General features: G+C 44.3%; 2 protein-coding genes across 5 annotated transcripts; one reads left to right on the top strand and one right to left on the bottom strand.

Moving 5' to 3' along the window:
• The first annotated feature begins 6,373 nt into the window (after nucleotides 1–6,373).
• LOC119826537 (glutathione S-transferase A2) lies at nucleotides 6,374–7,059 on the top strand. The gene has a single exon (XM_038347925.2). It carries the CDS (start codon nucleotides 6,391–6,393, stop codon nucleotides 7,057–7,059), a length of 669 nt encoding a protein of 222 aa, XP_038203853.1. The 5' UTR covers nucleotides 6,374–6,390.
• A 46,341-nt stretch (nucleotides 7,060–53,400) lies between these two features.
• Melk (maternal embryonic leucine zipper kinase) lies at nucleotides 53,401–122,921 on the bottom strand. 4 transcript variants are annotated; one of them, XM_038347762.1, is made up of 18 exons: nucleotides 122,807–122,921; nucleotides 118,813–118,908; nucleotides 116,551–116,636; nucleotides 114,044–114,160; nucleotides 112,027–112,170; nucleotides 110,455–110,523; nucleotides 108,259–108,351; nucleotides 103,207–103,305; nucleotides 89,748–89,816; nucleotides 88,301–88,399; nucleotides 80,088–80,174; nucleotides 70,804–70,923; nucleotides 66,121–66,231; nucleotides 62,537–62,768; nucleotides 59,146–59,242; nucleotides 57,819–57,987; nucleotides 56,456–56,559; nucleotides 53,401–53,578 (listed from the first exon to the last, which is right to left on the bottom strand). In XM_038347762.1, the coding sequence occupies exons 2-18, from the start codon at nucleotides 118,868–118,870 to the stop codon at nucleotides 53,401–53,403; spliced, it is 1,932 nt and encodes a 643-aa protein (XP_038203690.1). In that variant the 5' UTR covers nucleotides 118,871–118,908; nucleotides 122,807–122,921. The 4 variants fall into 4 exon arrangements, with proteins under 4 accessions (XP_038203690.1, XP_038203691.1, XP_038203693.1 ...); XM_038347763.1 differs by lacking the exons at nucleotides 116,551–116,636; nucleotides 122,807–122,921 and having other exon boundaries at nucleotides 118,813–118,860; XM_038347765.1 differs by lacking the exons at nucleotides 112,027–112,170; nucleotides 116,551–116,636; nucleotides 122,807–122,921 and having other exon boundaries at nucleotides 118,813–118,860.
• Nucleotides 122,922–144,179: the final 21,258 nt, after the last annotated feature.

Raw genomic sequence — 144,179 nt, 5'->3', positions numbered from 1 at the left:
AAGATACACTTGAGAAACAAGACAGGGGAAAGCGGTAGCCTGAGAAATAGTTTTCTGTCCGTTTGTTTGTTTGTTTGTTTAAAAAAATAAGGATGGCCTGAACTAGTAGAGATCATTGACCCTGACATTCACCTAGGCAGGACTGATGACTGTGGCCAGTAAAAGGTGGAATCAGTGGGAGATGGCAGGGCCCAGGGTGAGGGAGCTCAGGACCCACATTTCCCAAGTCAGATCTCACAGAATTAGTCAACTACAAAAGCCTGCAGCCAGGAAGTTCAATTTAAAATGCATTCTGTTGTGTTTGGTTTCTGCAAGTCCTCTGAATTCTTCTCCTCTTAGTGGGCTAGGTGTTCTGTGCTTGTGTTAGCCAACTCTCTCTCTCTCTCTCTCTCTCTCTCTCTCTCTCTCTCTCTCTCTCTCTCTCTCTCCCTCCCTGTATATACATATGTGTGTGTTTATGATTTCTGTTTATCTCTTTCTTTGTGTCTGTCTGGTGTGTGTGTGTGTGTGTGTGTGTGTATGTGTGTGTTGGTGTGGTGTGTCTGCGGTTTGTGCGTGTCTAAAATCCTCTATTACCTAGTGCCAGCCACCCCATCCTGAGACTCAGGTCTTGTTTCTTAATGATGATTGATGGCTTTGAAGATGCAGCCAATCAATAGGGTCTGAATTCCTAAACTCTTGACAAGAGCTGAGGAGAACACACATCTCAATGTCGGCCCCTTGAAAGCGGATGAGCCCCTGCCCCTCACTCTCCTGCTTCCTCGCTGCTCACATTAGCCCGAGATACGGCTTGGCAAGTCACTCAAAGAGACGATTTGCCAGTTGGTGCACAGCATGGGCCATCACTCATTCAACCCACTCTCAGCCATGTTATCTGCACAGGCTTGTACCCGGTACTGTGGTGGAAGCGTGGAAGGAGAAGAAGAGGAAAGCCTGGCTCCTGTCCTGGTGAACCCAGTCTACTGATGAGACTAAGAGCACACAAAGTGACTCTATAGAGGGGACCAGAGCCTCTGCACCAGGCACCCGGTAGCTCCTCCAGTCCTTCTCTGTCCTCTGGACAGTCCTTTAAGGAACACGTCATCACTGAGGCTGGAGTCTCAGATGAGGTCACCTGGCCCAGGGTAGAACTTGGAAGCAATAGAGTCAGGATGGAGGCACATTCTTCTTCATCCAAACTTAAGGCCGTGGAGGGAGGGGAGACGCTGCCAAGGAGCCTGGGGCTTGTGAGCCAGCTTTCCGATCAGAAAGCATGGTTTAAAAAAGAAACGAAAAAAAAGAAAAAGAGCTTTGCGGGTCTCATGCCCAACACAAAGCAGATTTCACAGTCTTTTATTTCTTGTGGGGAGTAGACACTCACTTTTTTGTTTATTTCTCATGGAGAGTACACACACACACTTCTTATTTAGTTTTTAATTATTAGGAAAGAGAAAGAACATGAAGTTGCATGGAGAGAGGGATCTGAGAGAGAATGTGATCGAAAATATTATAAAACTAAAAATTAATGAGAGAGAGAGAGAGAAAGAGAGGCATCCACTCTAGACTGACCCTGCAAACAAAAGTTCAGGAAAAAAGATGGCGTTAGTTTGCTTCGAGCAGAATCCTTAAGCAGCGGCTCTCAACCTTCCTTGTCCTGTGACCCTTTAATACAGTTCCTCATGTTGTGGTGACCCCCAACCATAAAAGTATTTCGCTGCTACTCCATAATTGTAATTTTGCTAATGTTATGAATCGTAATGTACATATATCTGATATGCGACTACAAAGGGGTCTCAACCCACAGGTTGAGAACCGCTGCCTTAAAGAGCGGCATCAACACAGGATGGAGCTGGGTCAAATGAAAACAGACCACAAGGGGCATCTCATTGAGTGGGAAACAGGGAGCCATCAAGGGTGAGTTTCTGCTCAAGAGAAGGTCCTAGGACAGAATAACGTAGAGGCTGCATCCGCTGCAAGAGAATCCAACACGGGACCTTGGGGGACTTAGTCTGGGTCCCCCGTCCCAGGCAGCTGCAGGAGGATGGCCGCGTCCCGCTGAGCGCGGCGGAGGGCAGGAGGCGGCTGCGGGGCGGGCGGCCACGCGCCCCGACAGGTAAGTGATTGGATTAAGAGACCCGGCTGACAGGATGTCCGTTCAGCCGCTGAGGCTAATCAACTTCCCCATCCTGTCTGCTAATAAATCCTGCTCCGGGGACCACTCGCCTGATGATGGCTCCTTGGGGACCGCCGCCGACTTCTCCCGGAGCACTCGCTCGCAGTCTATTAAGGAGGCAGCGCGCGCCTGTCAGGTCCTCAGTCCCGCGGCGGCTCCGAGGTGCCCATCACCCAGGTGCGGCGGCCGCCAGCCATTGTTCCCGCCGCGGGAGTGACAGCCCGGCCGGGGGTCCCTCGCCTCGGGGGGTCCTGGACCCCCTCCGGGCGGCGGCCTAGCGGACCCGGCGCTCGGCCCTCGGAGCTGCCACCCGCTCGAGCCCGGGCTCCGCGCACCAATTAGCAAGTGGCAGTGGCTGGATCTATAATATCTGCAGAGAAGATGTATAAATAAATTAAAGCTTTAATTATTTTCTTGCATTCGCAGCAGCTCCAGAGAGGTAGCCAGAGCTGAGCTGTTGAAGAAGCTGCACTTGGCTTGACTCTCACCTCCCCCACTCCCCAAAAGGCGCGGGGGTGGGGGGTGGGTAGGAGGAGAAAGATTTCCTTTGTTGCTCAATATAAAAGTACAAGCCTTTTGACCTGAAGTCCCAGCTGCTTCTAAAATAATACGCTCCCACTTAAGTAACACACACACACACACACACACACACACACACACACACTTTCCTGTGGGTAGTGTCTATAAGCAGAGTTCAATCCCATATTTTCATCATGTCTGAAAGAACCTCCAAGGGCGTTATTAAATATGTGAAACACCAGAAATATCCAAGCAATCCCCATCTGGCCCTGGGAGGGAGGAGGAAAGGGCTGGGGAAGTAATAAAATGTTTTTATTTTTTAATTTTGATGACATGTTTTACATCATTAAAAAGGACAATTATTTTTTAAAATTCAGCCAGCACGCTTCAGTGATTCAAAAGGTCTGCCACCACAGAATCCATCAGATCCTCCTTAAAAGCCCAGCTTGGTCCACCCTCAAGGCCAAGCTGCATTTTTAAATATCCTAAATATGGACATGATTGCAAGTCCAAAAAGGGGAGGGAGGGAAGGAGGGAAGAAGATGAAAGAAAGAAAGGAAGAAAGAGCCCTCATCTCAAGGAACAGAAAGAGCAATGTTAGACAATCACCTGTCCTTAAAAAGGTTTTGGATCTCCAAGCCCAGGGAGTCTTAAACTCTGGCAGAAATTCGAAAACTTGGTGGAAGTGAAGCTGGTTCACAATGGCCCAGCCTTTGCCAACAGGCCAATATCTCCAAAGCAAAATACTATTGTTCCTCTATGAAATGCCTGCTTACTGTGCTCCAGAGTGGCATTATCTCCTCGCCTGTGCCACCCACTCCTAGAGAGAAAAGCAGCCAGGGTGTCACCAAGCCCAGCACCTAACAGCCAGCCCTTAGGATAGCCTTACCCTTCTCTCTGAATCGGTTTCCAGCACACATCAAAAGGCCAGTGCCCGACAGTGTGGGTCTAAAAGCAGCTGCCTCCTGCTGACACTTCCTAGTGTATTTATGGGAGAAACGTACTAATCATAAGTGAAGAGTGGTCTCAAGGACAGCCACCTAAGTGTCGCTAGTGGGAAGTTGCATATTGTTCAGCAGAACAAAACTAGGCACTGTCCAATAAGACGAGGTGGTTAAGCTACATTTCTGCACCTCTTGGACTACCAGGTGGCTGTCACAGACCTATACTTAATAGAACAGAAAGATTTTAGAATTATCATAACTTAAAATAATCCCTACAGCCTGGTTCCTTCTTTGTAAAAATGAAAAATGCACATACAGAAAGTGATAGGCTTGAAGACATTAAGAAGAGCTTTCCGTAGACGTCGGGATGGGCCACGATTTTTATAATTTCCTCCTCTACTTATCTGTGAGCCCACACTGGTCGCTTCTCTTGCTCATGACACAGAGCCACAGAAGGCAAGTTACAAAGACAAGAGCTTCGTTTTGGCTCACAGCTCTAGTCCAAAGCTGGGGGACAGAATCTGGTGATAACCATTTCGTCCTCAGAGTCCTGAGATGACCCAGACGTCATGTGACGAGAGACAGGGAGCATGAACACACATGTGTAAGTGTGTCTCTTCTCATGAAGCCACCAGTAGCCAACCTCTGGCTGGCCTGTGTATTATTTTTCATTGCTGTAACCAAACATCTGACAGAGTAGTCTGGTTGGAATGTTTATCGTTGCTCATGGATTCAGAGGGTTCTGTCCTTCAATGCAGGGAGGCATGGCAGAACAGACTCGAAGCAGAGAGCCAGGAAGGATCCAAGAATAATCTACTCCCCCCAAGCACCCCTCCACAGTGACCCACTTCTTCCAGCCAGGCCCCACATCCCAAAGTTTCCAGAACTTCCCAAATTAAGGCCACCAGCTAGGAATCAAGCATTCAAATCATGAGGGACTTTTAGATTCAAACCACAATGCCCTATCCAGGTCTAACCACACCCCAATGGCATCACGTGTAACCACAACACCCTCTCCAGGTCTAACTACACCCAGTGATATCCCTGTAACCACAACACCCTCTCCAGGTCTAACCACAATGGCATCACCTGTAACCACAATGCCCTATCCAGGTCTAACCACACCCCAGTGGCATCACCTCTAACCAATGTGGCTGGGGATTTTTCATTCCTTTCCTATCTCACAGTGAGGACTGAACTCCGCTATGAGTTTCTATTTGGGTAGATGGGGTACCGTAGTCAAACCATAGCACAGTATTCCTAACCTTAAAAAAAGATCCTAGCATCCAGGAGGCAGAAGCAGGGGTGGATATCTGTGAGTTCCAGGCCAGCGAGGATTCCACAGTGAGATCTTGTAAGGATGGATGGATAGATAGATAGATAGATAGATAGATAGATAGATAGATAGATAGATAGACGCACTACTAGTACACTAATAAACAGAAGCAGCAAAGGAATTTCTACAGATAATTAAGTGTGTGTCCAGGGTGGGCTCTGCTGCTGGCACGTGCTGGAGAATGCACACTCCCTTACCCTCCCCTGAACCATGTCTTCAGTGTGGGTGTTTATCAGTGGCATTACGGGAATACAGACAGGGTCATACCCATGATATGACCTTAGAGAAGAAGCAAAAGGACTAGGAAGCATAAGCAGGAAGATGGTGTCACCTGAAGGCAAGCTGGCATCAGGGTGTGGCTCCAGAGAAAAGCCAATGGCTAGTCAGGGTCAGCCCAGATCTGTCCTGTGCCACCCAGTCTCCCGGTCCTCTGGCTCACTGTGGTGGGCTAATGTTCAGGGATGAGGTGGTGGTCTTCCATGTTTTCCTAAAGCTTTTGCTACCTTTAAAAAGTATATTTGTTTTTTTATTATGTGTATATGTGTCTCTGTGTAGGTATGTGCACGTTGAATGCAGGTGCCTGTAGAGTCCAGAAGAAGGTGTTAGACCCCTGAAGCTGGAGTTACTGGCAGCTGTGAGCTGCCTGCTGTGGATGCTGGGGTCTGAACTCTGGTCCTCTGGAAGAGCAGCGCATGCTCTTAACCACTGAACAGACCATCTAGCCCACGGCCTTTGCTCTTGGTTCAACCAAACTATGATCTAGATAATGAGGTGATTTCAGCAGAAGCAGAACAATGAGTCAGAGAGAAAAAAATAGAGAAAGGGACAGAGGGATTGAAAGCAGTTTGTTGTTGGTTGGTGCCAATTACATGTCCACCCCAGAGGACATTTTAAAAAAAATGCTGGGCTGGAGAAGAGAATAAAGATGAAGGTTGGGTATTAGAGAGGTTCCTGAGAAGAGCCCTGAACTCTGCCCTTGCCGTGCTGAGTAGGGCTTACAGAGATAGCAGAAGCCTTCTTGAATTTGGGAGAGCTCTGAAAATGGGAGAGACCTGAGTCTTCCCCCGGGAGCCCAGGGAGACACGAGCCATGGACAAAAGGTACTGTGTGAGAGATAGGCTAGAAATGGCCATGAGGGGTAGGAAGCCTTGCGGTGCTTCAGGATAGGAGAAGAGCTGATTTTCTTGAATCCCTTAAAAGTCAGGACGGCTGAGGTTTTTCTCACTTCTACGGTGACTCCTGCCAGGAACAGGAAGCAAGGGAGCTGCAGCCTATAGGTCTGAGGTCCTGAGGATACAGGACGGGGCACAAGAGCAGCCGTGGGATGGGCATCTCCATCCATGACCACTTCCACTCAAGAAATGTGTGCAGGAGCAGGAGCTGGGGAGCTGAGCAGAGCAGAAGTCTGGACTCTCACTAGTGAAACCACAGTTGCAGCCATGGCTGGGAAGCCCGTGCTTCACTACTGGAATGCCAGGGGCAGGATGGAGTGCATCAGGTGGCTCCTGGCTGCAGCAGGAGTGGAGTTTGAAGAGAAGTTTATAGAAGCCCCAGCAGACATGGAAAAGTTAATCAAAGATGGGAGTTTGATGTTTCAGCAGGTGCCCATGGTGGAGATTGACGGGATGAAGCTGGTACAGACCAGAGCCATTCTCAACTACATTGCCACCAAATACGACCTCTATGGGAAGGACGCGAAGGAGAGAGCCCTGATTGACATGTATACAGAGGGGATTGTAGATCTGACTGAAATGATCATACAATTGGTCATGTGTCCTCCAGACCAAAGAGAAGCCAAGATCTCCTTGGTAAAAGACAAGACCAAAAACCGGTACTTGCCTGCCTTTGAAAATGTCTTGAAGAGCCACGGACAAGACTACCTTGTTGGGAACAGGCTAACCAGGGTGGACATTCACCTGCTGGAAGTTCTCCTCTATGTTGAAGAGCTTGACTCCAGCCTTCTGGACCCTTTCCCCCTGCTGAAGGCCCTGAAGAGCAGAATCAGCAGCCTGCCCAATGTGAAGAAGTTCCTGCAGCCTGGCAGCCAGAGAAAGCCTCCACCTGATGTGAAAAAAATTGAAGAGGCAAGGAAGGTTTTCAAGTTTTAATAAAGCTGCATTGCTAGAATCCACAAAAAAAAAAAAAAAAAGAAATGTGTGCAAACTCAAAAACCTTGGTATAAAAAGTAAGTATATAAATCAAGCATTTACTGACAACAAATCATAAAGAACTATATCTTAAAGCAATTCTTTGGTACATATTACTTTACCATTTGTTAAAGACAAAAGCAAATTTACATACTAATGAGATGCATATGCTTGTCTTTACAGAAAGAATTAAATCCTGCCTGAATATTTGATATTGTAGGACATAACGCATCATTAACATTTTTCAGAGTTGATTAGTATTTTGATTACATAGCTGTAAGTATTGATAATGCTGCTTTGCATAATAAATACTCAGTACAACATATAGAAATATGCTTAGGGCAATTTCAGAAGTTGTTGGAAATTCTGTCCTAACCCTAGGTCAAGGTTCACGTCATGATTTTATGAGACTCAAGCCACAAGTCAAAGAGTAACTTTTTAGAATCAAGCTTCCTAAGACACCACAATGAAAATATAAACTAATTTGATACTTAAATGCTGAGGAATGGCAGGAGGGAAATACCGAGTTTTTGTTTTCCATAGTTAAAGTGTCATACTTCTCTAAAAACATAAAACACTGCAGCTCCTAACATACGATGATCTCAGAAAGAAGCCCCAGGCAGCCATGCTGGGGAGCGTTACGCAAGATGAAATCATGTGCTTAATAACATGTACACATGTTATATGTTCAGGACCAAGGCTGCAGCCATATCCCACAGAGCAGCACAAGTAAGCACCAGAAACGCCCTGGATGCAATCACCTTTAGTTTTTGAATAAAATTTTGGTCATTGAGTACTAGGAAACTTTTTTCTGCTGACACTCCCCCCCCCCAAACACACACACATCTAGTTATGGTTTAAGAAGCTGGAATAGAGGCAACCCTAGAACACAGACAACCCAGTTCTCTAGTTGTTACACTGAGAAACCTGCCCCACTAAAATTGAGGTACAGTCCGTCAGATGAAAAGAGAGAAGAGAACCCCTCAAGCAGCTGAGATCACTTGCAGTTCCCTGAGACAACCTTCCTACTTGGTCTTCTAGCCAGACAAGTGGGACAAGAGAGAAGCTGGGGGTTGATACGGTCACACGGGACGCCACACAGAACCAGATTTTAGCCCCAGCTCTTCCTATACCCTGTCCCCTTCTCCCAACCCCAGCACTGTAAATGGCCACAAGGCCAACAGGACAGAATCAGATGGAGGGCTGGGACATCCCTGGGGCATGTAGCTGTGCAGGTAGATGACGCCCCAGCCATTGTTGGGGATCCAGGTGCTCCTGTGCCCGCTGATCCCGCTTGTCTCCAGCCATGGCAGTCTGCTAATAACTGCACGAACTGTCTGCACAGCCATCAGCACTACCTGCCCACACAACCTTCCAGCACCTGATTTATCAGAATGGAGGGCGCGCTCTTAAAGGGTCACAGCCCACCGTGGATCTCCAGCTCCTTTAGCAGTAAGTGACAGAACATATTTTCTCTGCTAACTCCACTGTATGTTCCAGGATAGATTATTTTAAGAATCAAGACTAAATTGAAACAAGGCAGGCTTGAATTCTCCTCCCAGAGACTCACAGGAGAGGGTCATCTATCAGCGTGACACAGCAGGCACTAGAGGGCTGATTCCAAAGCCTGAGCCTGTGGACTCCGCTCCAGACTTACTTGCCTGTGTGACCTTGAGTAAGTCACTCGCCCTCACGACCTCCTCACCGACTGCGTCCCATCCCAGTACGCAGGATGGTTTTTGTCAAGTCTGTCAAGGAAGCCCAAACCTTCCCATGGAGATGACAGAATTTCCCCAGGGAAGGTGCAGAGTCCCAGGGCCTGCTGACACAGGAAAATGTCTCAAATCTCTCATGAAGGTAGAGATACAGTTGAGGAGAATCAAACTCTCCAAGGGTCCAAGGTGGTCAAAGCCTGTGTTGATGAAGGTGCGGAGTTACAGGAGTTCCCTAACACTGTTGTGAGGGGCAGCCTGATGACCCCACAGAGGGTGGGTTTCTGTCAAAAATGAGCTTGCTCTTGGCCACAGCAGCACCACACCTTGGAGCTGTCTGGAGAAAATAATTGGCTGTATGAACAAAGACGTAAAAAGGTTAGAAACGGGAACCCGACTCTGCTGGCAGCAGTTTTAAAAAAGAGAAGAAAAAGTATAGGCCGTCTGGTCCGCAGGGATTGGCTAGAGTGTGGTGTGTGGCCGTCTGGTCTGCAGGGATTGGCTAGAGTGTGGTGTGTGGCCGTCTGGTCCGCAGGGATTGGCCAGAGTGTGGTGTGTGGCCGTCTGGTCCGCAGGGATTGGCTAGAGTGTGGTGTGTGGTAGAATATTGTACATCTGGTTTAACAGTCAGTTAAAAAGAACACCTAGTGATGCAGAATATTCATTATGTGGTTTCCTTAAAAAGCAGGCTATACAGCAAAACTGTGTGAAGAAAGAAATTCACTAAAGTAATGGCAATGGGCAATAAGACTGACAGATGGGCAGTTTTAGTTTTGCATATGTGTGTCATCCACATGTCCTACGGTGCTCAATGCATCCTCACTTTTAAAACAATGAAGGGTTGTTGACAGAGGTTTCTGTCCTACCCGGTCCCACAGTCGTTCAGTTCCAAAGAAACACACAGAGGTCTACGTTAATCATGAACTGGTTGGCCTGTTAGCTCAGGCTTCTTATTAACTAATTCTTACATCTTAAATTAGCCCATAAATTCTTGTCTGTGTTAGCCATGTGGCTTGGTACCTTTCTCAGTGAGGTGTTCTCATCTTGCTTCCTCTGCATCTGGGTAACGACTGCAGACTACTTCCTGCCTGGCTAGTGGCCAATCAGCGTTTTATTAAAATACAAGTAACAAATCTTTACAGGGTACCAGACCATTGTCCCACAGCACTTACCCCGCCCCCCGTTTTTCACATTAATCATAAACTGGTTGGCAGGAAGTATAGGCAGGGCGACGAGAACAGGAGAATTCTGGGGAAGAGGAAAGAGTCAGTCTGCAGCCATCACCCAGACGCAGAGGAAGCAAGATGAGAACATCTCACTGAGAAAGGTACCAAATCATGTGGCTAACACAGACAAGAATTATGGGCTAATATAAATTATAAGAGTTAATAAGAAGCCTGAGCTAATAGGCCAACCAGTTTATAATTAATGTAGACCTCTGTGAACAGCTGCAGGACTGGGTAGGACAGAAACCTCTGGCAACAAAGGGTACTTGTGGTAATAATAATTATTCTTTCTCTGTCTCCCCAGGGTGTGTATGAGGATCTGAGTGAGAAAAGTGGACCACACAAAAAACTAGAATTGCACTGTCCTCCCCAAGGGCCTACCTTATCTCTGTGTCCCCACTAACAGTTCGCGTCTCTCTCCCGTCCAAACTGCCTCTGCCTTGCCTGTGTGCTATTTATGTCTCTATCTCTCCCCATGCTCCAAGAAGTCATCACACAGGGTAGGGTGTCCCATGTCTTGTTCTCAAGATTGTATGAGAGGGATAGACAGATCAGATCTCTGCCAAGACTCGCTGTACACACACCCTTCACTGTGGGCTGAAAAAGCCCTTAAGATACCAGGCCCTCATCTCTGTAAGTCTTGCCTTTGTGGAGATGATCAGAATAAATTGAGGATTCTGAGGCAGAGACTCCTCCTTTTTCTGGAGTTGATGAGCCTGATGACAGTCACAGTGTTCTCACAAGAGAGTGAGGGATGTCCACCACACACACACGCGCACACACACACACACACACACACACACATCATAGAGATATGACCACAGGGGCAAAGGTTGGAAGGAAGGAAACACAAGCCTAGGCTGGAAATAGCAGAGAAAAACTCTCCTAAAGCCTTCCTCCATGGTGCTGCTGGGTGAATAGCCCCAGGCATACTTCTATTTCCAATCCGTAGAACCAATTCTGTGTTTCTGGCCTCTAAGACTGTGAGAGAATCCATTGCTGTCTGAAGCCACTGGGTTTCTGATGATTTGTTACAGGAACCCCGGGAATTGGGTACATGTGCCCCACTGGAGCCCATATGGAAGGCCCATAAACAAACGCTATTAGCAAAGCTTCCGGTTAAATGATGCTGAAGGTGTCTCATTCCTGGGTCATTTGACAACGCACATGAGCAGCTTCAATGCCAAAGGGGCAGCAGAGAGCTCAGCACAAGTTCAATGACCTTGGAGTAGGGCTCCACCACTCCCCAGACCCTCTGCCCGGCAGAGCTTAGCTTTAGTCCTTATATATTGGGCCCTGTGTTTAGATTGAAAAAAATAAGATTCTTTTTTTTTTTTAAAAAAAAAATGGTTTGGCACAATCCAATTTTAAGAAGTTAGCAGAGCCAGGCAGTGGTGGCGCACGCCTTTAATCCCAGCACTCGGGAGGCAGAGGCGGGCGGATCTCTGAGTTCGAGGCCAGCCTGGTCTACAAGAGCTAGTTCCAGGACAGGCTCTAGAAACTACAGGGAAACCCTGTCTCGAAAAACCAAAAAAAAAAAAAAAAAAAAAAAAAAAAGAAGTTAGCAGAGCCAGGTGGTAGTAGCACACACCTTTAATCCTAGCACTCGGGAGGCAGAGACAGGCAAATCTCTGTGAGTCTGAGGCCAGGCTAGTATACAGAGCAAGTTACAAGACAGGCTCCAAAGCTACAGAGAAACCCTGTCTTGAGAACTTCTCAATTAGTCCAACGCCTTCCTATCCAGACCAAGAAACCAATGCCCAGAGAGTTCAAGGGACTAATCCAAGGTCCTACTTGCGTTGTCAAGCCATTGGCAGCTGAGAGGAGGCAACAGCACAGGCCTTTCGGTGCCGTCCACTCAACCATACACCTGAGCTGGAAGTACGATTCCTGGCACCATCACCCTCACGGAGTCACTGCTTTATGGGTTGCTGTGGCTACTCTAACAAACTGTCACACTCTGCATGGCTCAAAGACAACAGAAACTTACTCCCCCTCCTCCATTCTGGATGTCTAAAATCAGGGTGTCTGATGACCATGTTATTTTAACTCTAGGGGAAGATTCTGCTGGCCTCCCCAGCTCCCAGTGGCTCCTGGCATTATCCGTCACTTCCCCTGTAGTCTCTGCCTGCATCTTCCCTAGCTTTTCCCTAGGCCTCGTGGGCGTCTTTCTCAGGCCATTAGTTGACCCTCTAGTATGGCATCAGCTAAACGTCTTATAACAGCCAATGCCCCATGTCAAAGTCACATATTCTAGGTGTATAATTTAGTCACGGAGAGTGACGCTATTCAACCAGGTACACAAGAATTTGGGGTCTTTTCTCCAAACCAGTGGGTCGAAAGGCCCATTAGGAGTCAAATAACTAAACACCCAGAGTTTAAACACCCAGTGTTCTCTGCACTCCATGGTTGAACAGGTGGCCTGTTCTTCTGCCCCCCTTGCAGTCTGTTGTCCTGGTCAGTTTTCTGTCAGGTGGACACAAATTAGTTATTTGAGAAGAGGAACCTCAGTTAGGAAACTGCCTCCCTCAGACTGACCCGGAGATAGGAAGTGGAGAAGGCAGTTTCTTGACTAGTTTTGAGATGGGAGCCTGGCTCACTGTGGGTGATGCCACCCATGGGCAATGCCACCCGTGGGCAGGTGGTCCTGTGTCGTGTAATACATGGGTAGCAAGCCAGTAAGCACCATTGTTCGGTGGCTTCTGCTTCAGCTCCTGCCTCCAGGTTCCTGCCTCAAGTTTCTACACCCGTTTCCCTCTGGGATGGACTGTGATCGGGCTGGGTAAGACAAACCTTCTGATTCCAAAGTTGCTTTGGGTCGTGGTGCCTTTATTGCAACTGAAAGCAAACCAAGGACACATGTACATTCCTTAGAGACAAAACGCCAGCCCCCAACAGCCAGCCGTGGCACAAGGAGGAACTTGGGAACACAGACCGAACAAATGAACTCAACGCAATGGAAATCCAGAGGATTGTCACAGCGTCCCCAGTCTTGGACGGTTCTGACATGCGGCCGCCGACCAGCAGGGGGCAGAGCGGTCTCAAGGACAGAGTGCAAAGTGAGGGAAGCTGGCTTTTCCCCTGTCTGAGAAAACCCGCTAGTCAAACTCCTATTTGTATGGATGGAGAAACTGAGGCCCAGACAGAGAAAAGAGCTTGTGCAAGCGCAGGCCTAGAGGTGGGACCCAACCCGGGCTCCGTCCCAAAGGAGCAAACAGCTTGTCTTAAGACTCCTGTTAACCAGTGTTCCCCTTCAACCAGAAAACGCCCCAGGGGTATGCGAGGATGCTCATGCTGGTGTTGTTTATAGGAAAGAATTTGAAATATGAGACTTGGAAACCCATACAGGGCTGGATTAATAAATTATTAGACACTTGTTTATGCACTATTGTACAGTTGTTAAAATTTTAGTACTTTAAACAGGGCAGTGGTGGCGCATGCCTTTAATCCCAGCCCTCGGGAGGCAGAGGCAGGCGGATCTCTGAGTTTGAGGCCAGCCTGGTCTACAAGAGCTAGTTCCAGGACAGGCTCAAAAGCTACAGAAAAACAATTTTTTATATATTTTATAAATTTTTAAAAAAATGTTCATGATAGAAATAATCAACTATATTCCCAATATTTTCAAAGTCCACATACATATTTCCTAATCCTAATTAGCATTAATTGAAAATTAGACCTTGGAACTGAGGAGATAGCTCAGTAGGTAAGAGTACTTGAATTTTGATCCCCAAAAGCCACCTAAAACCATGAAGTGGAGGTGCTAGCATAGCTGTAACCCAAGCACTTAGGGGACAGAGACAAGAGGATGGCTGGTACTAATGAATGTATATTTTAAATTATACATATGTGTATACACCATTAGACCTTAAGTCTGAGTAAGTGTGGCCCTGCCCCAGCTGAGGACGCAGCTGCCCCAGTTGAGGATGCAGCTCATAAGCGCCATTCTTCACGAGGCTGGGTCTTCTGCTCCTAGTATTAGGGTACTCATGCTGCATCATAGATTCCCCAAAGTCAACCCCAGGAAGGAGCTCCTGCCTTCTGTCTTTGAAACAAAGGGGAACCAAATCCCAATGCCACAGCCCTGTGTGGCTTTCACGACTACCGACACCAAAGGGGGCCTTATGTACACTAGAGGTTTGAGCAGTGGACAAACTAACACACACAAGAGACAAGACAGCTTATTGTCAAACAGCCCCCATCAGATGGCGTGACGAGCTTGTGTTTCTTACACCCCAAAGTTGGAGGGTCCGTTTCCTTACTTTGCTTCGGGTTATAATCCAGATGCCAAAGTGACTTGCTGATGAGCAGAACACTTGCAACAGCCTCACAGGAGGGCTAAGGGCTGTTTTGCACCAGCAAACAGCTCATGTCGCTCTTGTCTACATATAGGTCTGGACGTGCACAAGACACAACACTGAAGACTAGATGGGTCTCGGCAATCAAACAGCACAGCTTTATTGTTTTTAATATTTAATTAGATTTAATCAAATCTTTTTAAAATCTAAAATTCTAGCTTTATTGAAATAATTTAATAAAAATTTTAATATAAACTAATAACTTGAATTTTTGTCTTTTCATCTCATAGGTAAGTTTAATGTGTGTGTGGAGTGTGTGTGTGTGTGTGTGTGTGTGTGTGTGTATAGGTGATGTGCATATGTGCATCTTTGGGAGAGGTGCACTCTTCTATGCAAGTCCAAGTGCAGGTCTGAGGCTGACACTGGAATGTCCTTCCTTCCTTGAGTCTCCACCTTACTTTTGAGTTCTCTTACTGAAGCTCATTTTTTTGGCTTGATGGGCTTGCCAGCAAACACCTGGATCCGCCTCATCGCCAAAGCTGGTGCTAAAGGCATGAGCCCATGGGACTGAGTTTTGTAAAGGTTCTGAGGATCAAACTCAGTTCTCTTACTTACACAGAAAACGCTTTACCCACTAAGCCATATCCCCAGTGCTCACTCTCTCGCGCTCTCTCTCCTTCCCTTCTTTACTCCCTCTCTCCCATCCTTGGTAACAGCCTTAAGTGCACAATCTATACAGTTAATATAGGTTATAAGATATGCTGAACCAGAGAATACTGACAGTTTACTGTACAATAGCTTTACCAGTTAGTGCTGTGGACCATTTCTACCAAAAGGAAATGCAGTTGTTTTTATCCTGTTAGACTTGGTTTTGTCCTGTTAGACTTGTTTTCATCCTGTTAGACTTGTTTTCATCCTGATGTAGATCCCCCCATATGTTAATTTGAGTTGACCAATGATATTGCTGTTGCTATGGTTCCCTATTATGTAACTCTGAGACCCTATAAATGCTTGCTGGAAGAATACCAGGGGGGCTCAGTCTCACTGGAGTATTGAGTTCCCCGGTGCCGCATTTGACATTAAAGAACCTCTTGCTGTTTGCATCCGTTGTCGTGCCTTATTGAGTCTGGGGGATCCTTCCCTGAACCCTAGAAATTAGGGTCTTTCACCTGCATCTCGAAACATCAAAGAAAAAAAACTGAATACACAGGCAAGTCTCATGGTACATGGCTGTAATCCCAGTTGCTCCAAGAAGGCTAAGGCAGGAGAATTAAATGCTCAAGACCTGTCTAGGCTATAAAGCAAGACTGTGTTTCAGACTAAATAAAAGTAAAATGAAGACCATGGATATAGTTCGGTAGTGGAGGACTTGCTGTTGTGTGAACAGACTTTTCTTGTGGAGATGCAACACACGTCTACACACCCCAACCAGGGATCTCATGACAGACCAAAACATGGATACCACCAAAGTCCAACTTGGTGAACCCTGAGTTTTATTGGGGTTACTACAAGAGTAAGGTTGGTGGCTTACTTACAGAAGCAGAAATGACTCAAAGATACCTACATCACCACCACCACCCAGCCTGGGTGACAGCCTATGAAAGCTGAGTCTCTGAAGCACACTGCAAAGCCTGCAGACTGTCCTTTCCAGGTGACTCTGATCTAAACCTTTTCCAAACAACTCAGCTGCTTTCTGCTTCTCCCGGACATCTTGGGTAGTCTTGTGAGTCTTCTTTGCAGCTTGGCTCATCTGAGAGGGACTGAAATCAGCCTTATTGCTTACTCTGGGAGGGAGGGGTCTAGTGAACTTGGTCAGTTTCAGGGACTTCCTGAAGCTGTTTTGAGTTAATTACCTTCATGCTTAAGGAGCTTTCCTGGACCATGCAGTGTTTCAATCTGGGAGAAAACTGTTGCACGACCTTGCCTAGTTGGGCTGGAGAAATTTTTAGAAAAGACTCTGTACCTGGAAGTTTGTCCTAAGTGGCGAATAGAGACAAGGTAGAGACTTTGGTGCCCCAGAGGTTCCTGGCATGCACCTAGTTTGTTGATTCTGAGGTGGTGTTTTTGTTACATGCTAACATCTCTGAAACTGGTGTGTAACTGAGTGTAACTAACAACATGTTTTTCCTTAGTAAATCAATACCTGTGTAGCATACAATTCATCAATGGCATCATCCAGTCAATAAAATCAGCTGACCTGTGGTTATAGTGGCCAATCTGTATTTGTCAATGACACAGATATGTCAACACCATGTTAAGGTTCTACATGTACCATCCCATGGCCTTTCCCCAAATGCCTCGTCGGCCCCTAAAAACAAAACCAAGAGTGGTGGGGACACTTCCCAGGTCACCCAGCAGCGGTGCAGCGATAATCAGCAGCCAGCTCTGCAGATGGAGTTTCAGATGCACCACAGAGAAATCCACCTTCCCAAGAGACAAAGGACAACCTCCTTACTTGCTAAGAAGGTCAACAAGCCATCTGGTTTGTCCTGGGCTCAGTGACTTTCTGTGCTAAAACTAGGGAGGTTCCTAACAAAACAAGATGCCTGATGAAGCAGAAGTTCTCAGCTTCTCCTGACCGGTCTGCCTGTTCTTCAATCCTGGCTCAGCCTCTCCAAATGCCTACGCAACCTGGAACCCAGCTGGGATTCCCCAGGACTTGGGTCTCTTCACTCTTCAGTTCAGGGAAGCGGCCAACATTCCTTCTTCCCTGAATGCCTGGCCCTGATGCAGGCTAGATCCAGTGCCTCATCCAACCTGATGCCCTCGCTGAGCTGGTGCACCCACTGTGGGACCTGGACCACCGCCTCTGCCTTCCAGGCAGGCATGGCTGGCACAGCTACTGTATGGAGCATTGCTCTCACCCACAGGAAACATCTCGGATGTCCCTCCCCATCCTGCCAGCTTCCCGGGAGTGAGGCTCCCCATCTGCTTTGTTCTAGCCCTGCCCCCACCTCTTCCTGCCTCTCTCTCCCCACTCTTCAACCAAGAGACTCACACAGATCCAAGAGTGCAGGGCACAGCTGCCTCCCTTACAGCCCTTGTCCATTTACATACGACAAATGGACATATGTCGCCCATGGACTTTGCCCTCTGCTCAACCTCCAGCACGTGAAACAGGGTTCTGAAAACCTTGGAAACAATGGACTAAATGGACCCAGAAGTGAATCGCCACGTGATCCCATGGTGCAGAAGTTGTAAGTACCCTGTTTTCTCAGTCAAGAAACTGCGGCCCAGAGGATTAAGGAATGGGCTCCTAGACTCAGCTACTCTAACCAGTGGGACAGAACAGGAACCTGTCCACAGATGCAGCCCCTGAAAATCCCAGGGTCCCTGACACTTCCAGGAGTCCAGGATCCTGCAGTCAGGTCTATCCAGCGGCTGGCTTACACTGTGTCCTGAGACTGCACACTGTAAACTCTCTCCCTGAGTTTGCTTCCGTTTCTGCCTTGTATTTTTTTTCTACTCTCCCATCTCTGCCTTCTCATGTCTCCCCATGCTCTCCCCAGCCTGAGAATACCCAGACCTGGGAAGACTTTAATGAAGAAAGTCTTAGCATAAAGGAAGGCATGAGGGGTGGAGTGGGGGGATCCACCATCACACCCAGGGGAACTAGAAGCAAAGGAGAAATAAGCAGTGTGCTCTTCTCTTTTTATGTCTGTCTCTAAGAGAGAAGACAACAAAAACTGGGAGAAAATGAAATTAACCGTTGATGAAGAAGAAAATGAGTATCAGGAAAACTTGGGGAAATAGATATAAAAAGCATCATTTGCAAGTGGCTTCCCCTTCATAGCAAATCCCGTTGAGCAGCTCGAAGTGTAAACAGATTTGAACAATAAACTTACCGGACCATATACAATTATTTCTGGGGAGAAATGGATGAGCGCTTGGTTAGACAAATGGAAGAGGTGTGAATGAGTCTTAACACTCTGATCTAGCAAAATGGTCCTTTGAAATTAATGGAACAAAAAATTATATTGGGGAAGTGCAGCAGCCAGGGGAGCAGGCACTAAAATAGGAAGCATGAAATGAGAACGCATTCGTACGAGGGCGAGCATAATGAAATGAATCTAAGAAAAGGTCAAGTTCGGGAGATGATCAGATGGGCTGCGGCTCCACACAACTCTTGATTTGCGGTGACATTTGAAGCCCAGGACCTTGTCATATACAAAATCCGTAAGAACTCACCCATTCCATGAGCTTTTTCTATAGCTGAAGGATCTCGGGTCCAGAGAGGGTGAGCGACTCACCCAAGACCACACAGCTTAGTAGGCATCTGACTTTATACTGCATTTAAAGCTCTAGGGGATCGAAGGAAGTCATGTGCTTCCCTGGTTCTGGTCTATTTGAGTGACAGATACCATCTTCGTGGTTCAGAGGGGTAGAAAACTGGAAATTTTTTTTCATAGTGTAAAGAGAGCACACTTCTTGGAATCGGGAAGAGCCGGGTTCAAATCTAGATCCTACCAAGGACTACCCAAAACCTGCTGATCACTCCTGAATGTCTAAGCCTCCGTCTTCTCCTGAGTAAAATGCAGACAGGGTGGGATGAGATTCCCAGGAGGAGCACCCAGTGCAGAGGAAAACCTCAAAATAAGTTCCAATATTTAATCAATTCCTCAAAAGTCTAATTTTTCCTCAGAGTGAAGAAAAATAATGACAAGAGAGGAAATGAATTCTAGAGGCTGAAGGTGGTGGTTCAAGACCAAACTGAATTATGGGCAGTTTCCTGGACAGTTCTGACAGAAAGAGATCAGGAGCAAAGGATGACCTCCGAACTTGCTGTCTCCCCTCTGAGAGGTCAGGAATGAACTGAGAGAGGAAACACAGATTTAGATGGTGCCTCCAGCCTGGGATATGCTAGGAGCAGCTTCCCAGTGTGATCCCAGGCTCCTCTTGATGGTTAAGGATGGTTTTCCCCAGGTCACACCCCTCAAGGACTTCTCTTAAAACTTGGGGCGTGTAGGGGTGGGGGAATTGTCCCCGGGGTCATTTGATGCCTTGCCTGCCCTTCAGCCAAGGGGTAGAAGAGCCCTGGTAAGGTGGCTCCACTTCCCACCACAGGGGGCACCAGAGAGGCACTGAGCTCCCAGCTGTCATCTGGAGCAGGGAATTAATTTCATATTTTATGTTATTTTATTTCAGCGTGTTTGATAGTACTCACAACTGCTCAGATCTGAAAGGTCCTGAAGGGACCCCAGCTATCAGTCCCTCCCTCCCCACAAAACTTCCAGGTACAAGAAAATTAAGGACAGTGACATGGATGGCTACTTTTGCCCTGATCCCATGAGAAGTGAAAGCAAATATGGCTGGAATTGTTTTCACAAAATAAGCTGATACCATGAACAACATGCTAGGTTATGACCAGGTGAGTTATTAATGTCAGAGATCTGCACATACAGAACCTGGGAGTCCCTCTTTCAGCAGTTGTGCTGAGACCCTTTGGTGACCATTTTTCTAGAAGCCAAGCATATAAGCTGAATTAACTAGCCAGCAATAACATGCAGGCTCAGATTCTGCTGTCCTCACGATGTCTTCCAGATTGTCGCAGCAGAACCGCCTCCAACTCCCATGGCTCTGTACGGACAATTGTCTTTTTAATTTAAGGTGTGGCCACAAATCAAAGGCATTAGCTGAGAGTCAGGGCCATCATTTCTCTGTTGTCTGCCTTTAGCAGTACTTTGTTGGGGACCTGGCACATGGCCAGGGATCAAAAGCATATTTGGAATTAAATTAAAATTGTGCGAAATATAGGTTATATCAAATGGACTCAAAGACCAAATTTCCTCCTCCTTATTCTTCCTAGAGAAATCCCAGGTGGTTTATGTCAAGAGACTCTGAGAGTCCTGGCCTCTGTGTTCGGTCATGGGCTTGGTTGTGGCACAGAGCTGTCAAGGAATGAGAAGGAGGCTTTTCCTTGGCAATGGGTGGATCCAAGGCCAAACTCTACCTTACTGCTAACTCCCTTGGGCTTCAGTTAACTTATCAGTGACAAGAAACTTTCACTCCCTTTGAAGGCTATAGCTGGGATTTAATTGGACAGTACACAAAGTGCCTGCATCACAGCAGACCCTACACATGGGCCTTCCATTCTCCCTTCATATTGTAAGAAGACACAGTGGGTACTAAGGGCTAAGGCTTTCATGCCAGGCTGAGCCAGGCTGGGTTTGAAGGCTCCTGTCTTCATATACCTGAGTGTGACTTTGAGAAAAATTCCTGCTTCCCACTTTCTGCTCTGTGCTTTCTCACCTGCGGAATGGGAGCAATAGAACCAATTGTTTGAAGGCAGATTAATTGAGATTAGTCAAATTGCTGAGTTTGTTGAGTTCCGGACACATGGGCGCTGCTATGTGCTTCCTTAATCTGGGCTGACACGTCAACCAGACTCACAGTCAAGGTCTTGGCTTTGTGGTTTTGGGGTCCTGGCTCAGAGGGCCCAGACCAAATCGCAGAGAACCCATCTAAAAGATCCCACACCATCGCTTGGTCTGGTCAGCACCACGGACAGCTCAGCCGGCACTAGCACTTGGGTGTGCAGCTGGCCCTACGGCTCTGCAGGAGCACTAGGGGGCAGTCAGCACAGGTAACTTTAAAGGTATGGGCTTCATGGGTCTCGGTTTCCACAGTCTGGTCTGGAGAAGCATCAAGTCAGATTCCCATCCCACATTTCCTCATGTGACCCCCCTCCTGTGCAGCAAGACCGACGTCTTATCACTGTGTGTCACCGAGTCAGAGCCTCTAGTACCACACAAAAGGACAACCTGACAGATGGTGTTTTTCAATGTCATCTTTAGCCAAGGAGCCACAGCCATTACCCCACCCACTCACGTCAAGGCCACCACATACAGTTATGTAGCGTGTCCGCTCTAAAACTCCAGAGGTTGCCATGTACACAACAGTCTCTCCCTAGAGTTCTGTGGTCACAGCCTTCATGGCTGTGTCAGACAGCTCTGCCTCTATCCATCATGCCAGGAGGAACATTTCTGATAAGATTTAGCTGTTTAACCCAATGGTGGTGGTATACACCTGTTTACCCCAGTACGAGGAAGGGAGAGACAGGAGAATCACCACAAGTTCCAGGCCAGTCAAGGCGAGATTGTGAGTCCATGTCTCCCAGGAAAAAAAAGAGGGGCACTGGAGAGATGGTCCGGTGGGTAAGGACACTTGCTGCGTTAGCATAAGCATCCGAATTCAGATCCCTGGCACCCACATCCAAACAAAGCTAAACATGGCCACACATGTCATAACCCCAGTATTGGGAGGTGGGGTGGGAACACAAGGATTACTGGGGCTTGCTGGTTGCCAGCCTACCAAAAATGGAAAAACAAAACAAAACAAAACAAAAAACAAACCCAAGTTTTCAGATTCAGTGAGGTACCCCATCTCAAGGGAATAAGGCAGGAGCAGTAGAAGGGGGACACCCTTTTGGCATCCTCATGTGTGCCCACGTGCACACCACACACACACACACACACACACACACACACACACACAACTCAAAACAAAGCAAAACACCAAAAAGCTTTAAACTGTTTAAAAATTACCTGCGCAATTCTTCAGTACATTTATGTTACTTTAAAAATAGATTTTGTGTTATTAGTACTTAATAAGCTCATTCAGTCCAGAAGAATTTTTTTAAATGTAGAGGTTCATGGTTGGAGGGAGGTTTTTAAATCCAATTTATATACATCTCTTTGTTGTAGAGAAGTATGATGGGAAAATCAATAAAAAGATTTTCAAGCATAAAAATACATTACATTGGGATAAAAGTCTGTGGGAGAAGTGGATCGGAAATGCAATTTCCCACTGTTAAATAAAAGCTCGTTTGCATGTTTTTTAAAAGGATGGTGGCATCCAATTGCTCTGATGTGTGTATTTTATTGGCTACATTTAAAACAGTGATGTCAGAGTTTTATAAAGTCTATTTTCATAACACACTAGACATTACAGCCTTTACAATTACTTTGATTGTTACAAAACACCCTAAATACTAGTGTTAAGAGGTTCAAAAAGGGGCAAAGATATTTCGAAATTATTTTCAGCAACACTAAACAAAATGGTTGACCTCGTTGATGCAGCTCACCCCACTGGACAAACCAGCCTGCCCCAACAAGAGACGCCAGGTCTTCAGAGGAGACATCTCCCCCGCAGGGAGTGTTTGTTCTTTGCATCTCTTTGCACCAAGTTCAGGCTCGAGGGTGGGGACTTCAGTACATGGGAAGGATGGTCTTTGGATTCCCCCATCAGGTTGTCCTGGGTATCTGTTGTCCTCTTTCGCCCTGCCAAAGGATTTCTTCTGTGTGGCCCCGGGTGCATGCCAAACTCTCATCAGGCAACTGAAGGCACTTCATCAGGTTTCTCCACACCCACCCCGACGGTGTGGACCGCCCATTCTCCTCCACCCACCAACCTTCACTGTGCATAAGGTACCTGACACTCACAGGGCCACAGAGAACAGGCCTAACCATGTGACAACCCCAAGTGTAGACAGCTCTGCATTTTCCCAACAGAAAAAAAAACCTTTAAAAACTTCTGTTACAATAATTTATATAGTGTATATGATGGTGGGGAGTGCATGTGTAGAGGCTGGAAAACAAATTTCATGACTTTATTCTCTCCTCACACTGTGTAGGTCCTAGAGTTCTAATCCAGGCCGTCAGAAAGGCTGCAAGCACCTTTACCCAATGAGCCATCTTACCATTCACCCACCCCCAAAAAAATTTTTTTGTTTTTTAACTTACAGTGTGAGGTTTTCCAGATTATTGATAAAATTATAGAAGTCTACTCATAATCTTTAATTAATTTAACATTTTTTGTTTTACCCATATTTAAAGTTCTTTGTAGAAAATATATTAATATCCTGCTTGGTGGCTATCAACAAATATACTTGAGTTATAAAATCTTATTAATATTAGCAGAAAGTCTCATACAAATGACAAGCACATTTTTGAAGACTTCCTTTTTTTCCACATTTGCCGGGTTCTCCAGCAGATAGGGCTGAGGCAGAGCCCGTCCCGCTGATCTCTCCCTGGGGCTGAGCAGAATGGAGAGTGCTCAATGACCCAGACCTCCCCCTGGCCACCAGGGAGAAACCCACACTGAGAGGGTGTCTGGTTGAAGCTGGATCTCACTTTATTGCATCAGGGCAGGATCTTATATAGGACTGAGGTAGTGGGCTGGAGTCTTGGGATGGGGTGAGGTGGAGTGAGGAATATGGGTCAATAATATCTTGCCATGTCAGTGGCGGCTGAGCAGAGGCGGGTCTAGGTCAGGCTGTGCTGAGTCACTCCTCTGCAAACTCAAGTTAGGCTCAGGAAGTTACACTGGGCCTCCTGAGGCCCAACGTACATTCACACTCATTCCTGCAGCAATTGCTTCTGCTCTTCACAGACCTCTTGGCACTAGAATCTTTGTCACCAAGAAGCCACTTTGCTATCCTCTAGGACAGCTTTGCGGAGCATATCCCCTAAACCTCCATCTAAGTCATCTAAGATACAGGGATACAGGGATACAGGGATACAGGGATACTTTGTATCCACGGACGATGCTGTCCCTGCAAATTATCCTCCCAGCCCCAAGTCCCCATTCTCTATTCATGAACTCTGCAAAGCGACCACTTAGTGTGTTGTTTTTTAAGGGATCTTTAAAGGGCTTCTTTACAGCATCTGACGCTTGCAATTATAAGGAAAAATCACTGAATCTGGGCTTAGTGATTTTTCTCCTCCCCACATTTGCTCCAATGAGTGACCTTTATAAGTAGTTGAAACATAGCACCGATTGAGATTATTCTGGACTTCAGGAAAGTTCTGAAACACAAGGGCTCTAGCCAAGGCTTGAGCAGAAGAGCATGCCTCTTTTCAGAGAGATCTCAGTTGGGGCCATGGGCACCCCAGGATGGGGATGCCTTTCAGGGGCTTCTTCCCCAGTACGCTGAGCTCAACTTGCACAGAAGCCCTCCCCACCGGGACTGTAATTTACCTAGGCCCAAGCCAGAGAAAAAGCCCCATCACCAGGAGCTTCCTGGGTGTGAACACTGCAGAAGCTCCTGTGCCTGCCACCGCGCCGAGCCTCCCCTCCAGCGCCGGCATAGGGCTGCTCACCTGCATTTTGTTGGAACCCAGTAAAACTGCAGGCAGCTGAATTTCAACAAGATTCTTGAGACGCGAGGATTAGGGCCAGAGAGATGGTTCAGCAGGACAATCTCTTGACACCAAGCCTGATGATCTAGCTCAATCTGTGGGACCCAAATACACCACACACACAAATGTCAAAAGTGCTTAATTTATAAAGATGTATAAACTGGTTGATAGAGCTGGGGACACATATGGTGGGTGACTCATGCCTATCATTGCAGCACTCTAGAGGGGAGCAGAAGGATTGGGAGTTTAAGGCTAGCCTTTACTATACAACAAGTTGAGACCCTGTCAAAAAAGAAAAGAAAAGAAGAATCACCTATTGGTAACACATTTCTGTTTGGTGGCTCAGTGCTAGCTTCACTATGACAATCTATGTTTAAAGCCCCATTCTTCCACTTCAGGTGTAGTAGCCTGACGCAGGAGAACCAAAGAGTGGGGGAGTGCAGAGACTGAGAAAGGGAGAAAATAAACGGCCAGTAACAGGCAACAATGCCTGCCCATAGGGTGGTCAGGAGAGTTAACGGGAGCTGGACTGAGGATGTAGGTCAGCGGAAGGGTGAGTGCTTAGCATGCACAAGGCCCTGGACTTGATCCCTAGCGCCACACACAAAATAATTATGGAAATAACAGCCCCTAACCTAAACCTCCCATCATCAGCACTGCCTATAATCCTGGGGTGCTCAGAGGGCAGAGAACACAACACAAAAAGAGAATGCCGTGTTCCCTGGAAGGACACAGCTTTCCTGGACAGTGACTGACCAGAGTGTTTACCTCTGTGCAAGCAGAACTGCAAGAAAGGAGATGGGCTCTCTGAGCTCTCAGCGGGAAAACATCCTAAAAATCATGTCTGTAGTTTGTTTTTCTAGAAAGAAAATTACAGTCAATTCTAATTCCTGGGAACCCCTTTGGCTGTGATTCTCCGATAGGTCTCTCCACGTCTTTTGGTTGGTGTGCTGATGTTTGCTTCCTTGCTCTCCCCTTTCAACAGCAAATGAAAGGCTATCCTCTCCATCCCTCTGTGTGTGCACGTGCGCATTTGTGTGTGGGTGTACATGTGCGTGTGAAAGCCTGAGGGTATCTCGGGTATCAGTCCTCAGTAGATCCACCTCCGATGAGTTTTTTGTTATCGTTGTTGTATTTTGTCTGGAGACAGTTGCTTTTTATAGCTTTGGCTGACCTTGAACTCACAAAGATCCACCTGTCTCTGCCTCCTTGTGTCCAGGATTAAAGGCCTGCGCCACTTTGCCCAACCTTAGTTTGCTTTTGATACAAGGACTTACAGTGGCTTGGGGCTTACCAAGTGGGCTAGACTGGCGGCCAGTGCATTCCAGGGGCTCTCTCCAGCATGCACCGAACTGCAAGCCCGCTCTTCCTCTTCCCTCCTCTTCTTCCTCCTTTTTCTTTGAAGTGTGGGCATCAAATCCAAGACGTCATTTCTTTCTTTTTTCTCTTCTTTTTTATTTATTTAAATTTTTTTTTTTTTTTGGTTTTTTGAGACAGGGTTTCTCTGTGTAACCCTGGCTGTCCTGGAACTCACTCTGTAGATCAGGTTAGCCTCAAACTCAGAGATCAGCCTGCCTCTGCCTTCGAGTACTGGAATTGAAGGTGTGCGCCACCACTGCCCAGCCCAAGACCTCATCTCTAAGCAAGCGTGCTGTCAATGAGCTCCATTCCCGGCAAACCAAGGCAATCTTGCTTTGATCATTGTAATTAGTGTTAGCTATTTTCTTGCCTTTGTCATTGTTGCTTGGAGACAGCATCTTATTACACAACTCAGGCTGGCTTTGAACTCGCAGTTCCTCCTGCCATCCTACCCACCTGCAACCGCCACAACCAGCTCACTGTGAGTTCTGGGATTTCTCTCGGGTCACCAGACTTGATGAGCAGACTTGAGGAGCAGGAGTCATCTTGACAGCCTCCAAGAAGATGCTTTGACTGCCAATGATCACAACCCCACAGCATCTGAACTTTAACTGTAGGATCATCTAGGCCTAAACCCCTTGTTGTTATCTAAACACAGACTCCCACTCTGCTGGCGCATGAGCACACCAGGTGAGGTTGGGTAAATTCATAGTGACTTTTCCAGGAATGAGTTTGTTATTTTGTTTTCTTCGCATCCTGCCAGTGACATGGTCCGTGGCATCCCCGTCACGATGCCACAGTATGCTCTTGTGCTTTTTGTGGCTGTCACCCTCAAAGTGATTCTATCCACAGTGTGCTTTTCTTAAGTCCTTATTTCAACATACCAGCGATAAAGAGAAAATATCATCAACATTCACAGGGATACGACTTCCTTTTTCTTCAAGTCAAATATTCACTGTAAGGAAGGTTAAATTCCTTAATGCTTCACTGTGCTTTCTTCTGTACTGATAATGAAACATTTAAGTATTGAAGTGCATATTATTTTTATTAAAATTACTTTCTTTTTCCTTTTACATTGTATGACAGTTAAGATGCCATATTGATTTTTAAATTGTGCAAATAGAACATTATGAATTTAATTTCAAGATACTAAAGGGGAGATTCTTTTTTAAATTACTTTATCAAAGGTCTGGTTGTGTTGAGAACCACAGGCTTGGTCTCTGTTTCAGTTACATCTAAAATATCCCCCAACAAGGTGCCTGGTTTGAATGCCTTTTCCCCAGATGGCAACACTATATTGAGAGGCCTAGAGAAGATATAGCGATGTTTTGTTTAAGATTTAACAGATAAACCGGGCAGTGGTGGCGCACGCCTTTAATCCCAGCACTCGGGAGGCAGAGGCAGGCGGATCTCTGTGAGTTCGAGACCAGCCTGGCCTACAAGAGCTAGCTCCAGGACAGGCTCTAAAGCTGCAGAGAAACCCTGTCTCGAAAAACAAAAAAAAAAAAAAAGATTTATCAGATAAGTTTGCCTGAAGATCAGAGTGCAAAGTTAGCTACACTAGTCAGTCATACGGGCCAGGCAGTGCTGGCACACACCTTTAATCCCAGCAGCCACACTAGTTAGCTAGAGGGGCCTGGCAGTGGTGGTGCACGCCTTTAATAGCAGCACTAGAGAAGAATATAAGACAGGATGAGACAGGAACTCGATCTCTTTTCAATCTGAAGATTTCGAAGAGGTAAGAGCTCTCTAGCGGTTGGCTGCTTTACCCCTCTGATCTTTCAGCTTGAACCCCAATAGCTGTCTCTGGGTTTTTATTATTCATGCTGCATATGGATTTTAGATGTGATAGGATGGGAGGAGGCAGGTGTTCTGGATGTCCTGGTCCACCGCGATGTGGGCAGCTTCTGTGCCCGCTGCCACAGGGGCAGCTGCTGTGCCAAGCTGTCCCTGCCGGGATGGGCTGAGACCCTCTGAAACTGGGAGCCCAAATGGCTGGGTAACAGCTACACAAAAGAATAGTCTCCACCTCTACTGGAGGAGCAGCGCAGGAAGGCAGGTATTGGTCTTTCCGTGGCTCTGCCTCTGCTGGAGGAGCAGTGCAGGAAGGCACGTGTTGGCCCATCCGTGGGACCCTGTGTTTGGAATTCTGCGTTAAAGTGTAATTGACTAAGAATGTTGGCTCATCCCTGACTCTGTAGGGTCCAAGGTTTTATAGATGAAAAGCCATTTGCTTCTTCTTTTTTTCCAGTTTGTTTGTTTTTGAGAGAGTCTTTCTATGTAATCCTAGCTGTATTGGACATGTTATATAGACCAAGCTGACTGTGAACTCATAAGGATGGATCCTCCTGCCTCTGCCTCTTGCGTACTGAGATTAAAGGCCTGCACCACCAAGCCCAGCAATAGATGCCATAGAATTCCTTTTAAAGGACAAATCCAGATAGAACTTCCTAGGCCTGTGATTGAGAGGAGGCAAGATCTCAGATATGGAGGCCGCTGGCACAGCTCCTGGCAGAGGGCTGAGGAAATAAATGTGGGGTGTTATTGCTAACTTCCTCAAACTGGAAACCCTAAGTCTCCACCCACCATCCCTCTCTGCCCAAAATTGGAGAGCTATTGTTACTCAGACATCTTCCCAAGCCCACCGTGGCCAATTTATTTCCTCTCCCTATCTCTCCTACGTCCCCGGCCCTGGCCACCTTCAATAATCTCACTCTAATTGGAAATTGGGGATGTCAGCATGACCTTCATTTCCCATCCCTGAGTCTCACCTTGGTCCCCAGCTCTGACAGATGCCGATGCGCCCATAGCTCCAAGCAGCACTGGAGGCCGAGGAGGGGACTGTGAGGGGCAGACTCCTGCGGGTGCCGTGGGTAGGACTGTGCCCCAGACTTCAGCTGCCACGCGGGGGAGTGGACCTGGCATGGCCGCCCTGGGGGAGTTGTCTCCAGCCCTCCACAGTGGCACGGCTGCAGGTTTATCTCGCTCGCTGAGAGAAGACATAATCAATTCCCCAGCTGGCACTTTGCGCTGAATACCTACTTTTTCAGCTTGATAGCAAGACTAAATTAGTTATTTAGCAACTAGGCCCTAATTTAGAGCAAGCGATGGCCTTGACAAGAATCATTGTTCAAGGCCGTCCCCCCTTTGCCTTCAGAGAGGAGGCCCGCAAATCCCCAGAAGGTGATAAATAGACAATTAGAAAATAGATATATTTGGTTAGATCTACAAGGCTCCCCAGCGCTGTCAGGCTCACAATGAAGGGGGCCAGGGTAAATTGGTGGCCAATGAACACCAGCTGCACGGCCATCCGTCCTGCAGACACCCAGCCATATGTGGCCATTTATAGACCATCCTGAAGAATAGATCGGACCAATAAGACCAGAAGGAACTAAAAATACTTGACAAAGTTGGCTGCTCTTCATTTAACAAGAATAAAATATCTAATGGGGTGTAATGGAGGCCATCAATCACGCGCTGCCAGGCCCAAGCGCAACACCACACTTTTAACTATTAATGCAACTTTGTTTCTGTAATAAGTAGGACAGGCACACCAGCTCAGTGCACAGGGCAGGTGTCTGGGCAGGGGAGATGACTGGGGGCTCTTGGAGAGCTGTGGCCGAGGGTGGCTCCCGCTTCAAAACGGAAGGGACAGAGGGATAGAAAACCGTGAAGCCAGTGTGGGAACCAGCACGGGCGGCACTTGAAAAAGTTGCCCGTACAATTCCCAGAGGCTCCAGGTGGGCCTCTCCTAGGTATAAACTCAAAAGGCTGGAAGGCAAGGGCTCAAAGTGACGTTTGCACAGCCAGGTTCACTGCAGCAGTATTTACAAAGCGCAAGGACCCTCCAAGCACCCCTTGACACATGAAAACACACAGCACGGAGGGTGCATGTAGCACTGATTATTTTCCAGCCTTTAAAAATGAAGAAGGAAACACTGGTACATGCTACAACATGGATGAACCTGATGGGCACCATGCTAAGTGAAAGAAGCTGACTGCAAAAGCACAAACATTACCAGACAGGAGGTGGTTGTGACTGTAGAGACACAGCGGGTTTCCCACTCCTTCCGCTGCTGTGGACTCCGGGAAGCAGTCACTGAGCTCACTGAGCTCTGCTCTGTGGAGAGCAAGGTCCTGGGATGTGGGGCCATACCTGTCCTCACAGGGTGCAGCTGTCCTTCTATTGAAGGACACACACACACATAAAATAAACATCACAGCTGTGGGAGCCTGCGGAACTCACATGACTGGGAAAAGGCAAGGTAACTTCGGTGTGCCCCTCCATGAGGAAGACACGCTAGCTGGGATGTGCTGGTCATGAGCGGGGAAGATCTGGCCTGAGAGAGCAGAAAGAAGAGAGTGGACAAGCGTGGAACTTCTGGACTGCGCAGCCCACCCCCACTGGGCTGGGGAGGGACAGCACGGAACAGAGATCAGGTGATGTCCTAAACCGTCAAGGCAGCCTCCATCTTGGCTCACTCACTCTGAGAATTAACTGTGATATTAAGATTTGCAGAAGGAGGGCTGGAGAGATGGTTCCGCGGTTAAGAGCGCCTATTGCTCTTGCAGAGAACTGGGTTCAATTCCCAGCACCCACGTGGCATGGCAACTCACATCCATCTGCAACTCCTGTTCAGGGTATCTGACCTCTCCATAGGCATTAGGCACATGAGTAGTGTTCAGACAGACATGCAGCCAAAACACTCATACACATAAATGAATCTGAATTTTGAAAATAAGTTTTAAGAAGATAGAAAGATAGATGAAATATTTTTATTGCTCTCTCGTTGCACGTGTTAGTAGAAGCTTGGTTTTATTATTGCATCACATTTCTTTACTAGGAAAACATGGGTATTTTTGTTGATAATTTCCCCCTTCTTGGCTTTATATATCAGGTTTCAGATCATACCGGTTGTCAAGCTGTCTCACTCTCCTGAAAAAGGAAGTGCTAACTTCTGCTTTCGTGCAGGGTGAATGGCATCCCCTAGTCCTACAGTGTGGTCACGCATGCTAGCATGGGAGAGACAGGCCCAGGCATGGACTGGGAAGTGTGCAGTGGTAAAGAACAGGGTGCTGACTCCATCTGACCATGGCAGGGAAACACACTGGTTCACGTACAGTGAGCTGACTCCATCTGACCATGGCAGGGAAACACACTGGTTCACGTACTGTGTGCTGACTCCATCTGACCATGGCAGGGAAACACTGGTTCACATACAGTGTGCTGACTCCATCTGACCATGGCAGGGAAACACACTGGTTCATGTACAGTGAGCTGACTCCATCTGACCACAGCAGGGAAACACACTGGTTCACGTACAGTGTGCTGATTCCATCTGACCATGGCAGGGAAACACACTGGTTCACGTACAGTGTGCTGACTCCATCTGACCATGGCAGGGAAACACACTGGTTCACGTACTGTGTGCTGACTCCATCTGACCACGGCAGGGAAACACACTGGCTGGAAGCCAGCGTCAGACTGGTGGTGGATTCTGAGGATCACTTTCAACAGCGTACATTCTAGAGCCTTCTCTCTCTGATGCTGCCTAGAGAGCTACAAGCTCAATTCCTTACTCTTTTTTTCTTTTTTTGGATGGGGTTTCCTGTGTTTCAGGTTAGCATCAAATTTGCAGTGTAGTTGTCTTAGTGCTCAGTTGCTGTGCAGAGACACCATGACCATGGCAACTCTTATAAAGGAAAACATTTAAATGGGGCTTGGTTACAGTTTCCAAGGTTTAGTCCGTTGTCGTCATGGTGGGGAGCATGGAGGCACACAGGAAGACATGGTGCTGGAGAGGTAGCCGAGAGTTCTACATCCAGATCCACTTGAGCATTTGAAACCTCCAAGCCCACCCCCAGGAGACTTCCTCCAACAAGGTCACACCTCCTAATACTGCCACTCCCTGGTGACCAAGCATTCAAATCTATGAGCCTACTGGGGCCATTTTTCTATTCAAACCACCACAGTAACCAAGAATGACCTTGAATGTGTGTGTACCTGTGTAGATACATGTGCATGTGTGCACACGTGTGTAGTTAGTGTATGTGTGTACACGTGCGTAGTTACATGTGCATATGTGTACACGTGTGGGTGCATGTGCACTGTGTGTGCACACATGTGTAGGTTTGCATGTACACACATGTAGGTACGTGTGTGTTGTGCGTGCACGTGTGTAGGTACATGTGCATGTGTGTAGAAGCCAGAGGTCACTATCAGGTACCTTCCTCAATAACTTTCACTCTGTGTTTGGAACAGTGTCTTTCACTAACCCTGAAGTTCACTGATTGGCTAAGCCAGCTGTCCCCTTTTTTTTTAAACTATTCTTTATTGATTGATTGATTGATTGATTGATTGATTATCTATACAATATTCTGTCTGTGTGTATGCCTGCTGGCCAGAAGAGGGCACCAAACCCCATTACAGATGGTTGTGATCCACCATGTGGTTGCTGGGAATTGAACTCAGGACCTTTGGAAGAGCAGGCAATGCTCTTAACCTCTGAGCCATCTCTCCAGCCCCAGCTGTCCCCTTTCAATTACAGACAAATGCTGCCACACTCAGCTTTTATACGGTTCCGGGAATCTAAACTCAAGGGCTCATGCTTGCTCAGGAAACATTCTACACCTCTAGCCATCTCCCCAGCTTTAACCTTGGACTTCTGATCTTCTAGCCTCTATGCCCTAAGAGCTGGAATTACAGACATGTGCATATTGAACCTAGGACTTCACGCATGCCAGGCGAGCACTCTACTGACTGACTCAGCGACATCTCCAGCCTCTGTTCCCTCTTTTTCTAGAACAGGCAGCTAGAGCTCATGTCCCAGCCTCCCATGCATTTGAACACACACGTAACTGGAAGTGAATAGCTGGTGGCGTGAGCCACCCCAAGCCAACTACACAGAAGCTTTCCTATGCGTCCACTATGTGCCTTCGTTGTCTGCTGGCAGATCACAGGGCCCCTCCATTCACTGGCATAGCAGAAGGGCCTGGAGGAGGGGCTTGATGCCTCCTGTGTTAGTTTTTGAGGGCTACAAAACAGGACCTTGTGCTTCAGATAAGATAAATGTGTTTTCTCACGTTCTGGAGACCAAAAGTTCAAGATCAAAGGGCATTAGGGCTTAGAGGTGGCTGCCTGCCCAAGTCTCCACATGGTCTTTTGCTCTGTGCATGAGCACCCCAGGCTTATCTTCGAATGCTGCATCTTCCTCTGCTCATAAGGACACCAACCACACTGGACAGGTCCCACCCTCAGTGACTTTGAAGATCTTATCTCCCATCTTCACTTTCTGAAGTATGATTTCAACATACAAATTTGTGGAGCACTTTCGAGGCCAGCCTGGTCTACCAGAGCTAGCTCCAGGACAGGCTCTAGAAACTACAGGGAAACCCTGTCTCGAAAAACAACAACAACAAAAAAAATTTGTGGAGCACATATACAATTCAGTCCGTGACACCATGGAAGGTTTTTTCCAACAGATGTTCATATGACCAAGGAAGAAATGGCTGTTGTGTTAAAGGACTGGAATTTGAGAATTGATTAAACAATTAAAGGCAAAAACGTATTTTTCAGCTCTGTAGTCAATAGTGAGGGAGGGCAATGGTGCAAGCACAAGCAAGCACAAGCAAGCACAAGCAAGCACAAGCAAGCTCACAATGAATGAGCAGAATTGGCCAAAACAACCTGTCAGCGAGCCCAAAGCAGGGTAACTAATGATGCACACTCTCAGCCAATCACAGCACGCCAGCTGTGACCACCAGTTTCAAAAGGACCAACCAGAAACGTTCCTACAGCAGTTTAATTTCCCTAACTCCATAAAACCCACTGACTGTTTTTGCAATAAAGAGCTTCTGTATTGAAATCTCTCAGAGTCTGTACCATTGTCTCCAAGTCTTTTCACCCCCAGGCCCCAGGAAATGGGGATCACACAACGGGCAGCAGCCACAAGCCCGCAACAAGTGAGCTTTGTCCAGAAACTCCTTGGCGAGATGAGAGCTCCCTGCTTCCATCTGAGAGTAAAGAGTCATATCCACATGTGGTAGCTCATACCTGTAATCCCAGAACTCCAAGAGGCTGAGGCAGGAGGATTACTATGAGTTCTAGACCAACCTGGTCTATAGATTGAGATCTGGAAGCTTTGTACCAACATGGAACACCATCTACCCCCAGAAAACCCTAGGAAACCCTCCTGCTGCTACGTGGACCCCAAGTGGGTCTCATGTTCATGATCAAACCCATTCTGGGGAGGGGGTGCAGTCATTCTGTTTTCCTTATCTAATCAAAGCGACTCAGTGCACTCTGAGGAGGATGGCTACCTGTGTGGGAAAGGAAGGGATGGCCTAATAGAACCAGTCTGTTAGACACAGGAGAGGACAGAGAAGAGGACATGGCAAATGCTGCTCTAACAGTTTACTTACTAGAGTTCTCCTCATTCTGGAGCCCTAAGGGGCCAGAGGTTCGTTGAGCTCAGTCATTTGGCGGGGAGAAAGGTTGTTTTAAAAGACACGGAGAAAGAGGGGCCCACACTGAGTGTTGAAGTCACCTAGAATGGGGGGTCCAAAGACAGCGATCAGCGTGATGTCCTGACTGCATACAGGGCCCTGACCCACCCTCTGTCCTCCCTCACTCATTCAGTGGCCCCCATACTGCACCGCCCATGAGGAATTCCTAGAGGAAATGTCCAGCTATCCAGATGCCCCTGCCCTGGCCAGGCTAAATCGGCACCACCAGGAGTGGAGTTCAAGGTTGTCTTTGAAATGTCCCTCTAGATTATTCTGTTTGATGACAGACTTGGGAAACAGAATGCCACATGGTTTTCTAGAGAAATCATCTTTATAAACTAAGGTATCTTGAGAGAAAAACTTGTGAATTCAGTTAGCCTAGAAGTATTTAAAATGAACATCAACCCAGAAGACTGGCTACCTCTTGAGCAACATGCGCTTTCTTTTTTTTTTAAATTGATTTTATTGAACTATACATTTTTCTCTGCTCCCCTCCATGCCTTTCCCCTCTCCTTCAACCCTCTCCCAAGGTCCCCATGCTCCCAATTTACTCAGGAGATCTTGTTTTTTTCTACTTCCCATATAGATTAGCTCCATGTATGTCTCTCTTAGGGTCTTCATTGTTGTCTAGGTTCTCTGGGATTGTGAATTGTAGGCTGGTTTTCTTTGCTTTATGTTTAAAAACCATTTATGAGTGAGTACATGTGATAATTGTCTTTCTGTGTCTGGGTTACATCACTCCAGTGTTTTCAAGCTCCATCCATTTGCCTGCAAATTTCAAGATGTTTTTTTTGTGCTGTGTAATACTCCATTGTGTAAATGTACCACATTTTCCTTATCCATTCTTTAGTCGAGGGGCATTTAGGTTGTTTCCAGGTTCTGGCTATGACAAACAAAGCTGCTATGAACATAGTTGAGCACATGTCCTTGGGGCACGATTGAACACCCTTTGGATATATACCCAAAAGTGGTATTGCTGGGTCTTGAGGAAGTTGGTTTCCTAATTTTCTGAGAAATTACCATCCTGATATCCAAAGGGGCTGTACCAGCTTGCATTCCCACCAGCAATGCAGGAGTGTTCCCTTTACCCTACATCCTCTCCAGCATAAGTTGTCATCAGTGTTTTTGATCTTGGCCATTCTTACAGGTATAAGATGGAATCTCAGAGTTGTTTTGATTTGCATTTCTCTGATAACTAAGGATGTTGAGCATTTCCTTAAGTGCCTTTCAGCCATTTTAGATTCTTCTGTTGAGAGTTCTCTGTTTAGGTCTGTACTTCATTTTTTTTTATTGGATTATTTGTTCTTTTGATGACCAATTTCTTGTGTTCTTTGTATACTTTGGAGATCAGTTCTTTGTCAGATGTGGGGTTGGTGAAGATCTTTTCCCATTCTGTAGGCTGTCATTTTATCTTGTTGACCATGTCCTTTGCTTTACAGAAGGTTTTCCATTTCAGGAGGTCCCATTTATTAATTGTTTCTCTCAGGGTCTGTGCTACTGGGGTTATATTTAGGAAGTAGTCTCCTGTGCCATTGCGTTCATGTGTACTTCCCACTTTCTCTTCTATGAGGTTCAGTTTGGCTTTCTTTATGTTAAGGTCTTTGATCCATTTGGACTTGAGTTTTGTGCATGGTGATAGATAACATGCATTTTCTTTAGACCCCGGTCCTTGCTGATAGATAACAGATGACTGTCCCCTGGTCCCTCTGCCACCCTGAGGGACTCTGAAGGCCATAGGAGACTTAACAATCTCCTAAGTGACATTGTCTTATTTGCCAACCCATCCCCCCTCCAGTCAGCTAAGGACGGTTGAAGGAAACTCGAGAAATAGCCTTCATCCATATGAACTGAACCATTAGTCTGAAAGACCCACGATAGGATAGTGGGGTCCCCACAGATGGAGACGAGACCCTGTTCTCAACCCACCACCCACTCAGGGAGCCTCCCACTTTGCCACTGCTGCTTTCATGCATTATTCAGTCACAAATGTCACCCTACACCGGCCTGAGTGTGTCCTTCAGTCTGAGTTGTCTCCAAGTAGCGCAGATCGGGGACTGGGAGCCTGGTGACTTTGAACACACCTCCAGGATGCAGATGGGCCAGGTGCTTTGGCAGCATGGGATAAAGCACTTTTCTGGGGAAGGCGCAGGAGGGCTGAGTATTTGAGGGCACAATGACAGCTACAGAAAACAGGCCATCGTGATTGTGATAATGTCTGTGCTTTGGACTTTCAGTGGTTTTCCCCCACACCCCAGAATAAATATTAGGCTTGTTATAAAATTCCCTTTGGTTTCATACCTCTTGGCTCATTTGACCCTCAAAACCACCTTGGACATAAATAGAATGGATTCTTCTTTGTCTTGCATCTGGCATGCTGTGCTTGCATCCTGGTTCACTTTGTTAGATTCCAGCTCAGTTCCACTGCTCACTGTTTTTTTTTTTTTTATTATATCCATGAACCCAAATGCCTCAGACATCTACTCTTTTTCTGCTTGAATCATACTCAATAATTAACTCATTTAGTAGATTTTATTAGTTAAGACTCACAAGTGGTAGCAACCAAACTCAAATAAGCTTAATCAAAAGAGAAGAAGAAGAAGGAGAAGAAGAAGAAGAAGAAGAAGAAGAAGAAGAAGAAGAAGAAGAAGAAGAAGAAGAAGAAGAAGAAGAAGAAGGACGTTGAAGATAAAAGGATGTGCAGGCTCAAGCTTGGCCACACCCTCCTTCCTCTCTCTTCTCTGATGGGGTAGCTGGGAAACAGTCATGGCCCCCTCTCCCTGTCTCTGGTCTCTTGGACCCATCTTCTCCAGTTCTCTGACTCAAAAAGAAAGAAATATGACAGCTGAGAGTTCCTGAGCTTCACACCTCTTCATTTTCTACCCACAGGGAAGAAAGAAGTCTGGCCACCTTTCTGTACATCTTTAAGAGCCTTATGAGTGGGACTCACTGACGTAGGTACCACTCCTGGGCTAATTAGCGGCATGAGCCTCCATAAGAAAACATAGCAGACTGCAGGGCCGTCCTGAAAGATTATGTATGGAGATTTAATTCAGGGGAAATGAAACAGAATGTGTCTCTGAACACAGTACCTCTTGAGTCTACCATGTGCAAGACAGACTCATTCACAAATGTGCAATGGGCACCTACTGGGTACTAGCCACTGTCTTGGTCACTGGCGATGGCCATGCCACCACATTTGCTGTCACATGATACGTGGTCATCCCCAATTGTTTTCGCAGTTGTGGTATTATAAATGCAAACAGGTTGGACCTGAAGTGGTCACTTTTCCCGGACAGAAGCAATTGAAGGAAGAAGGTTTACTGTAGCTCAGGGTTTCCGAGGGGCCAGTCCATCGTGGGCAGGGAGGCATGGTGGGTGGTTCCTCCCTGGTGACTCAGGAAGCAGAGAACAGGACTGGACGTGGCCAGGCTAGGCTGACTCAGAGAGGTCAGCTGTCCAGCGACTCTCCTCCACCCGCCAGGCTGGGCCACCTAAAGGTTTGCAATTTCTTCGGGCAGTGTAGCCACTGAGGCCAGGTGCTCAATCAAACATAGGGGCGTGTGGGGAACAGGCATTTCACATCAAACCGCAAGAACAGGATTTACACCAATAACGTTGGGAGAGAAAGGGAGATAAAACTGACGTGGGGGGAGAGGGAGGATCAAGTGTGGATAGTAACATGTTCTTTGAAGAGAAGAGAGACCGAACAAATGGCCAGTGATACCCCTGAGCAGTGGGAAGTAACACAGAGAGAGAGTTTCCATTGTAGCCCAGTGGTGTTAGCTGAAGCATCGCACCCAACCCTCGCTCCACAACATAGTAACTGGGGGGGGGGGGGTCCTGTGGAGCTCAGGGGATGTCTTCGGGCAGTAAAGCACTTGCTTTGCAAGCAGGAAGACCTGAATTCAAAACCCAGAACCCATGCAAAAAGCAGGGAATAGTGCCCGTCTCTTATATCTCTGTGCTGGGGAGAGACGATAGGATCCCAGGGCTCACAGGCTAATTGGTGAATTCTAGGACAATAGGAGACACTGTCTCAAACTGAAGTGGACGGAATTCCAGAGGATGACACCCAAGACTGTCATACGTACACACACACACATATACACAAACACACACACACACACACAGAGGAACTTGAGGACACACAGATTCCGTAGCCAGATACATTTTGGAAGCAATAGGCTGGCTTTAAAGAAAATTTATTCTCTTTGCTGCAGAATTTACCAGACTCCAGCAGGCCATTGTGCCCTGAGAAGCCTACGTGAGTGTTTCGCCTTGACTCGCAAGCCAAAGGAGCTGTCAGACCTCCTTATGGGGGAAGGGGGGTAATTTCTCTTGGGCGTTTGTTTTGTTTTGTTTTTAGACAGTGTCTCAGCACACAGCACAAACTTCAGCCTCCTGCATGCTGGGATTGTGGACCTGTAACACCACAGCTGGCATTTATAGGTTTTGTCTTGAGCACACAGATCATGAACTCTAGACTCCAGAAGAAGCAGGGTCACCATTTCCCAAACTCCTTCACAGGTCTGAAGGGCGTGTGAGCAGTTCCACCAGGGAGATGACAGAATTCTGTCGCAGGTCTTGTGAGAACGGACTCTCCTCCTAGAGAGAGACTGGCAGGCCTTCTCTTCCTGCCCCTGACAGCAGAGGTGGTGGCTCTGAGCTGCTGCAGCCACTCTGTGAGCGTGAGAAAACACATCACCACCATCGAGAGGTACAGCAGAAAGCGGGTGAGAATGAGGAAAACCTGTGCTAGACCGGCTCTGAGCACCCTCGCTGGACTTCCGCCCACAGCCGACAAGTTCTTACCAGTTCCATTCTCACCCCACATCCCTCTTGGGCTCTTTTCTTTTTTTCTTTTTAATTGTATTTACTTAGAAGCAAGCCTTCAGAATGTCAACAAAACAACTGCAATATTTTTCTTTTGCAATTACAGAGTGGTATTCAGTTAACAGAACAATTTATCTTTGAATAAGCTGCATCAGAGACAACTGAATATAAAAAAAATCAAAATTAAGAGAAAAACTTTGGTTCCCATATGTAACTAATTTACGCTGTGCATCAACAAAAACCTGCTTTAGATTTCCATGTGGATTTACAGCCCCAGACTGGACCAGGAACAAATACAGGCTGAAAATACCACCAGGACAGACACTTTTGGCGGTGTATTGACTGTACAGAAACAACAGAAACGGCGAGAAACGGCTTCAAAACAAATCTTACACAACCCTACATTTCCATTTTTTTCTCATTAAAAGGAGTGAGTTGTGTACATGGGTATTAAATGCTTTATAGATAAGAAAAAAATCTTAACTAGAACCAACTTATTTCATCGTTGTCTTCCTGCTCATCCTCCTCATCTCCCTCTTCCTTCTTTTTCTTGCTCTTTTCAGCCTCCACCATCCTATTTTCTGTGGCGTCGGGTTTTCCTTTACCTCTGGAGGCAGCAATATCGGCTTTGTGTTTTTTCTTCAGCTCGGCAGCCTTCTTTCCTTAGGGCTGCTCGTCAGTTCCAGCAGTGCTGCTCCACATTGCTCCCAGTTTCTTCGCGAATGGGTGCTCCAGGGGCTCTCCTTTGATTTGGGGCGACTCTCAGAATGGAGCAAGGAGGCCGAAGGAGGCCTCTTGGGAACCCTGGGGTCCTTGAACTTCTTTTTGGTGTCCCGTTTGGGCGGGTGTAGGTTTTCTCTTGTGAGCCTTTCCGTGTCTTCATTGCCGCTTTTCTTCATTCTTCAGCAGACACAGTCCCTGCCTGGATCTCGGAGACTTCTTAGAGAACCCTGCGGAGTTGGCAGAAGCGTCCATCGGGGCTGCTTCTTTGCTCGCTCCGGCAAGCTTGCGCAAAGAAGGCGTGTGAGGACGTTTGCCTCTCGGCTCCCTAGGCTCTCCTTGCCCACGTTTGGTTGATTTTGCTCTGTGAGGCAGGGCTGCCCAGGGTCTGTCAACTCTCTCATTCTCCCTCTTATCTTGGACTAGTAATGCCTTCCTGTGTAACATCTTCCTGGTGGGATGCCTTAGTTTGACGACTCAGATTTCAAAGAACTTGTTTATCTTCTAATCTATCATTCCAACCAATATCATGAAGGAAACTTTGTATGTACATCAAAAATTCACTGTGACATTATGAACAAAGCAATACATGAGAAAAAGTCTCCAATAAATCCAAACTCCAATTGTTTGAATGTCTAAGTCATATGCAAATTTTGAAGAGTGTGTATGGGAACCCAGAAGTTCTGTTCAGATGGGACGAGCAGCAAAAGGATTCTTGTACTGCCCACAAGGGCTGAAGGGATGGGGTCACTTCACATCTTTTTAATTTTATTTCTGTTTTTTTTTTAAAATTTTGGATTTTTGTTGTTGTTAATTTTGTTGTTTTGTTTTGTTTTTTGTATTTTTGAGACAGGGTTTTCCAGTAGGTATGTAGCCTGTCCTGGAACTCACTCTGTAGACCAGGCTGGCTTTGAACTCATAGAGGCCCACCTGCCTCTGCCTCCAGAGTGCTGGGATTAAAGGTGTGTGCCATCACCAGCCAGCCTTTAACTTTTAACTTTTTTTAATACTTGATTTTTTTAATTATTTCTAATAGTGTGTGTGTGTGTGTGTGTGTGTGTGTGTGTGTAAAATATCACAATAGGGGGGCGCACATTCAGGAGCATGCATGTGGGTATATGCACACAGGTGCAGGTGCCATCAGAGGCCAGAGGTATTGGTCCCCTGAAAGAAGTTACAGATGGTTGTGAGCCACCCAACGTGAGTGCTAGGAGCCAAACTCAGGTCCTCTGGAAAGGCAGTTAACAGCAGAGCCATCTCTCCAGCTCATGTTTTCTACTATTTTTAAAGGATTTATGTTGTAGAATATTATTTTAAGATGTGTTACATTTGTTTATGCTGTGGGATATTTGTTTATTGATGCAAAGATGTGTTGCATTCTTTTATGTTGCATTTAACTCTGTGAAGGTGTGTTACTTTAACTGTCTAAAACACCAGATTGGTCTAATAAAGAGCTGAACGACCAATGGCAAGGCAGGAGAAAGGGTAGGCGGGGCCGGCAGGCAGAGAGGATAGGAGGAGAAATCTGGGGAGAGGGAGATGGAGGAGCAGGACAGGGAGGAGGACTCCAGGGCCAGCCACTCAGTTACACAGCAAGTCACGGAGAAAGAAGTAAAAAATACAGAAACAGAGAAAGGTAAAAGCCCAGAGGAACAAGGTAGATGGGCTAATTTAAGAAAAGCTGGCTAGAAATAAGAATAAGCCAAACTAAGGCTGTGCATTCGTAAGAAAGAATAAGATTCCATGTGATTTATTTGGGAGCTGGGTAGTGGCCCCCCAAAAGAGCAAAAGAATAAAAAAAGTTTTATTTTATTTTTAATTGTGTTTGTGTGTGTATGTACATGTTGGCACCTGCAGACCCTGAGGTCTCAGATCCCCAGAGCTGGAGTTACAGATGTTTGTGAGCCATCTGGTGTGGCGCTGGGAAGTGAACTTGGGTCCTCTGCAAGTGTAGCAAGCACTCAACCCACTAAGCCATGTCTACAGATTTGTTTTCTACTTATTTATTCATATTTTTGTCTGAGACAAGTTCTCCATATGCTACCCTTGCTGGTCTAAAACTCACTCTGTAGACCAGACTGGCCTCAAACTCATTGAGGTCAGCCTGCCTCTTCTTCCTGAGCGCTGGGATTAAAGGCACGCACCACCTTGTCTGGCCTATTTTCTATTATTTTTAAATGGAATAAAAATACAACTTATTATGTGTCAACCCAAAACCATACAACAAATTTCCCTAAAATCTTAGCTGCAGTGTAAAGGAATGCCTTTACTTACCCACGGACTAAGATAAAAAGATGGGGGTTCTATTTCCAGGACATTCACACCCTCTTCTGGCCAGCTCTGGTACTGCACACACATGGTACACAGACACACAGGCAAACACCTATGCACATACATTTAAAAAAAAATTTTTTTTTCAAGACAGGGTTTCCCTGTGTATCCCTGGCTGTCCTGGAATTTGGTCTGTAGACCAGGCTGGCCTCAAACTCAGAGAATTGCCTGCCTCTGCCACCTGAGTGCTGGAATTAAAGGTGTATACCACACTACCTGACTTTTTTTTAAGTTCAAAAGTAAACAGTCTCCCAGACAGTATTTCTGTGTGAAGTGTGTGATCTTTCAATGACGGATTACCGAAAATACAGGTGTCTGTAGTGTCCTGTGGAAGGAAACCTGAAGTCGAGCAATGTCCTCATGAAATACTTCTCAGTTCCCCTCTTGTATTAAGAATGGTTTCAGCTGGGTACTGCAGTGTGTGCCAATTAGCCCAGTACCTGTGAGACCGGGGAGGAAAGTTTCAAATTTGAGGCCAATCTGAGCTACGCACTGAACCCTGTCCCAAAAAGAAAAAGAAAATCAGTATAATAACTGGCTCTATTAAGAATTTTGTGTCTTGGGGCTGAACGTGATCTGATTAAAAGCACTGGCTGTTCCTGCAGAGGACTTGACAGATTCCCAGAACCCTCGGCCAACTACAAACACCTGTAACTGCAGCCCAGGGGATCCAGCACTTCTGGCCTCCCCAGTACCTGCATCATGTACACACACACACACACACACACACACACACACACACACACTAAAATTTAAAAACAGAATTTAAAGATTTTAAAAGGATTTCTGTCTCTTCTACAGAACAGTGAATATTAGTTTGTCTGTCGTAAGCCACTGACAGGAAGTGCGCCTGGCCCCAGGCCACCTGAGAGGTGTTTTAAGAGCACGCATGCGCGTGTCCTGCCCTCCTTGGCTGAGCCAGACAGACTGTCTAGGGTGGGGCTCACTTGTCGATATTATCCCGCACATCACTGTGCTGTGTATTCATGGTTGAGGATCATTGCTCCAGGCGCTCATAAGCATGAAAACCTCCTGAAAATCATAATTACAAAATCCCCTAATCTCCGTCTCATCTGGCGACCAGGAGGCTCAGCCAAATTTAGTTCTAGTAAATCTCTTACTCCTGGCTGTCACTTTCCCTTCTTTCCCCAAGCTTCCAAGTCCCAAATCACTTGTGTCCAGTCACTGGGCCTTCCTCCAGCCCAACCAACTACTCCAAAACACAAACACATATGCGCATGCCCGGTGCGCGCCCACGCACACGTGCGGGTACACACACAGCTACGAGGCTGCGCTTGATGCCCTCCCTCCTTTAGAAGCCGGATTGCCGTGAGCACGCTCTACGGTGGTTAAAACCTAGACTGATTCGTTGCTCTAATCTGAAATATCAAACATTGCTATCCCCTCGCTTTCTGCGGTTAAAAACATACTTTACTTTGTAACAAAATACACGGCCACACTTGAGCCTGTCTATCAAACCGTTCAAATGTTTTGTGTTCTTCCCGTCAGTTCTGACAAAGTGAGATGGAGTTGGACACCCTGTGAACTGTCTCTGTGCTCTAATGTGTGAGCTGCGCTTCACTAGAGGGGAGAAGATAATCCGCTGTCATTTCTGTTTTGATCATATTCATTTTGGGCCGAGAATTTATTCTCCCTGCACCGTATCGCTATTTATGGGCTGCAGCCTCCCGCTTCTGCATTCCCCAGAGAACGCACCATTAAAACTCTTAATGTGACACCTCATATTTTAGTAGACTAGAAAATAGTTACAATTTTAATTTAAATTGAAATGACTATGTAATGGCTGGACAAATCAGCTTGAGCTCCCCAGAGCTCTTAATTGTGATTCTCCATTGTTTTGTATGCATAAATGTCTTTTCCGAGCTCGTTCTGAAATACTCTCTCATGTTTTTCAGCTGCTCTAGCTCATTCTAAACTCACTTATTTAATAATTTTCTATGGTGAACAACTTCATGATTAAGCTTTAATGTTAAATATAAATGGTTGGAATAATACGCTTTATCAGAGAATTTAGCGGGGGCAAAGAAGATCCGACATTTAAGCGATGGTGAGCTGAAGAATCGAGTGCATGAAGAGGAGACGGCATTCAGCCGAGAACAAAGCAGATTTTGATAGCTTAAATACGTGCATATATAGGATATAAATGGCTGACACAAATGTCTAGATTTCCTCATGCAGTGGGACGTGGCACTCGGTGAGAGAGCAGCAGTGACTGTATCTGGTGTAACCTCATTTATGAATGAGGGATGCAAGGCTCAGAAAGAAGTGATTTCCCCCCCAAATCAAATGACTTATTAGCCAAGATCAGGCTCAGAGAACAATCCAGCAGCGAAGTAAAAGACAGCAGAAAGAATTCTGCAGGACCGTCACACAGGTACTTCCCACAGTCCTCTTGTTCAGGGGCCAGACTGAGCGGCAAGGTGCATGGTTGCCTCCCACGAAGCTGGGCTGTGCTGAGGCATTTCGTGCTATCTCATGCTAAGCTTCAAAACTAGGGCTGCTCTCCATAGCTCAGTGGATAGTGCTTGCCCAGCATGCACAAAACCCTGGGTTCAGCTCCCAGCACCACAGAAACTGAGTGTGGCGGGGCACATGGTTAAGCAAAGCACTCGGGTGACGGAAGAGAGGCTCAAAAGACCAAGGACATCTCAGGCTACACGGTCAGTCGAGGCTAGCCTTGGATACACAAGACCTGCGATACAAGAAACGTGATTTTTAATCTTGCCAGGCAGTGTGAAGTACATATACATATAAGTACATATAAGAGTGCTTAGTACATATGCGAAAGCTGGAGGGATACAGGCATGCTCATCCACGAAGCATTCCATGTTGAGGACCAGGAGAAAATTGGCAGAGTGCCTATCAAATATCAACTCAGCTCCCTTAAATCGTGTTGGAGGTTTGAGGTGATGGCTTATGGCTAAAGCCCTTACTGCACAGATGGAAAGACCTGATTCAGATCTCCACAGTGCACATAAAAAGTTGGGCAGGCACATATCTCAGCACTCAGAAGCCAGAGAAGGAGATCTCACAGGTAAGCTGCCTCGCTAGACTATCCGGAACTGGGACGCCGTGGCTTCAACAAGAGACCTACCTGAATAAGTAGGGTGGAAAGTGATCAAGGAGGACGTCCAATGACAATCGTGGCCATCCACACATGAATGCGCACACACACACACACACTTCTGTATACACAGACATGCACCCACACACGTATGAACACACTCATGCACACACAATTCCTATATTGTGTAAGGTATGCGTAAGACAGCATGGAAGCCCTCGGTACAGCACACTTCCGTGGGAGGCTACGAGGAACTTTGCTGCTAAATTCAAACCCAAGATAGAAAGGTGGATCAGTAGTGAAGAGCGCCGGCTGCTCTTCCAGAGGATTCAGGTGCTAGACTCCGAGCTCCCACATGGCAGCTCACAGCTGTGTGTAACTTCAGTTCTAGGGGACCTGATGCCTTCTTCCGGGCGTGTAGGGGCCAGCATGTGGTGCACAAATGCACACACAGGCAAAACACCCACATACACGAAATGATATAAAAATCTTTTAAAATTTTTTTTTTTTTTTTTTTTTTTTTTTTTTTTTTTTTTTATTAAAGAACCATACTTGCTGACTCTCGGGGTTCAGAGGAAACTTCAAGAGATTTAGTCATCCCTGGATGTTTAAGCTCCCTGTCAAGAGTCCCACGAGACCCACTGCTACCTAAGTACCCAGGACAGGGAGTTTGTCATTTTCAAGACAAGCATTTTTTTTTTCCTTCTAGAAGATAATGATAAAATCCTACTTCAGATGGAACCAAAACCGGCTCCTTACACCACGCATTTGATCCTCTTTATACCCCATGGATCCACGTGGAAACGGTCAAATCCCTCTTCTACACTTGCTCAGATTTTGCTGGGTCACCTGCATCCCGTGCACCATCCCTCATGGCACACAGATCCAAGTCTCTGGACAGCCCACCCCACCCCACGTTCCTGAGAGTTACATTGCCAAGAGCAAAGTGCGTGGTCCGTGCACAAAGGGAATTTCTTTTCGTTTTCTTTTAAGTAGTTCATTTTTGCAAACATCAGGGAACAATTTTCTGAGAGGCAGTATGACTTATGGTGACAAAGGGACAAGGTTATCCGAAGCCCAGTGCTCAGACCTCCTGGAAAACCCTTAAGTGAAGAATGCTTGTCTCCACGAAACCTTTGTCATTTAAAGGGGACAATGACTATCTGAAGCAGTCAAGGTCCCTGTTAAATCTGGCAAGGCTGGGTAACTGGAAGCAAGGGTGTCTCGTGCAAGGGGACCCTTTGGTCTTTAGCGACATCATTATCTGTGGGTTATTATCATTACCACAAATACTAATACAGTTTATTAAGCACTGGCAATGACCCAGGGCAAGTGAGTTTAAGTTCATATTAGATCCATTTTCATTATCTAAAGGAAAGAAGAGGATGAACAAAGAACTATAATGTGAAAATATAAAGCAGGAAAAATGAAAAAAAGGTTAATTAAAAAAAACAGTGTAAAGAGAAAGGCACCAACTGTTCGTCGTCAGAAGCCCTGATGGATGATGCATCTTGTCACCCTGGTCTTGTCCCCTATGATTTCTTCCCACCTCGCTCTCTCTCTTAAAAACATTCTCTCAGCTAAGGACACGGCAGGGTCAGGAGAGGGTGAGAAGGGAAATGGAGCTTCATGTCGAGGCCCTGTCCCTGAAATCCTGAGAAAGTTCCAACAACCCCACACAATACCAAATTTATCATTAAGCAGATTTAAAATGTAAGAATAAAATCAGGATATTAAACCCTGGTGGACAGCCCCTTCTCTAAATCCCTCCTCCTCCTTTTTCTATTTTTTAAACCTTAGACACAAACGTATTCAGACATGGCACGCCCATGGCCTCCTGGCAGCTCGTGCATCCCAGGACAAACCCAAGATCTCTACCATCCACAATCATACTTCTTCGAAAGGCTCCTGGGAAGTTAGCCCTTCTGTTCTGTGACTGTATCTAGTCACTCAGGTGGCTTTCTATGCCAGCTGTTTTTCTCTGTAAAGGGAATGGCTGGGGCTTCTCAGAGTGTAAAACCCAAAGCAGTAATTCAGAACAGCAAGGAAGTCAGCAGAACGGCTACTGAATGGAGGCGTAGATGCCAGGTCTGAGGATCCTTGGAAGGAGCCCTGTATTTGAGTCTGAACCATAGCACACGGTGAGGAATGTCAAGATGCCTCAGGGAAGCCGCTTGCCTAGCTTGGCTGAATCTGGTCTGCCATTCCAAATTACAGAGGCATTCTGGATCTGCAGTGTCTGCTTGGAGGGACCCGAAAATAGGGATGCCAGTGAGGCTTTATAGAAAACACACCCAGAAATAGGCAGTGGCTTATTCAGGGACACAAAGCAGAAACAGGTCTGGAGTCCCCAAATCCAGGAGTCTTTCTGTCAATGTGCACTTAAGAACAACACAGCTGGCCTTGGGAAATATCACAGCGCCTCAAAGTGGGGACCAGAGGCTCTCTCCAAGCCGTGTTTGGAGGCACAAATGTCTTTAGAACATGGGCACAGAGTGAGGACTCTGCAGAGCGGAGAGACCTACGTCCCCACGTGAGTGTGCGTGGACGTTAGTGTCTACCAGGGTCTCTGTCACCAAGGCCTTCTACAAGCATCTAAGCAGAAGAACAGTGTTTCCCACATCACACCAAATAGAGTTCAAATCCAGTAACTACTGGCTAAATACACGAAGTAGTTAATCAAGAACAATATCCAGCTAGAAGTGGTGGCTCACACCCATAATTCTGGCACTTAGGAGGCTGAGACGGGAGGACTGCCATGAGGCTGTGGCCAACCTTGGTTACATGGTAAATGCCAGGCCAGCCTGGACTACAGATTGAGAACTTGTTATGTCTACCCCACAAAGAATGAACAAATCAACAAAGGGTACTACGCGGTGAGCTGGCTGATCACCGCGGGATGCGGACGGCTGGATTTGCTGTAGAGACACTGAGAGCTGGGGTAGGAGCACACTCATGCAGTCAGAGGGCTGGGCTTTGAGCTCTCACTCTGGGCAAACCTCTGCTGTGAGCTGCACATATGTTCTCACTGTGCCTGCAGCCTGCCTTGGAGGAAGACACTGTTTTGTGGGACACCCAGCCACTCCACATCACTCTCTTAGGACATAACAACTTCTAGAGTTACCTGACACTTCGGACATCTTAAAAATTACAAAAAAAAAAAAACCCAAAAGTCACACATTGTCTTCCACTCATGGCATACACCTGGCAGTATGGGTCCCAGCATTTTTGTAGTTTTTATCCATTCCAATATTTTAGGCTTATTTTGTGAATTCTGGCCACGTATATTCACTCATTTATCCAACCAGCCCCGACCCCTTTTATCAGAGAGTTGCATTAGAAACCCAAATCTGTGTTGAGTGCGGTGACATTCACCTGCACTTCATCATTATTGTAATTGCGCTCAGGAGGTAGAAACAGAAGGATCAGGAGTTCAAGGTCAGACTCATGGGCGCCAGCCTAGGTTCTATGAAACCCTGGCTCGATAAAAAATAAATACATTGCTGGATATGGTAGAACATGTCTTAATCTAGAGTTCTGTGAGTTCAAGGCCAGCCTGGCTCTACATAGCAGGTCTCATCAGCCAGAGCTACATAGTGAAAACCTAGCCCAAATAAATGGATAGATAAATAGATAGATATATGGATGATAGAAAATAGATAGGCAGGCAGGCAGATATTCCAATATGTAGCCTGCACATGGTCCTACCACAATCCATCACCGGGTGGATCATTCTAGCTCCCTGCTCTTGCTCATCAGTAAATTTCCACTCTAGCAGCGAGACACCTGGCTTTCACCATCTGCCCTTCATTTACTTCAGTGTTCAATTCGAGCGCACACGATTCTAGTGTGCCAAAATTGTTAATTTGCGTTTCCATGGGAAATAGCCTTCTCAACCAGTGTGCAGTGTGTGGCTTCTTTTGCCTTTTGCCTCGCAGAGTCTCATTTCAAGTCACTCAGGTGGGCATTCTCTCAGCCCATTCGCGAGGTTGCTTCACAGATTTGTCAGCAGGGAAGAGTCTCTCACCCCAGTATATACTGCTCTCTGGGCTCTCTGAACCTTGTGAGTGACTTTGAAACACGAAGATACACTCTTTGTGGCACAGAGTTCTACAGGTTGTTGACAAATCCAAGCATCCACTCCATAATGATGGACAGATTCCACATAGCGGTTACCGCCTAAATGATCCTGCGCTCGGCTGTTCAAGACCATCAGCACTGGCAGCTCCTCCTCTTCTGTTAATTTGAACCATGTCTTTCCAGATTCAGAGGAAATGTGATAATGGAGTAAGCCAGCGAGATGAACAGAAATCACCTGTACAGACTTTGCACCTGAAGGGAGGGATCCACAAGTCGAGGAATGTGGAAAGCGTCTAGGCAGTTAGTGCTCAGTCTGTGGGTCTCGACCCCTTTGGGGTTGCATTATCATAACAATTGCAAAATTACAGTTCTGATGTAGCAACGAAATAATTTTATGGTTGGGGGTCACCGCAACACAGGGTTGCAGCACTAGGAAGGTTGAGAGCCATTCACTGCTCTAGGGAAAGAACAAGGAAGGGTACTGTCCCGTACCCAGAGCCCAGAGAACTGAGAGCAGCTTTGTCAGGGGCTCGCTGTGAACCTAATGAGAACTGTGGTAGACCTCTGATCTACAGAGCTGTACACTAATATTAGCGATGGATGGGAGGAGGGTTGGCCACTAAATCTGTGAGAGCAGAATTAGAAAACCAATAACATAATAAAAGTGTTCATTTTTGAACTGTGTTCTGCGACCCGCATTTATATCCTTGGGCCATCGCTGACAGCACCATCTTGGTTTCTGAGCTTTGATGCACGTTTTGAGAAAAGTGAGAATCCTCCAACTCTGCTTTCCCAGGATTGTTTTGACTCTTCTCCATCCCACACACGTTCAATGAATCTTAGAGTCTATTTGTTGGTTTCTAGAAAGAAGAACCTTGGGGTTCTAAGGATGCCCTGAGATCAGCTGGGGGTACTGGTGTCCCCAGGTCATCCTAGCTATGAACATGGGATATTACTTTACAGTTTTAAGAGCACAAATCTTACGTTGTTTTTTCTTTTTTATAAGCATTTTCTTCTATTTAAAATTGTTCATGCCAGCCTGGTCTACAAGAGCTAGTTCCAGGCCAGGCTCTAAAAAAGCTGCAGAGAAACCCTGTCTCAAAAAACCAAAAAAAGAAAAAAGAAAAAAAAATTGTTCATTATTGTAGTTGCCCCTTCACATTGATTGGCTTATGGACAGAAACATAACTAGTCTTTACATTTTAGCTTCTGTTTCCTGTGACCTCACAGTTTACTAACTCAGGTATTTTTGTGTGTAGTGTTTTCTACACAGAGGTTATGTCTTCTACAAATACAGTTCCTGCTCCTCTGTTCCCAATACTGACATCCTTTCTTTCTGTAGCCAAATCTCTCTGGCCACATCTTCTAGCACAATTTAGAAGTGACAAGAGAGAACCTGCTTGCATTATACTTGGTCTTCAGATAAAAGCATCAAGTCTTTCACCACGAAGACCCTATCTCAAAATACCACAAGAACTTTTAAAGAGGGTATGATTTAGAGGCATGTGTATTAAATTCCCAATACAAAATAAAATAATAAAAATGCTCAGGTATTTGTAAATGCTGAGGCTTTAGAAGGTTAAAAGCCAAAATAAGTAAACCAACAGTTACTTAGAAGTAGTTCCCACCACCTGATAGGGTAAGGGGAAATGTAGATTTCAGGGTCTGCTGGAATAGGATACCCACTGAAGCACACAAGAGCACTGAAAGCTATAGTCACACAAACTTGCACACAAACGTTCACACTGACACTAAGATTTAAAGGTGTAAATATCCAAATGCCTTTTATCAGCTGATAAGATGAATATGTACTATATTCAGGCCACGGAGAGTTATTTAGCTATAAATTAGAATGAAGTCCTAATACAGGAATCATGATAAATCTTGAAAACATTAGGGAAATTAGATTCCAAAGGATCTAATATATGCGATTCCACTTTGTCCTAGTTAGCTTTGTTTTTGTAAAAACAGGTTTATGTGTGTGCACGTGTATGTGTGGGGGCCTGCTGCGAGGCCACTTGGAGGTGGAGTTACAGAGGTCTGTGAGCTGGCTGATGTGGGTGCTGGGATCTGAACCCCAGTCCTGATGGAGCAAGAGCTCCTAACCACTGAGCCATCTCTCTAGTCCTATTTTGTCCTAGATAGCTTTGCCAACCTGACACAGATTAGAATCTAGTCTCGACTGAGTCTTTCCAGGAGCAGCTTGTTACGATGAAACTCTTACAAAATTAGATTGTAGTGATGGATGCATAACTACCAATGAGCTTATTTCCCCATTTTCATGTGTGCATGTGTATGTATACGTGTGTACACAGGTGTGGGTGCATTTATACACGTCCATGCAGAAGCCCAAGGTTGGCATCAGCAATCACTCTGCAACCATATTCAGTGAGCAAGGTCTCTCAACAATCGTAAAGCTGGCAGCTTGCTCTGGGGATCCCACCTCCACCTTCAGAGGCTGGAATTCCAGGCGGGCATATGCAAGGGTTTAAAATCCTACCTATGGTTCTCATACTTGGATGGCACATGCTTTTACCACAGAGTCACCCTAGCCTTATTTATTTAATAAAAAAAAATTTACACTTATTACATAGAAGAGAAGAGGGGCAAGGGGAGCATGCAACAGAAGCCAGAGGACAGTTTTCTCCACCACATGGCGGGGAGGGGAAGGAGTGGCAGCAAATACCTTTACCTGCTGAGTCATGTCACTGTCCCAAAAGGTGGAAGCTGTAAGATGTAACTTATATGTCAAGAAAGCCGTCACTAACAGTGTAAAATCCTGCCGCAGTTGGTTTTCCTTACCCAGGCCACTCTCTCCAGTGTCATACTCAAGTTCCTTCAGGCCTTCCTTACTCTTGGCTAAATCTCCAACTCATCTATTCTCTTTTAATAGTTGACGTCACTTCCTTTACCCTTTAAAATCTCTACTCAGCACCACCCGAAAATGCTTTGCTTTTGCACACATTCTGTCAAGAACACCGTACTTCCCACTCTGTCTAGTGTATCCCTGTTGGTTTGTCAAGAATAAAACGCTGTTTTTTCCAAGACATCATTTCTACCTTCAATCATGTGTCAATACTGAAAACATCTGGCCCTCACGGCAGATTCTGAACTCCCTGGTTTGCTGGGCAGCACCAGCTTCAGCTCCAGAAGCAAGGGCCTGGAAGCCTTCAGTGAATGTTTGGTGAATAAATGAATGACAAAACACTCCCTCACTACTGACCAGAAACAGTGCTATTTTCCCTCCAACTAGTTTAATTGGTAAAATCCATACAAATGTAACTTGAGTTCTGGCCTTTAGAGACCAATAAAATGAAATAAAAATACAAATTTGGGGCCAATGTTGAGTCTTAGGGAGATTACCATAAAGTAACATTTCATGGGGCCTGCAGTTTGGATACTTATCATTGTTGACTGGACATACTTACTGAAGTCAATACGCTTTTATACCACATATTAAATGTGTTGTTTAACTCTGGTAACCACAGCTGTGACTTAGTTAACGATCTCAATAAATCCTACTTAAATCAGAGACAGGAAAAAATTATGCAAATGAATTCTTATCTGTTTTTCTGCCCAAGGCATATTTGATAACAGATAAAACACACTCCAAATAGTCTCTACTTAACAGTCAGCAAGCCATTTGAGGTTTTATTCCAATCAAAATCAGATACAAAGAGAAGCCTGGTATATTCACAAAAGGTTTTAGCGCAGAAAGGAACTGTACATCAGAATGAGTCACAGGAAGAGCTGGCATCCCTATGGAAGTGAACAGAGAACAATCAAGTGACGAACACACCAAGTCGCACGATTTAGAAAGAGTAATAAAGAAGGACAGAAGGGTTGGCTGCCTCAAATTCAGTCACAAAATAACATTTTTTGTTGAAAAGGTAAAAAGGTCTTGGTCTTGAAGAAAGCTATTTAGAAACGAGCTTGCAGTTCCAACCAATCATAGGGTCTTCTTGCGCACAACATGCCGTCCACGTTCATCCAGGCAGGATGAAAAGCATCTGTTATTTACATCTTGCAGCTAGACAGGATATCTTCCACCAATCTCTTGTAAACCCAAGCATCACCCTTTAGCCGATGCCTCCTGATGCCCACCACGTCCGGCTTCTGGAGCCGGCACACTTCTAATTCAAACTGCATTGTCACTTTGCCAAAATCAGACTGCGTTTGACACTTGAGTGTGTAACTGAAAAACATGAAGACAGCAGGTAGTCAGCGAGCCGTAGTGTTCTGGATAATGCAAGGGGTTTCTAGACTTCTAAGAGCTGGGGGAAGTGAGCCATTATTTCACTCGAAGCAATAAATTCTCCATGCAGTTTCCAACTGGCCTAGCTATGCTGTAGGGTGAGGTGTGACCGTGTTTTCTCAGATGAGCATGAGCGATGATCCGAAGAGTAAGGTGTGAAAACTTGACCAGCATTCTCCCTCAACCACAGAAAAGTCCTTCTTAAATAGTTGTACAGAGCATGCATACCTGGGAAACCTGGCATTTTTTAATGTGGCCTTTTTCAACAGGAATGTGAGGTCGTTTCCACAATATTCCCAACAAAGGAAAATAAGGGAGATTTAGAACATTCTTACCTCTGAAACTTGTGACTTTTACTTAAATAAATCTGAAGCAATTAACCCTCTAGAAAGAGATCTGCCTTATCCAGGTGGTGGAGGCACACACCTTTAATTCCAGCACTCGGGAGGCAGAGGCGGATCTCTATGAGTTCAAGGCCAGCCTAGCCTACAAGAGTTAGTTCCAGGACAGGCTCCAAAGCTACAGAGAAACCGTATCTCAAAAGGGGGGGGGGGGGAATCTGCCTTGAAGATTTTTCTTATACAAGTTTAGAAACTATGACTGCTAGCTCTAACACTTTCTGGTAAAAACAGGAGCAGGAGAACAGTGCCACCATGCTGGAAGCATAGGGCATATTAGTCAAAGCTGCCAGGTTCCCTTCCCTGGCAACACAAAATAGGGCTTTGACTATGAAAGTGGCATGGACTGAATTCATATAAACATAATTACTTACTTTACATTTTAGAGTTATGTCTTACTGATCTTCAATAAATAAGAACACAAACATTCGGGTTTCTTTTAAATTCAAGTTCTCTAAATATTTAACCATTTATGTATTTATTATATTTAGGCACTGTTCCTCAGAAGTATGACAATTTGGGGGATTTTTGAGACAGGGTTTCCAGACCTTGGGAGCTACAAGAGATTCTCTCAAAAATAAACAAACAAAACAAACAACAAACAAAAAAGATAGTATCTTTCTGTATAGCCCAGAGAAGCCTGGAACTTTCTAAATCCTTTAGGCTAGCCTCAAATTCACAGTCATGCATGTACCACCAGGCAAAACTAAAAAAACTGTTTTTATTATTTATTATGAAACTTCACAAAACATCATTCTTTGTCTTAGTTACACCGAGTTTGAGAAAAGGGTAAATTATCTTAGAAATAAGCAGCCAGTATCAGAAATGTCGAAAGGAACATACTAGGTACAGGTCTACAGGAAGGGAAAGGATAGTTTAGCTTTGCAGAAGACAAATACATCCTCCTGGAAGACCAAGAACCATAACAGCACTGAGAAGCCGAACACTGTTTTTTGCTTCGTCACAGGTAAAAGCGACCAGATAGTAACAGATCAGAGCAGGTTGGACCATTCTAGTTTCTCCATATGTCAGGAGGTCAAAGCACTGGTTGGATTTCAGCTAACGGTCTGCTGCTGAACCACATGCCAAAGGAGAGATCAGCACAGGCCTGTGAGATTCAGCCAGAGCTTCTGGGACCAGAGAAACAGCACTACACATAAGCAGCACTAAGCAGGAGTTAGACAAACATGTTCTAATGAGGCTAAACGAAAAAAATTCAAGAGTTCACACAGGTGACCTACTACAGAATATATACTGTGATACATTCACAAAGGATTGTCTTTAAAATATTACTCAGGCATGGCCATGGTGGCACAAGCCTGTAATCCCAGTGTTTCGGAAGTGGAGGCAGGAAAATCAAAAGTTCAAATCCACCCTGGACTAGTCAACTGCATTCCAGATCAGCCCGAGATAACCTAGAACTTAGGGTGCAAAGTAGGAGAATTGAAAGTTGAGACCACCCTGGACTAGAGTACAAGGTCCTGTCTCAAAAAAAGTCAACAAGGAAACAAAAAAAAAAAATATCAAATTCTACATCGATTATCCTGTCTGCATGCTTTTGGTAAATTTAATAAACAGTACACACAGCTGTATAATAAAGGGATTTTAGAAGCTGGTGTGATAGCATGCTTATAATCCAGTGCTTGGGAGACTGAAGCCACCCAGATCAGAAGATCCATAGTAAGGCTATTTCAAATAAATGAACAGGGTTGAAGAGATGGCTCAGTGGTTAGGGCTGCTCTTTCAGAAGACCCCAGTCCAATTCTCAGCATCCACAGCGCAGCTTACAATCATCTGTATGACTCTAGTTCCAGGGGATCTGATGCCCTCTTCTGGCCTCTGCAGGCACCAGGCATGCATGTGATTCACATATATACATGCAGGCAAAACATCATTGCACATAAAATAAAAACTAAAATCAAAATAAATAAGTCTTTTTAAATAAAAGACATAATTAGTGAAATTCTTAGAAGCAGTAACAATTTGTATGCTCAGAAGAGACCTGGCTACTCAGACCATGAGATTACACCACGGAGCTTCTGACATCACCCAGCAGGGACATTCAGCTGAATTAATTCCTTAACCCACAGAAAACTAACTCCAAAAGATAGTTGGTCAAAGAGAAGCAATCTACGAACTCCCACTTGTCCAATGTGTCTCAATGATTAAGATTACAACTGGCAAATGCTATAACAAAGCAGAAAATTAAAGGACCTAGAGGACTGTGCTAAAATAAATGGAAGTCCAGAGTTCCCAATTCTGAGATGAAGCCTAATCTTGAAAGTGGTGACCATGAGCGCTTTCAGCTCAAAAGAAATCCACTGCGAACAGTGGCACTGGCACCGCGCGCAGCTCTGGAGAAGGACGAGGTGGGACGAGACCCGAAGGGAAGTGGACAATGGTGACAGGAGCGACTCACCCTTTCTGCACGAAGTCCACGTGCTTCTTGGGCAGCACGGCCATTATTTCATTCAGGAGCTGGTCAGGGTTCAGCAGTTTGGTTGTCGTCACATTATAGTGCAGCTGAGAGAGGAGGAAGGGATGAGGAGTGAAGCCGTGCTGACACGAAAGCCCAATGTTAACTCCTTTTCAAATGGGAACACTTCAAGAAGACGCTGGAAGAACAGACCACCGAGCCAGCTGCTTTACCACAGCAGTGGGGACTCAGGGGAAGATGTCATCATCAGAAACTATTTTATTATCCCCAGTTAAAAAAAAAATAGTGCCAGGCATGGTGATGCAAGCCTTTAATAATAGGAGGCAGAAAGAGGCAGATCTCTTTTGAGTTCAAGGCCAGCCTGATCTAAAAAGCAAGTTCCAGGACAGCCAAGACTACATAGAGATATCTATCTATCCATCTATCCATACAGGTTTTTCTTTTTTATCTTATTTTTGAAGATTTATTTATTCATTATGTATACAGTATTCTGTCTGCATGTATGCTGGCAGGCCAGAAGAGGGCACCAGATCTCATTATAGATGGTTGTGAGCCACCATGTGGTTGCTGGGTCTAGAACTCAGGACCTCAGGAAGAGCAGCCAGTGCTTTTAATCCTGAGCCATCTCTCCAGCCCCACATCTAGGTTTTTCAAGACACAGTTTCTCTGTGTAGCCCTGGCTGAGACCAGGCTGGCCTCAAACTCAGAGATCCACCTGCCTCTGCCTCCTGAGTACTGGGACTAAAGGTGTGCACCACCACTGCCCAGCAATACATTTCTTTTTCTTTTTAAAAATCAAAAGGATGAACTGGCAAGATGGCTCAGTAAGTAAAAGCTCCTGACATGCAAACCTGACATCCTGTGTTAATCCCTGGATCCCACACTGGGTGAATGAGCAGCGACACACACAAACACACAAACATACACGCGCACACACACAGAGACACACACACAGGAAGAGAGAGAAAGAATGGATCAGTGCAACCAGGTGAGGGGTGGTAGTTGCTCATGCCTGTAAGCCCAGTATTTAGGAGGCTGAGGAAAGAAGATTGCCCTGGTTTAAGACCAGCCGGGGTTAGAGACCCTGCCAGAGAGCTTGGGGTTAAAGAGACATCTAGTTAAGAGTCGGCTTCTGAACTTTTTTTTTTTTTTTTTTTTTTTGGTTTTTCGAGACAGGGTTTCTCTGCAGCTTTAGAGCCTGTCCTAGAGCTAGCTCTTGTAGACCAGGCTGGTCTTGAACTCACAGAGATCCGCCTGCCTCTGCCTCCCGAGTGCTGGGATTAAAGGCGTGCGCCACCACCGCCCGGCTGGCTTCTGAACTTTTAATAGACTCCGGACCACTTACCTTTCGCCTTCTTGGACCATCTTTGGCAGAGCCCCTCTTCTTGCTCCTAGTAAGTGCAGTAAGAACCTTATCCAGTCCTCTCTCAAGGCTTCCAAACACAGTGGCTCCTTTCCTCTTAGGGGTATCCTCCATATGTGCCTGGTTGAGATCCACGTCCATTGAGCGGCACCTTAAAAACAAACGGAGCACTAGTGCCGCGGTCCTGCTGCCCTCGCGGCCCCTGCGCCTGTCCCTCTACAAGCCCAAGGGCTGGCTGCAATAGTGTGACCAAGCCAGAGCACCTCAGTCCTCACTGGGAGGGGGAATAAAGCCATCTCCCAAACTACTTACCCTTTCATTTTTGTTTATTTATTGGGAGATAGCAGGGATTGAACCTAGGTCCTTATTTATATACTAGAAAAGCATTCTACAATAAGCTCTATCCATACCCTTCTTTTTACCTTTTATTTTGTGACAGGTTCTTCATTAAGTTACCCAGGCTGGCCTTGAACTTGCAATCCTTCTACCTCAGTCTCCCAAGTAGCTGGGATTCCAAGTCTATGCCAAGGCTCAGCTCTTTCACTTTTTTATTAAACTCAAACATAGAAACATGCGAATATCAGAACAATGAACATTCACATGTCCTCCTAGGGTCAACAACTACAAATATTTGCCAATGGCTTTCTCTGTGTATATAGACAATACACAGATTCAGTCCCTGTGCGCACCTACCCAGCCATAATATCAAATATTATGGGCATAATACTTTACTCTGAAACACTTCTGTGTACACCTCCAATGAGTGAGACTATCTTCTTACCCAACCATAATATCAAAGACATTAAAAATAAAAAGATAATAACTGCAGCATCATCTAATAGTTTATATTGTACTTCTCCAAATAAATCATGCATCTAAAAACAACTGAAATGCAATAAAGGCTCATTTATGCCTTGGGGTTTTTCACCTAAGAGAAGTGAGTTGGTTTTCTCTAAGCCGAATTAGTGTATTTACTACCCTGGGGAGTGCAACTGTTAGTGCACACCTACACTCTACCAGCCGCACAAGCAAGAGGGCTTTGGGGAGGGAAGGCACGCCATAGCAGGGAGTCTGTCTTCCAGCTTTCCATGCTTTTACTTAAGGTGCCAGTCCCACAGCTCAGTCTCATTACCCCGCCCCGAGGAGGAGCAACAGTCGCAGTAACCCAGCTCGGCCACAGCCTGTCCTCTAGCAACAGGTGCCCAGCTGCAGCAGCATCTGTCTCCACTCCCTGTCGGGATTTCCTCATGGGTGAAGAGTAGTCCCATGACCTACACTAAAAATTGGGAGTTTGAAAGGTAATACTTACCGCCTCTCAGGGCTAATGACACCCGTTGTTAATGTGTCTGTCCCTGCGGAATTCCCTGGTGTTCTGACTGGGGCTTCTCTCAGGCACTGGTTTCTAGCTATTAAAAAAATAACAAACACAAACCATGTGTAGCTGACAACACCTCAATCAATAATACATACATCACTTTCCTCATTGACTCCAAAATATTGGCACCACTTGGCAAGTAAAACTGCTGGATCTAATTATGTAAGGAAAATGCTTCCAGATGATCGATGTTAAGAACGAAATCACCTTGTGCCGTAAAACATACCTTTAATCTCAATGCTCAGGAGGTGGAGGCAGGATGCTCAACAGCTCAAGGCCAGCCTAAGATGTATAACACTCTCTCCAAACAAAACACCCTCAAAAAAATAAATTATTTTGCCTTACATGTAAAGATTTAAAACAAGACATAAACCTCACTGTGAACTGAAGCATACTGAAAAGTGTTAATTCAATTCACAATCCTATTTAATTCCTATTAGGTAAAGAAACTGATCCCCCTCTAAGTTTGAAAAAAAATTAGCATGAGTTTTGTTAATGTGACTGTATCTTTATTCCAGAATTTTGTGCTTTACCCTAAACAGGGTAAGCATAGGCAGATCTGGTTACCACTAACTGAGCAGCCTTTTGATTTTATGTCTAAAGGTTCTATCAGCTGAGGAAGGCAGCAGAGTGGGAGAGCTCTTGCCAAGCACACCCAAGGCTATGTTCAATCCCCGGAAAGTACACAGACACACAAGTTTTATCTACTTTAGTGGTATCAATGATAATAAACTTTTGGGGGGAGTTGTTTTGCTTTTAACTAATAAAGTCTATTCTCTTGAGCTTTATAAGAACAACAGTAATTTTTAAAAAGCTGTTTTTAAAAAGTCTTTGTCTTTGTATCCTAAGAGAATGTGCTACATATATAGCAGCAGACCTGTGACAACTACCACCGCCTGGACTACATAGGGGCTGCAATAGGAATTACCATTCATGTCGAAACAAAACACAAGTACGATGTGCTAGTGGAAGCTACCAATTACATCTTCACCCTTGCACTCTGTGGAGGCTCTGTTTAAAGACAAGCAGCCAATATTAAGCTTTTCACTAACATAGTCTTGCAGGGACAAGATCTGAAAACTACATTTCAAACTACTCACATTTCAAAACCTTTAGAATCACATTAAAAGCATCAACAATAAAAAATAATAAGAAAAGATTATGTTGCCAAAGGGTTTTTGTTGTTCTGTTTATTTCTTTTTAGTTTCTGTATGAGGTTGGGGAAACCCTGAGTTGGTAAAGCACTGACTACAGAAACATGGAGATTGGAGTTAAAGTCCTTAGCACCCTGGTGGGAAGAAAACCCAGTCTGGATTGGACTGGCATGAACTTCTAATCCCAGCACTGGGGAGACAGAGACAGACGGATCCCTCAAGTCTGCTGGCCAGCTCAGCCTAACTGGCAAGCCTCAGGACCCACTAAGATCCTGTCTCAGTAGTGTAGTGGCTCCTGAAGAATGACACTCACTCAAGTCTGACCCCTGCTCTACACATGCCCGCATTCTCTCGCTCTTTCTCTGTCTGTCTCCACCAAGCAAGGTGGTGCTCATCTACAATCCAACAGGATAGGAGGTGGAAGTAGGAGGACAGAGAATTCAAGGTCAGAGGGCTGGAGAGATGGCTCAGCGGTTAAAAACATGGCAGCTCACCACTCTGATACTCTCATACAGACATACATGCAGGCAAACACCAATGCAAATAAAATAAAGATAAATAAATTAAAAAAAAATCAAGGCCAGCTGGGAAGTGGTGGCGCATGTCTTTGATCCCAGGCAGAGGCAGGTGGATCTCTGTGAGTTCAAAGCCAGCCTGGTCTACAGAGCAAGTTCCAGGACTGCCAGGGCTATACAGAGAAACCCTGTCTCAGAGGAACAAAAAAAAAAAAAAAAAAAAAAAAAAAAATTCAAGGTCCTTTTCACCTACATCCTCACAATGAGTCTAAGGTTGGCCTGTGCTACATGAGACTGTCTTCAAAAAGCAAAGATAAATAAATCAAAAGACAACACAATTATAGTAAGAGGGGTAACAAAGGAGAGAAATCTTTGTTGGGGAAAGATGAAATGGCAACCACTTGAGATCTTGTAGTTTTACTGAGACAAGTGCCACACATAAACACACCTCATCATTCCAAAATGGACTCACGTTTGAAGAAGACTATGAGTTGATGAAATGAAAAACTCCATTAACATAATAATGGAACTCTAGCAAATATTTATGCAAAATCTTTCACAATGTCGTCACGTATAATGATGACCTCTTGAACCCTACTAGCAAACTAGAAGCGCGACGGGAGAAGGGGCTTAACAGAAGTTCACACGGCAACCTCGGCGCTGGGTTCATTAGGATCTCAGTGCAGCACCAGAGAAGGACATGACTGCTGCAGGGGTGAGAAATCAGCTGCTGCTGTTAAAACCAACACGGACAATAGATCCACGTCAATAAAACTGCTTCCAGCTCTAGTTTCTGTCTTTGCTCAGCTATGACCTACTACACAGCACAAAGTCTGCAGGAAACATGACAGACTCTGCTGCATACATGAACCACTTGTCTTAGGGCCTTAACACTGGCACAGCAGAATGTGTCCAGATGAGACAGCAACCAACCATGTGTCCTGAAAGGCCAGTTTAAGTAACTGGTGGAGATTCCACTGAAGAGGAAGCCAAGAGAAAGAAGTGTCATGTGAAGGCTGGGAGGGAGTTACAGACCCCTTGCCTTTTGGACTCTGGTGGTCCTACTGCAGGCAGGACAGCCAGGTTACCATGAAAGAGCCAGATGGTAAGAAGAGCCCAGCAGAAGCTCCAGCCTGAGTCCTCCTCAGTGGGAGAGAAGAGGCTAAGGCTGCACACACGACCTCAGCACACACTCCACTCCTGGAGACACGACAAGCTCTACTAAGTGGCTGTCCTGTGATGCTATGATTCAATCACAGATGGGAGAGAGGGGCTGGAGAGATGGCTGAGCAGCTCAAGGTGCTTGTTGTGCTTCCAGAGAGGACCGGAGCTCAGTTCCCAGCACCTACATCAGGTGGCTGACAAATACCTGTAACTCCAGCACCAGGAGACCCACCACCTTCTTTAAGCCTCCTTGGGTAACAATCTTCCACCCCCGGCCATACACACAAAGCTTATACACACAGACATAAATGTAAATTATTACAAGTTATACACTGTCTCCAGTTCCACCAATACCAGTACATATGATGGCAGCTGACCCGCCCTGGAAGCCAGAGTACAAGGCTGGTTACCTCCAGAAGTCCGTATGTTCATTACAACAGTAAGAATCACTTCTGAACCTTGAGATCTCTGCACAGTTCTCTTAGTAAATACCTTTTGTAGGCGTCGTGTAACGGTTTGGCGAAGTGAGCATTTCTCTCTTATACTGGTTCTTACTAACTGGAGTCCTTGGCTCAGGGCACACGAAGTGCTCTTCATCCTTCACAGCAGACCTGGGAGTGTACACATTCTCTTTGTCCTTTAATTTATTTGCCAATGCTCTGCATACTGCAGGAGCTGGTGACTGAGATGCCTTATCATTTGACTCTGCCCAATGCTTGGTAACCTGGAGGGAAAAGTACTAAATAAGCAGACGTAGGAAGAAAAGCCAATTCTTTACTTTATCCTTTAATAAGCAGCAAGTCAACTTGCACAGCTCTTATTAAAATGAAATGCCACCAAGAGGACATTGCGGGACAGTGGGACACTTGACAGTGTCTTCAGGTCGCCTGAGCACAGGCAGATCAACATTTTAAAATGGGAGTCTTAACACACTTAGGATTCTAAACAATGCTGAGAACCACACATAGCCTCCAAGTAATGGCCCACTTTGTGTTGGTTTGACTCTAATATACACCAAAATAAGTTTTCTCAGTGATTAGAACCAAAAAAAAATAATAATAATAAGAAAGGAAAAGAATGAAAGGAAGGAAGGACAACTGACTGAATTAGCAAAGTGACTGCTGTGACCAGAGAGCCTGCACTCTGACCCTGACCCCCACGGAAAAGCTGGGCGTGACAGGTGTGTCTGTGAATGCAGACACAGCAGATCCCTGAAGCACAATGGCCAGCCATTTCCAGCCAACTGGTAAGCTCAGGACTCAATGAGAGAACTGGTCTCAGAAAATAAGGTGGAGAATAACAGAGGAAGATACCAGATATAGACCTCTGTCCTACACACACCACACACACACACATACACACACACACACACATGCATGTTCATGCATACACACATGCACACACATACTTTAAAAGAAATGATATGATTACAAACATTTTTTAAAATTTAAGTTGGATGGCACACACTTTAATCCCAACACTCAAGAGGCAGAGGCAGGCAGAACTCTTGAGTTTGAGGCCAGCCTGGTCTACAGAGTTCCAGGACAGTCAAGGCTACCCAAAGAAATCCTGTCTCCAAAATTTAAAAAAAAAAAAAAAAGCACAAAGACTTAATTATTTTTCTGTTATGAGCATGGGTGTGCGTACGTCCATGCACCACATGTGTACTGTGTGCACGAGAGAAGAGAAGGTAGCACTGGCCCCCTGTAGCTGGAGTTATAGCCAGTTGTTAGCTGCCATGTGGATACTGGGATTAGAGCCTAGAGCATCCAGAAAAACAGCCACTGCTCGTAACTGCTGAGCCACCTCTCCAGCCTCTACATCAAAACTATTTTAATCCTTTGAAATTTGTAGCTGAGCTTACAAAAGAGTAAGGAAAACCAAACTGAAAACAGAAACAGGAAGCCAATGTTGAACCTTACTGCCTCTGACAACATAATCCCAGTCAAGCCTGGAAACATGGAGACCTGGGGCCTCTGCAAAGCTCTCAAAGAAAGTCAGGAGGGGCTATGGTAAAGCAAAAGAGAGTGAAACAGAAACACCCCAGAGGAGTCAGTAAGACGTGTCTGTCTTTGCCTCCGTCCTCAGAGCAAGTGGACAAAGTATCCTTTAACAACGTGTGAGAAAATGAAGTTGTCATAGTAACTCAGGGTCCAAAGTTCCACTAACTGCTTAATTACAGACTTAAACTTATGTAGTATAGAAGGCTTCAGTCTACCTTAACCAACACCTTCAGTCCTTAACCTAACACTCAAAGACTTCCAAGAGTTCAAAGAAAAGCAGGCATATATATATATATATATATATATATATATATATATATATATATATATACTTCTATATTTCCAGGCAGACATGGTGATATTGGTGGTATACCTTTATAATCACAGCTATTCAAGAGACTGAGGGAAGAGGATAACTTGAGTCTAAAGTCTGAGGCTAGTTTGGATAATATAGCAAGATCCTATCAACCAACCAGTCAAAATAAACCCAAAATATAAAAGCAACTTGAGCTGGGCGGTGGTGGCACACGCCTTTAATCTCAGCACTCAGGAGGCAGAGGCAGGCAGATTTCTGTGAGTTCAGAGGCCAGCCTGGAAGTTCCAGGACAGCCAGGACTACACAGAGAAGAAACCCTGTATCAAAACAAACAAAAGAACAAGTCTACAAAATACTCTGGTAGATTATAAAGAGTATTAGCCCCAGAAATTAAAAAAGGATAAAAATAAAAAACTTGTTATATATAAAATAGCAGACTACATAGAAATGGAATTCTCAAACGGGAAGATAAGTTTAAGGAAATAATTACCTAGAACAGAGCTTATCACAGCAAGCCTCAAATGTAAGCTAAGGCATTTCAAGCAACATTCATGGTCTCCTGTGTAGCGCCTGCTGCATTTGTGGCTCACAGTGCACATGCTGACTGCTCAGTATGGAGGCTACAGTGAAGTCACATGATATAATAAAGGCCAACACAACCAGGAACACTCTAAGCTCATGACACGCTAACGTTAAATTAATCTTAGATCTTTTTATACTCATAAACATTTTGCTATTGCCAATTTTTTCTCAACTCCAACATTCACATCAACACAACCGCATGAGGCTGGGACTCTAAAGAACTAATGTATAAGGGGCAAAACCGCAATTGACAGAGAATCAACAGCGATAAAATTATTTACAAGAGCTATCCAGAAATTCTAGAATTGAGAAGTATAGTAATTTTAATCAGTTGGGCATGGTGGTGTATCCTTTCAATTCAAACCTCAGCAGGCAGAGGAATGAGGGGACCACCGCTGTCTGGGGGCTGCACTGCAGTGATAATGAGGCCCTGTCAAGAAAGAGACAGACAGACAGACAGACAGACAGACACAGAGAAAGATGGGGGCTGAGCGGGACGAGATGGACGCAGAGAGATGACAGACTCATCAGAATAATCCAGTGCTCTCAGGAGCCATTAGAAAGGGAGGCAGCAAACTGGAAACAGGTGGATCAAATTACTCTGAAGAACAGAAAGGAAAAAGAATAGACACAATGATAATGAAGCAAAAAAAAATTTTGGAAAAAAGTGGTCCTTAAGTCCCACATTTAGTGGAAAACTTTGGACCACACGCCTAAGAAGCCCAACAAACTTAAAGGAGGACTAAAACAAAAGTCATCAGAAGAGGAGAAAAACATATCTTTTGCTGCCCTGAATTAAGAGAAAGAATTCATACAAAGGGGCGTGAGCGACTGGGAGAAAGGCAACGGAATTACTGTGTCACAATTTCTGAGGCTCTATATTGTCAAACACATAGAGCTAAACACTAAAAAGGGTGAACTTCAACTATTTAACTATATGCAAATTATACTTCATTTAAAGAGGGGAGGGACAATGAAGAGTTCCAAAATGGAATCTTGGTTTTCTTTGAAATCATTGACTTCTCTTTCATTACTATTCCAATAATCTCTCATTAATGTCTTCAGGGGCTTAGAGATTCAACAAATTTATAAGCATGGAACTTGATCTCCTGTAGACTAGATGTGTTTATAATTAAGATACACATTCTGTGTTAAGTAGTAATAAAACTACCCACCTGTGGTGTCTGGGGAACTGATAAATTATCTTCACACAGTTCAGAGTCTTTTAATCCAGCCACACAGCTATCAGCACTTGTGGTCATATCTTCCAGGCTCAGATTCTTTGACTATTCATTTAAAAGGCAAAAGAAGTTAGCAAAAACAACATCACGATCCAAATTTTACAACAGCACATACCAGGCCCAGGGAGGAACCCTGGAAGCAGGAACAAAGAGACAAGCTAGGCGTTCTCTGGAATATAATTTATGTAGCTTATCACCACTACACAGCAATAGTCAACAGCTCATTTGCAAACTTACAAATAAAGTCCCAATGAAGCAGAAGCTGGGAAGGACGTTAACTCCTGACACTGAGCTTCACTTGTAAGAACATGTCACAGGAGCCAGTGCAAGGGCTCAGCAAGTAAAAGCACGTGCCCTGCAGTCCTGGCGACCTGCGTCTGATCCCGAGAACTCACAGAAGTGGAAGAAAACCAAGTACACACAGTTGTCCCCTGACTTCCAAATTCATACCCACCTCTACATAATCATTATGTATACCCACCCCTACACAAACATTATACACATTCTCAATCAAAATTTTTTTTTATAATTTTTATTTTATGTATACGTGCATTTTGTCTGCAGGTATGTCCATTTACCACATACATGCATGGTGACTGCAGAGGCTAAGAGGGTATCAGATCCCCTGGAACTGAAGTTACAGACGGTTGTGAGGCACCATGGGGTGCTGGGAATCAAATCTGGCTCCTCTAAAAAAGCAGCTGATGCTCTTAACCAGAGTCACCTCTCCAGTTCCAGAAATAAGTAAATTTTAAAAGCACACAGCATAGCTCATCATTTCTGCCAGGAGTAAATAAGCTTTATGGAAGACTGTCCACAAACAGGACACTTGGGGCGTATGCTAACACTACCACCAGAATACCTTATTTCCCTTCATCCTTGCCCTACACAAACTAAGAGTACACTAAACACAGCCTAGAGGCTGAGGTCATGGAGCACTACTCACCATCTCGTTAACCTGAGCAGGCAAGTTTACTTGAATTTTTAGAACCTACATCCCTATACCCAGACTTAGAGCTAATGCAGTTCAAGGCCAAATCTTCTCATATCTGCATTACTCAAACAGGCAAGCCTTTTGCCTTCTCTGCCTACTGTGAGAGTTCTCCAGGGCTGCCAATTACTATCAATGAGAACTCTCTGCATAGAGTGCCAGGCTGAGAAAAATACTGATGTTAAGTTAGGCCCAGTGGGGAAGTTCAGCGTTGTATAAATGATGGCTGGGGTGGCACTGCCTACAGCAGGTAATAACTACGCACAGCATCTCTGACTGAACAAGTGTGTGTCTTTCTGTGTGAGCCCAAACATGGAGTAAGAGGACAACTTATCAGAAGCAGTTCCCTCCTGCCATGTGGGACCTGGCTCTCAAACTCAGGCGTCAAGTTTGCCAAGTCCTTGACCCACTGAGCCACCTCCAGTCGACCACTGGACACATTTTTCAAAATCGTCTTTGCCTCTCTCTTGCTCAAAAGTCAATGGTTCCCCATGACCTACTCCACAGTCAACCATTGTGACATAGCATTTCAAAGTTTAGCTCTTCCCCATCAAACAAGTCTGGCCACTGTCACCAGGATACATCATGCACAATTTGGTACCTGAGCTCTGATGATTACATTTATTTTACCCCAGTCACATCACTGTGCTCTCTCTTTTCCATTTTTCTAAACTCAAACTCAACTGCTGATCCAGTTTGGATCTCCCAATGGTGGCCATTCCTATTTTCCAAAGTCCCCACAAACACCACTTAATCTGGAACCTACTGACTGAGGTAGAGTCCCTGTGTTCCTATGCATTTGGGCTTTGCCTCAGCATGACCACTCCAGAGCAAGTACCACACTCAGAGATCTGCTCCCCAAACCCACGGTTCCTGAACCACTACTGTTGTGATCCCTGAATCACGCTGTATTTATTATCTCACCAGAAGTACCATCAATTGACTGGTAAATTCGAATTACTTATTGTCTGCACACCTTTAATCCCAGCAATGGGGAGGCAGAGGCAGGCGGGTCTCTTAAATTCAAGGCCAACCTGGTCCACAAGAGCTAGTTCCAGGACAAGCTCCAAAACTACAGAGAAACCCTGTCTCGAAAAACTAAAAGAGAGAGAGAGAGTGAGAAAAAAAGTCACACATTATCTATCTGTTATTAAAATTGCTTCACTAGTATGAATGTCCATTATTAGGAAAATAGTCACTATTTAGTAGACAGAAGATAAGAATAAATATCTTCTTAGATTTTCCCACTTTGAAACTTTATAGATCAAAGAAGCCATCCACTGAGACCACGCCAACTCAGATACAAGACAGGAGAATGTCCCAAGTATCTTAACTGAGTGAGTAAATTAAAATGTTTAGCTAAAGTAACTATTTTAACTGTAGAGGTAAATAATACCTTTCTGCAATTACCCTGATCAGAAAGCCCATATTTTAATGTCCCAAATGGCCCTGAAGGTTGAAAGGATTTGACCAAATTAACAAGAAAGAGAATGGGTTGACTTACTAAGCATACAGACAAAAGACATGGGGTATTTGCCAGCCTATCAAAACCCTCCAAACTTAGACAGAGCACCAGCCTGGGAGTGAAACTACCTCACTTCACAGATGTCACACGGTGCCCAACTGCACTGACACTCTAGTCCTGAGCTTGGTCAAGAGATAAAGAAGGGGGGAAAGATAGAAGATACATAAGGTCTAGCAATATCCTAAAATACCCTCAGACCCATAGCTCATGACTGACAGGCAATAAAAAGCAAGCTCTAAAGGAGTTAAAGGAAGCTGCAGACGGAAGATTCAACTAGATCAAGAAAGCAGTGGTTTTAACTTATTTAAAAACAGTTTTGAGATCTAAAAGAAAAAAAAATGGCCTAATTCAGGTCCATTTGAATTATGTTAAATCTAAAGAGAGTCAACTGTGGCTCTTTGAGGATAACAAAGAAACATTTTCTGATTTCTTTTTCCCCATCCTGTGATACTAGGGATCAAACCTAGGACCTCAGGCACGCATGCTAAATGAACACTAATGGAGCAACAGCTGCTGCCCTAAGGGATGTCTTTCTAATATTGGAGTATTAAACTGCAATCTGAATTAAGTTGAGGAAAGGCTATATTACAAAGTCCACACCCAGATTTAACAAAATATTCAGACAGTTGTGGTTGCTCGTTTTACAGATAGAGTCTCTTTGTAGCCACAGGCAGGCCTGAATTTATATATGTAGCCCATGCAGGCTACGAACAGCAATTCTTCTGCTTCGGTCTACCAAGAGCACAGGTAAATATTAAGCAATGGGAGGATGGGGAGCAGATGCAGAGAAACAGTTTACAGGGTAAAGGTGCTTGTCCTCAAGCCTGAACACTGGATTCAATGCCCAGAGAAAATCAATTGTCAAAAGCTATCCTCTAATCACCAGCATGCTGTCTGTCTCTCTGTCTCTGTCTATCTGTCTCTCTCTGTCTCTGTCTCTGTCTCTCTCTCTCTCTCTCACACACACACACACACACAAAGAATATAAAAAAAATTTTAACTATGGAAGATAGAATCAAATGAAAACAAATGTGAGCATCTAGGAAGAAGGAAATGTTGTTTGCGTCTCTGTAAATGTTCACAACAGAGCAAACAAAAAAGAATCACAACTTGCTTAAAGCCAGCTCTCATGGAGTGAATTTACATGGCACAAGCTATAGTAACTACAGAAACCTAGATCCCAACGGTAACATAAACATGAAAGTGTTTATATTAGAACGCATCATGTCATGCGAGACATAATGTATCACGTATTTACAGGCCTGACCCACTTTAAAGCCCTGTATTTACAAGGGCAAGCAGAGACAGGACAGACACATTAAAGATTAACTAAATCTGGAGCCCCAGAGGTGGCTCAGTGATTAACACTGGCTGCTCTTGCAGAGGACCCAGGTTCAACTCCCAATACCCACAAAGTGACTGACAACTGTCTGTAACTCCAGTTCCAGTGGATCTGATACCCTCTTCTGGCCTCCTCCAGCCCCAGGCACACACAATGGCACACACACACACACACACACACACACACAACCATTCATTCCCATAAAAAAAGTAAATCTTTGTATTTAAAGATGAACTATATCATCTATAGCTAATAGGTTTATAGTAAATCCTACATTTTCTTTTAGTTTATCTATTTCTATAATAATTAGGACGTGCTTTTGTAGAGAAAAAAGGGCAGAGGAAGAGAGGAAGTAGCTTTTTAGTTTAGTTTGTTTGTTTTTCATGACAGGATTTCTCTATTTAGCTCTGGCTGTCCTGAAACTTGCTCTGTAGACCAAGTGGGCCTCAAACTCAGAGATCCACCTGCCCTGCCTCCCAAGTGCTGGGATTAAAGGCGTGTGCCACCCACCGCCAGCCTAGAGGAACTTCAAACTTTGAGAGTTCAAGTTCAGAACTCCCATTTTTCTCTTCAAGAATGTTTACAACAACTGAAAAGAGCTCAGTGGTAGAGTGCTTGCCTCAAATGTACAAGGCCCACGGTTCAATCCCAGGGCTGCAGAAGAAACAAAAGTTTTCTTGTGTCTGGCTTGCTAATACCCGTGACGCATCGCTCTTAACAAGACTGCTGGTAAGATGAGCACAGGGTCAAAGGACTTGCCTTTGGAGTGGCGCTGGACGTCCCACAGGAGAAAGAGGGAAGCTGTAAACGAGCTGGCTTCCCTCGAGACTTCTTGGCTAAAAGCAGAAGGTAGGTGGCTGTGAGGTGATCATATTGCCACTGAAGGAAAAAGAAATCAGGCAGTTAAGATATTTGCAGTACATGAGGAAACAGTATTCTATTTTAAAATTTTTATCAATCCAATAGGCATTCAGAATTTTAAGTCAACAGCTTTGCAGAGACGTGGTATTTAACATACCTAAAACTGTCCTGCACAAAAAGAATTCTAAATACCTTAAAAGCTATTCTGTTACCAATTTCACATAAGTTAATTTCCTTAGTAGTTCTAATTGTTTTATCTTCAGGTGCTTTCCATAGAATTCTTACTATGGAAAACAGAATTCTGCTCTGTTATAACATCTTACCTACACACATCTTACTTCTCCTCTGGTAATTTTTAAACAAATCATTTCAAGTTTACATCATTACGAGTTTATAAGTAATTTTCACAACTAAATAGGGACAATGTTCTAAATACTTCATTGCTATGCTGATGCAACCATTCAAAATAGAGAGCAAGAGTTAGCCAAGACGGTACTGGGGACCCTGCCACATCACGGTTAACTGTTTAATTGTGAGATGTAGGGCTTAGAAAGTAGTTCAATCCGTCTAGCACATACGAGACCCTAGTTCAATCCCCAGCAGCACTAAATAAAAGTAGAGAAGATGTAGAGGAAGTGGTACCCAGAGTATCTGGGACAGGAACAGTGAAGCAGCCAGAACACTGGCTATTTACTAAGCATTACATACATATTTTAACATCTTAATAATAGCCATACTGACTGGTTATAAGTCCAGCAGCCAATCCAAACAGCAAAAGACAAAAAGATGCAAAAACAGAGTGTAATGGTCTGTCCTGTCCCTTTAGGAGACAAGCCCCGCCCACTCTCTCCCCTTCCACAGCTGAAGCAGGCATATCTTCCTGCTTGCCTGCAGCCCGAGCCCTGAGCCCTCTCCCTTTCTGTGTCTGTCTCTCTCTCCCTTCTCCCGACTTTTCCTCCCCCTCCACCCATTTCTCTTTCTCTTTGACTCTCTCTCTCTGTTCTTCTCCCTTACCTCATTTCCCTTCCCTTCCATAACCCACTAAATAAATATCCAACTTCACTCTGCATGGCGTGCCTATCCGTCTCAGACCCATTAGCCCTCACAGCCTGTGGGCTGCTTGGGGGCTCCCTGCTTAAGACCTGGCTGCCTTCGTGACCCACTGTGGTCTCGTGCCTGCTGCCCACTGCCGCCAGTCGGGGACTTGTGGGGGCCTGCGGCGTTTTATTTTTACCATTACACGGAAGAGTAAGAAAGATTCGACATTCTTGTTTCCTTTTTGTTGTTGTTGAACTGTGTCATTCCTAAAATTAATTTATTTAAGCTCATCACTCTTCTAATTCTCCCACAAATTCTAGTGTTCTCATCTCTCAACATTCATGGTACATCAGCTAACCTACCTTCTCCCTTCTCCAAGAGACATACCCCAATACTGGCATTCCATGTGCCACCTGCCTAGCAACTTTTTATCCTCCATTCTACAAGTACCCTTACTTCCCTAGGTCCAAGCATTCTTTATTGATTGAAACTCTCATGGTAGAAATCATCCTCCAGTAACTTCCTGAGGATTGACAGGAGGTAAGTGTTTTAAAACCTCACCTGTCTGATATATGACAGCATTCTAGCCTTATGCTTGATTCTGGTTTGATCAAGTAAAGTTACAGACAATAATAATTTTCATAGTTTAGGAGGCACTATTCCTCTTGATTGTGATGTAGCTATTATTAAAAGGTCTCCCTAACTCCCATGATTTTGACTATAGTCTCTAAAAACATTCATGGTCCTTCCCAGCTTTCTGAAATTCCACTAGAAGAGGCATTAATTGGTACATATGTTTTTATCCTGTATGCTGACTCCTGGTTAATGTGCCGTTTTCTTTAGTGGTTCTTCCCCCTTCCCTATTTAACCTTCCTCAGCCTTCTATTACTATCAATAGTAATGTATATGGTATATCTTCTATTACTATTAATAGTAATGTATATGGTATGTCTTTCTTACCTCTTCTTTTGTCTCTGGGTCCTACTTTTGAAAACATCACCTTAACTTTATTTTCAAACATTTCTACCAAGCTTTTCATTCCTAGACAGTTTAAGAGTTACAAGGGCTAGTGCTTAGAACGTCGTTTATGAGCCAGGCGGTGGTGGCACACCTTTAATCCCAGCAGGCAGATCTCTGAGTTCAAGGCCAGCCTGGTCTACAGAGTGAGCTCCAGGTCAGCCAAGGCTACAGAGAAACCTGTTTTGAAAAACAAACAAATAAACAAAAAGAAGAAAAGTTCTTTATGAATGCATCTTATTCCTGAGAGTATTATTCTTTTTACTCATCTACCCATTCCCTGCATTATCTATTTTATTATATCTTTACATTTTCTTTCTTCTTCCTTGTTAGATGTCTACAATCTTCTGCTGTGATCAGGAAACAGCTGCAGAAAGCATAAAGTAGAAAGAGTGACCTGGCGTCCTCACTGCAGATTTCCAATCAGCCTCAGATTCCAGCACTCTTGTTCCCCGTGGCTTTAGAGGTTGCTGGTACCACTGAATCCTGAGCCTTCTGGGGAACTCTAAGGTACGTATCAATTTCCTTTGTTACCACTTCCCATGACAAACACTTAACCCTCAGCTTTCTCCAAAGTTGTTTTGTCAGCTACCACATACCTATTTCATAAATTTCAAATTTTTATTGACATCTGTTTCTAGATAGATAGACAGACAGACAGACAGACAGACAGACAGACAGACAGATCGATCCTGGGGAACTTTTGACTTTTAAACTCCTTTTGTTGTTTTAATGAGATTTCAGAAAATGTTAGCTGATTCAACATAATAAAATCAGACTATGAGCCTCTGTCCCTACAAAAAGTGCTAAATCTTAATAATGACATAATATTTAATGTTCTGAAGTACTCTCAAGAAGGGCATGACACAAGGAGGGCCCCCATCAACACTGATTTTGTCAATGTTGTCTGTTAATATTTACAAAGGCTCACATGTAATTATGACTTAAATTTTCATGCCCGTCCTATCTGTTTAGAAGGGGAGCAGAACACCACATGCTGTGATAACTGCGGTGGACTTCTGCCTTTACTGCAGACACCACAGAGGAAAGGAGCACGGAAAAGACTTTAGCGAGAAGGACCTGCAGAACTGAGAGAGTGACGCACTTACAAGCATCCTTCGTCTTCCCCGGTTTATATTAAAGATCCCGCACATGCCTATTGTGTCACTTTTGAGAACATACTAAAAACCGTATAAGAAACAAGCTACACTTCAGTGGAGGAGCACATGCCTAGCACAGCTGAGGTCCTGGGTTTAATCCCAGCACCAGCAGAACAAAGGGAGCGGGATGTCACTGTCTGTAAATAGTGCTGAGTTTTAGATGTTGTATAAACAGACTTTCTATTCAGCTTTAAGAGTGTCCATGTATTCTCTTGTGAAATTACCTCACAAGCTTGTGCATCTTTTCTAAACCTGCCTATGCCTCCCCCGTTCCCTTGGCAAAAAAAAAAAAAAAAAAAAAAAAAAGACGTCATTTTTATAACTTTTGGGGCCCTAGGCACTTTCTATTTATCCTTTTGATAGGATGCCCAGGGAGGGAGAGCAGGAGAAAAGCCAATACAACTACTGCCTCCTGACCTAAGTCGCTGTCTTTTGAAAGCAAATGTCTGATACTGACAAGTCTGCCTGTTAGAGAGAAGGTTCTATCTCTAGAAAACAAAAATCACTTTTTAAGGTTTTTGGGGTTTTTTTTTTTTTTTTTTTGGTTTTTGAGACAGGGTTTCTCTGCAGCTTTAGAGCCTGTCCTGGAGCTGCCTCTGCCTCCCGAGAGCTGGGATTAAAGGCATGCGCCACTACCACCCGGCACTTTTTAAGTTTTTTAAAGTTTATTAAATTAAAGGTTTACTTGGAAGAGGGCTATACGTCTGGAGGTCAGAGAATCCACAGTATCCTTCTAATATGTAGGTCCCAGACTCAAACTCAGGTTGTTAGGCTTGCAGCAAGCGCCTTTACCCACTGAGATATCCTGACAACTACCCTCTCCCTCCTTTTTTTAGAGGGTTTCTATATAGCCATGGCTGTCCTGGAGCTTGCTATATAGACCCAGCTGGCTGTGAACTCAGAGATCTACCTGCCTCTGCCTCCTGAGAGCTAGAAACAAAGAGGCACACCACCACATGGGGGCTCTACAACCCTTTCTAAGCTCTCAGTTAAATGTTAAGACCAGCCAGGTAGTAGTGACACACACCTTTAATCCCAGTACTTGGGAGGCAGAAGCAGGTGGATATCTGTGAGTTTGAGGCCAACTTGGTCTACAAAGCAAGTTTCAGGACAGCCAGGGCTACACAGAGAAACCCTGACTCGGGAGGAAAAAAAATGTTAAGCCCACAGGCACCTGAGCTAAGAGAGATAGCACATGCAATCCTAAGTGAATTTCCCAGATGGGTGGCTGTTCCCACAGTCCAGAGCCGCTCAAGCTTGAGAACAGGGAGAAGTACAAGAATAAAAAGCTAAAAGTTTGAGCACACTATTAGGACTCTTAGGAGAGACATAACAAAATTGTTCAAATTGTAAGCCATTGGAGAACACGACTATTTCATATAAAAATTTAGTCATTAAAAAAAAAAGTTAAGAAGCTATATATGGCCGGGCGGTGGTGGCGCACGCCTTTAATCCCAGCACTCGGGAGGCAGAGGCAGGTGGATCTCTGTGAGTTCAAGGCCAGCCTGGTCTACAAGAGCTAGTTCCAGGACAGGCTCCAAAGCTACAGAGAAACCCTGTCTCGAAAAACAAAAAAAAAAAAAAAAAAAAAAAGAAGCTATATATGGTGACTCAAATGTATAAATGTATGAATCCCAGCACTTAAGAGGCTGAGGCTGGAAAACTGAAGCCAGTCTGGGCCAGGCACGAATTCTAGACTAGTCTGGATTATAGAACAAAATCTTGTCTTAAAAGAACCAAGAAAAAAGACAAAAGTACTTTAGTGTGTTTGCAGAGCTTGAGTCTGGGAGTAACAGTTTCTTCTATCTCTTCACAAAGATCATAACCACACTGGCATAAGCCACGTGAACTAATTTGTCAACACCAACATAAAGGCAGCTCCATGATGCCAGTGATGGCTAGCTTGTGTCAACCTGTCACGCTAACCTGAGTCATCTGAAAGGAGGGAGCCTCAATTGAGAAGATGCCTCCATAAGATCTAGCTGTAAGGCATTTTCTTAATTAGTGATTGATGGGGGAGAGCTCAGCCCATTGTGGGTGGTGACATCTCTGGGCTGATAGTCCTGGGCTTTATAAGAAAGCAGGCTGATCAAGCCGTGGGGAGCAATGCCTCCATGGCCTCTGCATCAGTTCCTGCCTCTAGGTTCCTATCCTGTTTGAGTTGCTGTCCTGACGTCCTTTTTTTTTTTTTTTTTTTTTTTTTTTTTTTGGTTTTTCGAGACAGGGTTTCTCTGTGGCTTTGGAGCCTGTCCTGGAACTAGCTCTTGTAGACCAGGCTGGTCTCGAACTCACAGAGATCCGCCTGCCTCTGCCTCCCGAGTGCTGGGATTAAAGGCGTGCGCCACCACCGCCCGGCCTGACGTCCTTTGATGCTGAACAATATAGAAGTATAAGCCAAATACACTTTCCTCCCCAACTTGCTTTTTGGTCATAGAAACCCTAAGACATTCAACACAATGCCCATCAAAATCCCAGCAAAATTCTTCAAAGACCTCGAAAGAACAATACTCAACTTCATTTGAAGTCAAGGCTAGCCTGATCTACAGAGTGAGTTCCAGGATAGCCAAGGCTATGCAGAGAAACTGTGTCTTGAAAAAGAAAAAAGGGGGGGGGGGTGCCTCCAGACAATGTCAAATGTCCTCTGAAGGAAATAACCATTTCTAATTAAGAGCTGACCAAGACTAATACTTGTCACGCTCAAATGTGCAATGAATTAATCACTTGGGGAATTTATTTTAGATTATGATTCAGTAGGTCTTTGGCAGACCTAAACTTCTCAGTTTCTAATAAACACCTAAGGAAGGGCGAGGCTTGACCTGGACTGTATTTTTGATTACAAGAACCTAAAACAATACTTTTCAATGCCTAGCAGTACAATGCAACCACTCGGGAAGCTTCAGAAAGGTTTTATGCTTAGGCATTACCACAGACCAAATAAATCATAATCTCTGGAGGTAGGACTTAGGCATTAGGATTACTCTGAAAGTTCATGGTTATTCCAAGACATATGTACAGCTGAAAAATTCTTCTAAAATGAGGAGACTCATTTATTCATCTCTAAGACTGAGTATACGTACAATAGACATTTGAGAATAAGAAAAGGAGGCTGGTAGGGGCTCGGTAAATAAAGGCATCTGTAGTCAATCAAGTCTGGCCTTGATTTGATCCCTGGAACCCACATGGTAGGAAGAAAAACTCAATTCCACCAAGTTGTCCACGGACCTTTACCTGTGTCCACTCGCCCCCTCCACCTCTCTGACACACATACACAATAAACAGAAAGCAGCACTAGAGAAGAAAACTATGAGGCAGGCATGTTGGCTCACACCTGCAATCCTGGGACCTGGGAGTCGGTGGCAGGAGGAGCAGGAGTTCAAGGCCATCCTAGCCTGGCCCCAAACCTCAGACCTCACAACACAAAATTACATTCCTTGGCCAAGTCCTAAGGCTGATCATGCTTATCTTTAATAATAACTGACAGAAACTTTAAAGAAATTAACAGCAGAAAATAAGTTCTAAAATGCCTTACTATCTCTATTTTCTGCATCAGAAGGAATGAAATTAGCTCAAACTTCACTTTTAAGTTTGAAAACTACAGAGAGAATTTTGAGAGGATACCATTTGAAAGACTTTTTCCGATGATGCTGAAACTGATTTAATGTTGCTTTCAAGGGGCATGTTTTAAACAACTGTCACATTCATTCAAACAACTTTTTTTCCTAGCTAAGATGACATGGTATCTAATATCATCTGAAATATCCCAGCTGGCAAAAGGAGACATGTGCTAAGATATGGTCAAAACTGGCTTTTTTCCCGCCTGTGGTACCAGATCTGAACCCAGGGCTTCACTCATGGGAGGCGAGCACTCTACATTAAGCTATATTCTGCATTAACTGCCTCTCCCATGCAACAAAAAGCTTCCCTGAAGCCAAGTGCAGCACTAATCTTAGACGGTGACCAGGAGCTGGGTTTCTATTCATTTTTTTGAGACAGGGTCTCAGAATGCAGCACAGGCTTGCCCAAGTTAGCATCAAATTCCTTGTCTCAACTCCCCCGGTACTGGAATTACAGGTGTGAGCTCCCAAGCACGGCGGGGCTGGATGGTTCGTGTGTGAGACGGCCTCACACTGCAGTGGTTCTTCCTGCCTCAGCCTTCAGAGGAACCACCAGGCCTGGCATTAAATATAATTTTTAATTAAAGGTCATCCCAAAGCAAAAGCATGTAAAATTTTAAATTTGTACTCTTAGAGACTAAGAGCTGCCCCTTCTGTAAACATACTCCAGAACCACTGCCCTGCAGCACTCACGAGAGCTCCTTTACTTCTCACCGCAAATCAGCAAGGCTCTGCTTCAAAACAAACTGTTTAAGGTTTCTCCCTACACCATGGAAAACAGAAAACAAATCCAAAGCACAGGTGACAAAGGACACAGCATTGAACCAGGAGCAAGGAGAGGTGTAGTCTTGTCATAGTCTCAAGAGGAGACTCCGAGCAGTGAACGCCTCTATCGCTAGAAAAAGACCACAGGTTTAGCCTAGATATCAAGAACCCCCCCCCCCAAAAAAAGCAAAAACCATCCAATATCAGAAATCTTGCCAATGGCTTCATAGCATCCGTCTCACGCGCTGATGACCAGCACGCTGCTGCAGGACTGCTGAAGGAGAAAACTGTGCCATGAGCTGGGCAGCAGCAGAAGCCTGCGATACCAACACTGGGAAGGCAGAAGCTGGAAGCTGAGTGAAGGCCAGCCTGAGTGACACACACAGCTCCAGACAAAGGCCAGCCTGAGGCACACAGCAAAACTGTGTGCGCATTCACTAACATGAGAGGGAGACAGACAGAAGGAAAGACAGACCGAAATACTGACAGAAAAAGACTGCGTGGGGCATATTCTTGAGGCCTGCTACCCGGACTACATCTAAGCCTTTGCTCAAAAACAGAACTTCCATTCTTGTTTTGTTCTAGTGCTAGAAATAGAACCCGGAACTTCAAACACACTTCTACCAATAGCCAGAGGCCCAGCCCTTGAAAAGAAATGTGCAAATATGGATTTTTTTCATGTTTACAGCAGAACCAGATTTCTGTTTAAGAACTTTAAAACAGTGAAAGAACTACCAATTCATCTGCTCAGATTCTCAATTATTTGCTCATTACATTTCTCTAATCAATGTCCAAAGTGCAGTGTTCACATTTAAAGAGGACATCCAGGGTTGGTGAGAGAGCTAAGTGGGTAAAGGCACTGTCATCAAGCCTGACAACCTAAATTCAATCCTTGGAACCCAATGGCAGAAAGAGAAAACCAATCTTCAAGCTGTCCTCTGAGCTCTACACACTTACTGTAGCATGTGCTCACCACGGACACACACACAGAGTAAGCAATAAATAAATGTAGAGACTGTTGTAAGAGACACAGAGGACTGAAGTGGTGTAGAATGTCCTTCTATTTATGTGTTGTTTTCATTGGTTAATGAATAAAAAAACTGCCTTGGCCTAGTTGACAGGGCAGAACTTAGGTAGGCGGAGAAACTGAATTCTGGGAGGAAGAAAGCAGAGTCAGGGAGAAGCCATGGATCCTCTGTCTGAGATGGACGCTGGTTAGAATCTCTGGTAAGCCACAGCCACATGGCGATACACAGATTGATGTAGATGGGTTAAACTAATATGTAAGAGTTAGCCAATAAGAAGTTAGAGCTAATGGCCAAGCAGTGTTTTAATTTAATACAGTTTCTGTGTGGTTATTTCGGGTGTAAGCTAGCTGGGTGGCCAGGACAAACAAGTGACCTGCTCCCTCCAACAAAGAATTACACCATACATGAATATAGTCAGTGCCTTGCTGAAGTTCATGAGCTCTCATGGGTTTTAAACTCTATCACTACCAACGTACCAACAAAATACAAGGAGGACAATAAACAAAAGCTACCACCTTAAGTTCATGCTGTACCAGAACTTACCAATAAATATTTCTTACCAATGAGATTAAATCCTCCATTGTTTGCCTGTTGTTGCGGTGATGTACAGAAAGTTCTGTTATGCAATCATCATCAAGGTGAATCAACTACAAAACACAGTTTCATAAACAGTTAAGTTTATAAATAATTTCTGTTAAACTTAAAATCAACATAATCACTTCAAAAAAAATCCAACAGCAACATGTGGAAAGAACATGAGTTTGTCAAACTTTTGGACACCCATCAACATGCATGATTTGTTTCTTTTTGCAGTGCTCGGACTGGAAGCCACGGTCTCAGTTAGGCAGGTACTCTACTGATGAGCTGCTGCCCACTAGTCCTCATCTGTCCACAAGCAGTCAGAGGCTGACAACCATCCCAAGAATTCTGCTGGCTTCCATATCCCAGCACCTGACTGACTGTTAGTGCTTCCGCGCTGCAAAGGATCACAGTCCTCCCCATGTGTACTGCAAAGGATCACAGTCCTCCCCATGTGTACTGCAAAGGATCACAGTCCTCCCCATGTGTACTGCAAAGGATCACAGTCCTCCCCATGTGTACTGCAAGCCCTGCCAGGCATTTTCTTCAGAGCAGCCATGTTTAAAACTCAGCGTGGACATAAACAGTCAACGGGTGGCTCTGACTTGTATCCTGTTGCACTCTGGGTCACGTTTAAGTCTCCACAAGCCCAGGAGGTCTTGTGATAGATGTGACAAACACAACACAACACCCATCACACTCACGTGAGCACAGCATAATGCTGAAACACACTGAAACTCTCTCGGCTTAAATCCTAATTTGCTGTAAGGACAGCAATTACAAGTCTCAGATCCCTGAAAGGTAGGACCTCACTAAAACAAAATGACAGAAATGGCCTTCTCTGAACTGGAAAATACTCAGAAGACAGAATGTGAAGAGAATCACAGGGGCAAAGTAAGACATTCTCTTTCCAACAGCTCAGGAAGTAACGCCTTACTTTCTGCTTCAAGTCTTCCCCTGCAGGGAAGCTGAAACAGCTGGGGCGCTCAGCCTCACCCTGTCACCTAAGTCTGTCCCCATGGGATCTCCAGCCACTGAGTTCGAGCAGCCTGACAGCTCACAGGCTTTGAGATTAGACACATCTTGGTTTTAACTATGACATTACTTTATAACTGTGTGACCTTAAGTATGCCACTACACCTCCCTGAGCTTGTTTTATATCTGTAAAAGAGAGATGATCCATGCCTTGCCACTTACGTAACACATGGGAATACTCAAGTATAGCATCTAAACAAACAAAGCCTCCCCAAAATGGCTATTTTTATTAATATACACAATCCTTTTTCCTCTTTGACAACCTTTTAGAAATTGAAATATTCCTGTTACAGGCCACTTTCCCCTCTAAATGAACTACCTGGACTCAGATACAGCGGTATCTCATGCAGAACACCACACAAACAGTGAGCTCAAGAGAAACGTATCCCACCATCATGGAGAAACAGAAAATACGATGACCTTTCTATGGTACAGTGATTCTGTTCCTTAAAAACTGGACGTTCAGTCCTAATGACCAACGTGATAGTGTTAGGTTTCAATTTTGGAAAGTGATTAGATATGAGTGGGATCCATCCTCCCAAACAGAAAGAATCCCCAAAGGCACCCATCCTTGACTCCTTCCACTATGGAAGGATGATACAATGTGAAGAATTACCAACTACAAACAAAAAAGCAAGTCATCACCAGACACTACATAGGCCTTGGTCTTGAACTTCCCAGCCATCCAATTTATGGTATGCTGTTCAAAGAGGTCTAACACACTGAACAGACCAAGTCAAACTTGCATTATTGGCTGGACAAGAACAAACTCAAGGGTTATATATATTTTAAAAACAAAGTACAGACCACACAGATTTATACCAGTGGCCACGGAAAGCTCCAAAGTGCTAAGACATGTATTCAATGTGTTGCTTTAATCTTTGTGACTCTCAGATTCCTCATTTAAAATGACCTTAATCTCAACCCCAAACACTTCAACACTCAGGTGGGTATCTTCTTAGGGATATACAACTCAAGTAAGAAGAGATTTACTGAGTTCTTTTCAGATCCTAGCTGTCCCCTAAACAGAAATACTTCTTGGCCAGGTATGGTGCCACCTGTAATTCTAACACACTGGAGGTTAAGACAGGAGGATCAGCAAGGTGGTGATGGCACACACCTTTAGTCCCAGCATTCAGGAGGCAGAGGCCAGAGGATCTCTACGGGTCTTGAGTTCCAGGACAGCCAGGGTTACAAAGAAAAACACTGTTGAGAAAAACAAAAAGTAAACAAAGAAAGACAAGAGATCAAGAGTTCAAGGCCAGACTGGGCTATGTAGCAAATTCAAGGCCAGCGTAGGATACATAGGAAAACCATATTTTCATTTTATATTTTAGATATTTATATACTCAACTTTATACGCATCTGTGTGCCCGAGTGTATGTATGTGTACCTGCATCCTAGAGTCCAAAGAAGTCAGATCCTTTGGAACTGGAGTTAAAGATGGTTGTAAGTCACTATACAGGTGTTGGGAACTGAACCCAGTCCTCCACAAAAGCAGTAAGTATTCTTAACTGCTGAGCCATCTGCAAGCTTTGGGAAACCCTATTTTGTTTTAAAAGAAAGGAGAGAGCGAGAGAGCGAGAGCGAAAGAGAGAGAGCGAGAGCGAGAGAGAGAGCGAGAGCGAGAGAGAGAGAGAGAGAGAGAGAGAGAGAGAGAGAGAGAGAGAGAGAGAGAGAGAGAGATGAAAAAACAAACTCAGCCAGACCTGGCATGATGGCATAGTAAGTAAAGGCCTCTGCCACCAAGCTCAATGGCCTGGGATTGATTGCAGGGCCCCACACAGAAGAAGGAAGAGCCAACTCCTCTGGCCTAGTCTCTGTCTCTTTCTGCTTCTGTCTCTGTCTCTCTCTGTCTCTGTCTCTCTCTCACACATACACACACACAAAAAAATGCCAAAAAACATGCAAAACCTTAAAAAAAAAAAAAAAAAAAGACAACCAGCCCGTCTCTCCATACCTCCCTACCCTGCGCATTCATGCACTGGGGAAGCAGGACAAGCATGAAGGAGGCACTTTGTTTTCTGCTGGCCTCCTGAACTAGAATAAGAAGGATGGGGTGAAAACAGTCTGAGAAAGACCCTCAGTTTAAACTGAGTCTTCCAAAGGGACGCAGTACTCTGATGATGCTTTGAATTCTCAGCTATGCATACTCAGGTTAAGGACAAAAAAATGCATGTCCAAAAGTAGGTAATTATTTTGGATTATCCGTGCCTGCTACATTTCCTGTTCACTAGGGCAGAAAATGGAACTGAATATAAGTTCTATTTGATACAATACTTGGGTACTAGAGCTGTGCATGAAAATGGCATGAGGAGATCATGCGTAGAATTATTACAGCATCTATGCCTTAAATATCCAAGTAAATCGGAATTATTTTTATAGTTCATTCTTGATAACACACACCACTGAAAGAAAAAAGCAAATACTTCAAAAAGCGACAATAATCCTTATACCGCTTCTATTTACAACTCACTTTACCCCGCCACAGCTCAGTAAGGAGGAAGAGCAGTGAGGAACTCTAGGTAGACAGGACACTGACTACAACACCCAGATTCGGGATGATGAAATGAAGAGTAAGAAAAGCCAGTTACCTGCCCCCAAGACCGGCACTTTTGATTCCTGGTTCAGACTTTTCTACCACACTATGCTACCTATCTTAGTTTCTGTTCCTGGCCCAAACTTTTCTAACATGCCATGATGCTTCTTATCTATGATTCTGTTCCAGCAGACACCAGACAAGGAATGTTTGCCACAAGGTTGCAGACAGGCAGGATACAGGCACCAAGCTGTAGCGCGAATAATAAAAACCCAGAGACAGATATTGAGGTTCAATTTTAAGATCAAAAAAGCAAAGCAGCCAGCTTATGTGTGATTCCCCTTTGTATGCTGTGATTATCATTGGTTAATAAAGAAACTGTCTTAGCCTGTGATAGGGCAAAAGATTAGAGCTAGGCAAGGAAAACTGAATGCTGGGAAAAAGAAGGTGGAGTCAAAAGAAGCCATGAAGCCACCACAGAAGACAGATGCAAGTCGCCAGAGGGAACCTTACCAGTAGGTTACGAGCCTCATGGTAAAATATAAAATAATAGAAATGGGTTAATTTAATATATAAGAGCTTGTTAGGAATATGCTAGAGTAATGGGCCAAGCAGTGATTTAATTAATACAGTTTCTGTGTGGCTATTTAGGGGCTGAGCAGCCAGTAACAAACAAGTGGCCTTCCTACAACAGCCAGCCACTGGCTCTTACCTAAAATAAATGAGATCCTGTCTCCATGAATTCTGACACCCCACTGACGTCTTCCTGTCTCTTCCCTTTTATAATCATCTCTCCGCCCAGCCATATCACACGTGTCTCTACCTCCCTAGTGCTGGAATTAAAGGTGTGTGCCACCACTCCCTGGCCTGTATAACTGACTAATATGTCTGCTTTGCACTCTGATCTTCAGGCAAGCTTTATTTATTAAAACACAAACAAAATGCCACTACACCAAGCCTAATCCAGTTGACTTCCAGGTCCTTTCCATGATGCAGCCCTCCTGTCTTGATTCAAATTCTGGTTTCCTACTCTATTCATACTAGTCATTCAACTACAGACAAGTTACTTCAAGATCATGTATATCCTTTGCTCAGTCTACAAAACAGGGCAATAATAGCCCCTGCTCCAGAGAGCTAGCACAAAGCCTGAACGAGTTAGCAAAACCTATAGAATAATAATACTTGGCCCTAAAGTACTATCCAAAGAGTTCGACCCATATCATTCTGTAGTAAAACATAAAGCCTGAATCTTATAATAGCATGCTAATGTAGTGCTCAACAAATACTGGAAATGTTTAAAGATTTGTTTTTATTGTTGTGTATGTATGTGACCAGGTGCCAGATGCCCTGGAGCTGTAGTTACAGGAGGCTGTGAGCCACCACGTGCTAGGCATGCTGGGATGCAAACTTGGGTCCTCTGCAATAATAGTAAATATGTGCTCTTAACCTCTGAGCCATAGTTTTGTTTGTTTTTAATAGAGTCCCACACTGCAGCTATGGCTGGCCTACAACTCATTAGATAGCCCAGACTGATCTCAAGTTCATATCAGTCTTCCTGCTTTGGTTTCCCAAGACCTAGAATTACAAGTATGTGCCACCACATCCAGATTAGCAGATAATTGTTTTCCTTTCTTTTTCCCAAGACACAGTCTCACTATGTTTCCAAGATCAGCCTCAAATTTGTCATCCTCCTGCCCAGCCTCCCAAGGAGCTTAGATTATAGGTGTGTGATACCACAGTTGACTAGCAATTATATTAAGATGTAAATAAAACTGTACACCTGGAACACTCAAAATTATGTTTACTTTATACCATGCCCCAAATTAAATAAATAAATAAGTAAATAAGTAAGTAAGTAAGTAAGCAAATAAATAAATAAATAAATAAATAAAACACAAAACCTCTGGTGTTTAACCCAGAGACTCCTCAAGCACAGTTAGGACCTTAAGCCAACCTTGTTCCAAGCCAACCTTGGCTACATAGCAAGTCTGAGGCCAGCCTGGGCTAAATGAGACTGTGTCTCAAATTCAAACAAGCGTACCTTTTCTTACATGGAATTCTATCCCATTAGAATCCTGACTGAAAAGACATGTAATGCCTTCCACACATGGAGAAATGATGACCCCCAATGGTTGAACACAGGCATTTGCACCCCCAATCTCTGCCTCACAAAGGGCACATCAGATTCCCTGTTCCTTCTGTTGAATTGCTCAGACACTCACACTCTCGGGCTCTCAGCACTGGTAAACTCTAGATTAAGCTGCATTTACTCAATAGATATCCACTACATCATGGTTGCCCAGGGAGACTATGGATAAGACGTACAGTAAGAGTTAACCATCAAAGCATAATTAGGAGGGGAATGAGTTCAGCCTGTATGGCCCAAACAGTGGGAAGAGTAGAGGCTTGAAGCCAAGTCCACTTTTCTAAGACTGGCTAGCAACTGGGAAGAGTAATTATATTCACTGATGTGATTATTCCAGAAAGCAAAGACCCCATTTGTCTACATGTGACATGTCTGAGACATATCCCCCAAGCTATTTCAATCCATATACATGCATGTCATGCACCACTGCAGAAGTGGAGAAAAGTCTCAGTTATTGGCAAAGGTTTCTCCTCCCTTTTCTAACAACATATATGATGAAGCTGTATGTGTGTATGCAAAGGGTGCATATATGGTATAAGCACATGCGTGTGTATTGTATGTACCTGTGAGAACTCAAGGGCAGGAATTTAAGATCAGTTTTCAAGTGTGACCTATAGTCTCCTGGGAACTAGAGAGCTCCTGGGCTGCACTATCTCTGTAATACTTCTATTTCTGACATTTCACAGTGCTGACATTTGAACTGATGGCACAAAACCATGACGGAAGCTGGCGTTCCTGGAGACATCAAACTATTCCAGGACAGGGTGTTTTGTCATGCACTCTCAATTCCCCAAGTAAGCCAAAGCTATTAAGTCCTTGATGAAGCAAAGAAAAGAATTCTATTACAACTCCACACTGAACATTTGTGTTTCTAGTATAAGATGGAAGTGTCAAGTACAAAACCATTGCTGTCTGGAGCAAAGCACCTATGTGAGTCGGGTAAAGCTTCAGCGAGCCATTTCAGTCACGGAATACCACTTCACTGTTATTCAGACTGGGATATTTGGGAAATACTTTGTCAAAGTCAAACAAAGTAAATTAATTGATGGCATTTGTTGGCAACAATGCAATTTTATCTTTCAAGAAAACTTGTGTCTGTCACACAAGCTTGACACTTTCCGACACTGAAAATATCTTCTCCGATGAGATTGGCAGTGCCTTTAGGGAATGCAGGTCTTTTTAATGCTGTGTTAGAAAAGGTGTCAGAATTGGAAAATCTGCACCATTCAGTGCCCAAGTATTTTCCAAATGACCAATACAAAATGGTACATGGAGAAAAGAGATCATGAAGTAGGTTTTATGGGAGAGTTCAAAGTGCTCGCTGCTGTGACTTCATATTCCACCTACTAAACTGAGGGCTAGAGAGGGATGATCCTCGGTACTCCTGCTTAGGACCAGGGTTCAGTTCCCAGCACCCAAATGGTGGCTCACAACCATCTGCAACTCCAGTTCCAGATCCCATCTTCCTTTCTGCCCTCCTCGGTCACAGGGTGCACACACATATGTAATGGTACGCAAGCACCTGTACACATAAACTAAAATAAATACTTTAAAAAAAGAACCACACTTTAAGGAATGATCAGAAACTATCTGAAAGGGCTATTAAAGTACTCCCCCTGTTCCCTCTCTGTCTAGGTGAGGCTGCATTTTCTAAATGCAGAAACAGACGACTATACAGGTGTCTGATATGCCAGACCTCACAGAAGCTTATAAAGACATTAACATGACACTCCTTTATCAAATTTACTTTTCAATGTTTTTTTCTTCACAAAAATATGTACTCATGATATGCAATGGATTTACTGACTGCTTTTTCTTTTGAGACAGTCTCAGTATATAGGCCAGGCAGTCCTCAAACTTGCAATCCTTCTGACTCAACTTCTCAAGTGCTGGGACAAGCATGCGTCAGTGCATTCAACTCTTACTGTTACTTTTGAATGAGTTAATAAATATAAAGGGTACAAAAAATTCCTCAAACCCAGATGTCTGAAAATTGATGTGATTTCATTACTACCCTGGGAATCAGGGCTGGTTGAACCTGTTTCTAGGGATGAATAAACAGGTCATCCTATTTAAGACTTAGATAACCTATTAGATAACCTATTCAAGACTCCCGGAGCACTGCTCACAATCCTGACTGCACATGGCAAACACCTGGGAGCTTTTAAAAGCACTAATTAAGTATCTTGGGATGAAAAGCAGGGCTTGCTGGTGATGTGGATACTCTCATTTCCTACCTACTGGAACTAGAGGCACGTGTCACTACTCCAGGTTCTGGGTGATTCTCATGTGTAGTGCAGGCTAAGCAAACACTCGCTGGCCCAGAGTGAGTGACAGGTAAGACAGGACTGGGCTGGAAGCCTCCCAGCAGCGAGCCAGGTAATATATTTTCTCTCATATTTAGAGGATATCACTGCAGGTCCTGAAGTTACACAAACTTCTGAAAACAAACTTCTGGGTTTCATTATACTTACAGGCGTCTTGCTTTGCCACTCGACAGGACAGTTGTAATCTTGCATGATCCAGGGATGGTTCAAGAGATTTTTCATAGAAATCCGTTTCTTTGGGTCCACCTAGTGGCCATTGAAGCACATTTCAAACAGAGACTACAACGCCTTTCCTCCTGAGAGCTCAGAATGCACCAGAACAGATGTAAACGTTATCACAAACAACGCTGTCAAAGACCTTAAAATGGCCTTGGGATGAATTCTTTAAAAAGGCAATTGAGGCAAGAAAACTATAGCAACCAACACAGGCCTACAAGATAAATGTTTAACAAACACGAACTTCATTGGTATGGACATTATTCATGAAGTTCAGTCAATCTATTGTATGATGTAATAGTCTTTTTGCTGGAAAACCTATTCATGGAAAATATTCACCAGTTTAGTATTCAAGCAAGCGTAGTGCAGGGCATTCACACTGAATATGCAATCTCTACTTCCGATTCGCTCACAATCACAGAGAACAAGCTGAAAAGCACACCTTTCGTTTCCATTTGTGAAGTTCAAATGTGAGGAGAGAAAAATTAATCAACAAGATTAAGTTTTGGGGACTAGAAGAAAGGCTGAGGCATTTTTCAATCTCACTATGGAGATTTGGTGGTCTGGTTCTACTTAATCAAGGTGGGTGAGCCTGAGGTACATTTTAAATTAAAGGTAGAGATGACTTAATCGATGAAAAACTGGAAGATGTTCAGGGAACATAATGAATAAAATAATTCACTATTTTCCAAGTATTTCCAAATCATTGTATCCAAACTACACAACAGAGCAGTGAAGTAGGCTCAGACTCAGCCCTCCGTTTTACAGACCACAGTTTAGACTCACTGACTGGCTAACAGGGTGAATACCAGACTTCAACACTCTGCCTTTCACCACCAGCCCATCAGTCATTCGCAAAGTGGCCCCAAACCATCAGCATCAGCACCATTCAGGAGCCTTTTGGAAATGGGAATGCTTAGTCCCTGCCTGAGATCTGTTATATCAGACAATGTGTTTTAACAGGCACACCTGGCAATTCAGACACACACTGAAGTTTGAAATGCACATTAGCTCACAGGGCCAACAGAGCACACATCCATCCATCCAAGCATTTGTTCAGTAGTTTCTATACGCCTAATATGCCAGAGTAGAAATAAGAAAATAGAGAGGAGAGCAAAGAGCTCGAGAAAACAGAATGAGTATTAAATAAACTAATAAAGGCTTAAGAAAGTACACCATCAAAGACAGGCACAGTCTAAAGCAACTGTGTTCACAACATAATTAGCAGAGGTCCTAAGAGAGGATATTTACAAGATACATGATGAATGGAATCCTTTTTAAGCTAATAATGATAAATGCAGCAGTCCCCCAGATATATTAAAAGTTAAATCAAACAACTACAATGGGCTTCTATTATTTAAAAATAAACAAGCTTTACCTGCAGCATCTGTTGGAGAAGCAGAATGCTACTGGGAGAGAGCCACTTAGGAACATCGTATTTCCCTCTCTACAAAAAAAGGAAACAAAACATTAAACACAACTTTGGTCCAACCTGCCTTGCTAATATTCTACGGTAGTTAGATGCTAGATTTTGCTTCTGTAACTTTCAATATTTTGCCAACTACAAGATTCAGTCAACCCTATTAATAAAAACAACTCCCGGTTCTGGCCAGAAAAAAAAATCCAGTAAATTAAATACTATCATCATCTCTAAATTATTCACATGTCAGAAAAGGACTACAGTACTGAGAATATAATTACAATTAACAGTGACACACACACACACACGCCAGGCTTAGGAATCCACACTGATTACAAGAACAGCAGAGAGATTACTACATTCATTTTATATTGCCAAAGCATACAGGAGTTGATCACGTTAGAGCAATCATCAGCTGACATAGAAGCAACAATAAAACGTACTTGATAGCAGGACATGTATGTAAAAATAGGTCACAGTGAGCCGGGTGGTGGTAATGAACACCTTTAATCCCAGCACATGGGAGGCAGAGACAGGCAGATCTCTGTGAGTTTGAGGCCTGCCCAGTCTACAGAGTGAGTTCTAGGACAGGCTCAAAAGCTACAGAGAAACTATGTTTCGAAATCTCCCCCCCCCCCAAAAAAAATTAGGTCACAGTGGATAGGGGGTGAACTCAATGGTAGAGTGTTTGCTTGCCTAGCAAGTGTAAGGCCCTGGTTTGGTACCCAGCCTGAAAACAAAACAAGTCATTAACATCCATGGCGTACAGGGCAGAACTGTCAATTTCTTGTTTAAAACATTATCATTGTGTGAATATGTGCGTGTGAATGCAGCACATGTGTGAAGATCAGAAGGTAACTGTGGAGCTGGTCCCCTTCGTCCCCCTTCGTAGTGGTTCTGGGGATTGAGCTCAAGTCTGTGTGGAAAGTGCTTTTACCCATTTCCTAGGCAAACATCTTCTGAGGAATGCAAGAGACGAAAGAGAGAAATGCTTACAACTTGGCAAACTGGGACATCATCATAGTTACAATATCATCAACCAAAGACAAAGCCAGGAGAGTATTAAACCTTAATTCAGGTCAGGATACCTTTCAATAGAACCTGCCACAAACACCCTCTTTTCCCAATTCTGGGGAAATGATACAACAATTTCTTGTAGCAGAGATCAAATTTCTTAATGGTGCTATAATAACAAGTTAATTACTTGAGAAAACCATCCACTAATACACTAGTAAGGGTATAACAGAAGTTAATCCAGCTTACAAGTCGGGGACAGGTTACAGGTCATTCAAACTCATAAACTATATGGCTCAGGCCTTTAATCCCAGCACTTGGGGAGTAGAGGCAAGCAGATCTCTGAGTTCATGGCCAGCCTGGAGTATATGAGTCCCTTGTCAATAAGGGCTGTATAGTGAGACCCTATCTCAAAAAAAGAAAAGAAAAATAAACAATCTATATGGCTGGCTGGTTTTCCATTATGTTAAAGAGGTAAGAAGAGTTCCAAAGTTTTCATTCCCTTTCTCTTCGGTCTTCAATGTGATACAGAAAGACCACTCATTTATACCTTGCTGGGGAGGGGGGGTCTTAATGCTTGCCTGAGTCAGAAACTGACTCAGTCTGTTTGTGGACTATGGTGACAAAGCCTCTAATTTATTTCTCCCTACTAACCTTTACCTATAGCCAACTGAACCCCATGTGAAGGCTCAGTGCTATCTTGTCCCAGTTTTTATCCCAAGGAAGGAGGAATTTAGATGCTGCTGCCAACTCTCCAGTAATATGGGGCTGGACCTCTCACTGGCCCCTCCCATAACTGAGTATTTCAGAACTCCTAACCAAAGGCTTCTCACAAGTCTCCCTGGGAACTGGATTTGCTCTTAGCAAACATACCATCTGCCTATCTCTCATAAGCTTCAGCTTAATCTTGTCAAGGTCCCACAGAAAGAAGAGCTTCATCTGCTTACCTGCTTATCAAATGGTCATAGCCCACCTCAGTTTCTGATCGGAACTTGCTCCCCTGCAGGTCACTCATTGGTCAGACTCTGTGGGCTAGCTCTGGGTGGCCTTTCCCCACGCTAACAGCTGCAGACTTTGCTGCTTACTCCCTCACCCCTCGCTACTGGGCTGGTGCCCACTCCAGCTGTGGAGAGTAAATCAGCTGTGCTAAGCCACCGCCCTCAAGTTCTCCTCCAGCTTCAGTTAGGGTTTCACCTCCTAGCAGCCTCCTAAGGGGAGGTCTGGTTCCAGGTTCCCTGCTTTTCTGATACTCCAAAACAGGCTCATAACTACCAAAGTAAAAGAAATGTTATGCCCTTAAACTAACATTCAAAAGCAAAAAAAAAAAAAAAAAAAAAGCAAACAACCAAAAACTTAGCTAAAAGTAGGAATACCCCAAATGACATGTACTACACAGCCAGCATGAGGAACTTTTTAGTAGATGCCCTGTGCTTTGCAGGAGCATGCAGGGTCGGGGGATACTCCTAACCTCTACTAAGTCAGGCCGTAAATGCTGCTGCACACCGCAGTACTACAGCACTCCACCACCACAGAAAAGAATGATTGCATCCCACGTATCAACAACAGAGCCAAGGCTGAAAACCAGTTACAGAGCAAAATGTTTTAACTGACTACCGAGAGGCAGGCAGTGCTTCTTCCACTGTGCTGTGCTATGGGAAGCCTACAAGTACAGAGGTGATTTGAATAGGAAAATACACACCCAAAGAGCGAAAAGAAAAGACCTCAGGGAACAACGCCGCTAAGAAGGGCACCTCACAGAAGGCCCTGTGCCAGCCAGAGCTGCACCCCTAAACCCTGCTTCTTTATTTAAGGCTGATTACCTTGCAAACGAGAACAGAGCAACAGGAGGTGAAAGCCAAGTGGGAGGAGAAAGATCTATGGGCAAAGAATAATCCTGGGGATTCTAGCAGTCTTAAAATGGTTCATTTTGCACATGGTACTAAGAAAGGCAGGCAGTCTCTCCAATACACAATGACAGCACTATAGTCAACTCTGTAAAAATTATAAAAATATAATCTCATAAAGAGACTGCTTGTTCATTTCCTTTAAAGTTGAAAGTAACAACTGATAAGCAATTTTACCTTCAGGCTATCAACTCTAACTTCTAAATTACATAGACTAATATGTGTGTACCAGAACTGAGGTATGGTCATGCTTGTCTTCAAATACAGTGATAGCAAATGAAGAAATGACTTTACTAAGATTGATACACAATCCCTAAGTAGTCATGCTGAAAATGACAGCTCAGCATTTTGGTTAACGTCATCAACAAATGCAAAAGATAAACAGAGCCCGCCTCCTAAGTAAGTTACACAGTGTGTCAAATACTGCTGGGCTTTTCAGTAAAGACCTGGGGGCTATAAGAGTCCCAAGTGAGAATTTTTAGAACATTCTAGGCAGATACATACTGTATGCAAGTGATACAACACCTTAATTAGATTCAACCAGCAGACTGTATTACACTGCGACTCGGAACAATAGTTCTGAGCCAAGATTACAATAAATTTCAAAATCTATAATGTGTGAAATTAAATTCCACAATAATGCATAAAAAATCCTAATTTGAATCAATTTTCAACTTGCAAATACATGAAAAACTAAAAAATGAAATTCAGAGTAGAAGAAAGAGAGAATGCACAATATTAGTAAATAATATTAATTAGTAAGGCCAAATTCTACCAAACAAGAATTAGATATTTTCATATCATTCATGCCGCTGCAAAGGCACTCAATTTGCCAAAAATAAAACCTTGGGTTTTACCATTAGAGCAGAACACTTTCATATTATTTTAAGGTAAGTTCCAGCCCCCAAAAGATTTATTCAAGATCTACTAGTGTACTCAAATAAATAAATATACTGATTAAACAATATTAATAATAGTGTTAATGCCACATCTGCCATGTGAATGTAAATTTGCAAAACAGAAAAGGAAAGCAAACAGCATAGTAGTCTATGCCAGAAAGGCAAAAATACAGCAAATCTCACTCAAGTCAGTAAATTAAGAACATCATGGACCTAATGTAACTTGGTTTCCACAGACTGTGAACCATCACTTATTTTTATAAAATCTTGGTAGTCTAAATAGGATTCAGCCTACAATTGAATAGGCAAACACTCAGGTGAGCCTATACAGCTCAGTGTACTTTTCCTGCTAGCTTGCTTTTGTATTAACTAGAAATAAGTGTGCACACAGCCCTTTGTCTGTTTCGCCACACAGCCTGGCACCAGGACTTGATTCTGATGGCCCACTGAACTGCTCTTCCTGCAATGGATTTGGGGTTCCTGGAGAAAACTGAGTAATCTCAACACAGTTAAGATTCTGTTCCCTCAAGCCACCGACCAGGTACATCTGGAAACCACTAGATAGCATGTGCTTTGTTTTCTCGTCTCTCCAATAACCAGCACCAAAAGCATCAAGATGCAGACCTTGGACCTGTTGCCAGGGCTGCTAGGTTTCCACCATGTGTGCTTACCTTCAGCACTGCAGTGCAAATGGTGCCAGATGGACATTTTGGTCCTTCTTTTGACAATCTTGGGCTTCACAAGAGGTCTGAGGACAGCCATGATGCAGAGGAGGATGGATGGCACCTCCAAAAAACAATGCCAAAAGAGTTCCATTTTTTTGTGGGGTGGGGAGGAACAGGGTCTCATGAAGCCCAGGATGGCTTCAAATTCACTATGTATCCAAGAATGACCTTGAATTCCTGATACTGCTGCCTCTCTATCACGCCCTGAATCACATGCATATGCCACCACTCCAAATTAATAAAATGCTAAGGACAGAACCCAGGACCTCATGAATGGTAGGCAAGCACTCTACCTAGTAAACTACATCTCCAGCCCTTTTTCGTTTTACTGGTTTTTTTTTTTTCTTTTTAAGACAGGGTCTCATGTAGTCCTGGGTGACTCAAACTCACTATGTAGCTGAGGATGGCCTTCAACTCCTGACCCACTTGAGTGACTTCCACCTCCTAAGGGCTAGAATTACATGTGCCACCACATGTCCTACCCATTCAGGTTTTTTTTTTCATTTCCCATTCAGTTTTTAAACCCTTTAGAAATATTAATGGCACAATGCCAACTGTCAGTGGCAGTTATTATTGCATGACAGAAGCAGCAGCATTCAAAACTTCAACATAACAGTAAGAAAAACATAAAACAAGAGTCAAAGAATTCAGAGCCACAGAGAGTTGGAATGGACCCAGGTAATTACTGATTACTGGAACACTGTAACAATACTGATGAACAAAATCAAAACTAGTCAGCATGCAATGCCATCCCATCAGTGAAAAAGTTGACGCATAACAACACCTAACGGGAACAAGGAAAGTGAACTTGTAACCATGGTAAACCTGATACGAAGGGATGCCTGGGCGCATTCTGGTCAATAGGTGCAAACGTAAGCTTGATGTGGAAGTCATGTCTCTTCTTGGTACCAGTGATTTTTGTAGACTAACAACTACAGAGCTGAGAAATCGTGACTCATAGTTATGAGGAAGGGCTCTGGGCTCGGGCAGCCATAAGACCCTGAGGAAGTTATTGAAGTCTCTACCTTTGCTTCCTCCACTACAGAAGGAAACATAACAGAAACTGTCTTCTTTAACAAAACCTGGCCAATCAGCACAGCTCCTAGACGCCAAGTGTTATTCTTGTGACAAAGGAGTAAGACACACACGCAGCAAGCAACCATGTGCCAGCTAAACAAGACATACAGCCTACGTGACAGCAGGCGCCAAGCCCTTGGAGGAGCAGTGACAGCAGGAAAACACAACTTCACCAAGTAACAAGTGAACCCTAAGAAAAACAACATACACCTGCAAAGGGGAAACAGACAAGATCACCGACAAAGCTGGGAACATGGTGGTTGAGGGGAGTAGAGAGGGCCGAAGGGGAAGACGAGGATAGAAGGGGAATGGGGAGAACTTAGGGAACGGGATAGTCAAGATGGGAAGGACAGAGATGAGAGCAAGGAAAGAGATATTTTGATTGAGGGAGCCATTATGGGGCTAGCAAGAAACCTGGCACTAGAGAAATTCCCAGAAATCCACAAGGATGACCCCAGCTAAGACCCTAAGCAATAGAGGAGAGGGGGCCCGAACTGCACTGTAGTCAGACTGATGAATATCTCAAGTATCACCATAGAACCTTCACCCAGCAACTGATGGAGATAGAGGCAGAGACCTGCAGCAGAACACTGGACTGAGCTCCCAAAGTCCAGTTGAAGACTGGGAGGAGTGAGAATATGAGCAAAGAGATCAAGACCAAAATGGGTGCACCCACTGAAACAGTCTACCTGAGCTAACAGGAGCTCACCAACTCCAGCTGTGGTGTGGGAGTTCCTTCTGCCTATGTGTTGCTTTCATTGGTTAATGAATAAAGAACTGCTTTGAGCATATGGCAGGGAAGAGCAAAATTAGGCAGGGAAAGCTAGGCTGTATGCTGGGAGAAAGGAGGCGGAGTCAGAGAGATGTCACGTAGCCCCACCGAAGACAGACACCAGAACTTTACCCAGTAAGCCACAGCCACGTGGTGATATAGATTAATAGAAATGTGTTGATTTAATATAAGAGTTAGCCAATAAGAAGCTAGAGCTAATGGGCCAAGCAGTAATTTAAATAATACAGTTTCTGTGTGATTATTTCAGGGCTAAGCAGCTGGGAACCAACAAGCGGCCCCTCCTCCAACACAGATGGACAGGGAAGGAACCAGCATAGGTCCAAACTAGTCCTTCTGAATGTGGATGACAGTTCTATAGCTGGGGCAGACTGCGGGGCCACTGGCAGTGGCACCAGGATTTATCTCTGCTGCTTGTACTGGCTTTTTTGGAGTCCATTCTCTTTGGATGGACACCTTATTCAGCCTAGATGTAGTAGGGAGGGCCCTGGACCTTCCCCAAAGCAATGTGCCTTACCCTCTCTGAGGAGTGGTTGGGGGAGGGGTGGGAGGCATAGCTGGAGGGAAGGGGAGGAGGGGAGGGAGTAGGAACTGGGATTGGTATGTAAAATGAAAAATGACTGCTTTATTTTTTTAGAAGATAGATAGATAGATAGATAGATAGATAGATAGATAGATAGATAGATAGATAGACGAAAGATAGATAAAATTTTTTTTAAAAAATATAAAACAAAACTTCAACAAAAAGTCTAAAGTACATGCTGTAGGCACAAAGATTTCAGCACAGTTCCAAAACAGACAGTCCTTTTTCTGTACACCTACAGAGACTCACAGCTGGCTGGTACAGTTACCTCCCACTCTCTACAATGGCTCACTAAAAATGTACCAGCCTATCCATAAAGTACCAATCCTCGCAAAACAAGTTCAACAGCACATTAAAAGGATTATATACACCAGGCCCATACAGTCTCTATTACAACGTCTGAGGACTGTTCAACAGACCAAATCAAATTAACAAACTATACAAAAGGGAGGAAAATACATTATCATCTAAATTGATACAGAAAAGCATATGGCAAAATTTAACGCCACTCCATAAAAGCACCTGACAAAAAAGGAATAGACAAGCACTACCTCAACATAATGAAAACCTAGGTTTACCATCACATGCCATTGGAAAACCCCGAAAGCAGTCCCTCTAAGACTAAGAGCCATCTCAGCACTCAGAACAGAGTGTGGCAGAAGGACTGTGTGTGTGTGTGTGTGTGTGTGTGTGTGTGTGAGAGAGAGAGAGAGAGAGAGAGAGAGAGAGAGAGAGAGAGAGAGAGAGAGAGAGAGAGAGAGAGAGAGAGAGAGAGAGAGAGAGAAGCACTAAGATTCATGGGTCCAAAGAATTAATAAGATGGCCAGAGTTACAGTCTGGCCATAAAGTATATTAGAGGCTTGGTCTGTACCTGACAGTGCTACTTGGTGAGGTTCTGAAAACATTAGCGGTTGGGACATAACTAGAGGAAGTAGATAAATGTGATGTTAGCTTCAACTGTCTACTTGGCATAACCTAGAATCACTTAGAAAGAGTCTCTCCATGAGGGACTGTCTACACTGTCTCCATGAGAGCCTGTGAACACATTTGTAGAGGATTTTAATTAAAATCAACTGATGGGGGAAAAACCCAGCCCAGTGGGCAGCAGCATTCCTTAGCCACAGAGTCTTGAACTGTGGGAAATTCAAGTTGGGCATAAGCAAGCAAGTGAGCAAATATGCATTCATTTCTCTCTGCTCTTAACAGAGATGTGATGTGACTGTCTCACACTCCTGCGATGACGTCACCATAACAACAGACTATAATCTGGAACTGTGAGGTCACCCTTTCCCCAAGCTGCTTTTGTCAAGATATTTCATCACAGCGACAGAAACAAAACTAGGAAAGTGGGGGTACCTGTCTCCTGGACCCTTCTGATCACTCCACTCTGCTTCCTATCCAAGCTGTGAACTACTAAACTATCTTCTCCTGACCATGACAGATAAAACATGAAACTGAACAAAATACATTTCTTCTATATAAATTGCTATGTCATGCATTTGGCCACCGTTTAAAAGAGTTTACAGGGACCGGAGAGATGGCTCAGATGTTAACAGCATTGACTGTCTTCCAGAGGACCCGGGCAATTCCCAGCACCCACATGACAGCTCACAACTATCTGTAACTCCATGCTAGGGGACACAAGACCCATAGCGAAACACCAATGCACATAAAATAAAGTTTGCAGAATCGGTGTAGGCAAAGCTTAAAATGTTAAAAGAGAGTGTTGTTTTGATGGGGAACCTCCTTCAGCCAATAACCTTTAAGAGGCTGGACCAGGTTAGGGCGTGACCTTTTGAGTACCCAGAGAAAAACCGTTGGCCCGCTCAGGGCTCGTCCTCTCTCTCTGGTTCCTACATTACACACCTGAGGCTGGACTTCTTGTTCCTGTTCTGTGAGTTTGCCCCTTATAATAAACAAATATAATTAAAATCTTTTGGAGTTAGCTGGGGATTCTTTGGCCCGTGTCCTCTCCCCCCTTTCCAGTAACATTGCCTTTGTTTTGCTTTGTTTTTTTGTGAGTTAATGTGTTTTATTGGAGTTACTCACAGGAATATGGACTAGAGGTATCATTCAGGAAAGGAAATGGCCCAAACACAGCTAAATTAGCAAAAGCCCAATGCAGCATGGGTGACAGCTCTTGAAACCTAAAAGCCTAGAGCACACTGCACAACTGGCAGAAGCCCACCATGTAGGACAATGTCCTTCCAGGTAGAACACTTGGCTTGAGCCACTTCTAACCAACTCAGTCTGCAAGAAGAGTTTAATGAGGGACTGCAGGAGCTCAGAAAAGAAGAATGTCAGTATTAACACAGACCAAGAAAGGCAGATTCCTGGGGCTGAAGACGGAGAGAAGAGACTCTACAAGAAGCAGTACTACTGGTCATTCATGTACAGTTCTGGCAAAGGACTTGCCTATGTTTTTTCTATATCCCTAGACTTTGATGAGACTGAATTTAAAAGGAATGCACAGTATCCAAGCTGTAGCATGGTCACTCTTGGCTGGTATTTGCCAGTTTAATAGCGAGAAACAGAAGCAAAAGCAGGGTAACGGGATTTAGAAAATGTACAGTTTAGCCAGAAATGGAGCATTTGAAGCTGTAGGCAAGAAAGGCATGAATATTAAGAGATTGGTACTATTGCCAGGAAGTGGTGACACACGCCTTTAAACCCAGCAATCAGGAAGCAGAGGCAGGTGGATCCCAAGAGCTAGTTCCAGGACAGCTAAAGCTGTTACACAGAGAAACCCTATCAAAAAACAGAGAGAGAGAGAGAGACAGAGAGAGAGAGAGACAGAGAGAGAGACAGAGAGAGACAGAGAGAGACAGAGACAGAGAGAAATATGCTCTAGACAGGTCATCCAGTACTGTTTTTATATATGCCTGGAATTGGTAGCTACAGACAGTTGTGAGCTGCCATATAGGTGCTGGGAACTGAACCTGGATTCCTCTGCAAGAGCAGCTAATGCTCTTAACTGCAAAGACATCTCTCCAGCCCCACCCAGTACTTTTTTTTTTTTTTACAATATTCTGTCTGTGTGTATGCCCGCAGGCCAGAAGAGGGCACCAGACCCCATTACAGATGGTCGTAAGCCACCATGTGGTTGCTGGGAATTGAATTCAGGACCTTTGGAAGAGCTCTTAACCACTGAGCCATCTCTCCAGCCCCCACCCAGTACTTTTTAAGAGGATAAAAGACATTTCCCCACTCTTTCTTTCTCAACACTGCCCAATCTCTTACCTGAATCTCTCCCATATCACCCACCCTGGCTCTTTCTCTGGGTGGCTAAGAGCACTTACTGCTTTTCCAAAGATCTGGTTCCCAACCCCTATGTCAAGGGGCTCACAACTGCCTGTAACTCTAGTTCTCAGGGGTCTGACACTGTCTTCTGGCCTCTATAGGCACCTACACTCACATGCATAGATATACACATATACACATAATTTAATAAAATAAATCTTTTAAAATTAAGTCATGTCCTCTGACCTCCACATGCCTACTAATGCACACCTATAGGCCCATATACAAACATCACGTAGGCATGCACACACACACACACACACACACACACACACATGCATACGTACACACAAAATCATCATCATTACAAATGTTTGTTACTGTCTTGTTTTGAGACAGGGATTCTCTGTACAGCCCTGGCTGTCCTGGAACTCGCTCTATAGACCAGGCTGGCCTCAAACCCACAGAGATCGTCTGTCTGTGCTTCCCAAGAACTGGGATTAAATGCCACCACTGTCAAGCATTACTTTTTTTTTTTAAGCTTTTGGGTTTTTTGAGGCAAGGTCTCTCTGTGTAGCTCTGGCAACACACTGGGAACTCACTGTGTAGACCAGGCTGGTCTTGAACTCAGACATTCACCTGTATCTGCCTCCCAAGTACTAGGATTAAAGGCCTGCGCCACCTCCTCAAGTCATCATTACAAACTCTAAAAAGATAAAAAGACACATTAATCTTTGAACAATTTTAAGTCTTAGACAAAACACTAGCCCAATTTAGAAATTTGTTAATACAGCTGATGTTTAGTGCACAGTATTCAATGCTTTCCATAAGCTCACTCACTAAATCCTTAGAGCCCTACGCTATAGGTATATTTCACCCATTTTACAGAAGAAACTAGTTATTTGCCAAAGCCCACAGTCAGAGTACTCTTTAATTTTAAAAATGCCACCTGGCCCAGACATTTCCTCAAGTACCCTTGGTGACTCTGGCATGCAGCCAGCATCATGACCTGCTCCTAGAAGTATATCATCTCCAAAGGCTCCTCCCACCACGAGGAGATCACACCCTGAAGCCAAGGAGTTAACAAGTATCAAAGGCAGAAGACCAGGATACTTGGCACAAGTATGACTCCTATGATTATCTACAGCCCTACACAGTCTTTCTGAAACTTTTGGGAGGCGAGAGCTGGGCTGGAAAGTGGGAAGACAAGACTCCCCTAGAATTCCGGGGGTGTAAGATTATGCACTCTACCAGTTAGCAGATTCAGTCAGTTCATCTTTGGAAAATCAGTTTGCTCCCTTGGCACCAAGTTCCTAAGCAACACTAGACAGAGTAAGGCCGCACTGTCAACCCTGCTCTGAACGCACTGCTAACACAGAAAGTGCTGCCACAGTCAGCAAGCAGGAGCCAAAGCCACAACTGATAGCCTTAGAGAAAGCTTAAGAAGGGGTAGGTGGAAATAAGACTGTGTTGGTGACACCAGCAAGCTCTAGGAGGCTGACAAGCAGTTTCATGACCATTGCTCTTCTTTCCCAAGAAGGAAAAATGCAGAAACGCTGCCAAGGCAGTAGTAATGGCTATTGTTATCTCTCCGCTGATCAGCAAGTCCACAGGATTAGAGCTGTTCAGCCTTCAAGGAGTCGAATCCCTACAACTGTATCTCTTCCAAAAATTATTCTTACTAGTGTACGCATCAATTCTAAAGAGTCTTTTACAACTTAGGAGAGAAGAAAAATTATTGATAAAAAAAAAAAAAGATTAACCTTTATGTTTGACATTCCAGTGACTCACAAGCCAAATTTCAATTCTGTTGACTTAGGGTCTCTCCTTACATAAAGGATGGATTCCATGGTCCAAACACTTCTCAACATCCCTCCCCACATTTTTCCCATCACTATGCACCTGCCATACTGGCCACTCTATCAGAAAAGCACTTTTTATAAACACCCTGTCCAATTCTTTTTTTTTTTTTTTTTTTTAGTTTTCCTTTATTTATTTATTTGTTTGTTTGTTTATTATATATACAATATTCTGTCTGTGTGTGTCTGCAGGCCAAAAGAGAGCACCAGACCCCATTACAGATGGCTGTGAGCCACCATGTGGTTGCTGGGAATTGAACTCAGGACATTTGGAAGAGCAAGCAATGCTCTTAACCTCTGAGCCATCTCTCCAGCCCCCCCTGTCCAATTCTTACTTCTAGGACTTCTACCCAATTCTTTCTCAGCTGCTGCTGCTTTTACCTACGCCCCGTTCTTCTACGGCATTCTTTGCCCTTTCCTTTATTACACAGTCTTGTGGTTGACTCCAACAAGAAAAGACCCTAGCAGAGTTACTGAGCTTCATCCTCTGTCTATATCTTGCCTCCATACACATACATGAGTACAAATACGAACACATACATGTATTCACATACACATAGACACACATAACACCAGGAAAAGAATCTTATATATTTCTTTCATTTTGCAGCAGCCTAAACATGGAACACTTTCAGCTTGTGTTTTGTTAAATGTTTTAGTTAACACGTGCAGGATAGGTATATATGTATGTATGCATGTATTAAACACGTACCTTGGTAAGTTTTCAAACACTGAATATCAAAAGAGTAATTGGCATCCAGAATAAGAAAAAGCAGCCGTTCAGGGCAATGGTGGCACACACCTTTAATCGCTCGCAGCACTCGGGAGGGGCAAAGGCAGGAGGATGAGGTCAGCCTGATCTACAGAATGAGTTCCAGAACAGTCAGGGATATCCAAAGAAAGCCTGTCTCAGAAAAATTACAAAAAAGAAAGGAAGGAAGGAGCCGGGCGGTGGTGGCGCACGCCTTTAATCCCAGCACTCGGGAGGCAGAGGCAGGCGGATCTCTGTGAGTTCGAGACCAGCCTGGTCTACAAGAGCTAGTTCCAGGACAGGCTCCAAAGCCACAGAGAAACCCTGTCTCGAAAAAACCAAAAAAAAAAAACCAAAAAAAAAAAAAAAAAAAAAAAAAAGGAAGGAAGGAAGGAAGGAAAAAAGGAAAAAGCAGCCTCCAACTCCATTCCTTTTAACCATGGCCAAATAACAACTACAGTCTTAACTTCTAACAGCCTGGACTATATCTGCCTTTTGGTACTTTTATCCATGGAAGCATACAATAAGCAGCGCAGACAGCTTTTATTCTGAAATTCTGTACCCACACTACTCACCATAATCTTCTTGTACAAAGCCATGACATTATCATCATCAAACGGTAGAAATCCGCACATAAGCACATACAAGAGGATGCCCATGCTCCAAACATCTGCCTAAGAGGGAAAAAAATAGCATTAAAATACATTTCAAAAAGAAAGAACACAAAATGAATCACAGAATCTTCACAAACCTGGAAAAGAACTAAGAACCGGCCAATCCAACTTGCTCATTCTACACAGAGTGAACACGAAGCCCAGAAAGTCCAAAGTCACTGACTCAGTGGAAGACTTCCTGGCTTTGAATTCAGTGTAGTCCTCTAGCCACCTGCTAGTACTGAATAGAAAATAACACCTGACCGAGTGGAAACCGAGCCATGATAAGGAAACGAAGCCAGGTCTCTAATCTCAAAGACAGTTTTAAGGCTACCAGGGGCTTAAGGTTACATATGAAGATTATGTAAACATGTAGAGAGATGTTAAAAACAGTCTGAAAACTTCCTGGCCATCTGCAAATGTAATTAAGCTGTGTTGTAAAATCCTTTGTACATAGAGAGATCTTAATAAAACTCAGTGGTTGACTTTTCAAACATGTAGGGTGGCATCACAGTACTACAAATCCTAAACTCCAGAAGGAAGTTCACATCGCTCTGAGACATCCTTGAGCCTCATGAGTCCTGAGCAGTAACTATGTATTCAAGCAGTACTTGGCTTTGACCAATAATAATGCCACACTATTAGTCATGGCTCTTAATCTTGGTTGTCAACTTGACTACATCTGGAATCACTAAAACCAAGGTGCAGTTGTGTGATCAGATATTGGAGGTGGGGAGACCCAGCCTAAGTCTGGAGCACATCTGCTAGTCGCAGTCTACACAGAACGCGTGGAAGAAGGAAGCTTTTGCTTTTGGCTGCTCAGCCTCACTCTCACTGACAAAGGTGTCTATCCTGTTGCTGTGACTGTTATTCTACCCGGTATCGTCAGGATTCCAACACAGCTCTTCTCAGACTCCTGCACCCGCCAGACTGAGACTGCGAAAACACCCTGCACCATGGACAGGACAGCTACTAGATTCTTGGCCTTTCTGCTGTGAGACAGCCATTATCGGATTACAAGAATTATAATCCATAACTCAATCTAGGAAGTCCATATTGTTTTTTCCATTCCGTCAGTTCTATTCCTTTAGAGAATTCTACCACTGTTCACTTGCTGGGGAAGTAGTCCAGTGATAGAGTGCCTAAATGGGAGTCATGGCTTTCACCCTCATTCGATCCTTAGAAACCTGTAAGAAATAAGGACTGTAAGTAAAACCAACCTAGGCAGCATTGTGTATCTAGGCAGTATACATGCACTAGATAACCGGTAATCTAGACCTGAATCAGAGCAGACAATACTCCATGACAATACTGATGTGAACAGTCTGCCTGACAAGTCAACTAGTGATCTGTTTTGCAAGCTGTGGAGATCAGAAGTTAGCATGTATGCCTGAGAGGTGTCAGATATTTCATTTATTAAGTTGAGGCAATACAGAAAGTGAACACAGCCTTTTCAAACACCAGGAGCGATCAAAACAGATTATGTCTGAAACTAAAAGATGGAAAAAAGTACAGGAATGTTTCCATAAAAATCTACCATAGCGTTCTGGAAAGAAACTAGACTTTCCAGTTAACTCAATCAGGCATCTCCTATTTCAAATTAGATAACAGAACACACTAATTAACTAAAATCATAAGCGAAGGCAAATGTAAATAAGCCTACCCATTGACAAGTAAAATAAAAATAACTGGGTGAAGAAAAACCTCTGAAACACTTCCCATGAGACATTTGTGAAAAGCCTTAGAAACCCTACCACGGAACATGACCTAGGCAGGACAAACATCGGAAGTACCTCAATTGTTTATTTTAAAGTGAAGCACTATGCCAGGCAGTGGTGGCGCACACCTTTAATCCCTGCACTCTGGAGGCAAAGGCAGGCGGATCTGTGAGTTCAGGACCAGCCTGGTCTACAAGAGCTAGTTCCCAGCACCACATAAACTGAATCCGGTGACACACGACAGTCATCCCAACACTTGGGAATAAAGACAAGATCAGAAGTTCAAGGTCATCCTTGGCTACATGGCAAGATCATAGCCTGAGTTATATGATACCCTGTTTCACAAACAAGCTGGGCATTGTGTTACACACCTTTAATCATAGCATTCAGGAAGCAGAAGCAGGGGATCTCTGTGAGACCAGTTTGATTGACATAGTGAGTTTCAAGCCAACTAGAACTACATTGTGATATCCTGTGTGTTATGTGGTGTGTGTGTGTGTGTGTGTGTGTTTGTGTGTGTGTGTTGTGGGGTGGGGCATAAGGAAAAGGAAGAAAGCCTAAAAGTTTTCCAGATTTCAAGAGTTCAAGGCAGCCAGCAAGATGAATCAGCAGGTAAAGAAGATGCTGTCAAGCTAACATCATAAATTCAAACCCTGGGACCCTTATAGTGGAAGGAGAAAGAGAAAACCAACTCCTATAAACTGTCCTCTGGCCTTCATCTGCATGTACAATATGTATATACATACATACACACATGTAAACAGAATAAAGCTATAAAGAGCATCACTAGGACAAGACCACACTTTACAGGGTCTGTAGCATAATGACTCACATCTGTACTTCCAGCACTGGTGAGGGAGAACACCCAAATTCAAGGCTAACCTAAGCTACATAGTGAGTTCCAGACCAGCATAGGAGACAAATGGGTTTGGCTCTATGAATAATTACCTTCCAGACAGGCATGAGGATGAGAGTTTAGATCCCCAAAGACACATAAAAGCCAGGTAGTGTAACTTCCAAGCCTAGCACCTGAAAGTCAGAGACAAGGAATTCCCTTGTCACGCTGGCTACCAAAACTAGCTGGAATTGGCCAACTACAGAGTTTAGTAAGAGACCCTGCCTCGGTAATGTAGAAGCTATCAACCTGACATCCACTTCAGATTTATGCACACAAATGCATATACAGCTATAAACACATGTGAATATATACATGCACACACCATAAAGAAAAAGTTCTCAGGAAGCTGAGGCAGGAAGACCTCAGGTTGGACAATTCAGCTTTCCAACTGAAAATACAAGACCTTGTCTCAAAATTTAAAAACAAAAAACAACAAAAACGGCCGGGTGGTGGTGGCGCACGCCTTTAATCCCAGCACTCGGGAGGCAGAGGCAGGCGGATCTCTGTGAGTTCGAGGCCAGCCTGGTCTACAAGAGCTAGTTCCAGGACAGGCTCTTAAAAAAAAGCTGCAGAGAAACCCTGTCTTGAAAAAACCAAAAAAAAAAAAAAAACACACACACACAAAAAAAAAAAACTAAAGGGGTTGGGACTTAGGCCGGTGGTAGTGTTAGCATATTCAATCTCCAGTGGCCTTCAGGAAATACACATATATAAAGCTACAGGCAGGACTCCAGTTACTGCCCAGGCTGCTGCCCTCTTGCAGCAGATTCAATAAACTATCCTCCCAAAATAAATACTTATTTTCTCTGCCGCTTCCTAAACAAATAAATGGATGAATGAGTAAGTAAATAAATAAGCATTTTTTTTTCCCTGCCACTGCCAAGTCTCCCAGAGGCAGGGACTCAAGTGCGTTCAAGATTCAGCTTCACCTTACCCCACCGCCATGGCCAAAAGGCACTGCGGCTGAAGGTGTAATGGACGCTTTACAGGAGATGTTCACGACCACACTCATCCATGAAAGCCCAGCACGTGAAATCACGGAACTGCCAAAGCCTTAGACAAGCTCTAAGCTCATCTCTCTGTGTCTGTCTCCAATTGTGATATGCCTGTGTATGCCAAGACTATGAAGGCTCTTTATGCTGAGCACCAAATCAACCTAAAGTTACTGAAAGCAAGAAACTAAACAAATGCAACCATGATACCCCATAAAGCTATATAGAGGGTAACGACTACAGCAAAGAATCTCAGGCCAAGAGGCCATGGAAGAGCACTTCAAATACAAGAAATGGACAAATTAAAAATTTGGCTCATTTAAAATAAAAGAACAAACAAAACAGGGCTGGCAAGATGACTTCACAGGTAAAGGCACTTGCTACCAAGGCTGACAAGCTGAGTTCAATGCCTGGAACCCAAATGGTGAGGACAGAACTAACTGCTGAAAGTTATCCTCCAACCTCCATATGTACACTGTGGCATTCGCTGCCCCAATATACACACAAAATAGATATAGTAAAGAATTTTTTAAAAAGAGACAATATATTAAAAATAATAAAATGTACATAGTTATAAAGGGATATGATGCTCAGTTTACATTCATATGGTTTTCAAAAAGGATCTGCATAATATGTATGTTCTAAGAAAAAAAGTAAATAGAGGAAAATGTAAATAAATACAAATTTAAATAAAAATATACCGAAGTTCTTAATTTTATTTTTGTACAATACTTTAAATTTGAGATGAAAATGAATTCACTAAAAATATACAAAATCAAGCTACAGAGAAACCCTGTCTTGAAAAACCAAAAAAAGAAAAAAGAAAAAAAAAATATACAAAATCCCATCTACCCCTGCTCCAAATTAAGCAAGCTGGTATTTCCAAAGTCCTCCCACATAGCACTTCTCCCCAGAGATGTTCCACAGGAAGGTGGATTCTGCAGGTAAAGAAAGCTGGGACCAGCTCGCACCTGTGCTGTTTCCCCTCCAAAGGTCCCCGCTATACAAGAGTGTATGCAAGAGAGGAGACGATCAGCCCAGCAACTCCTAAACTTCTGAAAAGTCATTTTTTATTTCTTTACAACACTAATGCCAGCAACACCTGAGCTCCAGAGAATAAGAGGGGCTGCATACAACTTGAAGGGTCAAGTGCAAAGGAGGTAAAGCCAGGCTTTCTGAACAAGGACACTTGAAGGACAGTTTTGTTTTTCTTCTGTGCTAATAAATGTCTTTGAAAACTGGGTGTGCCACCATAGCCTTGGGCCACACCTAGCTTACCCTGCCTCAAACTACAGCACACTTTATACAAAAAGCAACTGTAACGAGGATGACAGAAAAAATCCCCAAGCTCATCAGGAACAATTACCTCTGATCCAAGATACGATTTGCCTTGTATTAGTTCAGGTGCTGCATAAGCAAGACTCCCACAGCATGTCTGTAGATGGTAGTCCTTGTTGCCCTACCATAACACAGAAATGAAACGTGTTAGTTACGGCCCCTAAGAATATAAGTCTCAAGTTAGGCAAGATGCGTACATTTGTAAGCAGAGGACCAGGAGTTCAAGGCCAGAATCAACTATGTAGAAAGCTTGAGACCAGTCTGGGTTAGACAAGACCCTGTCTCAAAAAACAAAAATAAACATTAAAAACATTAAACTTTGACAAAATCTCCCTTTTGAATTCAAAGAAAGGCTAGATGAAGAACCATCCCATGCCAGGTGTGGTGGCACACATCTTCAATACCAGCACTTAGGAGCCAGAGGCAGGCAGATCTCTGAGTCTGAGGCCAGCCTGGGCCTGATCTACAGAATGAGTTCCAAGACAGTCAAGGTTACACAGAGAAATCTTGTCACAAAAAAAAAAAAAAAAAAAAAAAACAAAGAAATAAACAAAAAACTCTTCCAAATAATCAAGAGATTTCTGCAAATGCTCTTTGTATATATGCACACGCACATATGCCAACTGTGATTCTCTGGATTTTCAATACCACTCAACCTCCCATGAACAAGACCTTTTCCCCTGAGTTAAGTCAAATCAAGTCCTTACTTCCCCCTACATATTTATTTGCATAGTAATAAACCTCACATCCATCCAAGCACCCATGATTTCCTACCCCCAAGTATTCAAGAAATACCCACCGAATTCAAGTCCCTATCTTTAACATCTAATCTTTACAAATGCAGAACAACTTCCTTTCTGTTCACAGGAAAAAACAACTGGTAAGTAGGAGACATTGCTAATCTATCCTAATCTATCCTTCAGACTCTGTGGTAAGGCAAATCACCACCTTAACTGGTGATCTGTCAACCTCCTCTGCTCTCCAAAGAGGCAGAGACCTTATGAAAACGAAGCTGCTGCTGCACTCCTGTGCTGAGCCCTACAGGGGGCAAAGACCTAGAAACCTTAAGATTTTGTTTACAAATGAAACATACCCAGAAGTGAGAGCCCCACAGAGGCTGAAGCCATCCTTCCCACCACCCCCATTTTCTTAGATGATGTCTTTGTGAGTTGGATCTGTAGCAGTCATTTAAAAAAAAAGTTCGAGGCCAGCCTGGTCTACAAGAGCTAGTTCCAGGACAGGCTCTAAAACTACAGTGAAACCCTGTCTCGAAAAACCAAAAAAAAAAAAAAAAAAAAAAAAGCTAATGAAGTCTTCCACAAACATCGCCACCCACAGATAAGAGAATGCAACTTATCTGTCAAAGGATGATCTTTATATGCTTTATGTCTGTATAAAAAAAAAAATAGAAACTGCCTCCTGAATCATCTGCTTTCCAGACACAAGCCTCCACTGGTAATCTCAGAATAGACATCAGTGGGAGAAGAAAGAACCAGACATTCAAAACTGAGGAGGCAAAATCTGCTTGCTTCCCCTTGCTAATGCTGAGGGGCAGGAAATCATCATGGGACTACAAAGGCCTGAGAGGAGCCTGCAGTTTCAACATTCTTAATGAGTGTAGACAGCTCATTTTAGCAATGGAGTGCCATCATTAGAGAACCCAGAAGGAAGACTCCAACAAGCAGCCACACAGGAGACCTGCTACAGACAGCAGAGCGGAGAAGTTCAAAGTCACCTCAGAGAAGTTATGCTAGAGAACACCAGGGCTTACCTATGGAATGCAAATGAGGGGCATTTCAAGTGGAATAAATATAGAAGCCCATGGCCATCCATTCCCCCTCTTCTTTCACAAGAGTGTAGCCAATCCTTAGTTAAAGAACTATCGGTGATTAAAAACTAGATACACACCAAATACCCAGCTTCTGCACAAATGAACAAAGACAGCACCTAGTGGCAACATACTCAAACTGCAAACACATGACTTAGTATTCACAGTATAATGGCTTCCTGTTGCCTGGCATTACACTGTGCCCTGTGGGGACAAATCCTAGACCTACAGTGGTGGCTCACAGTCTTGACTCCATCTCAGAATGATCTAGCAAACTTATAAAACTACCAGTGCTAAGGATAAAATTTTCAATAAAGATTAAGTGAAAGTCAGTGCAATATAACACCAACAGGTACACTTATAGACAGACATGTGTATTTTTATTTTTGCACTTACCTTGGGTTTTGCACAGAGACCAAAGTCAATCAGCTTTAATTTATGATATTCATCAAACAATAAATTTTCCTGGGAAAACAAATATATTTTGATAACTGTATTCTGATTTCCTTATATCACATCCCACCTTTAACCATTTCTAAAACTGATTTAGTTGTTTTAATTTGAAGCTGAGCTCCAATATAAGTTAAATCACTGAAACCTAATGAAAAGATTAGAAAAAAATAGAGCTGAGGATAAGCACACACCTTTGACCCTAATGACACTCAGGAGGCAGAGCAAGCAGATCTGTTTGAGGCCAGCCTGGTCTAAGTAGTGAGCTCCAGGCCAGCCAGGGCTACATAGTGAGACCCTGTTTCCACCACCACCACTACCACCACAGGGGAGGAGGGGAGGGGAGGGGAGGGGAGGGGAGGGGAGGGGAGGGGAGGGGAGGGGAGGGGAGGGAAGAGGAGAGGAGAGGAGAGGAGAGGAGAGGAGAGGAGAAGAGAAGAGAAGAGAAGAGAAGAGAAGAGAAGAGAAGAGAAGAGAAGAGAAGAGAAGAGAAGAGAAGAGAAGAAGACTAGGAACTGGAGATGGTGCTCAGAGAAGGAGCACTTTCCCAGCATGCCTGAGGTCCTAGAACCACAAAAAGAATGAAAAAGAGAGAGGCCTAGGTGACGTGCTTACTCTGCAAACATGAGGAAGCTAAATTCAGACACCCAGCATCAATGTAAAAAGCCAGGCATGACAACACACACCTCTCTAATCCCAGCACTGGGGAGGTGAAGAGAGGAGTATCCTGAGGCTCACTGTTCAGACAGTCTAGCCAAAATAGCAAGCTCTGGGCTCAGTACGAGATCTTTCCAAAGAATAAGATGAAGGAGGAAAACAAATTCCTCCTTAGTACGCTGAAGCCAACTACAAGTGAAGACAATTTCTGCCAAAGGGAAGTTTAAGACTAAACAGAGCTCAGACTGAAGACTGAGGTATTAAACACATGAAAAGGTGGTAACACTGCCACAAACCTACTCTAAGTCCTGACCCTGTTTGATGAAGCTACATTTAAATATATAAATGTATGTATCTATGTATACACACACACACACACACACACACACACACACTCAGTATCACCTACATTAGAGCCTAAAGACTAGAAGACTGCTCACATTTTTCATCAGTCCTTTAAAATTAGAATCTGTCAATTCTAATGAACTGCTCCCTTCTGGAGAAAAAAGGTTTGAAATTAAAGGAATATAATCTCAGCATTTTAGGTGGCTAAAACAGGAGTATCTCAGCCTGGGCTATATAGACAGACGTTGTCTCAAACAAAAACAGAACACTGAATGGAAAATGCCCGACGGCACATCGTTCCGAGGGACAAAATCTTGATTCCAGGGCATCCCACGCCACATACAACTGACAGGTGAGAGAATGTTAAGAAAGAAAAAGCAATGTGACAGATTCTGAACAAAACAAAATGACTAAGGAGGCAAACTGGTGGGGTTTTAGCAGAACACATGGACACCTGGAAATAAGAGGCAGAGCACGCTCGACTCGCAGGTGAGCATTTGTGACAGGGCCACTTACTGGTTTGAGGTCCCTGTGGGCATAGCCCTGGCTGTGCACGTAAGCAACTGCAGACAGTATCTGACGGAAGACGACTCGGGTCTCCTCTTCCGACAGGCGATCCTGGGAGATGATGTAGTCGAACAGCTCTCCTCCCGGACAGTACTTCAACAGCAAGATCACACAGTTACAGCTGACAAATTCACTTCCCAGAATGGAAAGTAAAACCACACTGAAGTCAGTAGTAGCACAAGTTTAAGGCAAGGGAACTGAGTGAGCATATCTAAAACTACACTCTCGGGATCCAACAATTCAGTAATTATTCCAGGAAGGAGAACAATAATTCTTCCCTTGAGCAGTTTTATTAGCAATAAACAGAAGTCAAACCAACTACCATTGTGATTTTCAAAAGCTCACTCAGGGCTTTATATTTTTATAACAAAGTACTAAAACTCATTCTCAAATTAACGTACTCACATTTAGTATAGTCATCTAAAATCAAAACTGAAAAGCAGCAGTAATTATTGTTTCTTCAGTAATTATTGCTGGTCACTGTCCAAAGACGAGCAATTTTCAATCTCTCACAAAGAGCCCGTTAGGGGCCAAGAGGATGGCTCTGTGGGTAGTGCATGCTGAACAAGCATAAGGACTGAGTTCAGATCCCTAAGCACCCACTTAAAGGCCTGCAGTTGGCAACACACATCTGAAGCCCCAGCACCAAGGAGATAACGACCAGCAGGTCCTAGGGCTCCCGGTCAGCTAGCCTACCCTAAACAGTAAGCTCCAGGTTCAATGAGAGGCCCTGTCTTAACAAGTAAGGGAAAGAACAATATAAAAAGACACGCTTGAGTTTCCACATGCACATATGCAAGCACACATACAAACACATGTATCTGACACATATGCATACACACCACACCACACCACAAAACACACACACATAAATGTAGGAGACATATAACAAGTAATTAAGAGGAAGGGCTTACAAAGTCCCCTCCCCAGGATTTATACAGTTAATGATTGATAAGGGAGGAGAAATATTTTCGTCAATGATGTAGCCACTGGTAAGGCACCCACACTCTTAATGCAACCCTCAAAAAATTCACTGGGTTATCAAAAGGAAAAAAAGACGTGGAAGTAGAAGTGGAGATAGTTGAGAAGAGGAAGGGGACCAGTGATAACAGAGAGAAGGTAACAGAGAATTAATATGATCAAAAACATTATAAAGGGGGCTGGAGAGATGGCTGAGAGATTAAAAGCACTGGCTGCTCTTGCAGATGACCTAAGTTCATTTCTCAGTCCCTACATGGCAGCTCAAAGCTATCTATAATTCTAGCCCCAGGGGATCCAACAGTTTGTAGCCTCCATAGGCACCAGATACACACATGGTACACACAGACATGCAGGCAAAATATTCAAACATAAATACATTTTATATACATAAATATATATGCATGAAATGTCACAGTGAAACATGTATAGTAATATATACTAATAAGAGGAACAAAAAGAGCCAGTGAGATGGCTTTGATCCCAGGAACCTACACGAAGGTGAAAGAACCATTAAGTCCTTTAAGGATTAGTTTTATCAACTTAAGCAGCCTAGAGTCACCTGAGAGGAGTCTCAGTGAGGACGGTCTATTATACCAGGTTGGGCTGTCGGCATGGCATGTCCGTGGCAGACTATCTTTATTAAGTTCATTGATGTGGGAAGTCTACTCTGGGTGGCACTACTCCCTAGTCAGGGGTCTTGAGCTGTGTGAGACTGGGGAAATCAAGCTGAGCACAAGCAGACAAGCAAGCATTTCCTTCTTTCCCTCTGCTCTGTTAAGTCTGTGCTGCACTGACTTCCCGGGACCCTGGACTGTGGCTAACCTGTCTCCTCTGAGCTACTTCTTATGAGGACTATTTTATCACGGCAATGGAAATGAAACTAGAGCAAACATTATTCTAATTTTGCAGGTAAGAAGATGTAATTCTCTCTCAACTGCTGAAAAAGCGAGCAAACACTTTTGGCTGCCTGGGACCTACCACTAACCTCAAGAACCATGAATATTTTGTTTTTTGTCTCCAGCACATGGTAGAGCTGACATATATGCTGATGTCTCAGATTCTTCAGGGCATCAATCTCGATTTTGACTCGGGGTAAATCACTCTGTTTAACAAAACACAGTTCAAATAAGCAACAAATTTCTTGGAAATTGTCCCAACCATCAATATCAACAGTTTTAATAGGAGGAAGGAAAAGCTATCAATAGCTCTAAAACACGCTGCTCAAAATTACAGAAAAGCATTACAAAATTAGTGCTCTGAGGATTTTATGAAGACAAGCTCAATGTGAGTGACAATGTGTCAGTCTGAATGAGTGGAGATTAGCAAAGCCCACACTCAGGAGTGCCTGAGGACTCAAAGAGGACCCACACTGAGCACTGTGGCACCGCTCAATAAGCCGAGGCATGGGGGGGACAGAGGAGATGCCCATTAGCAGAGGCATGCTCTCTGTTTCCTGGCTTCCACTGAGGCACATGCTCAAACCATCATAATAGTCAACCTCACTTCCGGCCCAAAGCAGTGGATCCTGGACGCAAACCACGTGACAAAACTCAACCTTGCCCCCTTTTACATTGTTCCCCTCAAGTGACAAAACGCAAACTAACGAAGTCGTCAAGAGCACAATACCCACAATCCTGAAAGAGTCTAGACTACCGTAGAAGGTGGCCATGCCAAACAAACCAAGTACAGAAACACCCACTAGCAGGCCTGGATACAATCCTAGCAGTCGGAAGGCTTGGGAAGGACTGAAAACCTGAGGCCAACCTGGGTTACAAAGTGAGCTATAGGTCAGTCTGGATTAAAGAACAAGAAAGGAGTCTCAAGTAAAGAAAAGAAATTAAACCAGGCAGTGGTGGCACATGTCTTTTATCCCAGCACCTGGGAGGCTGAGACAGGTGGAGGCAAGTTCCAGGACAGCCAGGACTGTTACACAGAGAAACCATCTCAGAAAACAAAACAAACAAACAAAAAGAATTATAAAAGTACTTTTCATATGGCCTTGATAGCTTTGAACTTGCTATGTGGACCAAACTGATCTTACACGTGGAACTCCTGCTTCTGACTCATGAGTCCTGGGATTATAAGTGTGTGACACCATGTCTGGATCCAGATTACTTTAAATACACAGGTCTTTACTTTATAAATGTGGTGTAGAGGTGTGTGCACATGTGTGCAGATGCATATAGAGACCAGAGGTCAACATTAGATGTCTTCCTTAATCACTACCCACCTATTTTTTTGTGACAGGGTCTTTCTTTGAACCAGGTGCCCCCAATCAGTCTAGATGGTACACACCTTACCAGCACTGGGATTATAGATGTGTAAAGCAACCATGCTCCTGCTCAGCTTTTTATGCAGGTGCTTGGGATCCAAATTCATGTTCTCATTTTTTTTTTTTTTTTGGTGGTGGGAGGGGTGGTCAAAACAGGGTTTCTCTGTGTAGCCCTGGCTGTCCTGGAACTTGCTCTGTAGACCAGGCTGGCCTCAAACTCAGAGACTCACCTGCCTCTGCCTCCCAAGTGCTGGGATTATAGGTGTGCGCCACCACCACCAGGCAATGTTCTCATTCTTACATAGCAAATACTTTTCCAACAGAACCATCTCTTGCTTTTTAAAAGAATTTTATTATTATTTTTAATTATGTGTAAATCTGTGTGTGCATGTGGATATGTGCACATAATTACAGGTGTCCCCGGAAGTCAAAGGAGTGGGATCCCCTAAAACTGGAGCTACACATGGTTGTGAATTCTGGACATGGGTGATGGGAATTGAGTTTGCGTCCTCTCAAGGTGCAGCAAGTGCTCTTAACTGCTGAGCCATCTCTTGAGCCAGATCTTTACATCTTGTTAAGCAAGCAAGAGGGCTAGAATTTGGTTCCCCAGAAATCACAAATGTCAGCTAGGTATGGCAGCTCGGCTCACTTAGAATTTCAGCTTCAGACAGAGATGGGATCCCCACAGGAGGTTGTCTAGCAGGACTAGGCATATCAGCAAGCTCTGGGTTTGACTGAGAGACCTTGCCTCAAAAAGAATAAAGTGGAAAGCAATCAAGGAAGATTTCCAGTATCACCCTCAGGCCTCTGTACACGCATGGGCATATACATGTACACATACCTACACATGTACCCACACATATGCCATACATATATACATATGAAAAGATATATACAGCATACCTACACATGTGCCCACACACATGCATGCATATATACATATGAAAAGATATATACATTTCTTGGCAGGGTGTGATGACACACACTGGCAATCCTAACACTTAGGAGACTGAGGCAGAAAGAGCACAAGCTGAAGGCCAATCTTGACAAAAAAGTAAGTTCAAGACCAGGGCTATATATAGTGAAACCTCGACTCAAAGTAACTGTTTTAATGTTATGAAGGATAAATGAACAATAGACTATAACTCCAATATATAAAAGTATCACAGTGGAGCCCATCATTTTGTATAATTAAGGAAAAGAAATAATTTCATACTTACCCCTAGTGCATTTTTATCCATGATTTTTATAGCTACCATTTCTCCAGTGAGGATATGACAGGCAAGTTTGACCTTTGCAAAGCCACCTAAGTATAAAAAAAAATGAATAAGCACAGATTTCTTAAAAGGCCCTTTCAAGTCATTTTCCTAGAAGTTTGTCTTTCTTCTGTCATTTCCAACAGGTTAGCTACGACTCCAAATTCTTTTCAGTCAATGTTTTTAGATCAACAGTTCTCAACCTGTGGGTCACAACCCCTTCGTGGGTCAAAAGACCCTTTCACAGGGGTTGCCTAAGATAACCAGAAAACACAGATGTTGATATTATAATTCATAAAACTACCAAAATTACAGTTATGAAATAGCAATGAAATTTTATGATTGGGGGTCACCACAACATGAGGAACTGTAGTAAAGGGTCACAGCATCAGGAGGGTTGAGAACTACTGCTCTATATGGAGGTTTTTCCTACCATGAACAGTAAATAAAGAATAAATGATAAAAACGTAGGGAAAAAACTCACTCTTTAGAAATATGCTCTATGGGGGTTAAAGAGATAGCTAGCAGGTTAAAGTGTGCTTGCCACTCTTACAGATGACTAGAGTTTAACTACCAGCTCAAAACTGCCTGTTACTCCAGCTCCAGAGGATCCAACACAGCCACACACACACACACACACACACACACGTTACTCACACACAGCTCTCTCTCTCTCTCTCTCTCTCTCTCTCTCTCTCTCTCTCTCTCTCTCTCTCTCTCTCACACACACACACACACACACACACAAATATAGCAAATCTTTTCTAAAAAGAAATAGACTATAGTTAACACTGCAATTAAACTTTATTAACACGCTAGAATACAATATAAAGTTACTGAGACTGAAGACAAATTATATAAAACTTCACTGAGCTTAAAAACTATGAAGGTAAGCCGGGCGGCGGTGGCGCACGCCTTTAATCCCAGCACTCGGGAGGCAGAGGCAGGTGGATCTCTGAGTTCGAGGCCAGCCTGGTCTACAAGAGCTAGTTCCAGGACAGGCTCCAAAGCCACAGAGAAACCCTGTCTCGAAAAACCAAAAAAAAAAAAAAAAAAAAAAAAACTATGAAGGTAGCCAGGCAGTGGCGGCACACATCTTTAATCCCAGCACTTGGAAAGGCAGAGGCAGGTGGATCTCTATGAGTTCAAGGCCAGCGTGGTCTACAGAGCAAGTGCCAGGACAGGCTCCAAAGTTACAAAGAAACTCTGTCTCAAAAAACATTTATAAAAAAAAAAACTATGAAGGCAAGCAATTATGTTTTAAAACTGGGCCAGTGCTAATTAAACAGCTCTAGTTATCTGAAAGATGTTAATACATTCAAAAAGAAGTTTCTGATAGTCTCTTCCAGTCTTCCCCACCGCCTTCCCTGGTGGAACTTCGTTTCTCTAGCACTCCACGTACAACTCATCAGCAAATCCTACCTGCTTACCTTGGGGGAGCATACCAACGACTTCCCTGGGGGAAAGAAACAGTACTGATTGGAAATTACCGTGTCTTCTCTGAGCAGGTAATGCACGACTGTGTGTGTCTTCATGTTCTCATGAACATCTGTGCACTTTGCATGTTTTATCATATGCTGTATGTTGTAAGCGCCTCACTAGCTTCACCCCGCCATTCTAACCACGCTGCCATCATCTCCAGGGTCACTTTCCTCACAGCAATTGCTTCCCAACAGCTGTTCACCTCTGTCCTTGCCCTCTCCCACCCAATGCCTTCACCCTCAAGCAGCCAAGACGAGGAGGTCAGACCACGCCTTAGCTCAAGCACTACCCCTCCACTCCTGTGGCTTTTGTTTACACTAGAAGTCAAACGCTGCTTCGCAGTGACCTATGAGGCTTTCTCTAATAGTGCACCCTTGTTCTGTTCTGCTAATTAAAGTAGGTAGAGGATCAGGCGAAAAGGCTCATCAGGTAAAGGCACTTGACACACAGGCCTGGCAACCTCAGTTCCAGCTCCAGAATCTATATAAAGGTAGAAGAAGAGAAGCTACTCCACAAAGGTGCCCTCTTACCTCTACATGCAGGCTGATATGCGTGCCCCACACACATCATACACACAGACTCACACACAACAATAAAAATAAAATAAATTTAAATTTTTTAAATTCTAGGTAGAAAAAATTTAAGCTACATCAATTATACTAAAAAGCTCATAACAACCCAAACAGACCATACATCCAATTATTTTGTCTATACTCTGCCGCCAAGAAAAAAATTAACAATTACCTGTCCCAATAGTTTCATATAATTCATAGTATTTGAGAAGTTCATCATAATCTTTCATAGTCCACCTAAAAGTTTCTTCAAAATGACAAAAAGAATCTGTAAAACATGCAAAAATTTTACATCAACAATGAACAAAATAAAAGAAATATCACCAGATCATCTCCTCCCACACACACGTGTTTTGAAACAGTCTTCTCTGTGTAGCCTTGATGTCCTGGAACTCACTCAGACATCAGGCTGGCCTTGAATCAGAGCTCTGCCTGCCCCTGCCTCCTGAGCACTGGGATTAAAACTGTGCTCCACCTCCACCAGGCTCCACCTCCCATATTTGCAATTAGAGATAAAAATAAATCTTAGGCATATAAATGACAGTGAAGGACTAATTAGTCATATTAAGAACAAACGGGGCTGGAGAGGTGGCTCAGAGGTTAAGAACATTGCCTGCTCTTCCAAAGATCCTGAGCTCAATTCCCAGCAACCACATGGTGGCTCACAACCATCTGTAATGGGGTCTGGTGCCCTCTTCTGGCCTGCAGGCATACACACAGAAAGAATATTGTATACATAATAAATAAATAAATATTTTAAAAAACAAACAAACAAAAGCCCCTGAATTCCTGCCTCACACCAACCACACAAATCAAATCCAGATAAAGACTTGAAGATACCTGGGAGGTGGTAGTCCCTACAATCCCAGGACTTGAAAGATGGGGGCAGGAGCTCAAGGTCATCCTAGACCACAGAGCCAGTTCACTACCTGGGCTACAGGAGACTACCTCAAATAACAAATCCACTAACATCAAAGACAAATTAGCTCAGTGGGTTAAGTTGCTTGCCACCAAGCCCAACCCCTGGGCCCTCCGTGACAGAAGAGAGGCCAACTCCCACTGTTGTCTTCTATAACACACATCCAAGCATACACCAAGGAAGTAAATAAACAACGCTTTAAAAAAAAACTACCTTTCCTCAAAAAACAAAACAAAACTGAGTTCAGGGGCACACACCTGTAATCCCAGCACTTGGGAGACAGACAGGAGGATTACTCCGAGTCTGAGGCCAGCCTGGTTGGTGTACACAGTTTCAGGTCAACTGGGAAAAAAAACTAAAGTGTGTGTGTGTGTGTGTGTGTGTGTGTGTGTGTGTGTTTTCAGAATTCCTATACCATCAAAGACACCACCAAAAAAGAAAGCAGAACCATGTATGCTGATACCTGCCTACTATCCCAGGACTGGGGACACCAGAGAGGAGGATCTGAAGTTCCAGACTAGCGTGGGTTACACATAAGACACTATATTACAATGGAGGAAGCAGGAAGGACTGAAGAGGCCCTTGGCAGCTAAGAGTGCTTACTGCTCTCCCAAGTTCCTAGCCCCCATGTTAGACTGCTTAGAACCACCTGTAACTCCATGTTCAGATCCAACACCCTCTTCTGGCCTCTGCAGGCACCAGCATGCTACACACTCATGCAGACACATACATACATGTTTTTAACTTTCAAATTTATACTTACTGTATCTAATAAATGTGTACATGGCTGTGCACATGCCATAGCACGCACGTGGAGGTGAGAGGACAGAGCAGCTTGTTCTCTGTTGCCCACAACCACATCTCACCCGGCCAGACTTTTAGGGAATATGCTTAATTGCCTCATTAACTCAGAAATCTCTTAATGGCCATTTGCCAATAGAACAAATTCAGGAATAAAGTAAAACAACATCCTCCAAAGAAATGGAAACCCAGAATTAAGGAATTCCAAGACAAGAAATCCTAGCAGTTTAGCGGTCAAGACATGGCTCAGTAACTCCTGGGACCCAATAACTCCTGGGATCCTGTTCAAAGAGGAGGGGGGAAAGCAAGAGAAAGGAAATGGGGGAATTGGGAGATATAAATCTGACTGGAGAGCTGTCTGCTACAAAGTAGGGTAGCAAACCCTGCATGGAGACTTGGGTCTGCAATCCCAACAGTCTTATATTTTCTCCATAGCCCAGGCAGCTTTGACCTTCCACACTTCCTGCCTGATCCCACCACACACACACAGGATTATACAACGTACCACCAGGCTTGGCTCGTAATTAACTTCTTCACAGATTTCTCCCAAAGGCGTTTTAAACTTCTAGCTCCTAGGAAGAGATTGCCTTGCACAAATAATAAAATCTTTTTTTCTGCCTACTTTCATCCCTCAAATCACTATGTCTTGAAGTAACACCACTGTGGGGCTGGATTATATCTATTAAATCCAGGGAACGACATTTTTGCTACTATTAAGAAAACTAGTGAAGCTGGGTAGTGCTGACCTTTAGTCCCAGCACTCAGGAGGCAGAGGCAGGAGGAGCTCTGTGAGTTTTAGGTTAGCCTGATCTGCAAAGGTAGTTCCAGGACAGCCAGAGCTATTTGAGAAACCCTGTCTCAAAAGGGGGGGAGGGGAGAAAAGAAAGAAAGAAAGAATGAAGGAAGGAAGGAAGGGAGGGAGGGAGGGAGGGAGGGAGGGAGGGAGGGAGGAAGGAAGGGAGGAAGGAAAGAAGGAAGAAAGGAAGAAAGAAAACTAGTGATTATATCTACTACTATATTTTACCTCTACATGTTGTAGGTATAAAGCTGATCTATATCTTCTAGAAACTGGAATATAAAAAAGAAATCCTTGTGATTGGAGATGCCCCTCCGAATGTGGTAAAATAGAAGAAATGGAGTATATATAATAAACTTCTGAGGAAACAAGGCACCCGCTAGATCATGAGATTGTGATGAAACTATAAAACGCCGTGGACATGTCTTTGTGCCAGCACTCGGGAGGCAGAGGCAGAGGCATCTCTGTGAGTTCCAGACCAGCATGGACTACACACACTGAGGGTGTTTTGCTACTAATACTGTGTAACTTGGGCCATGCTGTCACTTACTACACAATACATGACCTTGCCTCATGTGAGACACTGATCTGGTCATTTCAAGTGGGGGTGCAGAAGGGCTTATAGTTTGACCTTAGAATACAGCTGAGTAGCCTCCTTCCTTCTCCTTTGCAGAGGCTTCTGGGAGAACAGCCAGAGAGGCATTCACTCCGAAAAGCATTTAGGGACTAATCCATCCATTTTGTTGGTTCATGACAGATTGGCAGGAAAGACCCACTGTTTCCATGAAGGTGCAATCAAGAGCTGTTTTGATTTCTCTCACACCAATCATGAACAAAAACAGGGACTCTTAAGTCTCTAAACATTACAGGCCGCTCGGAAGCCCCGCCCTTCCTCCTAATTAGAGTTCCACTGACTACAGAAATCTACCGAAGGTGAGACTAGAACACCTCACCCTAGTGTGAGTCTGCTGCCCTGGGACGCCTTCTCTGAGAAGGTTCCCTGTTTCTCTCCAGAGTCTCGTTGACAGGAGCCACCTTGCTGCTCCAGCTACTGCTACAGTCTCGGAGCACCCTTACAATACGTGCGTCTCCGGCCTCTTGCTTTGATTGAGGAGGTGCAAGGTGAGGAAGGAGTTGGACTCTGAAAACGGGGATCACACGCTTCCCTTTTAACTGGAGCACCCCAGGAAATATAGTTGAACGACGGTAAAGTATCCCAAAGCCCGTCTCTGAACCGCTTTTGCGGAAAGTCAGGAGCAGTGAAACAAATGTAACTGCCATCCATCCATGGCAGCCTCCTGGGTGTCAAACGCTCTGCCAACTTCATCAAAAACTCCGGAAGCCGGGAATGGTGGTGGGGAGCTCCTACCTATTTTCCCCAGCTCTCGGGAAGCTGAGGCGGCAGGATCCAGAATTCAGGGACCACTTTGGCTACAGTGAGATCGAGACGAGCCTGGACTGCACAAGACTACGTCTCAGAACGACAGAAAGAAAAAAAGAAGAAGCAACCACCACCACCTGTGAAAGAAAACCCTGGGTCGAAAAGTCTAGAAGTTCTCAGACCAGCAGTGGTGGGCGGAACCCCGGGAAAGCTCCGTCTCCCGGCTGCGCCCCACAGCTCAGAGCCCGGTTCGCGGCGGTAGAACTGACCTGAAGGGCGGCAGGCTCGGCGGGACAGAACCGAACAGAAGGTCGAAGCAGCCGCCGCAGAACCCAGCAAAGCTGAAACAGAAAGGAGTCGGTGGGAATCTTTACGGAATTCAAGTTCCAGCAGCTTCCGCCCGCCAAGGGAATCAAACCTCGCGGGCCGGAAGAGGCGGGGCCCACGGGGACCGGAGGTCCGTTCCCAGGGAGGTGGGGCGGGGCCAGGAGACAACGGGGCGGGGCAAGATAGGCTCAAACTTCTTAGGGCTCCTGAACACGCTGGGGCGGGAAGGGTGTCTGATGCTGAGTATCAGAGGCGGCGAGATACTCCCTTGAAATCCTGGCTGAAGACTAAAGACCTTGCTTCTTCTTTAAAAAAAAAAAAAAATATTTTTATGGTTTGATCTTCAGACGGTTGTGAGCTGCCATGTGGGTGCTGGAAATTGAACCCGGATCCTCTGGAAGAGCAGTCAGTACTCTTAACCACTGAGCCCTCTTTCCAGCCCCCCTTGCTTCTTTTTTTTAAAGGATATTTGGATTTATTCTTCGAAAATAACATATATATAAAAAATATATGTTGATCACATCCATCTAAATCTCCCTTCTTGCTCCCCACACCACCCAAAAAGAAAAACTCTTATCTTTCTGTCCTTTCTTTTTCTTTTTTTATCTTTTTTGTTTCGTTGGGTTTTTTCTAGATTGCTTCTACTAACTGCAGCATGCACGAAAAACTTTCCAGAAGACATCAACCTGTTAAATTTTCACATAATCAACTTTCGTGTGTTCTTAATTTTTTATTTTATTCATTTATTCGTGTGTGTGTGTGTGTGTGTGTGTGTGTGTCACATGTACCACTTCACACGTGTGGAGGTCAGAAGACAACTTTCAAGAGTCGGTTCTCTCCTTCCACTATGTGGGTCTGAGTAATCAATCAGGTTGTCAGCTTGTTGGCAATCTCCATCAGCCACTGGGCCGTCCTTCTCCTTTTTTCTCCCTTCTGATTCATGGGGACCCAAACGCTCCATGTCCTTGATTATTCTAAGCAATAATTCTAACCTTGAGCTACTTTTTCCCAGCCCATCCATCTCCTAATTCCTTCTAAAATCTGTTGCTATGTGTCAGAAAACCTTAGGAGCTCGATTAACTATCCATGAAGATGCTAGCAATTAAGGCTCAGCAGGTAAAGGTGCTGCCAGTCCTGATCGACTGAATTCAATCCCCAGAACCTCTGACTGCCTCTTCAGCCCTCCACTAAAAATAAAGAAGTAATTAAAAAAAAAAAAAGGTGGTGGTGGCGCACGCCTTTAATCCCAGCACTCGAGAGGCAGAGGCAGGTGGATTTCTATAAATTTGAGGCCAGCCTGGTCTACAGAGCTAGTTCCAGCACAGCCAGAGCTACACAAAGAAATCCTGTCTCAAGAAAGAAAGGAAGGAAGGAAGGAAGGAAGGAAGGAAGGAAGGAAGGAAGGAAGGAAGGAAGGAAGAGAAAAATTCAATGTACAATAATATCCAGTATCCCAATAAAAGTATTTCTCATCATGTCATTCCCTATTATACCCAGTCATGAGCTCAGAAGTTTTCTCATCTATTTCCTGTTTGGTCATTATAAAACTTATAATAGCTATATAAGAGGAAACTTCAGTGAAGAGAATGCTTCCATCAGAATGGCCTGTGGGCAAGTCTGCGGTGCATTTTCTTGCCTACTAATAGATGTAGGAGAGTCCGGCCCACTGTGGGTAGTGCTACCCTGGGCAGGAGTACGAAGTTGTACAAAAAAAAAAAAAAGGCAAGATGTGCAATTCAATCAGCAGAACTCCTCCATGGCCTCTGCATCAACTTCTACCTCCAGGTTCCCGCCTTGAGTTCCTGTTCTGACTTCCCTTCAGGCTGCGCTACAAGCTATAAGCTAAAATAAACCATTTCCCCACAAGGTTCTTTTGGCCATGGTGGGTTTTCACAGCAATAGAAACCTAGCTAGTACACCTCTGAACAAATGATGCTCTGACTTGATTTTAAAATAATTACAATTGAGGGCTGGAGAGATGGCTCAGCCATTAAGAGCATTGCCTGCTCTTCCAGAGATCCTGAGCTCAATTCCCAGCAACTACATGGTGGCTCACAGCCATCTGTAATGAGATCTGATGCCCTTTTCTGGCCTGCAAGCATACATGCAGGCTGAACACTGCATACATAATAAACAAATAAATATTTTTAAAAAACTAATAAATCTTTCTCCACTCTTAAAAAAAAAGTATATTGATGGGGGAGAGGCATAGGCATGCCTGTAATCGCAACATCTAAGAGGTGGAGGCAAGAAGATGAGGAGTTCAAGGCTATCTTCACAATGTAGAAAGTTTAAGGCCAGTCTGGGCCACATGAAACCCTGTCTTTAAAAAGAACAACCAAAAATGGTTACTATACATAAAGAGCTTCCTTTGTAACTATTCAAGATTATAGTGAAAAATTCAATGTCTAACTTAAAATTCCAATGTGATTTTCAGTGAACATATTCAAAACAGTTTGAATATCACTGCATGAGAAACAATAACTAGCCAGGTGGTGGTGGCAAAAGCCTTTAATCCCAGCTCTCAGGAGGCAGATGCAGGTGGATCTCTCTGAGTTTGAGGCCAGCCTGGTCTACAGAGCTAGTTCCAGCACAGTCAAAGCTACACAGAGAATCCCTATCTCGAAAAAAAGAAAAGAAGTAATAAGTGTACAACAGGAAAAAAACCAGCCCAGTCCAAGAGGGCAGGAGCCATGAACTTCTGTGCCAGAAAATCAAAGCCTGACCTTTTGTGGGCCTATTTCCTTGTTTGGGCAATAAGGAGACTGGATTCCTATTCTGCTGCTCCCTGTTTCCAGAGTGTCTAACCGAGTGGGTCAGACCATTTGGAACGGAACCTATCTACCAATAACACTACCATTAATGGCCGTAATAAAACCCACTACAGTTTTCCAAACAGCAAACGTACATGCACATACATCATCCCGAAACACAAGTCCCTGTACCTGCCACACAGGATAATTTGTGTTCTTCATTCTCTCATCAGTCACCAGCACATACCCTTTGCCAGGCCCTTTTCAAGGCACTGCCAGAGAAAGAAGAAAAGAGATGTGGCTTCTGCCCAAGGGAGCTCAAAGACAGAAGTGCGAGACTCATAAACAAGTGATTCTCATAAAGAGCCAACCAGAAGTACTATTATGAGTGCATGCAGCCAGCCATGCAGGATAAGCTCAAACAGGAGTGACCAGAACTGAAACATTCTAGCACTAGATCTTAAAAACAAAATGCAGAGAGAGAGAGAGAGAGAAAGAGAGAGAATATTCTCAAGATTGTGTGTGGGGGTGTGTGTGATAAATGTGCAGAAGCACAAAGCCAAGAAAACACAGGCTGGTAGGGAAAGCAATTTGGACAGAGCACAGGACGCAGGAAGGGGTTGGTGAGAAAGGAGAATCTTTCCAGCAGAAGATACAGAGGATGTACAAGACAGAAGAGCTGACTCACAGGGACCCAATCTGAAGGATTTTGATGTTAGCCTACACTCGGGGGATCCTGGCCTGGAAACAGAACTACGTGGATATGCATTTCAGAGAAAGCCAGAACAGTCACTCAAACAACAGAAGAGTGGGTCTGGCCTCCTAAGGCAGAGGGCATAGGGGCTGTCTCGTGGTAAATGGAGGCCTTGAATCCTTGTGCCCAAGTGTGGCTGAGTCATGGGTGGGACAGGAAAGAGCTGCAGTGCATACTCTGAAGGTAGTGTTTATAGCGAGACTCTCTGCCTTCTGAGGTCACCCAGACTGACCAATCTCAGGCTACCAACCACACCCCGAACTTCATATCCAACTCAATTACAAGTGGAAAGATTTGGGTCATAGTTCTGTTGAAAAAGAAAAGATGGGAATATACACATACGCACATGTGTTTTGTGGGCACAGGTGTGGATGCAGATGTGCGTGCAGGCACCGTATATCTTCCACAACTGTTCTCCATGTTAATGAGATAGATTTTTTTAAGTTGATTTACAAAAAAAAGATGAGAATGCCTCACTGATAAAAGGTATCACATGGCTGACACAGACAAGAATTATGGATTAATGTAGGATGTAAGAGTTAATAAGAAGCCTGAGCTAATAGGCCAACCAGTTACGATTAATGTAGACCTCCGTGTGTTTCTTTGGACTGAACAGCTGCAGGACTGGATGGGACAGAAACTTTTGTCAACACATATAGACAAAGCTAATCAGCATACCACCGTCTTTGTTTTGAAAACAACTCATGTATCCACCACTAAAGAGATGGTTTGGTTTGATCTGGTTTCATTATAGAGCCCAGGCTAGCCAAAAGCTTGCTATGTAGCCAAGGCTGGAATGACAGGTGTATACCACCATGTCTAGCTAAGGGAACAGTTTCAACTATATTATACTGAATATATCAAAAAGTTTAGAAAGCTGACATAAGGAAAGGCATCTGGAGTCAGGGTGATTACTCTACGGTTAGAAGTGTTTGCCAACCATGCCTCATCACCTGGGTTTGATAGTCAGAACTCACATCAAAAGCCAGATGCCAAGACACATATCTGTGTTCTCAACATCCTACAGTCATATGAGAGAGAGATGGGAGAATAACCCAGAAGCTATGGTCCTGCTAACCTAGAGTAAGTAACAGGGGCAGAAACAAGAAAGATTCAGCCTCAAAACAAAGGTGAAAGGTAAGAACTGACCCCCTACAGTGGCCATCTGACCTCCACACCCTTCAGGCACAGAGGACCTCTAACATGGGTAAGAGTAGCACATTGACCAACTTCAGTCTCCTCCAGAGGGTTGTTGGGAGGACAGAATGAATTCTCAGAAACCCTGAGACCCGTGCCTGACACATGCTAAATGCTGTGTAATAGTTTTATTCAATTTATTTTAATTTATGTGTATGACTGTTTTGCCTGCATGTATACTTGTGCACCATATGCATGCATTTGCCTATGAAGACCAGGAGAGGGCATTGGATTTCCTGTAACAGAAGTTACAGATGGAAGTGAGCCACCAAACAGACACAATGATGTAGTATCCCTGGATGGTCATTTGGTTTGGCTGGGGTTTTTTTTTTTTTAAAAAAAAAAAAAAAAACAAAAAACAGGGTCTTGCTATGCAGCTCTGGCTGCCCTTGTACTCACTATTTATCAAAAACCAGCCTCAAACTTTCAGCAACCCTTCTGCTTCAGCTCCTCAACTGAGAGGATTATAGACATGTGCTGACATACTTGGCTTTAATAATCCTGGATGTTGTAAGACACATAAGGTTCTCGGTGCCCTCTAGCTGTTATAATGTGCCCTAGAGTCTCAGCATCAGTTTACTCTAAAAAGTAGCTTGTTAGGTTCTGTGCAGCCGAGTTTATGGAGTTCTTGCCTAGCATGTGTGAATCCTAGGTTCTCTCCTTTACTGCATAAGACTGGGCATGACGGCATGCCTAAAATCCCAGCACTATGGATGTGGAAGCAGGAGGATAATAAGTTCAAGGTCATTTTAGGGCTTCATAGTGAGTTAAAGCCCCATCTGGGATACACAAGACCCTATATTAAACAAAACACAACATAGCTTGTAAATGTCATGTTAAAGAAACATTGTGGTGCCAGGCATGGTAACACATACTTGTAAACCAATCCAAGCACTTTGAAGACTGAGGCAGGAAGATTGCCACAAGTTTGCAGCCAGCCTGTTTTACATAGCAGATTCCAGGCCAGCCACAGGTACATGAGACCCCATCTATCTATCTACCCATCTAAGTAGTGGTGTGGCCTGGATAGTTTAGGAATATAGATCACTGGTAAAGTCCTTGGTTCCATATCCAGCACCTCAGTGTGTTGGGGAGTGGGGTTTATAATCAGTCGTAGGAAATTCCTAGGATTGTAGGAGATTCCTAGAATCTGAGTTTCTTTCGTGGCTATAGTTCACTGTTACCACTTGGTGGCAGCATACTCTAACCACCAATTCCTTAGAAAGATGACTACCTTAAAATGATTATGGACAGAAAGATGACCATCATTATGTAACTCCCAATGAACATGCACACCACAGTATCATCCAGGAAGCATCCTTGTCATGAAAAAAGGAGGTCAAACCTGAGATCTGGGAAAGAGCGTGTGTCTATCATGAGTAAGGCCATGGGTTCAAAGGCTCTGGATCCAGATAGGAATTTACAAACACACACATGACATATCATACATGAGCAGGTCACAGGACAACCGTAAGAGTAGGTTCTTGCTTTCCACCTTATTTGCTTTGACAAGTCAAGCTCTCTCCTCTCTCTCTCTCTCTCTCTCTCTCTCTCTCTCTCTCTCTCTCTTCCTCACTCCCTCCCCCTACTTGGTGCCGGAAGCTAGAAAATGGTGTCAAATCCCCCAGAACTGGAATTACAGATGGTAGTGAGCCAGCGCGTGGATGCCAGGCATAATACCTTGGTCCTCTGGAAAAGCAGCCGGTGTTCTTAACTATTGAACCATCTCTCCAGTCCCTTTCCTTTCTTGTTTACCACTTGCCTACACCAAGCTACATGGCTCCAGAGCATCCAAGGGTTATCCTCCCGTCCCGTCCAAGGGCTCTGCCTCCCATCTCTTTGTACCAACCCCCACCCCCCAAAACCCTGGTAAAGATAAAAAGACAGAAATGACTACAGAAACTCTTCTCCTGGCCTCCACACTCGTGCCGTGCCATCCACGCCCCTCCCCCACCCCACCTTCACTTTTGACATCCACGCCCCTCCTCGACTGTTTTTTGTACATGGTTTTGCTATATTGCCTTGGCCGGCCTAGAACTTGATATGTAGACCAGGCTGGCCCTCAAACCCTAGCTATCTACCTGCCTCTGCCTCTTAAGTGCTGAGATGTAGTGTGGAGCTGCGGGCAGGCTTGCTTTTCGTCCCACCTGGCTCCCGCATGGTTAGCTTTACACCCGAAATAATTACATGGAAACTGTATTCTTTTAAATACTGCCTGGCCCATTATTTTCAGCCTCTTATTCACATCTTTACTAACCCATATCTAATAATATAGGTAACACCATGAGCGGTGTCTTACCGGGAAGTTTCTAGGTAGCGTATGTCCACCTTGGGCTGGAGCTTCATCTCGTCTGGTTGTAGAGGCAGGGCAATTGTCTGAGCCATCTACCTCACTTCCTTCTTCCTGTTCTGTCTACTCCACCCACCTATTTTCTAACCTGTTAGGCCAAGCAGTTTTCTTTATTAATTAACCAATGAAATCAACAGATTGATAGAAGACCCACCTCCATCACTGAGATTAAAAGCAACACCCAGCTCCCCACAACTTCTTAAAAATGTAATTTAACCTGCATGGTAAATACCACCTGTACCTTAATACTTGGTGACAGAGGCAAGAAGAGCGTTACTTCAAAGGCTATATATTGAAACCCATTTTAAAAGAGGAACAAAACAAATTAACTAAGTTTGTTTTAGTTGGGTGCGATAGGCCTGTATCCCAGCACTCAGGAAGTAAAGGAAGATCTTCACAATGTCAAGGCAAGCCAGGACAATGCCATGAAAACCTGTCTCACAAAAGCAAAGAATAGTGGACGGTGTTGATGCACACCTTTAATCCCAGCACTCAGGAGGCAGAGGCAGGCGTATCTCTGTGAGTCTGAGGCCAGCCTGGTCTACAGAGTAAGTTCCAGAACAACCAAAGCTACATAGAGAAACCCTCTCAAAAAAAAGAAAAGAAAAAAGAACAAAAAGCAAGAAAAAGGGCCAGGGGTAATGCTCAGGGGTAAAGTACTGGCTTTGCAAACATGAGCCAAGCACCCCATGAGCCAGAAATGGTGGTGCCTCCACATTTGGGAGAGAGGATCAAGATGTTCCTCGGCTATCCAGCAAGTTCGGGGTGAGCCTAGGCTACATTTGACTGTCAAAAAAAAATAATAAGATAGGACATCTGAGATTTACTTTAAGATAATTCAAGAAGAGGCCAACTAGATAAGAAGGTAGAAGCAACATTGGCTAAGTGCTGTGGGAACTACTTCATCCAGTAGCATTTAAGATACTGGCTCATTTTAGGTGTAGTCTCATGTACTATAAATGCAAACGAAAAGTGTGTGCGGCTCTCTTGGCTGCTGGGTTTGGTTCCAGTTCCCAGCACACACAGAGGACTGTAGATCACTACTCTTTCTTTGAGTTTATCCCCAGATCAATAAACCTTTATTATACTCTGTTCCGGGCTCTTGTGGAACTCTTTTGTATGCCAACAGGCTAAGAGTTAACAATCGTATAGGATAAATTTTGACACTTGCAAGCTTGTTCATCCTCGCTATACAAGACGCCATCTGAGAACTTGTGGGAGACGCAGAGCCTGGGGGCCATCTCCAGATCTGCTGCATAAAATCTGCACTGACCAGCTCCCGGGCTCTATAGGCACACTGAAGTTTTGAAAGCCCTCAGGTATTCTTTTTCCTTTTGGGTGTGTTTGAAATTTCCACAATAAAAAATATAAACAGTGGACTGGCGGGATAGCCCAGTGGGAAAGGCGCTTGCTGCCAAGCCAGGGCACCTGAATTCAAGCTCCAGGACCCAGTCGGTATATGTCAGGGACCAGCCCAGACATAAATCATTTCTCGTGCCAGAGTGGAGGTGTGGGAATAAATGAAGACACAATTCACATGACAATATCGGGAGGGAGTTTCAGTGATCATTCAAATCCTGAAATCACCCGCATTTATTTTTCAAACAGCTTTTATATCAAGGTAAACTGAGGGGCCAGGGGAAGGTAACAGACTTCATTAGCATTGTTTCCTAGGTAGCCAGGAATGACTTAGGTCACGTCTTGCCTATACCTATTTTGTCACGTAGACTGAAAACACCTCTTCCCCAGGCGACCTCCTAATTTATAATAGAAGGAGCAGAACAACATTAGCATATCCTGACCACTTGTTAGGACAGTGTAAGGTTGTTTTACTATCACAGAGCCAGGTGACCACCTCCTGTGTGGAAAGTGCAAATTGCCTTGTGGGTCGCTCAGGATTCTCTGACCGCCAGACAATGTAGGAATGGGCCTGCAATTCTCAGCCCCTACAGGTATAAAAAGAGAATCCACTCCCACAGGTTGTTCTCAGGTCTCTTCACTTGCTATGGAACATGTGCATGCATGCATACACACACACATGCACACAAAACAATGCAATAACAGCTTAATATATAACTATAAAATTATAGCAATGAAATGCATCATGTATAGCAAATATTTCTTTTTAAAAAAATATTTATTTATTTATTTATTTATTTATTTATTTATTATGTATACAATATTCTGTCTGTGTGTATGTCTACAGGCCAGAAGAGGGCACCAGACCTCATTACAGATGGTTGTGAGCCACCATGTGGTTGCCGGGAATTGAACTCAGGACCTTTGGAAGAGCAGGCAATGCTCTTAACCACTGAGCCATCTCTCCAGCCCTAGCAAATATTTCTTAAAAGTGATTATCAAATATTGATTGGGATAAGTTGGAGGCTGTGCAGATAACAAATATTTCTTATCTGTTTTGTTTTTCTTTGTTTTTTCAAGACAGGCTTTCTCTCTGTAGCTCTGGCTGTCCTGGAACTCGCTCTATAGACCAGGCTCACCTCAAATTCAGAGATCTACCTGCCTCTACCATGCTTGAATTAAAGGTGTGTGCCACACCACCCAGGTGGCAAATATTTCTAATTTCTTATTAATGATTAGGTGAGTAAGGGCGTAGCTCAGTGATAAGGTACTCACCTAATAGCAATAAAGCACCCTAGTACTAGAAAAAGTACATTCCAACTGCAATACATTGACTAAATTAAAGTATTATCAATAAACTTCTTCTTTGCCAAAGCCTTTACAGCCCTTACTACAGATTTCAGAAGAGTAAACTGGAATGTAGGAAAGCCAAATGATTCATCTGAGATCCCCCATTACTCAGAAGTACAAGATTCCTGACTTCAGGTCGGCATGGTGGCTACTGCCAGTACTCCCCACACCTGGGAGGCTGGGGGCAGGGTGGATCCCAGAGACTTTGAGACCAGTTTGGGCTACACAGGGAGTCTATGGTGGTTGGAATGAGGATGACCCCCATAGGTGTAAGCCGAGGCTGCTCATTTGTTTCCGGCAGCTTAGACCCAAAGTAATCATATAGAAACTATTAATTGCAATACTGTTTGGCCAATAGCTCAAGAGTCTTTTCAGCTAGCTCTTACATCTTAAATTAGCCCATTCCTATTATTTTATATCTCACCATGAGGCTCGTGGTTTACAAGCAGCAAGGTTTCAATGTATCTGTCTCCTATGGCGACTACATGACTTCCCTCTGACTCCACCTACTCCCTCTATATATCTTTTCTAGCCTGGCTATATTCTGTTAAGCTATTGGCTGAAAGCAGCTTCTTTATTCATTAACCAATAGAAAAAAACACATAGACAGAAGGACTTCCCACACCACATTGGTTCATATATTTTAATGCTTGGTCCCCAGCTGGTGGAACCTGTTTTTGGAAGGAAGTGTAGCTTGTTAGAGTAGGGGTGTTCTTGCTGAATGATGTGTGTCACAGGGTGGAAAGGGAAGGTGGGGGGGGGTCTTTGAGATTTCAAAAGCCCACACCAGGCCCAGTCTGGCTCTGCCTAGTGCCTATGGATCAGATGTAAACACTCAGCTACTCCTCCAGCACCATGCCTGCCTGTCTGCCACCACTCTCCTTGCTAGAATGGTCATGTACCAACCCTCTGCAACCCTCTGTCACCGTAAGCCCCAGATTAAATGGTTTTGCTTTGTTCTGTTTTATATGTTGTCTTGGTTCATGGTGTCTCTTCACAGTGATGGAAAACAGGCTAAGATCTAATCCAAAGTCAGCATGGACTACAGAGTGAGAGAGCCTGTCTCAGAAAGAAAGGAAGAAAGGAGAGGGAGAGGGAGAGGGAGAGGGAGAGAGGGAGAGAGGGGGAGAGGGAGAGAGAGAGAGAGAGAGAGAGAGAGAGAGAGAGAGAGAGAGAGAGAGAGAGAGAGAGAGAGAGGAGAAAGGAAGAAGAGAAAAGAAAGAAAAAGAAAAGCCAGGCTTCTAACTCCCAAACCCATTCTTTTTCTGTCACTCCACCGTATTTCTGGAAATTGAAATGTGGCCCAAGCATCTGTGGTTTGCTTTTATAGAATTTGGTTTTCTTTTTACTTTTTTATATATCTATACAGTTTTTTTTTAAAGACAGGATCTCCCTATGTAACCCTGACTGGTCTGGAGTTAGGGTGGTAGTGAATATTTGCCTCCAACTTGGGGTGATCCTCCTGCCTCTGATCTCTCAGTCTCAGGATCACAGATGCATACCCACAATCCTGGATACAGTTAAGTTGCTATTACTTTACTTTTAAAAATTGTATTTTATGTGTGTGTGTGTGTGTGTGTGTGTGTGTAGGCACATATGGAAGTGACAGTATTACCATCAGGAGTTGGTTCTCTCTTTCTTCCTGGGATCCTGGAAATTGAACTCAGGTCATCAGGGCTTTTATCTGCTGAGTAATCTAAGTGGCTCTATTATTTTCTTAAGCTATAGAGTTTCTCTGTGGAAAATAAAAACTGCAGCCATTCTCTGAATGGCTAAAAGTCTGGGTGCTGAAGAGGTGGCCTGGTGGTGAGGTTATGAGCACAGGCTCCCCCAGAAGACCCACATTTCATTCCCAGCACCTATCTGCTGGCTCATAACCATCTGCAACCCCAGTTCCAGGGTATCTGATGTCCTCTTTGGGCCTCTGCAAATACTGGGCACCAAAACCACTTATAACATAGAGGAATAGGGGGCTGGAGAGATGGCTTAGCGGTTAAGAGCATTGCCTGCTCTTCCAAAGGTCCTGAGTTCAATCCCCAGCAACCACATGGTGGCTCACAACCATCTGTAATGAGGTCTGGCGCCCTCTTCTGGCCTGCAGACATACACAGAGACAGAATATTGTATACATAATAAATAAATAAATAAATAAATAAATAAACATAGAGGAATAGAAGCCAGCTTGGGCTACATTATAAGTGAGACCCTGTCTCAAGGAGGAGGAGGGAGGGAGGGAGAGAGAGAGAGAGAGGGAGGGAGGGAGAGAGAGAGAGAGAGAGAGAGAGAGAGAGAGAGAGAGAATGAGAATATAATTCCTCTCTGGAAAATTTGATGTGGATTAGACCAAGGCTCTCGTTTAAACTTTCCAACATATTGTAAGAATTTAAATATCAAATTTCATACTCTGTGTCATGCCCAAAACTCTGGTGAAGGGACTTCAAAGCAAGGGCTGAGTAAATTTAGGCAACAAGACCTTAACAGCTGACCACTTCTGTGGCTACTACAGGTTGGCTGCAGCTCAGAGTACCATGAGTCTCTGCAACTTTCAGGCCAGGACGGGACTGTGTACCATCACATCCACCCCAATACGGGAGATTCTGAAGAAAAACGGCCAACTCCATTTATTCAGCCTGGGGAAACTCTTCTGAGCCTCCGTGCATGAAACCACACCTCAGGACGGAAAGGGGCTACTCTTCTGCATTGGGGGTATCAAAGCAAGTTGGACATGCTTTTCCACCCCTCCCCCATCCCACCTGGCCCCGCGTACACAAGCCTGCTCAGTTTAGGTGCTAGACCTTGTGCATGCTGAACACATGCTCTGTTGCTGAATGACACCTCAAATGCCCAGTAATGACATTCTTCCCTGTCACCAGCAGTCCGTGCTTCTAAATGGACAGAACTGCCCATTACACTCCATTTCCATCATTCTGTACCTACCCAGCCTGCTTCTCCAAGTCATTTCTGAATCCTTCCCACAAATAATCCTAAAAATTTCTGAACCGTGTGTACAGGTATAGTCACGACAAACATTCTACTGTTTCTCTCTCTCTCTCTCTCTCTCTCTCTCTCTCTCTCTCTCTCTCTCTCTCTCGCTTTCTTTCTTTTTAAGTCAGGGTCTTGCTATGTATCTCTGGCTTTCCCAAAATTGCTATGTAAACCAGGCTAATCTCTGCCTTCCGAGGGCTGGGATTAAGGATGTGCACCACCACACCCAGCCATGCATGACCTCATTTCTTGGTGCCAGTTTTCTGTGTTCGTCACTTTTTGTCACATAGCAAGACATCTCAGCAAAACAACTCAAGGGAGGAAAGATTTCCTTTAAAACTATGTCTGTGTGGGGTGGAGTGGGATGGGCATATGCACAAGAGTGCAGGCGCTGATAGGGGGCTGAAGAGGGCGCTAATTCCCTTGAAGTTGGAGTTATAGGCAGTTGGAAGTCACACAGCGTGGGTGCTGGGAGCCTAACTCAGGTGCTAGGCATGAGCAGTGTGCACTTTTAAAAAGTTTTGAGTGTTTGCCTGCATGTATGTATGTGCACCACATGAATGCCTGGTGTCTCCAGGAGACCAGAAGAGGGAGTTGGATTTCCTGCAGCTGGAGTTAGAGGCAGTTTTGAGCTGCTATGTAAGTGCTTGGAATCAAACTTTGGTCCTCTGTAAGAACAGCAACTGTGCTTAACCACTGAGCAGTTCTGCAGCCCTGGGAAGATATGGGCTCACGGTATCCAAGGTATCAATCCATGGACACGTGACTCCATTGCTTCTGAACCTTTGAGCCTGGAGGCAGATCCCCAGGACAGGAAACTTGTCAGGGAACAAAGTGACCCATTTTATGATAGACAAGAAGCATAGAGAGGAAGTCAAAAAGAAGAAAGTTGAGAGTAGACATGCCCTTCAAAACTGTGCTCCCAGTGACCCTCATCCGCCCAGCTCATTCAGTTATGAACTCACAGGTGGGTTAGCACTCTGATGAGCTTAATGACCTCATAATTTGGTCCCCACACGATGGCACCACCAGGCCTTCAACAGATGCCTTTGGGGTGGATGCTCCAATCCAAACCCTAATATTATTTGCTCCTTATCCCACAAGGAGTGGCCTAGAAGCAGAATAGGGAAACAGAGATGAAAGAAAATGTTTGATTCCTGCAGAGATCTTGAGATGAAATTTCACGCCGAAAGATTAACAGTTCCAAACACTGGCAAAGGCAGAGCAACCAAAACTCTCATATGCACAAAATGAGACAATTTCTTAGATAAACTGTTCAGTATTTCCTATAAACTTAGACATCTATTTACTCAGTGATTTAGCAACTACCCTCTCAAGAGATAAGAATATATCCCTCACAATGTTGAATGATGCTTATGTTACTTTACCATACTTCAAACTTGGAACAAATTGAAGGACACAGATAAACATATTCACACAATGAAATACCACTCACCCCTAAGAAGAAACTATGATTTCACACAAAAACATATGAATCAAAAAGCCATGTTGAGTGAAGATGGCAAGACACATACTAGATCATGTAGGATTCCATGTTCATGACATTCAAAGGGGCAAAACTGATCAGAAATCAGAACAATTGCTTTCTGGGAGGCAGAGAGGAAGGGTATGTAAGTACTAACTAAAAAGAGGTAGGGGTAAGGGAACTTTTGCTCTGTGTATATGTAATACGTGCATGTGAATGTATATGGAAGGGTGTGTGCATGTTCATACGTGCGTGTGTGTGTGTGTGTGTGTGTGTGTGTGTGTGTGCCTGTGGAAACTGAAGGTCAAACTTGTGTATCATTCCTTAGGAGTGGTCTATGTTGGGTTTTTGTTTTGGTTTTGTTTCTTAATTTTTATTACATTTATTTATGTATTGCAGGGATACTGATAATCCCGAGTGTTGGGATTACTGGTGTTTGCCACCACACCCAATTTTATGAAGCTGGGGATCGAACCCAAGGCCTGATGCGTGGTGCTAAGCAAGCAAGTGGAGCTATGTTCCCAGCCCTTCACTTCTCTTAAGACAGTTTAATGTAGAATGCCAGGTGTACTAATTAAGGCTCGGTTTTAGTTCATTTATTGCTGTGGAAAAAATTGCTCCCGAAAGTGAGTTGCATTAAAACAATCACCGGTATTTATTTTCTTCCATAACTCCTGTAGACTGGTATATCAGACAGGTCACACACCTACAATGGCTTGTGCTGTCTGGGATTTTGCCTGGAGTACTTGAAGGCTGTGGACTGGACTCACCCCAAGGCTCCTTCTCTTATGTCTTGTGACTTATTCTGGCTGTCAGCTGAGACCTCACCACGCCTGTATGTGCCCTCCTCAAATGCAGTTTCCTGACACAAAGCAGTGGAGTTTCCAAAACAAGGCTCAAGGGATAGGAGAGTGTAAAAAACTGGGCCTTGTGCCTTAGCCTCTGAAGTCTCAGGCAGCAATCGCGAGCCTGACCTACTCAAGAGGTGTGAACACAAAACCCATCTATTTCTAAGAAAGGCATGCGGGCCAGGCAGCACTCGAGAGGCAGAGGCAGGTGGGTCTCTGTGAGTTCAAGTCTAGCCTGGTCTACAAAATGGGTTCCAGGACAGCCAGGGATATACACTGAGAAACCCTGTCTTGGGAAGGAAGGAAGGAAGGAAGGAAGGAAGGAAGGAAGGAAGGAAGGAAGGAAGGAAGGAAGGAAGGAAGGAAAAGAGAAAAGAAAGGCCTGAGGTATGGTAGATAAATGGGTAGAGCCATCTTTGAAAAGCACGATGAAACCACAGATCCTTGCCGGTTCACATCACAGAGAATCCAAACCTAAACCAGCTTCAGCAGAGGGAATGTTGGTTCACACGCATAAAACCCCAGTGGTAGTGCCCACTCCAGACCAGGCTCAAATGACTCAAATGATGCCACTAGAACCATTTCCTTCCATCTCTAGGCCCAGCTTTCTCTATGCTGGCTGGAGCCCTGGATTCTCCTCAGGGAAGCAAGAGGCTGTCAGAGCTCCAGCCATACACCTGCCTTGTTCAGTTACTGCAGAAAAGAGACTTCTGCTTCTCTTCGCAGGGCATAATTCACACAGATGTCTTGCAAAGCAGATCTTTTCTCTTCTTTTCTTTTTTTCTATTCTTTTCTTTGTTTGTTTTGGTTTCTCAAGACAGGGTTTCTCAGTAGCTAAGGAGTCTGTCCTGAAACTTGCTTGGTACAGAAGGCTGGCCTTGAACTCACAGAGATCTGCCAGCCTCTGCCTCCTAAGCGCTGGCTGGCTTTAAAGGCATTAAAGGCATTAAAGGCATTAAAGGCATTAAAGGCATATGCCACCACCACCTGGCCAAAGTGGATTTCTTTAGCTCAAATTGTCCTGACTTGGCTATTGGACCCATTGTCGAATGGCTCGCTGTCCTTACTGGAATATTCTGTGTGGACTAGGTTTAGGCCTTTGTCACACGCCCATCTCTGAAGCGAGGGACAAGGTTAGTCAGCATCACTGTAAGCCACTAGTCTTCTGCAACAGAGATGAATTCAGCTACAAGGACGCAATGGACACCAAGAGGGGTAGCAGGAGATCATTTTTCTCATATGTTTAGATCCACACAATTCCCGGTGTTGATCGGTGTCTGAGAAACTGTGGCTCTCTTGGTCTTCCCACCTTTCTCATAGATGGGTGCTCACGTCTAGTCACGGTGTCTACCTAGCTGTCACGTGTCCTTTGTGCTGTGTAACACTTCACTGCATGTTTTAGGGTGGCTAGAATAGTAAGGGTGGGTGGGGCAGGCAAATGGGAAAGAGAGTCGGGACTGTGAGCTGGAGGTTCAGCCCACATCAGTAACTGCACATGGAAATGCATCAGCTTCACCTGAACCATGCATTGGCAATGTCTCTTTCATTGCAAAACAGGGTGGGGGCCCTTACCGTAAGAAAGTCACTACCCCAATCTCTTTTCATTCTCGAGTTCTTTTTTTCTCCCTTCAGGAAGTCAGAGAAAAAACAAACAAACAAACAAACAAAACAAACAAAAAACAAACCCTACTGTCTTCTTAGTAATAATCAAGTTCTGTAGAAATTTAACTATTTCTTTTTTGAGGGTACCATGTAGCTTCTTAGTAATAATCAAGTTCTGTAGAAATTTAATTATTTCTTTTTTGAGGGTACCATGTAGCCCATGCTGGCCTTGAACTCCTGATCTTCCCTCCCCTACCTCCCAAGTGCTGACTTCACAGGTATGTATCACAACACCAGACTTTTTTTAGTTAGGTTTGTGCTTTGATTTCGCAGTGTTGATCCTTGTCTCTCTTCTTTGCCTCTCCAGTTATTCCAACTCTATTTCCTTAGCCTTTGTGATTCCGAGTCCTCTTGCATGTTTTATATGTCTCTGATCATACCATCTGAGCATCTGAGAAGCTAAACTGCCACCATGCATCCTTCTTGTTCTGTCTGGTTCCTCATCATTTGCTTCCATTTATTCTACATGTACCTTAAGTGAATATGAAGTCAGAGGACAGTTTTGTGGACTTGGTGTCCTCCTCCCATGTTTCCGTGGGTTTTGGAGTTTGATCTCAGAGCCAGCTCTCTACCCCAGCCCCTTACCTTTATCGTGTTTCTTAAAATGAATGGTTAAGTTCCTTCCACCTTTTCTTCCTCCTCCTTCTCTTCCCTCTCCTCCTCCTGCTCCTCCCACTCCCCCAACCCCTTCTCCTATTTGTTTATTTTGTGGAACAGGGGGTTGTGCCAAAGCTGCTGTGGAGATCAGAGACAACTTGAGGGAATTGGCTCTCTCCTCCCACCCTGTGGGTTCTGAGAGTAAAATTCAGGTTGTCAAGCTCAGTCGCATGTGTTTCTACACAGGGAGCCATTTCATCAGCCTCTCCACTTCCATCACTACCCATTTTTGTCTGTTTGTCTTGTTTGTTTGATACACGGTCTCTCTGTGTAGTCTTGGCTGTCCTGAAACTCGATCTGTAGACCAGGCTAGCCCTGAACTCAGAGGTCCGCCCATCTCTGCCTCCTGAGTGCTGGGATTAAAGGCGTGTGCCACCACTGCCTGGTTACACCACCTGTTTTTGGATTCAGGGTGTCTTGTGGTCCACTCTGTCTTCAAGCCTGCTATGTACCTGAAGATGACCTTGAAGGGCCTCCACTTCTGCAGTCCTGGCCTTACAGACACACACCACCACACACAGTTTATTCAGCAGCTGGTGGTAGAGCCCAGGGTTTAGTGAATGCTCGGCAAGTACTTTACCAATTGAACTACACCTCAGCCTCTTTTTTTAGATAATAAGAAACTGTAAGGCCGGGCAGTGGTGGTGCATGCCTTTAATCCCAGCACTTGGGAGACAGAGGCAGGAGGATCTCTGTGAGTTTGAAGCCAATCTGGCCTACAGAGAGAAAGTTGCAGGACAGCTAGGGCTGTTACACAGAGAAATCCTGTCTTGAAAAATAAAAAAAAAAAAGAAAATGAAAATGTAAGAGTCAGGCGGGGTGGTGGTAGCAGAAGCACACGCCTTTAATCCCAGCACTCATGAGACAGAGACAGGCAGAGCGTGTGAGTTCGAGGCCATCCTGGTCTACAAAGTGAGTTCCAGGACAGGCTCCAAAGTTACAGAGAAACTCTGTTTTTTTTTTTCCTTAAAGGTAGTGTCAATGCATGGTTGTACATGCCTGCAATCCAGTGCTTGGAATGTGGAAGCAGAAGGAATGGGAATTCAAGAGCAGCCTGGACTATGCGGTGATTTTGAGGTCAGCATGGGCTACATGAGCTCCGAAAAGAAGAGGAGGAAAAGGAGGAGGAGAAGCAGAAAAGGAAGGGGGAGGAAAAAGAGAAAAAGAAAATCAGACACGCTTTTCTTGTAAATTTAGCCCATCCCTGTAAGCATTGTTCAGTAACAGCTTTCTCTAGGTAAATGGCTAAATAGACATTTCTTGCCTTGGATTTGTTTTGCAGTATGAATAATGCATGTTCTGTTTTCTTGTGGCTTGCACTTGCCTGTTGTCTTTTCCTAAAGGTTATGTTTGCTGTTTCTGCTCACTCATATGTTGTATACATTTGACTCAAACATACACACTTGACTTCTGTCTAGAACACATATGGACTCTCCTGATTCGCCATGCTTATTAGTTTAAATGCCACTGGCTGCGCATCCCGGCATTTCTAAGCTGGTGGACCACGACAGAAAGCATTTTAGAGGTCCTCAAGATGCATCATAAAGGAGATAAAGAGAAGCTGAACTATGACAACTGAATTCAGGCTCAAAGTCCCCATCATGTACAAGGTAGTACACAGTTCTTTAAACACAATGCCTAGTGTCTTTCACACTTTCTCCTAAGCTGGACACCACTCTAAGAACTGGAAAATCATTAGGTGCTTGATAAATATGACTCTTGATTTTAAGATACACATGCTAGTATTAATCTAGACCTATACACTGGGCTTACTGTTGTAGGCAGAGTTTTCCTTTGGAACCATCAGTCAGCTCTGTCCTGCCAGCCTGCTCCCAAATAACCACAAAGAGACTTATTATTTTTAAATGCTCAGCCGATAGCTTAGGCTTCTTATTAACTAGCTCTTACATGTTAAATTAACCCATATTTCTTTTCTACAGTTTACCATGTGGCAGTACCTTTTTCAGCACATGCTTTCTCTGAATCTGAGTAGAGACTCCGCATCTTTCTCCCTTGATCTCTTCTTGTCGGAGAGTCCCACCTAACCTCTACCTGCCTTGCTATTGGTCAGTCAGCTCTTTATTAGCAACGAGGGCAACACATCTTCACTGTGTACAGAAAGATTACTCCACAGCACACCATCTTCCTTTTCTGCCTCTCTCTAGCATGTACCCCAACCCTTCTACCACGTATTTGCCTGGTACATCAGACTCTCTAATGTCTACATAACCTCAATTATGCTCATTTCTCTTAACTCTTTTCTGAAATGTTTTCTCTGTCTTGAAGTCTGGTGTGTGTGTGTGTGTGTGTGTGTGTGTGTGTGTGTGTGTGTGTGTGTGTGTGGTTTGTTTGTTTTCTCTCCAGGACCTCAGTTATTAGATATAAGCGCTCTACCGTTGAACTGGATCCGCAATTATAATGTTTTCTCCACCCAGAGTACAAGATAGATCTTGACAACACATCATCCCTGACCCTCACTTGAGTCCAGTTGTTGATCTCACACAACACAGTTTAAAGAAAGACGCTAGAATATTCATTATATCCACATGGGCTTGCACCAGAGAAAAAGAGAAAGAGGAGCATGGCAAACCCCATATGTGCCATGTCTCCTTCCAGACTCAACAGTTAAGCCACTGTGCATTAGAGAAGGTCCCTCCATATAAATACATGAACCCTGGGTAATAAGGTTCTGTCCTCATCAATGCCTCTGAGATGCCTTGCCTCTGCTCTCATTGCAGTCAGGAATTCCTCCGAATTAAAATGTGCATTTCCATGTTAGAAGCACCTCTGTGCTGGAGGGACAGCATCTGTCCAAATTCTGCAGGACTGAGAAAGGATGCCCTGAGACTCTTGTCCATGCCAGATGCCGCTGGCAACAGTCTGAGAGAGGTTCTCAGAAACTGGCAGGATGTTAGAGATGGAGTCAGGGCCAGCTGAAACTGGCCTTCTGTGCAGTATTTTTACTGCACCTTTTACTCTGACAATCCTTGTGTGGTTGTTGTTGATGTTGTTGTTTTGTGAATGTTTTAATTTTGTTGTTTTTTTGCGGGGTTTATTTTATGTATGTATTTATGTGCATGGGTATTGGTGGGGATGGTGCACTTACACGTGGAAGGTAGAGGATAATTTCCAGAATCATTCTTCAAGCACCATCCACCTTACCAACTCTCACCAATTAGACCAGACTGGCTTGCTGGCATGCTCCAGAGATTGGCCCGTCTGCACTTTCCCAGCACGGAAGATTACAATTGAACACCAAAGCACCCAGCTTTTGGACGAGTATGGTGATAAAATTCAGATCCTGTGCTTAAAATACACACTTTATTTTGTGTGTGTGTGTGTGTGTGTGTGTGTGTGTGTGTGTGTGTACATGCCACAGTGCTCATGTGGAAGTCAGAGGAAAACTTCAGGAATTGGTCCTCAGGTGAGCTTCAGGAATCAAACTCAGGACATCCTGCTTGGTGGCATGCGCCTTTACCTGCTGAGCCATCTTGCTGGTCCCTCAGGGGGGATGTTTTGTTTTGTCTGTTTATGTAGTTCAAGCTGATCTCAAATGTGTGGTCCTCTTACCTCTGCCTCCTGAGTGTGGGATTATAGGCAAGCCACCACACCTGGTTTCTGTGGTCCTAGGAACTGAACCTAGGACTTCACAAATACCAGGTACACACTTTACCAACTGAACTACATCCTCAGTCCATGGTTGTGCTTCCTATTGCTAAAAAGGAAACAAAACAAACAAACAAAAACCTGACAAAAGCGATTTAAGAAGGGCAAGATGGCTCAGTGGGTGCGGTGACTTCCGCGAAGCCCGAGAGCCGGAGTTCGATCCTCAGCACCCACATGGTGGAGAGAGAACTGAGTCCAGAAAGTTGTTCTCCAGCCTCCCCAGGAGTGTGCGGTGTCTCACACCCTGC

Source organism: Arvicola amphibius, chromosome 11, assembly GCF_903992535.2.
Source record: "Arvicola amphibius chromosome 11, mArvAmp1.2, whole genome shotgun sequence".
NCBI lineage: Eukaryota > Metazoa > Chordata > Mammalia > Rodentia > Cricetidae > Arvicola > Arvicola amphibius.
This window is presented reverse-complemented; position numbering and strand designations above follow the sequence as displayed.

Coding starts and splice junctions, on each gene's coding strand:
- LOC119826537 (XM_038347925.2), top strand. CDS start 6,391: ATGGCTGGGAAGCCCGTGCTTCACTACTGGAATGCCAGGGGCAGGATG.
- Melk (XM_038347762.1), bottom strand. CDS start 118,870: ATGAAAGATTATGATGAACTTCTCAAATACTATGAATTATATGAAACT. Junction 112,171..114,043: donor AAATATTCATGGTTCTTGAG/GTTAGTGGTAGG, acceptor TTGCTGTTGAAG/TACTGTCCGGGAGGAGAGCT. Junction 110,524..112,026: donor CCCACAGGGACCTCAAACCA/GTAAGTGGCCCT, acceptor TTGTTTTCCCAG/GAAAATTTATTGTTTGATGA.